This window comes from Paralichthys olivaceus, chromosome 20 (assembly GCF_024713975.1).
Source record: "Paralichthys olivaceus isolate ysfri-2021 chromosome 20, ASM2471397v2, whole genome shotgun sequence".
NCBI lineage: Eukaryota > Metazoa > Chordata > Actinopteri > Pleuronectiformes > Paralichthyidae > Paralichthys > Paralichthys olivaceus.
In genome coordinates, this window is record NC_091112.1 from 9,704,636 (window position 1) to 9,833,234 (window position 128,599).

A 128,599-nucleotide genomic window follows, 5' to 3' on the forward strand; every position below is an offset into this window, starting at 1 on the left:
TTCTTACAAAGTCTCATTACTTTTTTCATGTATTATGGTTTCTAAACTTTTAACTTTTTTCTTATGTTGTTCAGATGCGATACGCTGTGATCACATTCAGCAAAGCAGTTTAGCCACTTGAAAGAAATACTCCAGCAATTCAGTCACTTCTCATGAGTGACACATTAAAAATAGAAATGGTGAAAATGAAAGTATCAGAAGCTGAAACCACCTGAATATTTATGAGAAGTGCAGATTAGATTTTGATTCAGATGGTTAGATCAAATTAGGTAATTGTAAGTAGGAAGATGCACCTTTAATTGATATCTTTGTCATTTTGATTTACCCAATAATCAAGATAGGCAAAAAGTACATACATTTATTTGTCACTGTATGTTCGGTCACTTCAGTTTACTGAACATTGTACATATCTGTCTTCTGATGTTTTTCCTTTACTTCGTTTTAGCTTTGTGTTTAATTCAACAGTCAACAGTGACTCACTCTCCCTCTCAGACTGACACCTGTGGTTTCTGTCTGAGAGGGTCCTTGAACCGTCTTTCTCACCACGAGCAACCAAACACAACAAGCAGAGGTTTGTTCAGCATGCAAGAGTTTCTTATTACAAGGAAACTAGCAACCATTCTGTAAAATTTACACAGTCACCCAAGCCAACATTTATAAATGTTTTATGTCGCTTGTTTCTGCTTTCTGTGTTTTCTTGTTGCAACAGGAGAGGTGAATCTCTTTCAGTCTGTTATTATCTGCCATCAATAACGACCTTTTGTACAAAACTTCCACTTAAAGATTTTGTATATTTCCACTTTTTGTTCTCACCTCCTGCTAATTCATTTCCCCCTCCGGATTAAAAAATACAGGATATTCTAACAGTATGACAATAATAAAATATTGGAATTTAGAAGCGTGATTATGCTTTCAGTCCACAGATGACTGTTTCGACGAGCCTCCTTTTGCTTTATTCATTAATAGAGCAATCATTTGGCCTTTTTTGTCATGAATTGTTTGAAACACCCATAAATTTCAATTAATAAGTGCTGCTCTGTGAACATGAACTTCCCAGTGTGGTCCTGACAGGCACTTGTTGCCATTATGGATGATGTGGTTTGATGTTGACCTCACCAACTTAGGAACATTATGTTTTTGCATTTATCTTAATTGCTCAAACTTTGAGAAACGAGGCCTGTTCAGTGAAGCTGAATGAATTTTGAAATCAATTAGTCTTTGTAAGATATAAAATCTTTTGTTTTCTTCACTTTTCTAATAAGATACCCCACTGGTCTTAATAAAGATGTCTGTGTTGTATGATATTGATGCATGAGTTGGCTCAGTGGGAGCAAACTTAATTGATAATATCATAATAATGATAGTATCTATTTTGGTTGAAGACCTGAGTCTGATAATGTTTCTGTCTGACGTCCTGTGTATGTGTGTGAGTGTGTGTGTGTGTGTGTGTGTGTGTGTGTGGCACTGCGTGATTATCAGCGTGGGTGCGAGGGAGAGGTGTGTGTTGTTGTTTTTTGAGGGTGAATGTATAAACGGCTGGCAAACATGCATTAAGAGAGAAGTGTGGTGAGAATGGTGATTTTGTGTGTGTGTGTTTAGTACACATGAATGTGTGTGTGGGAGTAAGCACAGTGTATGCATGTAATGTTAATGAGATCTCACACTTGCTTGTGTCTGTGTGCGTGTGTCTGCATACGTGTGTACGTGTGCACGTGCACACATCTCATCTGCATGGCGCCATGCCCCATCGCTTCCATTGGGGTGTGTGAGAACAAAGACTTTCCATTTCCAGCGCTGCTGTGCCTGCAGGGAAAAGCCTGATCATAATTAGCTGAATGATGAGCCTCCGCCATGCACCGCACAGCAGGCCCGTGGCTGCCTCTCCGCAGCACCCCTCTCTTCTCTCTCTCTCTCTCTCTTCTCTTCATTTTCCCTTCTTTCACCTCTTTCTTTCTATTTCTGGCATTTTCTTTCTATTCATTGTCTATGGCGTGTGATGTGTGTTGCTCACCATCTATCTTCTCTCCCAGTCTGACTGCCTCCTCCTCTTTCTCTCTGCCTTTATCATTCCTTCTCTTTATTTAATTCCTTGGATCTTACTCGCTCTGTTTTCCCTCTGTCTTCTGTTTTCTCTTTTTTCTGTCTCTGTGATCTTCTGACACACTCTTTTTTTTATCTTCCATTTTCTCTGAAGCTGGAAAAAGTGAGGATGGGACACGATTGACTTTAAACTGTCTTGTGGATCAGACCCAGACATGGATTTACATACTCAAACACCAACACACCACCTAGCAGAGTTAGAATCCTGTTATGATGCTCATCATTCAACAATTAAGTATTATGTTAGGAAAAATATTTGTGGTGTTACTGTATTCATTATTAATGATATTTTTACTGTTTTATTTTGTTACACCTCAAGTAAATAACAGAAATATGAAAAGGTTCTGCTCATTTAATAGATATTTGTGAATGTCATTATACCTTTTACTCTCAAACATTTTAGTAATTTAGTAATAAGCTTTAACTGTACAAAGTTCCATTATCTCTCAGTCTGCTGACATTAAACCTCTTCACGTTGTTTGAAAACCTTTCATCACTCGGATGTACACAAATAAAAATGGCAACATCGTGCGAAAACAATTCTTCTAGATTCACCCCACATTCAGAGATAAGACACTTTCAATTTGTTTCTCCTCTCTTCCCTCGATCTTATCAGTTAATTCAGTCTGGCAATAATTCCAAACATTGTAATATGATTTTTCTTTTCTCACACAGCCCCGTTCTCCCGTTCACCTCCAGGGTGAGCGTTGCCATGTTTGTTGACTGTATCATGACTTAGGGATCAGCTGCGTTTCATTATGCTGGGGATTATTAATGACATCTGTTCTGAACCCAACACTGCAGCCCTTCCTCCATGATGGAGCGCACTGAAAGGCAATGAAGGTTCTGCTCACTAACAGATGAAAGGGGAAACTGTAAAACAATCTAATTTGTGTTTGACTCAAGTGGAGACTCCTGCATCTGCTGAACATCTGCACGGGCTGGCCGGTCATTTGTTTTCATTCAGGTGTTGATGTTTGATGCAGTAATGTGCTAAGTCATTATTAGGACATATTTAAAATTCTCCCCCTTTAGTCTGAATACTGTTGAGAATTTAGTTCAACTGCATGATCTTGATAGCATATTAACTAGATACTAAACATTAGGTCTACCTTCATGTTTTGCAGATTTTCTATATGCGTGTGTGTGTGTGTGTGTGTGTGTGTGTGTGTGTGTGTGTCAATTTTAAAGGTCCTTGTCAAAGTCTGATATCAAATTCATTTTTAGCACTTAATTGAACCGATCAGACAGAATAATTGTCACCATTTTTTCTCTTATTTTGTCCTGGTTCTTAATTTCTTCCTTTTTAGATTCTATTCCGATTCCATTTTTTCCCCTGATGCTGCAATCTGTATCAAATTAAATTTGAATGTGGGAACTGACAAGATGAAACCTATCTGATGATGCATCATCCTATCTTATCACGCCAGGGCTGTATACATCTAGGACAGTGCTAATACCACACTGTAAGATTTCTACTGGAATCAGTAACAGTACAAAAACTACACTTATGTCACCCAACGTGTACAAATTCAAACAAATATACTAAAATGAATATTGCTTGTTTTACTAACAATTTTGCGACTGTTACCATTGTTCTATGGGTTTAATGCATTATATAAATATATACATTATAATCTGCTCCCATCAGACCCTGAAGACAAACACCAATAGCAGATGTTTTTCTGTTTTCATGCACGGAGCAAGAAGGTCGTCTGATAAACTGACGGACCTCAGAACAATATTCTGTGAGGTGGCCTCTTGGCAATGTGGCTATTCACCGTTCCACCCCACCACTCACTCAGACACACACAAGAACATACACATATCTCGCTCTCCTCCTCTCATTCCCTCTCTCTCTCTGTATACCACAACAGGCTGGGCAGATGGCAGCCCCTCGGCCCGCCGTGCCAGAAAAAGCATGTGAATTAAAGGTTATACCCAGCAGGTTTGAAGAGCTGCCAGCACCGTCGCGGTGCGGCAGAGGGGGGCCCCGGCCCACCTGCCTCCCAGGCTCGGGGACATCTGGCTGGGGTTTTGTGGAATGATGAGCGCAGGGCCGCCAGCCGCCGCTACTGCCACCACGACCGGCACTGCGCCGAAAGGAGAAGCCATCATCTGTTCAGTTTTTCAGCTAGAAAATGAACAAATGAGTGGGTGTCCGTCTGTCTGCTGGTCTGTGTGGAATTGTGTGTGTGTTTGTGCATGCATGTGTGCAGGGATACGAGGGATAGTGGTGGCGACCCTATATATGTCTGATATGGGATGGGGTGGAAGGTGTGAGGTGCCCTGATGTATAAATTGAGATTGCAGTAAAGTTTTAGCAGACTACAATTTTCACTTTTGGACTGGAGTCTTTAATTTTCCTTCATTTCTAACTCTCCGTTAATAAAACTCTCAAACACGTGCAGTCTGAGACGTCTCCATGAAATAGTGCACTACGCTAATAGTCGCACATTTCAAACCTCCAGACCTTGCAAATCAGTACCTCAGAAATCTTGGCAGAGGTTGCCAGGTCCATAAAGTGGTTGCCAGGTCAGGCCGTCTGTAGACACTGACTGAAACAGACAAGTCATCGGTGGAGGCTTAACAATACAGCCTGTCTCAAATCTGCCCTTAATTCCTTCCCAATATGTTTCCCCTTGTTTGCTTTAGCTGGGAGCAGAGTAAAACGTTAGGACCCTGAGTAGCTTCACAGATGTTACAGCATATTTCTGGAGCTGCCAGCACACAGAAGCTTTATCAGGGAGCAAGACACATTACATCCACCTCAGGGAGTCACTGACAGTTATCATTAGAGGTGGTTTGATTAGAAAGGCCTTTAGTTTGTGAGGTTTAAAAAAAATCCTGAAATATTGAATGACACTAAAGGGTTACAGTTGCTGGTGTGTAGTTGTTGTAAGATTTTGATTCTATCACTATTGGCTAATAACAGATTTAGTAACTCCAGGAAGGAACCTTGAAACACCCAGAAATGGAGTTGGTCCATTGAGAGCAGCTGCCTTTTGAAATGATTTGGTAACTTCAGAGCAGTTTGATTTCATCACAACCTGGGTCTCTTTGTCATAGGGTCAGTTATTATTTCTTACCTGTAACAGTTACAATAATATTGTACTAACCATGTTAATAGGTGGGACATACTTGGGTTAATATTATGATGTATTCTTAAGTATTTTTGCTCTCTTTATCTGACTTAAACATTTATTTTCCCCCATGAAATAAATGTATCAACAATAATAATAATAATAGTATTAATTATATCTGGTCAAATCTAATAAGTAAAATATTAAAAATGTCCTTAATTTAGCCCAATATTTAACACACATACAGACCAACTTTCTTGTTTGCTCTTAGTTTTCTTGATATAACATCAAAATGAATTGCTTGAGATTGTTCGACATAACTGTCATTTACAACCTGCTTTATTGTCTGATAACATTAAATCTGTTTTACATTAATGTTTCCACAATCTCAGATCTTAACAAGGTTCAGAGATTATTCTTTGACTGTGAAATAAACAGCAGGGTCCAGTCAGAATCGAATCATTCCTCTTATGGAGACATTGGTCTGCCATGTCCTCTGTGAGACATGTTGTGTTGATGTTCTGTGGCCCCAGGAAACCAAACATGTGACTCATCTGTGACCTTTCTGCTCCAGGGGTCAAAACCATCAATGATGTCAGAGGAAAAGCAGACGCTCGTGGAGGTGTTAATGACAGCTCAGCCACAAACTCAACACAGTGTGTGGATGTCTACGCACTGACGCCAGGGGGACAACTAGTAACGGAGAGGAACTCCTCTGAGGTGGGAGTGTGTGTTTTCATCGTCGTTAATGTGTTAATGTGCTTATCTGATTTAATAGACGTGGACACTTGCGCAACATGATCATGCTCCCCCTGCTTTCTCTTATTCTCTGACACACACACACACACACACACACTGGCCAGTGTGTTGAAGTAGCTCTTAATGCCTGAGCCTCTAGACACGGTGCTGGACTCCCTCCCTCCCTGCCAGCTGCCAGCTCCTGACCTCTTGGTACATCCTCCTCCACATGGCCCACACAGCTGGTGCAGAGCCTACACAGTGTTGGCCGCTCGCTTGCACACACACACACACACACATTTAAAAACATACACAAATGTGTGGGCAGACGATCATGTATGTTGGCATAGTTACACAGACTCACTTGCACATAAGTAGAATTGCACACACAGACACAAATACATAATCATCCTTCACAAGTCAAAACACACTTAGATTTGCTTTCTCTCCTGCCCACACACAGATGCACAATCGAACCACTTCTCACCACACACACACACACACACACACACACGCACACACAGACACACACACACACACACACACACACACACACACACTTTAAACCACTTATTGTCTCACTCCCTTTTCAATTTGGCAGTGAAGGTGCGGAGGGCAGAGAGCAGCATCCTGGACGCTATTGTTCCTCCGGCTCTGTTAAACTACTCATACAAACTCCCCTGTCTTCTATCTGTCCGTTGTGTTGTACTGTGTGGAGTTCTCAGCATGAGTGAATGACAAATAGTTGGACAGGAGGTTGATGGGAAAAGCATGAGAGGGTGATTTGTGGCAGATGATTGATTTTAAAGAGACGCTGGCTTGTGGAAAGTGTTTTGGGTGTATTATGTTGTCAGCAGCCCCTGGAGGTTTATTCATCATTGTTGCACAACTCAAGTGCACACAGTGAAAAGTTTTGACACACAGGAAAGCAGTAGTTTCAAGTGCATCTTTAACTTATTTACATATTGCTGCTGTCATTGTTTATGCAGCATCAGACAGCACCCTGTGGCACTTTTAAAGCAATTGCTTCAGACTATAATTTCATTCCAGCATACCTGACCCTGCCCGAGGGTTTGTTTGTTCTTTGTGCAAACACGCATACGCAACACTCCATCACCATTTCACCCATGATGGCATACAGCCTGTAAATAGCCCCCATGGTGATGTACTGTCTGTTGCCATCATCAGAGGCTCTCATCATCAACTAGTGTGTGTCACAAGGCTGAGAACCGTGAGGCCTTTGTATCCTACACAATATCCTGAAGGAACCAACTTCAACCAGTCCAAAGCGCTACAAGCTGTGCCATGTCATTGGTTCATTTCCATAATTTCTCGCCTTTCCCTTAGATCAGCTATGACACAGCACCTACTGTATGGCACAGCAAGGAAGAATCAAATTTGCAGTTCAAGGACGTTGCAGAAAAGCCTGCTGGTCTTGACGTCAAGAGCTCTAATTTAAAGCACACAGAGTGCTACCCTGTTTCTTTTAGCGCTGGAATCGGAACAATGGTGCACCACTTTTCTTTCTCCTTGTGAGGACATCAATACTTGCAGTTGGTTAAAATTCAAACATTTCTCAAGTCCTTAAACATCATAAAGATTAAGATAAATGTATAAAGATGAATTGATTGATTCACAACATCTACTCATGCAAGTAGTAAAACGCTTGGAAACACTTCACCTCAAATGTTGCTTTCAGCAGCTGCTAGACTTTGAGCCGCGCAGTGATTTAAATCATTTTTTTCCTACTGTGCAAACCTCAACTAGTCAACTTTTTTTTATTTATGGATCTGCCTGTTAAACCTGGACAGCCTGCTTTAATGAAAGCTGGCCTGTGTTTTCAAAAGCTTTTAAACAAGCTTGACATTTTTTCCTGTTAATGGATGTTTTGAATCCAAATTCATTGCATGATACAAATAAGAAAATGGAAACAGTCAAAATACAAATTCCTTAATTACAACCTGATACTTAACATGGTCTCGTCCAACGGCTGTGTTTGATCACTTATTATTGACCAACGCACACAAAACTTTACGCACTGTGATTAAATGAGCTTCAGAACATGTGCATGCAAGCACACGCCATATAGGTGCACTTCAATTTTTATCTTGAACTACCTTAAACTTATTTTTAAATTGTTTGTATTTTTTTTTGGATCAAATAACATGATTTATCACCAGCAAAAGGCAGTTTGATCTGTTGTGTTCTGCTCTCAAAGAAAGGGAGTGTTTGGTTGTGGAAGACGGCCGCCTCAGGGCAGGTTATCAGCCACTGCAGGCTCCTGAGTCAAAGCACGCCTGGTGGGTGTCAATATGGTGCCAGAGGGCTCATTTGATGCAAACCAGACCGAGTCTGGGGCTGAAAGGTAAAGCACTTCTGGGATGAAGGGATGTAGAGAAAAGCTACACAGCACAGTGTATTAGAGAGGGGAGTGTTGGTTTGAATACGGGGAATGGTTACAGTAGAAAGACACATTAGAAGCAATGTGATAAACATTCGGTGAGTTGGAGTAAAGTAGAGGGAGTGGGCTGGAATTGGGAAGCTTACAGCAGGACACAGTCCATCTTTCATTATACTGTGTGTTACGGTAAACAGGAGGAATGAGATGGACGTTCCCGGGATTAATTTAGTGCTTTAAAGTCCTATTCACGGAGTTTTAAAAGTCCAAATTCAGTGTAATATTTTTTTCAGTTGTCCTCATCACAGCACATTTCCAAGTAAAACAGGGAGACATGCAGCTATGCATAATTGTCCTATTTGTAGCTGCAGTATATTTCCATGTGTGGAAACAATCTTCTAGGTTTGATTTATTTGAAGCAGTAAATTCTCTCAACATAAAATTGTCATTCAGGACTGGATTCACAATATCCCACAACATCCCTGTCTAACAGTCTGTGCATGTACATACGATGAACTATAATGTTTATTTACACCGCTGAAATTCAGAAAGTGAATAACTGTAAAGCAGTAATGTAATTTGTAATGAAGTATAGTGGATCAGAAAACTTCAGAAATGTGTGTACTGGGCCTGAAGCAGGGGTGTGTTAGACGGCAGCAGTGTGACAGAGTGCAGGTGTATTGAGGTGGCTGTTGGCTATCAGGCAGAGAGGTGGTGCAGACACACAGCACTGACAGAGAGGCAGGGACGACAAAGTGCTGCTGATAAGGAATGGAGACAGAGGATCACATGAGGGACGGCTGGACCCGCTTTACCGAGTAAACACACGCACACACACACTCAGAGGACATTAGATTAGATTTACATACATTTCCTGGTGACTTATTTTTACCTTAACCACTACTTACCTAACATTAACCCTGACCTTAACTTTCCTGTAAAACATGTCATCACCATAAAAATGCAATGATTTACGATATATCATTCCCATAAGGACACATGATATAACTTTATATACTGGTGTATGTGCGTGCACCATCAGTAACAACCAGACCACAAACACATACAGTTTATTGTATCACACATCCACATCTGTTGTACTGTATATAGAAACTACATCTATATTTTAGGGACACTCACAAAAATTCATCTCCATCACCATGTTGTAAAACGTATTATAAACCTTTTATTTGATAAAATCCTATTTGGAAATTATCCCTACAAATAAGCAATTCTAAATATTATTTCATATATATGTCTATTATTTGTTGTTAGTACAAATCTGATTGAAGTGATTTAACTTTACTCATAGGACATTTAAAGTGAAGTGGAACTTCTTCAAAGAAACAGTAGAAGCAGTATTTTAGTTCTCTCTGCGTGTTTATGTGTGATATGTCCTGGGATACATCTGAATTATTTGAGAACAAGCTGTTAAATGAAGCTGGGTTACCTGAGGAAAACAGCAGCATCATTTTATCCCGTGAAATACAACTTCAGGGACGCTGTGTTGGACGTGCAAACATTCTGAGAGTGTAAAAGATCCCCTGAGCTTTTTTATTCTTCTTGGCAGGCAGGAAGTCAACGTCTCGATTTTTCACAAGGGCAGACTAATCCTGTTCGTTGGTCTATCATTTCAAAGCACAAGCTCCGAATTCAAGTCGTATTTCAACAGAGACAAGTGGTTTCAATGATTAACAACAAAGTGATTCCTCAGAAATACAAACTGACAGTAAAGAAATATAAATATACATATAAGAACACTGAGTGGAAAATACATTCAAAACCTTGAAACCTGAGAAAGGAAAGGGGGCGAGTATTGCCATGATTTTAATTTTTCAAAGTTGAGCCAGCATGTTTGACAAAGATGATGACGACCTGCCAAACTCTGTCAAGGTGTTTAACAGGCGACCAGTGAAGAATGTCTTCAACCTGACATGAGTAGAATGAACCGAGGGAGTCTGAAGTCTCCATTTTTTACAGTTTAAGACGTGTGTGTGTGTGTGTGTGTGTGTGTGTGTGTGTCTGTGTGTGTGTGTGTGTCTGTGTGTGTCTGTGTGTGTCTGTGTTTCAGTGAAGATTGAACCTGAGACAGACAGAGACAAGAAACTGAGAGGGTCAAAAAGAAATTACCAAAAAAAGATGAGGTACTGGGAGTTATTGAGCCTCAGACTGTCATGACTTCAGTCAGAAATATTGCATTGCTTGTATGTGTTAACACATACAGTAGGTTCATATAATTGTTATGTGTTTAACTCCCTAAGGTGCCGTCTCCTGGCTTGACCCCCAAACAGGGGGTCGACATTTACAAGGATACAAGGACAAACATTGTAATTTACTAAACAAGTGATGAACTTATGTTGATTTAAATCTATTCCAATCACGTTATCCATCCTAACAAAAATAAATAAATCAATATGAAAATGTAGTTATACAGCTGATTTTATTTTTCTTCAGTACATCCTGGTAACTCTACTGTCTCTAATGTAACAGATGGCTGTTTAAATTGTACACGCGCATGAATATAATTCTTAAAAGCACTGCTAATGTGAAAACAGAACCAATATGAGCTTCCATTTCCTGATTGCTTATTCTGGCCATGCACAGGGAGCATTCCTCTCCTATCATGGTCCATGCGAGCTGTGAAGCAGCCCAGCCCGCCTGCTCTCCATCATGTCCCTGTCACAAGTGCAGTCGGCGGCTCCCAGCTCCTAATTTGCTGCCTGGAGTTAGCGAGCAGTGGTCTGGCTAGTGTTAAACCACTGAATGATAAGATCCAGGTCCTCTCCTCTGCAAGTCCTTGTTTTTCCATATGATCCAATGGGCTCTTTTGTTTGAGGGGATGAGTGTTGGCAGACTCACACAGGCATCCATGTACATGTATGCAGGGGAAAAACATGCCTCAACATACACACGCACATGCACACACACACAAACACACACAAATACCAACACAGATTCTTCACATTGCCCTCACCACTTCCTCCAAGCGAAACACAGAAGATGTATGACTTGTCTGCAGCTTGGCGGCTTGCTGTTGCGTACCTCGACAATTCCTGGAGTGTGTAATAGATGATGTGTGTATTGTGGCAGAGAGCACGCCTGCTATGGCTCATGGGCTGCAAGAGGGTTTCCCATACAACATCAGACAGTCCCACTAAAATCCTGAGAAAAGGTCAGTCTGGACTCCAACTGCTGAGACTGAAGCTGCAGTTCTCATCTTCTACTCTCAGTATGCAGCTAACATCTGCATTACCCAGAACCTGCTCAACCCTGACTGGGCATCACATGAATAAAACTCAGAAAGGATCGAAGATCTTTTGATTTAATAAGAGCAATTAAAGTTGCATGTTTAAGTTTCAGGACAATTTGAAGACTTGCCCATCCTCTGAGACTGCAGTCAACACTAATACATACTGTGGTCTCAGACAGTGTATTGATTTGAAATTGGACTGACCCCCAATCAGCTGTTTATTCACTAATCAGTTCCCAGAGGAAAGAAAGTTCATCTGAGCTAAGTGGGATTGAGACAGAAAGAAAGTTGCCTGTGGCATCACCACTGCTTGCTGCTCATCCGCTGCCTGCATAATGTTATAGATCTGTTTTCGCTGGCTTTGACTGACAGCTGACCACATTTGTCAGCAACCTTGCAAGAGTTCACCACTCCTGTATCTCTCACAGACCCATATCAATGACCTTCACTTTCAAACTGCAGACCAAAATAACCACTGAAAGTTTCCTTTCATCAGGTGCCAGCTTCTGAGTATTTCCCCTTCAGAGAGCATAATGCAGAAAGCATAACAGGTCAGGCCGTTCACAGCCATGAATCATCCTCCACAGAAAGGACGGTCTTTCAACCCTCGTGTTGTTTCATTACAGGCTGATGAAGTAGTCTAGCCCCGTGAAGTGGGGAATCTTGTTTAGCTTGGGCATCCCTCCCCTGACCTCAGAAATTCATGAATACCATATGTAAAACTCTTTCATACACTGTAAATCCACCAGAACTGTTATTTTGGTCATATTCTCTTTGAGATGGAGCAAATAAGAGCAAAAAAAAAATATTATAACTGACCCTTGTAAATTTCTGAACGATGGTGAGAGGTTTTGCAGAGAAACTATTCTTTGTTAAAAGTGGTGGAACCTGTCTTATCGCTGAATGAGAAAGCCAGGTTTTCAGAGTTGTCTGTTTCTTCACTCTACAATGGGAGTCACAGCAGACGAATGAAGGTCAGCATTGTGTGTCTGGAAAATATAGAGCTCAGTCGGTCTGCCTTAGAATGCTTCCAAATAACTCCATCACTGTCTGCCTGCCCACATACATCTGTCTATTCAGATCTGTCACTCCTGTCCCTTTTCCTTGTCACTGTCCAACTCTGCCTATTATGCTTTCAATGAGATGTATCTCAGCTTCCTGCTCGCTTTCACTGCCGTCTGCCTGACTCTTCGTCTGTCTTCCTACCCTCCTCCCTCTGCGAGTCTCACGGATCCAAACACATCAGTCCTCCTCAAAGTGTCCAGAGGTCCCCCCTATGAGGTAACAATCCGAAGGTCTGTTTCATCTCCAAGAATGTCTCAGCTTGCTTGAAATCACATGAATGGCCTCGAAATTGCTTCAAAACAAAAGCAGCTACAAAGGTACTGATTGTGGTAATATCCCCCATTCAAACGGGCCTCACACATCCAAGGCTGCCAGAAAATTTATTTTAGTAATGAGATGGAGAGATGCCCTGCGCATATCACAGCTTGGGCTTTGATTTATGCTGCTGAATGAGGTGATGCCGTAATTTGTGCACGAGGGGAAAACACACGCAGTCATTTAGTGATGGGATCCAGCTCTGTTCAGTGGCACTCTCCCAGCCCATCTGGCTTCATTTACAATCCAGTTGGAGTCACACACGAACATTATATTTGGCTGTCTTCATTTTTATTGGTCAGCCTTGATTTATGACCATCAAAGTCCAAAATAATTGGCTGACACTGGATGTCTTTTATAAGTCGTGTTCAGGGGGGCAAGCTTCGGCGGCAAAAAATGTTGGAAAATGAGTGAAAACAGAAGGAATGCATGACGTGATGCCTTGAGAAGCAAAGTCAAAGTCTCTGCAGCCGAGCTTCCACTTGTGTATTTTTGTAACAGGCGCCTCCTTGGCCAGCTATGTATGGTCGTGCCAAGTACTTGTGTATACAGCATTGGCCAGGTCATGTAACTCGTAGATGAGAAACATCTTTGCCAAGATAAATTCGGTGACGAGCGAAAACACTGAAGGGCATTGAAGCTATATCATTTGCATTGAAGCTAGAGGAAGTTAATAAATGGGAAAAATAATATTTCCTTCATTTAATGTCTAATTTTTTAAAAATAATTATGAACAGCATTTCTAGAAGCTGAACTCAAATGTGAATTTCTGAGGAGAAATAAAGGTTACTGGGGCTCTTTGTTGAATTTCAAGGGAGAAGGAGACTTTCCGGACATAAACAGTGTCTAGGCCTCTTCAAGCTATTTATGTTTCTTTTCAGAAAGTTTGGATTATTAGACCAGCTTATTCATGCTATCACTGATTAACACTAGACGTTAGGCTCCTTTTCGTTCATATTATTTTATTTAAGTGGCATCTGGCTCATATTACACAAAGGAGGGGCCCAGTTTACATTAGCCATGCTTCATTCATTCCAGTTGTCGTAATGGTTGTCCTGTAACCTCTGCAGTGCAACCTTACCCCATGGGCATAATATATCAAGAAGTAATTTACGAAGTGAAGAGAGGATCATACATGCCCGACTCCAGGAATGGCAGTGGATTACATCCTTGAGCACTAGAAAATGAGGTATGCAATGTTGGTATACACCTGCACATATGAGACAGAACAACCAGGACCTAAGGTGTCTGACAGCAGGGCTGGAAAAAATGGAGATCCTTCATCAGCGCCCTCCCTTTCACATCATCATTGCATTAACATCGTTAGTCTGGGAAGTCAAACCAGACTTGCCACATCAAGATCACACACTGGTTCTGCTCCTGAACTAAAATTGCAGTGGATGACATTCATGACCTCAAAGAACTGAGGTATGCAGAGCTGGCAGATACACAACAACACGGCTGGACAACAAAGAATGGAGATGGTTGTAGCCGCATACAACAACATGGCTACTCCAAGAGGTGGGAGTGCCAGGGAAGATCCAGCAACAGGTGATCAAATACTTCTCCAAGGTCCTCAAGTGAGTGAAAAGCATCAAAGGCATGAGCCAGGGACACTAGGACACACAGCTGAACCCTTTTGGAGGTGTCGTGGTCCGGTCAGCGAAACATCAGTGAAATGCCATCACTCACTTGACCAACATGCAGAGTCTAGGCAGTATCTCAGTGTGCTATGTGGAAGATAAATATTTTTTCACACATAACAGATCTGTGACTAAAATGTGTGTGGACGGAAGCCACAGCGCAGGTTAGCCACTCGATGTCACACCGTCAAAAAATATCCTACAATCTAAACCACCGTGTTTTCCCACAGAGCAAGACTTCTGCGTTACAGTAAAGACTATTTATTATATTGTTTTCTTTCTTTTTTTTTTTTTAACCAAAGGATTCATATAGTTGTTTTTAGAGCTTGTTTTTCAAAATCTTTTTGTCTTTCCAACAAGACAACGGATGCACAGTCTAGTCACAGTCTGCAGGTATTTTATCAGTTTCTTTTCAGAAAGTATTCAAAAACATCCTTGAAAACTTAAACTAAATAAAAAGTTGCACTGTCTCATTCAGGCGTCTCAAAGAGGCTTGAATTACAAAAAAAAAAAAAAGATAAAAAAAATAGAAAGCAATAAGCCCGCAGGATGAGATCGCGTGAGCTGAGCCAAGCAGCTAGAGAGGGTTTTTTTTTTCCTTCTGCCTCCTTTTTTAGTTTTTGGAAGGAAGCCTAAAAATGTGCCTGTCGCAGATGTTTGGACAGAAGGTGTTTGCATGCTGTTCGTTTATACACTGCCATACGGGACACAGTATGACCACCACAATAACCAGTAAGTAACACTCTCCATGTGCACAACGCCTCGCCAACTTCTACCGTCTGTTTTTGGAGGGATCGCATACCCCCGTGGATTGAGACGTACCTTGAAGCTCCTGACTTGCCTCACCACTACTGCTAATGACGCTGCAGTGGTAATGGATTTTTCATTAGTAATTGTTTTGGGAGAGAAAACAAGCTCCTTCTATTGAGATTTTACTCAAAAATCAGTGTGTGAATTCATGCCTTGGTGTAAATGTCTGCTTATGTACACACTGCTATAAACCAGAGCTTGTCAAAACTCCTACACATGCAAACTTCTCCTTCATGACGTGGTAGCTTTGCACTGCTATGCTCTACTGCAGAAAGCTACCCAGGCCATCTGTCATTCTACCCATGAAGGTGAACAGACTGTGTGCCTGAACCAGTTCCAAGTTTCTCATGCTACCACTCCTACTACATATTGCAGGGGTACAGTATCACTGTCACCAGCTTTGTACTGCATATTCATCAGTTTGGGCAGTTTGTCAGAGTTCCACCGACACCAAAATATAGACCTATGACGCATAGTAGAATATTGAAATGTCCAATATTGCTGAGACGAATATGTTTATCACCTAGAGAAAGGAATGATTGACAGGATTGAAGAGTCTACAGTATTTTGGGATGGAAGGTGACATCCTGTCTTCTGAAATCAGCTCATATTTGTGAACCTTTTATCATGTGTTTGTTTGAACCCTCTCCGTCATCACATGTGCATGCAGAACTTCTGTTCATCGATGCATCTCACCAGAACGGTGTAGATGAGGCAGACTGACGCAGCTCCAAACATATGCTGCTCATTTTTTACCCATGAGCCATAGTTTCCTGCTTGAAATCTGGGATTATTTAGCAGAGCGAAGGAGAGAGCAGAAAGAGATCTGGTTTGGTCATGAATGTGGCATTAAGCCTGTATATAGTCTCACACAAGTACTGTGTGTGTGTTCCAGAATACACTCGCGTCATTTTGAGGCTATGAAAATATACAGTTCTGTTAACAAACATTTTAAAAGTCATTTTTCTTTACTTGAAGCCTGTTATTTAGACTGACTTCTCAATTGGCTCGATTACACACAGATGAAAAATTGGCAATCGGCAGTGCACTGAAATATTACCCCTGCATTATTGAGCTGTAGACTCCTGACTCTAATTTTCTGTTTATAGTACAGAATATCTGAGCTGACATGATTTAAGAATATGTACCACTTCACTGTTTTTATGTATGTGATAATTCATTTAACCGCAAAACACACATGTTTTATTTGCTTCTCTTAGACATCTTAGGATATAGTAAATTGAGCTAATTCCTTTTTAAACCACTAATATCAGTAAAAATAAATAATATACTGAAGTCTTGATAGATGCCCAGTAAATTCTGTGTGACCACAGCAATAAAGCAGTCATCCCACATTGTAAACCATTACGCCTCCGGAGAAAAGACACTCAGGTTAATTTCCTCTCAAAAGTATAAAACGAATAGTTTATTTTCGGGAATATGTGGAGAAGATTGATACCATTGTCATATCTGTTCATTAATAATGAAGCTACAGCCAGAAGGGGGTTAGCTTGACTCAGCATACATACTGGAGGCAGGGGACACAGGCACCTCTGAAGCTCATTGATTTTACATGGGGCTTTGTGTGAGTGTATTTCTGGGCTAGACACAGTGAAATGAAGTTGCCAACAAGCAGCAGAGACCAGCTAAGTGACTTCAGCTTCAGATTCTCTGTACAGATATAAGAGTGATACAGAACAAATCTGCACATTTCCCAAAATGTCAAGGGGACATGTTATGCCTTTTCAGTTCTTCCTTCTGAACTGTTATGATGCATCACAATGCCCCATATTTGCTTCATGCATAATGCTCATCTGGAAACCTGACTTACAAAGCCAAGGTAGCAATTGACCAATCACAGCAGAGGGGCCAATCAGTGCTGGCCAATCAGTGCAGTCTGTTTTTTGGGGTTAGGGCCTTGAAGGGACGGCAGCTAAAAGAACAGTATGAGGTAAATGTGTTTTCTGAGCATTAGAGCATTTGTACCTTTTCAAGTAATTAAAACGATGAACCTTAATATGAGCACAATATGTCTTAGTAGATAAGTGGAAGTAAATATTGTTGTTAGATTTTTAGGCAGCATCTCCTAATCAGGTGGATGGTTTGTAGTTTTATATTCAAATTATTTTTGGCCAGTTACTCCTTCAGAAAGCTTTCCAAATAAGAAGCAGGATAGTGTTATTCAGATATGAAATATTCAACATTTTAATTTAATCTGTTAACACAGATGTTTCCATTGATGCACTAATTATTTTTGCCTTAACTCTTTCTGCAAAATGACATTATGGTTTGATTTTAATTTCACTGTCATTTTTCTTTCATCACATACCGACTGAGCTCAGGCTTACAGGAGGAACAAAATACTCTTACATGTAACTGAATAGGCTCTGCCTCTGAATAACCACTGTGTCAGAGGAGTGCACTTGATAGTACTGCAGGTCTGTGTATGTGTACGGTTCTGTTTTTGGTGGGAGCAAATCCAAGAAGCGCTGAATAACATTCTTTGTTGAAGAAGCCAAACCTCTCACAAAAATCAATTTCTGTAACTACGTGAATGAAAGACCTCAAGCAGAAATGGGAAAGTCAGCCAGTCAACGTGGGTTCAAGGCGACTTTTTTGTTCCCCATTCAGGCAGCTGAGTAACAGTTAGTGTTTTAAAATTCACTTATTTTCATGATTTCCTGAAGGTCAGATTAATAAAACCCTTGCAAATGAATGCTTAAATTGGAAATTTTGTTTAAGCTTAAAGAAAGTCGCCAAAATGCGACAATGATTTGGACCAACTTTTCTGGACGATGCCAATATTTACCTTTCATTGTTTGATTTTTTATAGAAGTCTCTCATTGACATGCAAATGCTCCCCTCTACCCCCCACGAAAATCAGTTATTAAAATTCAGGTAATGTATTCCTGTTTCTGAATTCTATTTGAGAAACGTTATTAATTTCATATATCAAGTTCGGAACGGCCATCTGTTCGCTGCGCACCGCTGCACCTCCCTCCATCTGCCCCTGAGTTCCCTGTGCGCCGTTCCACTGCCGCCGGCTCCAAGTTTTTATGCACTCTGGCTTTTTGATTTGTCACTCATTGCAGCACAGGGCCCATGTGACCAGCTGAGCACGCTCACTCCAGGATGGCAGGGGCACGGTGGGGGCATTCGGCGGGATCGACGATGGTGACATCACAGGTGACCCCAGGCCCTGCAGAGGTTTAATAAGTGACTCTGACCGGCTGTAGCCATGGCTCTCACCTCCTGACACCGCTGAAGTATGGCTGCCTTACCTCGTCCTCCTCTGTTCCTCTCTGCACCTCCCCTCCTCTTTCCTGCTTTGTTTTTATCTCTGTCTCTTTTTCCTCCTCTTCTTCCCTCCTTTGTTTAACTCTCTCTCTCCCCACAGTGTTCTCTCCTCCAGCTACAACACCCCTTTCCTCCCGCTCTCCCTCCTTTCTGTAAGTGGAGGAAGCAGATTGCGCAGTCGGCACAGTGCGACGTGTCCCTGCCACAGTTAATTTAGCATCTGTGCCTTCATGAATATGAATACATTTACACGTCCAGGATATAATTAGGTGGTGGAGTGTGGAGAGGGTTCACGACACTCCAGGTGGGGAGAGAGAGGGAGACAGAAAGAGAGAGGGGAGAAGAGACAAGTGGAAAAGAGGTGCAGGTAGGGCTAAAACAATCTCCCAGGCACTGTGACCTCTGTCTCTGAGCTAAGCACTCACATCAATCACACAGAAATGGCTGGAACTGCATGACTGAGGGGGTTTACATGTTGGCACAGGGAGGAGGATACAGATGCAGGCTGTGAGGCCACTTATGCTTACGGCTAAATGCACAGTTGTGATGCTAGCTGATGATTGCCTGCAGCTTGTGTGTCTGTGCCATCATGCACACAAGTATGTGTATGTACATGTTTGAAAGGCTTATGTTATATGTATTTCAATTACTGTTACAGCTTTTTACAAGGTTCATGAGACCTTTTTCCACTGAGAACCAGCTTGACTAGAATTGCTAGATAGAAATATCTATGATCTACCAGGTGGGTGGTTTAAGGTTTGCATCTCTATGATCTGCTGATGACGTAGTTCTCTCTTTGTTGGATGCCGGCTGCATGGCCTGGGGAGGTCTCCAGCAAACGGTAGTTGCATTAAATTTGAAGCCATTGTCATGGTAGAGCCTGGACCTGATGTGGGGGGTTGTAGATATTCCTAATGTGCTTAGTAACACCTTGACGTCCCCAAAGAGAGGGTGGGGAAAAGTGGGGAAACTGATTTTCAATCAATCAATCAAATGTATTTATATAGCACGGTATCACAACACTTGACCTATTCTGTATAGCACAGTGATGCTGTAAACAGTATATGTGTGTATATACAGTAATTATATATTGTTATATATTGCATAATGTTGAGTTGGCTCATGTGTGTATTTTTGCATGATTGTATGCAGATTGCTTTAATTTATTGTGCTGCTTTTTATGTAAAACACGGATAAGAAGCTCAGCTTGACGCACACATCCATAAGTCATTCACGCTGACATTATGGTTTATTTGCCAAAACACTGTGCTATTTAGGCACCAGGGAGGCACAGTCTCCAAAATGTTTAATGTTGTGTAGTTTAGCCATATGCCACTGTTTTACAGCAAGCATCGGCTGTGTCATTACACCCCGGTGAATTGGGCGCTTTCCATAATGGAGCCATAACAACAAGTTTCTGCAAATGAGTAGCCAAACATCTTTGGGGATGTTTGTTTAACACAGGTGTTACCGTCCTGTAAGCACGATGGCAAGATGCCGTATGATGACACGGGTTGCCAGACAGAGGTTGGTGTTATTTGCAGCTCTTCTGTCTGCACAGTTCTTCTGCCGAGTCAGGAGGAGGGATGGTGACTTGAGGCTTTAAGAAGTTAGGTTTTACATTTGCTTCCTGTCTGTGGTCCAACCTGTCTGACATGAGAAAATAAATTCAAACCAGCTTTCACAGTGAGCGATTTGAATGAGGGAATGTTTGAAGTGATACAGCAGTCTGCTCATCTTTAGAACACCGGTATCAGAGATGCCCTTCAAAGTGAAAAAACTGTCGTCTTTAAGGTTAAAAGTTTGAGGTGGAACCTTCACACTGTGCCACTCTGTTCCTCGCCAAACGCTCGCCAGGGGACCAAGCAAGGTAATTGATTTTGGATGCAGTCATGCAGGGGTAGTCCCAGCCACGGCAGATAAGAAAGAATTTCAAATCAAAATTATGTCTGCACTATGCATATGAATCAGATCAGGCCTAATAAAATAAAGGTATTAGCAGCAAGGGAGGCAGAGAAGTAATTAAAGCAACTCACCAGGCGCAGCTCCCATTTCGCTCCGGAGGTCTCGGCACCTTGGGGTAAGTCAAAGAACTTGTAGCTTTTAACAGAAGGCACAGAGGTCATCTGACTTTCACTTCATTCCAGCTTCTCAACAGGGGTTCATGCTGGGGTTCACTCGAGTGCATCGCGTAGCACAATTTCTTCATTATTCTTTATCATATCAAATATTCAAATACTGTGGTATGTGCAAAAATTTGTGCGAACAGGTACGAAATTAGTGGAATAAATTGTTGTTTTTATACAGTTCACTGTAACTGATGCCAGGAGAAGGAGAATACCAGTACTGCTTAAAATGCCATCAAATGATGAGTATGGGACTATTATACTGTTCCATATTCTGAAACTGAAAAAAGGCTTTAAAAGGTTGACATTTTGTGTTTGAAAAGCTTGAAATTATAATAAAAAAAAGGTTTTGACCCAACTTTTTTCCAGACCATTAGTTTTGGAGTTTCAGATCAGAGTTGTGTGATTGCAAATGAGCGGGCAATTCTTTGAAAGGTTGCCGTTGTAAATTCAACTCAAGTTTTAATATTCACCATTCACCATTTTTCAGATCACCATTCACAAGGTTTCAAACTAGGAAAACAAACCTAACTCTAACCCCAACCCCAGCCTATCAAAGTAATGTGCAAGGCTTCAAAACAAACTTATTTCAAAAATAGATTTTAACCTCTCAAAGCTTTTTTTCAGTTTGGGATCTTTATCTCATAGATGAGGTGCAGAAGTGGAGCTTCGTAACCACTCTCTCGTAGAAATTAAAGTTCTTTCTCACTTGGGGCCTGAGCCACTGTCAAACTCCCTGTTGCTCCCTTTGCCAGCCACTGCCTTTCAAAACACACTCCACACATCTGGCACATGCTCGGGACAGAGGACACACTCTCTGTGTCTATCTCTCCCATCAACAGATGAGTGAACAACCATTTCAGTTGCAGAAGTCGTTCTCTTTGTCTGCAGTCAGGTGCTCGATAAATTCTCTGGGGAAAAAGGATTATCCACCCCCCACCACACACACACACACACACACACACACACACACACACACACACACACACACACACACACACACACACACACAGTCTTCCTCTCTGTCTCCACTCCCCTCAGGGCTTCCCTTTGAGTGTGTCCCTGGATGCTCTTCTTGATCTGGACCCTTCTGTGGCTCTCTCTCATTCTCTTTTTTGTTGTGTTTTCTTTTTTTCCTGAGTGAGAAAACTCTCCTTCCTTTAGTGCCACCCGTCATATCCCCTCTTTACCGTCCTGTTGTTTTCGTGCATCACTCATCCTCCTCTCAACTATTTCTGCAGGTTGTGCTTTGGGGACAAACACAGCTTCTAGAGAGGGGACACACTCAAAGGGACAGACCAGTGGTCGATGGAGGCTCTAACAGGTGTGACAGAGTCCAACTTCTCCAGCTGGAGGAAAGGGTGGAGGGATCAGGTTCTCACAGACTGTTTCATGCAGAAATTGTCTTTCATCACAGCATCACATCCTGCAACATCCCCTTCAACACCTCTACTACCACCACCAGGACTACACACACTCACACACTCACACACACACACACACACACACACACACACACACACACACACACACACACACACACCCTCAGCATGAATACAACAACAGGAAAAGTGTGCAGGACAACAAGGTCGCATGCAAGCCAAGACGTTAAGGCATTCTTGTATGCCTGCATATGTGCATTTGTGTTTGTGTGTGTGGACTAATGTGAAAAACATGGCAGCCTCCATAGAGAGGGTCCCCTCCATGTAAATATAAAGTATTTAAATGTGCATTTGTGTTTGTGTGTGTGTGTGTGTGTGTGTGTGTGTGTGTGTGTGTGTGTGTGTGTGTGTGTGTGTGTGTGTGTGTGTGTTGTATGTGTGTGTGTGTGTGGTCCAGGTATCACTCATGTTGTGGGGACCTAAATCTGTTTACACAATCACATTATGGGGATCTTATGGGTACAAAACAAGGTTAGGTTATGGTTAGTTTAAGTTTAACATTAAGGCTCAGGTTAAGAGGTTAAGGTTAGGGTTAAGTAACTAAAGTTAAATTTAGAGTAAGTGTGTGTGTGTGTGCGTGTGAAAGAGAGAGGGACAATAAACACCAAGAGAGTGAGGGAAGTAGCAAGTGGAGAGAATCTAAGTGAGATCTGGCCAAAATGTCCTCACTTCCCCGAAATGTCCTCACTCCGTAGGATCAAGAGTAGGCTTAAAATAGTCCTCACAAAGATATCTGTACAAGAGCACACACACAAACAAACACACGCACGCACACACGTGCCAGCCTTGATCCATGTGACAGCAGAGACTGTCTTCTTTTATCCCTGCTGGATTTTATCTGCTGGCTCCAGAATCAGTCTAATCCAATTTATTCTGTCCTTCACCCTTACCGAGTTATTTATGCCTACTCTAATTTCCGTGTCATTTAATTCTGCTGCGGATCTTCATCTCCTTCCATTTTCTCCTGACACAACTTTTGGACTTCTGATAAAAAAAAAAGAAATTCAACTGAAAAAAAGTTGTCAAAGACACACAATACATCACTTATATAGAGGCACAAGGGACTATTGCAAATCCAGCAGTCAGGACAGGTGATTACTGAATGTCACCTTGGTATAAGGAAGGGGCTTTAGTGCAGATTTACCACCTGTAAGTTACAACTATGCATTCTGCAGTTATGCAGCAGACTTGAACAAAAAAAGTTAGGGAGGCATAAAACAAGTGGCTTCAACTTCTTTCTCTGTAATGAAAATAATAAACCTTTTCTCACAATCACTATCAACCATGTTTGAAATAAATCATCATTTCTAAATGATTTTGGCTGCAGTCATCAGCTCTACTGTTTCATTATCCGTGTGTTTATATCCTCATCTTCATTTATTTCACAGAAACGCCAGAGGAAGACGAGAACAAGCCGGCAGGAACTCCACAGTCTCCGTTGTTAACTACTGATATGGGACAATGAGTTTGTTCTGCTGTTGCACAATGTAAGTAATTAAACCCTCAAAATGTAACTGTAAATGTTCAGATTTTGCTTCATCTTGCCAGATATTTGAAAAATGACAAATGTAAAGCCAATATTTGGTGAGAGTACAGCTGGTCCAACAACCCTCAGATGACCTCCAAAAGTTGCCTCTTTGTCCTGGGAGAGGGGGACGTGCCAAGTCCCCAGTCTGTGTGCCCTGCAAGTGAGCGTGGGCCTGGCAGCGCTGCCAGTCCAGAGACGGTTGGGAGTCCTGCGGGCCATCTGGGAAAGCTCCAGGAGGATCCTGGGAGAGCCTGGCGCTCGTCAGCGGGGCCTGGGATCTGAAAGTGAGCCATAATCATAAACGAAAACGCAACAAGGCACATGAATGGACCAGGAGAAAAGGTAAAAAAAAAAAAGCACATGATGAGCTTTAGCGTGACATGTTTTGGAAAGATTGAGTTGAAATTAACATTAATGTACCATTCAACATATGAAGATCTGTAAATTTTAGTAACAAATGTCTGATTCCTTCACTCTGAAAACACATCAGTGAGCAAACCTCGCACTCCTGATGATGCTTTGGCTTTCCAGAGCACTCTGGGTGTGTTTGCGTCATAGCTTTCCCCCACAAAACCTGCCCTCAATAGATTTATCATACGAAAATGACTGAAGGGATGAAAGAGAATACTTAAGAGGCTGAACAAATTTTTTTCTCTTAATGGTCAATTTAAGCAGCACTTAAGACTGCCTTGCTTTGAAGCCTTTGAAATTTTAATGATGACCTTGTTCTTGCGTGAATCAAATGCTTCAGCGGGGATCAGAATACGCATCGACTCTCGCTCACGTTTAGAAGCTCCCGCGCACAAACAACTAAACTTCGGTTCTCCGTGAATTCTCCAAAGATCCCGGTAGGTGGTAAAAGTGGTTAATTAATTACTCGGTAAATGTAAACACCCTTCAAGAAGTCGTGTTTGTGTTTATATTCGCTTTGATCGCCAAAGCCGATTAAGTTTGAATTCAAAAGAAACACTCATTTGAACAGGATGAAGTAAAAATACATTTCATTGTAGAGAGACATCAAAAATATGAAATACGTGCAAAAAAAGACACTTTCATTGGCTGCGACTTTCAGATTCATCACCACGTGCGTCTGCGGCGCCTGTAGTCTGAATCTTTAATAGTGTAGATGGATGGATGTGTTTATTTGTCCTCTCTGAGACACCTAACTCAAACGACTGATGTGTTAAATCTTCTTTCATCTCTCTTCTTAAGGGTCTATTGATCACACTGCGCTGTGGTCAATGTTACGACCCCCCACAACAGCCCCCACCCCGCCCCCTGCCTTCTTTTGCTTAATGTAGTCAATAATCGTAATGGTGTGATCAGTGCTACTCCCCGTGAAATGGCTGCACAGCTGTGACTGCTTCATTTGACTGGTGGGAGAGCTGGAGGAGGGGAAGGGAGGAAAAGATGAGAGATTCCAAGGGGGGGGGGGATTAGATTAAGTGATGGATGGATGGATGCACGGATGGACGGATGGACGGATGGATGTAGGAATATAAATGCATGGATGCAGGATTCATTTTGAAAAGTGTTAGAGGAATAAAAAATAAGAAGTCTGGTTTACAGCGTAACAGATGGGAGGATTGATGGAATGATTGGAGAGCAGAGGCGATGAGGATGGAAGGGAAGAGGAAAGGGGGGATGGAGGACTCTTAAAGCATCGTGGCATCCACGCTTCCCAGAGGAAGGAGATTAATGGCGTGTGCCTCTTCGTCTCCGTGCCTCTTTGTGCCAAGCGCCCCATCATAAAGCACACCTCACACATCTGGCACAAGTGTGGGGCGAGGGGCACCGATCGCTCTCTGCCTCTGTGTTTCATCCTCTCTCTCTGGAGGAAGGAAGTTTCCCTCGGTGCAGCTATACTGTGAGTTTACTGATTCTGGCGGAGGATTCGTCATATTCTGACTAATAATTACTCTGTGAAGATGTGATCTTCCATCACCAAGGTGACCCTCTTTTTGAGGTTACTGTATGTTCACCAGATGTATACCTGTCAATTACAGCACTTAGTAATCAACCTATTGGGAATGTTACCTTCATGTAGCCACTAATACAATTACCTTGTTAGTCACTGATAGGATTACTCTCCCACTGAACACAAATGAATATACTGAGGTATATGGGTGATGACATTCACCAGGCCATTGACATTTTTCCAAATGACTCGCTAACAAAAACTTTTTTGTACAACAAATTTGTTCTCCTGCTGCTTGTCTGGAAACATGAAACATCATGATTGACAGCTGAGACTGACTCATGTATTTACCGTGGCTACATCCTTTGATTGCTACTGTGTGGACTCCAGAATGTGTCAGTGTTTTAACCTGGAACATTCTAGCTTCATTTCTGGATATTGGGAGGAAGTAGAGACACGTCATCCATCTTTATATAGTCTATGGTCAAAGGTGTTTATATGGATCTTCTACAACAAAAGCTTGAGACCAATTAATTGTCCAATATCATCTAAACATTGTGTATCGTATATTTATCTTTGATTAAGATGTTTAATCTTTGCATAATGATACTTATATTAAGCATTTGCTTGTATTATTTTGTTATACATCATTTTTATTAGTATTTGTTCTTCTAACTGCAGTGTTTTAACCACTACTTTTTTGTTTTGCTGGTCCATATGTTGAACTGTCAGTGCTCCTCTGCTGACTTCCAGCTAAGCCAAGTACAACTTAGTGATTTAAACTCTCTGAAAGCTGTTTGACACAATCCAAACAGCAATTTGTCATAGAGATTTGAGTGAAACGCTGTATGAGAGGTGTTGAAATGTATTTGATCGGCAGTGAGAGGTGAGCAAAGGGTTGTGTGGTTACACATGTATCAGTGTTTGTGTGTGGGAGGTGAGGTTTTACAACACACGCAAAATATTGTGAGGGATATGTGTGTAGGCAATATGTAACTGAGCACTGAGTGTGTCTGCCCTCCGCAGCCGTGTGTGTGTAACCTATCTGAGGGTTGGAGGCGATCAGTCTCAGGTGGATTCCTGTCGACGCCAGAGAGCGGGAACGTTTGACGGATCGGCCTCCCCCACTCTTAGGACGCCACGTTCCTACACAGATGGCGTAATTAACGGGAGGCGAGCCAGGGAGGGAAATTTATCTTTGATCAGCACCTTCGCGCCAGATTGTCATCTATGTTAATATGATGATAGCATCAGTGCGCACGCGTGTACACACACTCACGTGCACACACAGCAAGAAATGGATGGAGAGAGAATAGAGGCTATGCAGCAGTCAGCCCTGAGGATATAGAGTTATGTGTGCAGTCTCTCTCTTTCACACACAGACACACACACACACACACACACACGGTATCCTCCTAATCCTTTGTTCACGGCATGGCACTGCACTCCCATACTGTGAGGAAAGCTGCGATGCACTTTGGAGGGTGTCTCAGACAGAATCATACATGCAGCACATACACATAACTGTGCAAGTGCATGTGTGTGTGTGTGTGTGTGTGTGTGTGTGTGTGTGTGCGTGAGGGTATGTGGCATTATCAAGACTATTTCACTCGGATACAGGATCAAGAATTCATGTTTTTACCACGAATTGAGGATTAAAACCCACACAGTCAAATTGATGATGTTTTTTATATTAACCTGAAATTAAATTGAAAATATTCAGGGGAGAGCTCGATAAGCAGAACTTCAAATAAGGCAGTGGGTCTCTGGGTTTTCCTGGAGTGTGTATGGCACCTCTGCCCATTAAATCTAGTGTGAGTGTGGTGTGTGTGTGTGTGTGTGTGTGTGTGTGTGTGTGTGTGTGTGTGAGAGAGAGAGAAAATGTCACAGATGAGCCACTTGCATACTTTCACCCCAGTGAGATATTAGGAGTAATGGCGTGTAGGTGTAATGGCATGTGCCATAACATCTGGGCTAAGAGAGAGAGGGAGAGAATTGAGAGTAAAGGGAGAAAGAGGAAAAGAGAAAAAGAGAGATGGAGGGATAGGTCATCAACAAGGTCTCCAGGGACCAGAGATGCTGTGGAGGAAGGAGGACGCGATGAGAGATTGATTGTTGATGGAAGAAAGTAGGAAGAGAAAACATGAAACAAAAGGGATAAAATCACAAAAGGAAGTGTGCAGGTCAAAGTAATAAAGGGAGGTGAGATTGAGGTAAAGTGGGGGACATTGATAGAAAAAAGAAGAAGATGAGTGAGAACTGAAGAGAAAGGAGAAGTGGCAAGGAGCAGAAGGGAAGAGATGGAAGAGTTGGCAAGTTTGAGGAACTGAGAGAGGAGGAAAAGGAGAGAGGGGAAATGAATGAGGAGAGCAGGAGCACGCTGGTGAGTGTTCAAACATTTCCAAACAGACCGACATGCAGGCAGAGGGAGAGAGAGGGGAAGGAAGATATGTAGACAGACAGAAACATGGAGGGAGACAGACAGCAGGGAGAACAAAGGCTGTGTTCCTCCGCCTCGCTCTGCTGCTCTCCAGTCCATCTGCTGCTTCTGCACAGCCTCCGATCTGTTTCACACTCATTTTCAGCCTCACTCTTCTCCATCCTTTCCTCCCTCTCTCTCTATCTCTCCCCAATCTCTTCTCCTATTGTGCACACACACACACACACACACATATATTTTTGCTCGTTTGCACCCGCAACTTGCACCATTCCTCCCACCCATCTTTTTTTCCCTTACATGGATAATTTTCTTCCAAACTTCCATCTGTTGTTTATTTTGAGCTTTTAACATATGACACAACCACTTCCTGCAGGAGACAAAAATAACCGAACGTACAGATTATCATACGTACAACTCCAATCCTAAACTAATATTTCCAATAATCTCAGTCTGTCTGTATGTGGACCACAAAACTCAAGAACCGTACATCTTATTGGCTTCACACTTGGTGTGTGTGTGTTATTAAGGGCCCAAGGATCTGAATTTGGTGCAATTTGGAGTTACAATACCTTTGATATTAGTAAAATGAGTCGAACTTCAAACCTTGTGCAGCAGCAGTGGCAGGGCTTCAGGGTTCGGCAGCCGGCCTTTATTTTCTGTGGCTCAATCTCTGCAGGTCACTTTTACAGTTTCAGAAAACAACCATCATTACCACAGGCCGAGCAAACAGCCCATTCCAAACAGGATTAGAACGGGCACTTATAACAAATGACCAATGATAGATAGAGTCACCATTTTTATGGCTGATTTTGGCCCCCAAAAGACAGGTGCACATTTTAGGTTTAAAACAAAATTGAAAAAATCTGAACCTATCCTTTGAGAGTATCTATAAAGAATTTAGTTTGATTTAACACCTGGCATGACTGGAGGCACATGTTTTTATTAGTCTACCTTTTCCCATTCAATTCATTAGGCATAACTACAGGTCAGAGTATGTTTTTGTAAGTGTATACACACACACACACACACACACACACACACACACACACACACAAACACACACACACTCACACAGTTGTGTGTATTTACCTCCTTTTTTCTGTTCTCATGACCTCTCGCATCATTTAGTCGCTGGTGACTCTCCAAACAGGGCCACCCAAGCAGCCTCCCATAATACGGTACAAAATAATGGGAGATTTGCTTTTATGAACACAGCTCTGGGACAGTTTGGACCTCCTATTTAGACTCAACAGGAGCTTGGCACTGAGTCCACACAGGTGCAGGCTGAGAGAGCGAGAGACAGAGAAGAGGAGAGAGAGATATGGGTCCTGCAAACAACAACATCTGTGTCAATGGCTGTTGCACAAAATTTCACCGATAAAACGGAAAGCAAAGGGGAGAGGAAAGAGTCACACAGAGAGGGGAGGGGGGGTAAGGAGTAATGCGAGGATTCAACATCTGTCAGTGTCTGTTATGCTTTCTACCAAATTGAGAGGGAAACTGAGAGAAAACGAGGTAGGAGCTTAAAATAGCTGAGAGAAAGTTGGTGGCTAGCCAAGCCTGGATGAAGTAATCCACCTCCAGCTGTTGTCCTGTTTGTGTATCAGAGTGAGGACAGAAGGGGAGGCAGGGACGGGAAGCTAAGACACCACTGAAGGTGTTGAAGAAGAGAGGGATGAAGACGGGATGGGAAGGTTAAATTGATCATGCAGGAGGTCGTGAGGAGCCAGCTGCTCCACAGCTGGAGATGTGAGAAGGAACTATACTGATAGCCACCGGTGATGAACATGTTTCTCCAGCATGTTCACCCACTCCTTCCTCTTATGCTAATCCTGAAGTTAAAAGTACATTTCATTATCCACAGTCCACTTATTCTGGGCTGGGCTGCAGAGGGCAGTCGATCTCAGCATGCCAGGCCTGGTGCAGAGTGCTGAGGCCTGTGGGCACAAAATCATAATAAAATGTTAGAAGATGCAGTTTGCAGGTGTCATGCAACATAGAGTTTAGAAACATGACTATAGAAAATAATTTCCAGTTACTACTCATAGCCTACCTTAAAATAGCCCACCTGTGTTTAAGGGTTTACTTTTGAGGCCTGAACAGGGTTTAAACAGACAGAGAGGATTTATTACTTAGTAGTTTGATCAATAGATATATTGCTTGATTTCAACACAGTTGCCTAAAGTGTATTCTAGTATGAATTTGAACAGCATGATCGTACCACACATCACATTTCAATGCAGTTAAATTAGTGAAATTCATTTTATGGAGAAAAGTCCTCGTAATTTTAAACCACCCCGTCAGGCACGTCATCCTGGTCCATAAAAGGTGGTTAAAGGACCTCAAATGAATCCATACATTTTGGGGCTGTGAAACTGCAACCTACCTGCCACCAGGTCTCTGTGATCCACGTTGGTGTTGGGCTCTATTGGAGAAGAGGATGGGGCAGTTGAACAGGTGCGTGTCACAGAACTGTGGCTATCTACCTCTGAAGGCGCCCTAGAGGTAACAGGCCACCGGGCACCAGCCCAAACGCCCAGCAGAAAATCTGTACTTACAGCAAGCATCAGTTTGGATACTGGGCTGACAAACTGCACAGACATAGAAAAGACACAGGTGAACATCCATCCTTTATCTACACCACATCCTTAGAGAGTTGCGTGATCAGCAGTCTTGGGTAAGAGGCTGGGTAAACCCGGGACAGGTCGCCAGTGTATCACAGGACCAACATACAGATGGAAACATTCATACCCACTCACATTCACACCTACAGTCAATGTCTCCAATTATCCTCACTCCGGACTGCATGTCTTTGGACAGAGAGAGGAGAAGAGAAAACACAAACTCACACATGACCACAGTTTACCAATTAACTATAATTATCACTAAAAACACAAATACAAAACCAAATACATGTGATGACATTTTTTTTAGAACAACAAGAATATTTGTTTTAAGGACTCTTGTCTCTTTCTGTTCGTACCAACAGATTTATCTCTGCAGCCTGTTTCCAAGTCATGACAAACAAATGCTTGCTTTATTTTTTATTTTGTTATTTACCATTTTAAAATGAAAGAGACAGTCCATTTGATTTCAAAAGTGATTTCTCCTTCACAACAGAACCTTTTAAGCTAGTAGCGATTCACATTCTTTCATCATTTAAGCTCTGAAAAACATCTTTGTTCCACAAAGCACATGGACATGTCAAATTGAAAAAAGAATTGCCTTGACTTAAGAAAAGAAGATATTTCATGAATAAGTGGCTTCAGTACATTTGAGTTCCATCACTGCCACTCTTTTCTTTTCTTTTTTACATCATGTCCTCGTTCGTTTCTTTAACACCCTCTTTCAGTTGTGGCTGGTTCTTTTATACAAGCAGTGACCTGTGGTTTGTGTGTGAACCTGAATCTTTCTGTATGAATTTTTTTTAACCACTTTCCTGGTCTGCTTGATAGATAAGTGGCAGTTTTAGGGGCAAAACGTTGCTTATGCTGAAATCAACAGGCTTTTGAAATTTGTCAAATTGACGGGCTTGAATAGGAACTGAAGCAGAGCACTCTTAACGTGATTGCATGTCAGAATCATAACCATGAAGAGGTGATTCATTTGTGATGTTTCAGCTTACAGTCAAAAGGCTCAAATTAAGTCATTTAAAAGCTGAGGAGACTTGAGGGCAAAATGGGCATTCCACCATCAGTGCTGCAGCGATGCAAACCCTGCATGTGTGCTCTATATACCCCAGTCAAACAGGTTTTAATACTATAATACTGACAGGAGATAAATCGACAAAGACATTTTTGAACCATGCATGACATTATTTTCTGACTTTTATTGCTTATTTTCTGATTGATATTGTTTGTGGAGAAATCTTGTGTTTTTTGGACATGGATAGGTTTAGACTAAATCGATATTTAACTACCATTCACCAACAATCATAGGTGATATCAACTCAGAGCCCAGACAATCCGAAAGTGTGAGAAATTACAGAGCCGTTCTTAAAGTCCCTGAACTGCACACAGAATCCTCAGGGTCTCTCTGATAATTATCTAAGATGCTTGATATAAAATATTTAAAATCAGGATGATTATCTCATAGTTTCCAAACAGAAAGAACCAAAGAGAGAGACCGACAGCTGATGGTCCGACCAAGCACCGGTAAACTTTCTGAGGCCCACGTCAACTAGTGTGCTGCTGTCAACAGATATTCTATCTGACAGTTAAAATCTCATCTGAAGAACCAATAACATGTGATGACCACATCTCTTTGATCATTTTCTCATTCAGACTCGTTTTTGCTCCACGCCACTCTTCATTTTGTTTTCCATGAAGTCACATGAGACACATGAGGTGGTGCGTTGCTACCTCTGAAGCAATAACCCTAATAACATTCTGTTGTATGTGATACACGTTCATGATGCAACCTGATTTCAAAATTGATTAGTCTAAACTTTACTGATTAACGTTGAGGAGCAGAGGTCGAAGTACATCTTTACTTCGACCTCTTTGACTGGTCAGCTCCAAAAGTTCATCATATGGAAAAACCTTCCAGAGTGACCATCCATGCTTTGTTGAGTTTCTTCATACACACAAACACTGGGACAAAAACAACACCCTGCTTCTAGCTACATTGTCACGGAGGGTAAACAACATATTTAATGTAGGAATGCAATTCCAACTATTTGTAAGTTTTCATTTTCATTTCATTTTTTTTTAAACTAGGTCACACCAACAAATCAATTAATACGAGCAATGTAATGTCTGCCCCTCCGGTCTGGCCATTGTTGTTTCCAACCCCTGAAGTTGCTTGGAATTATTTTTTCAACATCGGAGCCCATGTCATGTTTTTTGGTCTCAACTCACTCTGAGCAATTTTCTCTCTTCTGAGTGCCGTGCATCGACAATACTAGTAAAGATTGCCTCCTGGCTGTTACTCATGCATAGAAAATGTCGCCTCTGTGTTGTGGATTTCACCCAATGCATAGAAAGTACTGTAGATGTGACTATCGTTATTTTTTTGTGGCCATGTTTTGGAATCTGTCAATGCTGATAATAATGAGAGTCTTTTGTGGTTGGAGAAAAGATGTTTTGTGTCTCTTTTTTGAGGCAAACAGAAATCACTTTGTTTGTGTTCCCTCCGAGTCAAGGGCAGACTAATATGTGTGCTCTTTCAGCGTAGTTTAAGTTTCCTCCCACATTTAAAGAATAAGGCTGAAGGAGATCTTTGTTGTTTTTAAAACTTGCTCTAATGCAACAAACAGAATTGTATTTATTTAGTACAGATAAGCAAGGCAAATAGGTGGATCCTGGGCTGTGGAGTTGTTGAGAGGCCAACTTGTTGGATGAAAATGTGTGTAACTGATAACTGTATTTGAGAAAGAACATATGCACTCAATGCTCATATCAACACAGTTTAAGGGGTCATTACTTGTGCCGATAGTTTTGGTTTCAGATTGTGGCTGAAAAGAGGAGCTGCAGAAATGGACAGTAGGAGGTAATTACCCAAATGAAAATTATGAAAATGAGTGAGCTCAATATTTCTCCTTTAATTTATTTAAGTGCACACACAGAATCAAAGAACAAAAGACGCTACTTGTTTCTCCCCTTACATAAAATACATCTTCATGTCTCTATTTTGCATCTTTATATCACAGTTTTATTGTAGATAAAACATTATCTCCTCATTAAGTTGCAGAGAGGCGTTAATCGTAAATGGGCTCCCCACATAGCTCATCAGTTTAATGCAAAATTAACCTTTCACAATTAGCAAGAAGACAGGATACACCTCTTTGTCTTTAAATAGTGAGAATGAGTAGAGTTTACTGCATTTTTGCATTAAAGAATGTTCTTCCTCTGCAAATACAGAAGATTCATGGCACGTTTCTCCCTTTTTTCCAGACACATACTGTTATGTCCGCATATACTTTTCCAACACACACACTCACACACACACATTTTCTCCTGTCTTCTGTGCAGGCTATTAACCTGTCTGCCTTCTGCAGAATCTCTGTAATTTGGCTGTCAGTTATTAAAATTCTGCCTGCTGGCACACAGAAACAGAAAAGGTCCCCAGCTTTCATTCTGGACCCTAAAAGGACTGACTGCTAACGCACATGTGCGAATGTATGTGACGTCCTGGGTACTGCAGGTTTGACACTGGGCCCAGCACTCTGAGTGGATAATTGTATATGTGATGAGAGGGGTGGGTGAAAAGGAAGGACTGGCGTTTGCTTAACAGTATGAATGTTATAATAAATTGGCGAACAGTTGTGTTACTGTAAGGGAGGACAGACTGTGATTTCATGTGCTGGATGTGTCTTACTGTGATGGAAAGACTCTAAGTGAATGTTTTGATTTCAAACCACTAAAAATCAGGATTAGCTACTAAGAGTCTCAGGATCTTAAGACCTGCTCTTATAGATCTTTAGTTACACTGTGCAGTCTGAAATGAAATGCTGAAATGCAGCATTTGCTTCTCATTTTTGGTTTATTCGGCAGAGGTTGTGACTTCTCGTCTCTCTGTCTCCCTGGTTTTGCAGCCATGCCGAAAAAGTGCTCCCCAGCACATAATCCCCCTGAAAACAAAGAGGTGTAATTTGTACCTATGCCAAGAAGGTTTTTTTCTTCATCTAAGCTTGTTTATGTGTTTGAGTATACAAAAAAAACCGATTCAACCAAACTATGAAATTTTGAGGAGGGCATGACTCAAAGAAGAACCCCTGAATTCGGTGCAGATCTGGATTCAGAAGTTTTTATCAACTTTCATGAAAAAGATTTTTCGAACATTTTTGGTAAAGCTCGATTGAATTTAAGTGGACTATTGGGCATTGGCGAAGGTATGATCTGTGACTGCCATTTTAGTTTAATTACTGAGCTATAGAGGTGGTTTCCTTTTCTTTTATTCTTTAATGCTAAGCTAAGCCAATTTGCTTCAACCTGATGTATTCCTGAGGTCATACAGGAGCATGGAATTTAGAGAAAAAGCCTTTTATGTTTTTGACAACAAAAGGAATGTCAGACAGAAGTTGTGTGTTGAACATGTACATGTGCTGTAGAAGAGAAAGTATCAGACCGTATATCGTTGAGGTTGATGTGTAGCCCATTGATTTGTGCATAGATGATGTTTTTATGTCTGCATGGTCATATCACAAAAACAGAAGATCTACTGCGCCATATTGAAAAACATTTCACCCTTTCTTTTCAGGCTAATATGAACCATACACTCCCCCATGAGCTCGCCAAGAATAGAATGGCAACGGTGGAACGTTGAGGGGGTGTGCTTGATTATTTATTTGTGTTTCAACTGGGGAAATCGGAGCTCCGTCACCACTATGAGTCATAAAAGCCTGTTTATTTAGAAACCAGAACTTGCTGCTCGACAGGCCATTACATCTGGTGGCAATTATATCATTCAGCTCTCCATCCCACATGCTGAATTCAATGCATATGTGGGAGTTGCATCACATCAGAGCGTTGTACTGTATGTGTGCGGGTGTGTGTTCTACATGCCTTGCTACACAGTTTTTCTTTTAATCAAAAAACGATGTCCCAGTTTTTGACTTATTAGTTTACGATAGTTGTGTAAAAGTCATTGTTGAGTGTTTTTGTCCCTCAAAGATGAATCTCTGACCCCTGATATTTGCTGTGGAGGTCAATTCGTGTTCTCGCCTGGGTGAAGAATTTTTCCATAAGCTTTTTATCACCGAACTGAACGAGAAGTGGGTTTCAGAAGAATGCTGATTTTTTCTTGTGGTTTCTTTTCTTACGGGGCTCGGGTTCAACAGCTGCTAAAACTTCACTCAGAGCTCGGCCGTTGAGGGAAAACATCTTGTTTCATTTTAGCGGCTCTGTTGTTAAAGAATTGGAACGCTCGCTTGCTCGCTCTCATCTCCGCGCTGCTCTCTCACCCTCCTCCTGCCTCCTTCCCTCTCTCCCCTTCTCTTCACCTCAGGTCCTGTCAAACCGCTCACCGGGGAGAAACAGAAGGTGTGTGGGTCCTCAGAGTTGTGTGTGTGTGTGTGTGTGTGTGTGTGTGTGTGTGTGTGTGTGTGTGTGTGTGTGTGTGTGTGTGTGTGTGTTTAAGCGTGTTTCTGTGCATGTAAACTCTCTAAGTGCACTCTTGTCTATTCAGTTGTGTGCAAGTGTGTCCATGTGACTCAGTGTGTGTTCTGTTTAAACCCGCCGTCTCCAAAGCCTTACAAGGCTCCCTGCGTATAATTGGTGACCTATTACTTTCTGCCCATTGCATTTGACAGATATGAATTGGAGACTGCCATGCAGACATGCTGATTAATGACAACCACAATTGGTACCTTTTAATTGCCGAGGATGAGAAGTCAGGCACTGCACAGAGAGAGAGAGAGTCAGAGTGATGAACGCACACACGCGCACACACGCACACACACACTCTTTTGCACACATCTGTAATTATAGGTTGTGTGTTTGTGCTGCATCTCTCTCTGCCCATCCAGGTCATTTCTAACATTGTATTGGAGTCATTTTAATCAACCAATGTTGGGACATTATGGAGCCAGCTGTTTGTCAAAGTGTGTGTGTGTGTGTGTGTGTGTGTGTGTTTTTAGCTCTCACGTATGTGAATCCATGGGGGGTGGCATTCGTAATGTGTGTGATTTAGCACACATCTGGTCATATACACTCCACAAGGGAGCAGAGAGTTATATTTGCACACACCACAAACACACACACATACACACACAGACATACCTAAACCTATCTACACATGATGTGGGAGGCTCCTCAACCTAAATCAATCTGCGCTAATTGCCGGTCTGTGCTCCCCTGCGTCTTTACCTTTCTCCCTGTCAGATCTACTTGTCTGATTTGACAAGTAACTCCCACATCTTCGAGCCACTGCGATCAACTCCGGGAACTCAAAGGTCTCACGGTGTTGTGATCTCACCATGATGTCAAGACACCGTGTTTCAGAAATAGCTGCGCGCTTATCTATGATCTCTTGCAGTTAAGTCTTCGAATTAGGTAACGTGTGGTTAAAGTCATGCATCGCTCCTCTGTGAATTCTCAACTCGAAGTACCTGAGGAGTTCAAGTTAAGTTTACTAAAACTATCCATCATATGAAACACAGACATAAAGCCTCTCTTTTAAACAGCACATCGATTCAGCTGTGAAGCTGCAAACTTGGATTTACAATTTGGAGAAAAATGAGGATTTGGATTTATATTTATGTGAGTCTCTGTTTTCTGCCTCTTTTTACAGCTTCTCTGGCACGCCTTCCTGTTCTTGTCAGAGATGCAGATGATCCGTTACACTCACTCCATCCACCACTTGCAAGCCAAATAGAAATGGTCTTGTCATCAATTCGGATGTTGCCAGGAGTCGAAAAACGGGACCAAGAATAGAGGAGGCTGCTCACAGCCACCAGGGCCTTAAAAGGGAAAAGGTATGAGGAGAAAGTAGCTGTTCTGTGTCATTTCCACAAAAGCAGACATCTGTCTTCCTTTGGCATTTCTCCCCACACTGACAGGGGTCATGAGTTTGTGTTGTGTTAGCACGGGGGTTGCAGTGATTCTGTTCAACTCAATGGAATGATACGAATGTGACAAGAAAGGCAAAGAGCACATAGACATAACAACAGAAACATGACAGAAACCGTGGATTTATGGGACAGGCTGTCCATAGAAGGCCATTCATTTCATCACATTGAGCTCATACTCTATATAGGAATCCTTTGAGATGACTTGATGGTATAAAAAAATGGTAGAATTAATCCATCTGCTACTTGGGCATGATTCACTATTGTCGCGATCCTGGAGCGAGCCCCTCATTAGCAATTAGCATATTAGCAGAGGCTTCAGGTGAGGACATTTGGCACAGCAGAGGGGGTTAATGTGAATGCCTGTGACGAGGGAATTGAAACGGGGAGGGAGGGGACGGGTGTCTAAGTGGGCCTGCATGCCTCTCCCTCAGATGGAGCTGTACTTTAAACAGCTGGAGGAGGGTTGCAGACGGGCTACTGGGAGAAAATGCACAAAAGAAAGGGGGGTGCTTGGGTTGGGGGGGCATTACGGTCCCTCGGAGCAGTTGTTCGAAACTATAAATCCATCAGCTATATTTCAGCGAGGCTGGCCGCGCTAATAGGCGCATCTAGTTAATATTTTATTAAGTGTAAGATGTGTGCATGTGTGAGCTCAGGGGGAGGAAGGGATGTTGGGATTGTGTCACAGTAAAATGTGGCTCACGGTTACGAGAGAAAGCGACTGTGTTAAAGGAAGACGGACACACTGAGACTCGATCCCACCATTTACTGCCCTGCTGCTGTAAAACCAATTCATGCAGGGCGATATTTTAAGCAAAAATGAACTTTGTGTGGCAAACGCTTAAAACAGAAGTGGGAGTTATTTTTGACAACCAGATGGTTTGGTGATATTTGTATCTGTCATTGATTACAACCTCTAACTAGAATGGCACTCAGCAGAGCGCATCCCTCCACCAAGGCCCAACAGTCCTTTCATGAATCAGCATCCACGTCAAGATTTTGTAATGCTTTCACCTAAAACCCTGCACTTGCACGCTAATATACCCGGCTTGTGTTCAGATTTCCTGCGCTTCAGCTCTTCTCCTTCTCCTCAGTCCAGATGCCATCGGAATAAGTGAATTGTTGACAGCATTTCTGTACATAGAGGGACACCTATATATGCACACACAAGTTAAATCATCTGCTGGTAAGCCATTATATAGTACTATTTGCTTTTGTATTACCATCAAGTGGAGTATAGAGGAAATGGTGACAGTGATCATCACAGTAATACGACTCTGACTAGAAAATGTTATGTCAATATATTATCACAGCTCACTGGCAGAAAAGTATTAAGGTTATAAAACATTTCTTCAGGCTTTTTTACCATTAGCAGCTTTATAATGAAGTTGACCAGCATGGAGTCAGGTCATGCTCTATCTAATCACCTACCTCAAGGCTTTTCTTAGTCCCAGAAACCTGATCGCCGATCGTGGACAACAATACACTGACTCCAGAGGATGACTGGGAGGCAGAGAAAGACAGACTTCAAACCCAGATGGGCTTTGATACGGCCTCTGAACCGGTCCCTTGTCATCTAATGGATGGTGGCAAGAGAGAAAAAAGGGGAGGGAGGAGAGGGGTGAGAAAGAGAGAGAAGGCCCAGGGAGGTTTTGAAGTGAATATACTTGAATCGTGATCAAAGAAAAGTGAGGAGAAGACAAGACAGGAAAAAGTCAGAGGAATTAGATGCCCTTCAGACGGTTTTCACTTAAAGTTACAACTTAAACTTAACTTGACTTATCATATTGCTTTTACCTTTTCTGACGTGAGACCATAATAACAAATATCATGTTTATGCTTCAAATCCTAAAATAAGTAGTTGAATAATTCAGAACATGTACTTTAGGAAACATATAAGTCAATGTAATGTCCTCTGGAGTCATGGAGACATAGCTGAGTCCATGAGAGATGAGTTTTCTGTGTGTGTGTGTGTGTGTGTGTGTGTGTGTGTGTGTGCGCGCGCACACCATGTTTCTATGGCTTGTGTTCTGACATCTGTTTCTGATGAGAGGGCTAAACGGGTCTTGGATGGGCTGTGTGACCAACTGTCTGTCCCAGAGCACAGAGAGCTTGACTCTGTGGCCGCTAAATCAGCCCAGCTGAAAGGCTGCCATCTGAGTTGGACTGTGTCTATGTGTGTGTGGGTGTGTGTTTAATGTTTGCATCATGTTGTGGGTACAAAAATCTGTTAAAATCATCATTTATGAGTGACTCACCTCCCATCGGTAGAATAAAATCCAGCCCACTTGAGAACCAGAAGTTAAATGAGAACCTTAATAAACAATCAGGGTAAGGATAAGGGTTTGTGATTGGAGATGTAGCAGTTATGATTTGGGTTAAGGTAATTAGAAGAATATAAACTTATGTTTACATGTATAAATTAAGGAATTAAGAAACTGAAGCAAAAGCTAAACTGAAACTAACTAAACTTGTTTTAATTTTAAAGCACAACTAAGACATTACTCACAAAAAAACTCACCTGCTCAGAAAAACCTCTAAACTTGTTCTGTTTTGTGACAATTGGTTTGTCTATGAAGGCCATGTGATGTGACTAAAAGCTCCATAGCAGCTACATAATAGATTGTTATTGTTGTCTAAATCTATGATGTGTCAGTTAAAGTGGTATCAGGGTGAAAACAAAGCCCCAGTTTGACTACACAAATTTGTGTATTCTGTTACTTCCATGTTATATGATACTGTAAGATTTGAATTTGAACTATAAAGTGTGCATGAAAGAAAGGTTGGACTCAAAAGTAGAAAAGTGGTCGTAGAAAGAAAACTTGTGATTCCACTGCTCCCCCTTCTCTCTCGCCTCCTCTCTTTATTTCCCTCCTGTGCTCATTTTCAGTGGGAGCGGCGGCAGTGGGAGAAAATGTGAGATCCAGATGTGGAGCCCTCTCTGCAGATGTGCTCACTTAGAGGCCAAGAAACGCTAATCTGCTTTGCTGAGTGCAAACACGCAGACACTCACACAGAAGCATGAAAGCGGGCACACGTATTTGCACATTTTACATAAACACCTATTTTCAGAGAGAAAATTACATATGCAGTCAGAAATTTATTTAGAAATTAAAACCAAAGAAACACATAAAAAAATCCATGAGACTCAAATCCCTGTAACACTGCTGTTTATTTACTAAACAGTCCCTGGCCTCTCAACAGGAGACTCACATCTACACATTAACACTCAGTGGTTTTAAAATGGTTTCAAATATTAAGATTTCATATGTTCACCTCCTGGCACATTGTTCTAGAAACAAGCTGTGGGGAAAGCAAGTCTTTTCCAAGGACCAATGACATGAATAGGAAGGGCATCGAATGACATTGATATTTAAAAATCGAACAATGCTTTTGAATATAAGCCACTCCTCGTGTTTCATGTTGCTTTTAGAGGAGAAAATAAGAATTGAATAAAATGCTGTGGAATAGAATAGAATTAAGGCTGCAATAATTATTTCCAGTTTCGCTTAATCTGTTTTTAATTTTGAATATTTATTTGTTACCTTATTTGTAAGTTTATTCATTCAAAAATCTTTGGAAATTGTGCCAAATGTCCTTCACAAGCTCTAAGATCCCAAGGTGACACCCTCAATGACTTCTTTTGTCAGAGCAAAAATAAATATTTGGTTTACAATGCAAAAAGCAACAAATTGACAAAATGGAAAATCTTTAATTTTCCAAAATAAATGCTTTGAATAATCCAACTATTATCACAATTGTTACAGAATAAGTTTGAGTTGACTATTCCATTAATGGACTCAGTGTTGAGTGGCATTGTAACACTGTCCTGAAGCAGCTTTTAAAGATTTATATTATTATTTCCATAAAATCCTTGAGATTTCAGATACATTTTGAGCCAGTCTGTTTTCTGCTTCACATTTAACAGTATGTTGCCTCATTGTTGGTTATTTTATGCAGCAAAACTGTGCTGATGACTCAATACTTATGTTTCACTGTGTACTCACTGTGCAGTACATTGCGTAAGCCAAAGAAATTGCTCTCTCTCTCTCTCTCTCTCTCTCTCTCTCTGTTTCTTAGTGTGTATGTGTGTGTGTGTTGTGTGTGTTGGGGGGGTTATTGGGGAGTCAGATGAGCACAGACATATCAATGTTTATGTAGGGGTGAAAGGGTGGAGCTATAAAGCAGCTTTGAAATATTCAGTAGTGAGCAGCACATCAACATCAAGGTGAAAAAACTGATACTAATGCAAGAACATGTGTGTGTGTGTATTTGTGTGGGTGTATTTGTGTGTGTGTGTGCGTGTGTGTCCCCTGGGCCTGTTGCTCATTATTCGTCCTTGTGTCCTCCCAGCCAATGATTATTGATCGTGCCACGTTAAGTATGGAGAGGGCACCTCATGGTGACAGCTCGACTGGTGCTGCAGCACCTTGATCTTCTCTGAAGGGAGGCAGGGCAGGCAGAGGGAGTAAGGGGGGGAGGGGGCCTCAATGTGAAGCTGTGTGTGAATGTGGGAGGAGATGCTTGGGGGTTGGAGGTGCAGAGACGTGTTGCTGGATGAGGCAGTAAGGTTTAAACACGTGCACGTGGCCCCTTTGTATACCATCATTAGTCAGAGACTCTCCAGGGGATGCACTGAAATAAAAGTAAAAATATAAAGTAAAGAATCCATCACACGTGTAGATATAAGCTACACAATATGCAGATGACAAGTGTGGTAATGACAAACTGGAAGAGAAGGAGTCAGGGTCACGGAGGGAGAAATCAATTGACACGGCTCATACAGTGGTGGCAGCAGCAGGGATGAACAAAGTAGAACCAGCAGCAACGACACAATGAAGGAGCACTTATATGGATGTAAAGCCTGCCTCACTGTTGTCATGCAATGTGATATTAGCTGGTGCTCGGGCTAAAGCAATTATACCTGCGTCCAGAACCTGCACCCTGTCTTTGTTTATTGTTGGACTGTAGTTCTGACAATGATCAGTTAATGCAAATGTGAGTCAGACTGTGTACTTTAATATTACCATGTGGGCTACAAGGAAGGAAATAAATGCAGCCCTTGATCGTTCATAACATGTGTTGTTGTGCGTCATGACCATTAATAAAGATTCAGTTTTTATCCTGTTTGTTTTCCTGAAATACATCTTTTGGTAATGATTTCGATTACAGCCTGAAACATACAGTGTAAATACTCCAGATTTACACTTTTTATACTAATGCCACCAGTAAAGTATATATGGGTACTCAGAGATACGATGTGAGGTGTTGGTATAAGGGGGTGAAAATTCAAGATTTTACAAAGAACTTATACTGTGGTTATTTTATATGGTTTACAGTTATCGTCCGTATTTTTTTTGCATGTGCAGCAGTTACCAGACCTGCTCTGTTTGCTTTTACAACAAAGACAGGGTCATTTGAAACCATCAACCTGTGACGACCAATAACAAATCTTTCAATCTGAATCAGAGTCAAGCAACTCCTTATCATCTATTACTAAAACTGTGCCAGAGTGAGTTTGTTTTGCTTTATCAATAATTTGCACCATATTCATCTTAGCTAACTGTTCAGGCAGTGGGAGGGTCACACAGGCACAACTAGAAAGATTCCGATATCTTGACATTAGGATGCATCATAAATTGAAAGATGGTTTGATATGTGGAGGAATGTGAAACCAGTTACAAACTCATTCTGCAACAGGAAGGTTTTTTTTTGCTATAAATAAATTGTACTTAATCAAAGCTACTTGGAAACATAAGCTGAATCTACATATTTATTCATATTCAATACATTTAATTTCTCTCATTGTGGTTGGATTGCGACAGATAACGGCCCCACTATTCATTCTGGTGGTTCAGGATCTGGAGCGCTGCCTACTGGCTCGCATCAATGCCCCCCTGTTTGTTTTCTCCACGAGAGTATAGATGAGTCAACTGATTGGCAGTCAGACGGCACGCGCAATGATAATGCTAAATCTTGGCCCCGGCTAATCTCTTCAATTATTCAAGGAAAGAGCAAGGAAGAGGAATAAAAGAAGTGTGGGGAGGGGGGGAGAGAAGAGGAAAGTAGTTAAAGACAGTAAATGAAATGCAGAACATTACCTAATATTTCCGACTGAGGGAAATCTGCTTCTTATTATCACCCACCTTCACTGGTGCAAGCTCTGCCTAATGCCTTAATCTAGCTGCTAGCCACTGCCACCCACCACAGTGTGAGACTCACAAACACAATAAAGTAGCACTGCCTCTGCCAACACCACACACACACACACACACACACACACACACACGCCAAGCACTCCAGCATATGGGTCAGATCTAATCGCAATAATTTCATTTCCCTCCTCATCAGCTCCAAGCCAGATAGACTAAGTCCCATTTGTAACCACTGCAGCGCTACTGGAAGGAAATATGACAGATAAGAGGACTCTTGTAATAAGCCGGCTGTGTGGATCTGATAAATGAAGAGAGCTTTTGCCAGTTAGCTAGAGAAATATATTGTGGAGCGGCAGAAACCCGAGTGCGGAGGCTTGAGGATTCATAAAAATAAACGGGGGAAACAAATTAACTTTGTTGATTAGCGGCAAAGATGGAGGAAGCCGCTTGGAAATGACTCGACGACGCCTGGGAAATCTTGGGGAGTGTGAGGCAGCGTTCCGATATCAAAGAGGAGGAGGGGGTGGGGGGGGAGAAAAGCAGAGATGTGTAAGATACAGTAAATCCTCGTAGGCATCTTTTCAACGACAGTCACTCCTCTCTCTTTCAATAACAAATCTCTCACACATGCACACACACACACACATATGTACTGACACACACTTTCTACCCGTTTCATCTGTTTCCAGTTAAAAGACAGATGTTGCGATGCTGTTTGCGATGGTGTCTGTTTAGACTCGGGCCTGCGTCATCCCCATATGGTTTCAAGAGGCAGAGGTGGAGCTGCTCAGGCAGGATTTGAAATGTAAATAGAACAAAGTATCATGGAAGGTGGGTAATTTTTTCCCCATGGCAGGTTAGCTGCATTGCAAAGGCTGTGATGCCTATTTGAGCACCATCGTTTCTCTGTGTGGCGTGTAAAACCATGTTTGACATGGTTCAGAAATCAAGGCAAAGTTGCAATGTGAGAAGTTACATTAACACAACTCGATTTCAATGGCACGACTGTTTAAATAACTGGGCTGGAATGTGAAGGCTTTTTGAGTATTATTCTTCGGAATCCTCCAAACGCTGAAGAGCCAGTTTATCTTCGGTAACTGAGTTTCCAGGTATTTTCTGCAAAGGGAATATTCCAGGTCAAAAGGAAAGTGGAGGAAGTTTTCTCTCTCTCTCTCTCTCTCTCTCTCTCCAGAGGGAATGCTCCAGTGCGTCTCATCGAATCAGCCATGCAAGACCCAACACATAAACAGTCACCTTGTCAGTCACCTTGTCAGTCACCTTGTCAGTCAGTCAGTCAGTAGACCAGCTCTCCATCCAGAGTCAGTCACTGATCCTCCTCCCTCCATTTCCCAAACTCCTCACCGAGCTTCACAGACCTGAAATGATCCAGTGTCTCCTCCACTTACTAATGCTCGGTGGAGTTGCAGAACAAAATTAATTATGAATGCTTCCACTTTATTAAACCAGTTTGTCTGTTATATGTGTAGAAGCATTTTTATCTGTAAATTTTTTATCTTACTCATACTTGACATATCAGAGGGAAGTTTGGGGTTTTTCGAGTGAATTTCAGAAACAGACAACGCTACAGGTATCCATAACATAGGATGTAATAACGTGGATATGATGCATGTAAGTGCACTAGTCAAAAAAAAAAAAAAAAAAGTCCAGTCAGATATAGATGTTTTAATGAGGAATTGTTACATATTGTATCTTTAACTATAAATGTAAATAACAACATTGCTATTGGTGCAGAGTGAAGAGAACATCGGATGCCTTTTGTGAAAAATGTCAAAACATTTTGTAAAATAAGAATATAAAAAACTTATATAATATATACTAATATAATAAATATGTATCTTGAAGTGATCAGTTTACTTGGAAATCATAATAATTACTCATAAAATAATGATGTTCATCAAGTTTAATGATTCAACAGCTCCGCCCTTCGGGGATATGATTTATTCCACGGCTGACGTTGGCGTATTGACAGACATGTCAATGTTTAGATGCATAATTCTTATTACTTAAGCATCAAAGCATCCTGATTCAAGAGGAACAGGGTGTTTTTACACCTATCCTCCCCATCAGACTCCATCTTTATTATTTAAGGCACTTCCTCTCACTGCATATTCCGAATCACATCGAGAAAAAAGCAAGAAACAGTTTCTTTTCGTCTCTTTTGATGAAATGAGTGTGCATGTGGGGCCACTGAATTGGCATAATTACATCAGTTTAAATGCAAATTTATAGTGTGCTTATTAATTCTATTCTGCTCATTTCAAATGACTGACTGCACTTAATTAAATCAGATTGATTAGCCCTTTTCTAGACTTTCCCTTTACAACCACATAATTACAACAAATAGAGCCACTTGACACCAGATCTGCAGCGTTGACGGAGCTTTCTTCTCTCGCCTGTTCAGAGTCTTTCAGGTCCTGCTTTGGTTTCCACAGGCAGGTCACAAGGCCACATTATCCTGGATTACTGCTGTTTATTTTGAGGTCACCAAACTGTTGTTCAGTTCTTATCTAACCATTGGTGAAAAGATTACAGCACCCACACAAAGCACTTTTATCTCAGACACACCAGCTCAATTTTTGGACAGACTGTGCTTTATTGATGATATGAAGTTAAGTCTTTCCAACCTCTTGAATTGGGGCTTGGAAATATAAAAGATAATAGACGATGATTCATTATCAAAAATGTTTAATTGGATATGATTTCCTGCTGTTGCACACAATTATATAGTGACTCCTTTAAGGAAGAGCCTTCAGTACCATTGGGTCCTCTTATAATACATAATTTGTCCTTCCTATTGGAAGACAGAAACCAGAAAGAAAACATCTCCTGATTATGGTCCTTATTGTCTAATGCAGTTGAGCCAGGTCATGTGAGTACACACAAAAATTAATTTAGAAAAGTTGTGATTAAGTGAATCAACTCTTTTGTCAATGCAGTTACTTAACTTGAATATTAATAATTCCCAAACAGTGATACTGGTGAGATGAAGACAAAGGGAGAATAATGAAGGGAGAGGGGGGGAAACAATATGCATAAAATGCATTCAAAGAAATGTAATATTTAAAAAGCAGCACCCCAGGACCTGGCAAGTTAATGGCTGAAAGGGATCCTGCTCCTCAAGTGTTTTTCTGAGCTTTGATTGCAATTTAGAGAGGAATTATCTCACTGGGGTGTGTGGGTGGAAGGAGGTTGGATCTGACTGTGAAGTGCGTGCCATTATCAAGATCTCTCCCCTTCTGTTTTCCCTCGTTCCCTTTGTCTAACTCTCTTCCCCTCTCCCTTTTGTCTAACTCGCCTCGATATGGTTGTTCTGCAACGGCAGCTTGACAGTGTCAAAATATTGGCGAGTGCCATAATACAACACGCTTATGAAGTATGATGCATTTGTGTTTGACGATCAAGAGATACCTGCATTAAAAAAAAATTTCAACTATTCTGAGGACGTGCAGAAAATCCTATAATATTTTGAGCGAGGACATAGATCCACAGATCTACACACACATCTGTTAGTCCATTTGCTGTCACACACAAACGTGCACACACATATTGGACCTGTCTCTTGTCGCCAATGCCCCCCATCAAGACGGGTTCATTCTCCACGTTCCTCCCCCTGCTCCTTCTACGCCATTGATTTGACAATCACTGTGTAATCTCGGGCTTAAATGACTCTTTTTATAAATGCCGTGGTCACAAGGGTCATGATATTTCCCCTTAATTACCGTGCCACATTATCACCGTAAAGCACTTTCCACCTCTCTCACACTTCTAATTACATTGTTCTGATTGCCGTGACACATCCTTTCATTCGCTGATGCACTCTGCAAGCATGTGAATGGAAAAAAAGGAGAGAAAGGGCAAAAGGGAGAAAGAGGGAGTGAGCGACACTAAAACCCACCGCCCTCTAATGCAAGCAAAATGTCTTCAATTAAATTCTTCGGCTCAAGTCCAAACTCTAAGTTGCAACAGCTTTATTTGTATATAAATATGAAAACTGAAAATCGTTTTTTAAATTAAATTACACATAAAGAAAATAACAGAAAGAAAACAACAACGTGTCTCCTGATCTCAGCTTATTCATATTATAGCTGAAAGTGAGTCTTTCCACATTTCTCTTTTAATACGGTTGTATCACATTTTTCTCATTCTTCAGTACAATTCTGCAGAAATCAGCAGGAGAAGTATGACATAGACTAAAGGTCCAATGTGTGACTACTGCTGTAATGTTGCCTTTAACCGAAACAGTTGCCCCAACATTTTTCATAACAGGCAAAATAAAAAAAGTGTAACACAAAACAACTAAATCACATCACTGCTGCCCACAAAATGTCCATTAAGCTAAATCAACAAAAAACTAAAGATCACAACTTTCATAGAGAGCACTCTTGTAATTTCTCATAAACTGCCATTGATGTATTTTACACACAAGACTGTGGATTGGTCAATATGTATTTGTACGACCTCTTGGAATAAGAGAGGATTGATGTTTGAATTTGTTATCCCTCTCTTTTGATTTAAAAACAAAATAGCATGAAATTACATTAGACTAAAATGATAAACTTGTTTCTCTACAGTATACATTCCTGGTAGTTAAATGATTTTATGGTTAAGCAACTTAAAACTTAAATGTAGGAAAACACCTAACGCATCTAAAATGATTCCCTCAGGAGGCACTTCTGCACTTGCCAGGGGGTATGTTAAAAGATTGTGAAAAAAGCTCTGTAATTCCCCTAATTTTCTCCTTGAATAAAAAAAGAAACAGATTCTTTTGGTTTAAAAAATCTTTATATGTGTGTTTTGGAGGAAAAAAAAATGTTTAACACATTACCGTCATTATAAGCTGTGATAAGCCTACTTCACATAGCTCCTACCAACATGAATCATACTTCACATATCTCCTACCAACATAAATCAGTAAGACATTTTTGAATAGATTGTAACTGAAAACGGGTGGAGACCATGATGTTTTCTTCAAAATCAACTGCAATACAATTAAATTAGGTTTATTTATGTAAAACAACAGTTGACCAAAGTATTGAACAGGCTGAAAATAAAAAAAATTATATATTTAAAATGTTGAGTTTAAATTGACAACATGAAGCTGGGCCTCACAGTGAATTAATTTTTGAGCTGGGACTCCCCAATTTTTAAACACCCCAACTCCCACCACCATCACCCCATTTTACTTGTCACAGTGCTCACCAACCATTATGAGGTATTTTCCATTGGGAGGGTGGGGGGGGGGCTGCCGTTCCACCAGGTGGGCTCTCTGCTAAATGGCCGTCGCCGGCTTAATGTGCCCATTAAGGGCAGTGAAGTGGTGATATTGTCGGACAACCCTTTCCTGTGTGAACACGATGTGAACCCTGGTGTGTTTCCATCGGTCGTCTCCATTTCTCTTACACTGCTGCTCTGTCTCCCTCTTTAACCCGTCGCTGTGACACACTAACAGTGAGAGTCCAGAACTCTTCAACACTTAATGTTGAAGCCACAGAGGAGATGGAGACATTTAAGATAATATATCAATCAGTATATACCTTTGTGACGTTTGGAGAGAACCCACACACACACACACACACACACACACACACACAGAGGTGTATCTGTGTGTTTATGTAAGAGGGCAGGAGGAAAACATTTAAATGGAGGCTTGAGTGGTTTGTATTGAGTGGGGGTAAAAAAGAAAATCTGAGAGAGAGAACAGTCCTTTTCATTTCTGTGGACAGAGTTGAAGGATACTGACTAAAAGCAATTCTGGATTTAGTATGGAAGCTAAATGTAAATAATGCACCTCATGCTAGCATTAAACAAAACCTGTTCTAATACTGGTCTACATTTATTTCTACAAAACACAGAAGCTTGTTATACTGTACATCTCAATAAAATTTGAATCTGTTATATTTGCTTTACTTATTTTTTTTATTCTGTGTGCTGGCAATTTATTGTTTTATTTCAAAATAAAACACTTACTGTAATATAATGTTGCAATCTTAAAATCTCAAAGTCCTCACCAAAATTTCATCAAATCAATTTTTTTAAATGGATAAATATTATTGCCAGTTTAAATGTCTTAGTGTCAGCCAGTTTGGTTGTAGTTAAAGAAACATGGAGTAACAGAACTGTTTAATTTTGCATTGCAGTTTGTACTGGTTAGTGCAGTTCAAATTGACTGATTGGCCAATAATAAGAGAAAACAAATACAAATGTTGTCATTAATATACCAGAAAATAGATTTTAAAAGCTTAATTAACATTTAAAACAAAACAAAAAGTAACAAATACTAATAGAGTGGAAAATCTCCTACTTCCCCTCCTTTCCTCACCTAGCCTCCTACTTCCTCCTGTGGCTCCACCTCCAGAAGCTATACAGGAAGCTGGCTCACCTGGCTCACTTCCTGAACTAAGAGAGCTGCAGGGCGACCGCATGGTGGAGGCCTCATTTTTTCACGTTTGGAATATGAACATGACCAACGTGAGTTTGCTTCATTTCATGGTCCCATAGTGAACAGATTGGATTTGTAGTTGTGATAATTGCGTTGATGTTTAAATCTTCTAAGTAGTAGATTTAATTACATTTAAATTGGTATTTCGGCTGTCTTTGTCTGTTAGTTCACTTCATGGAGGATGCATGTATATTGGTCAAAATTATCCAGTATGTTTTCTTCCTTTGTTAGAAACCATTCCAAACTAATCCCAGTAAAAATAACCAGTGCAGTGGGTGATTGACAAACCTGTCTGTTTGTAATGGGCTGTTCTCTTGGCCTGTGGCAGTGCTCCAGAGCTACTTCAGAATTATTCCCATTAGTGAGTCACACAGTTCTACAATATTGTTTGTGTGCAGAGCTTTTTTTTATAATCTATGGTGCAGAGTGAAGTTAAAATGTGTTCATACAACTTGGTGCAATGACGATTTGATCATCAATGTTTTTCATTAAATTAAATTGCTTTATTGCTATTAATGTATTTGGCTTATACATTTGTTTGAATAATTTACTGAACCGCGGTTAGTTGCATGTCGGCTATTGCAGAGATCTCAGAATATTGAAGGATAATGTCCAGTCCTATGATGTATTATGTTGTACTGTTTGAGACTGGGCACCATCAGTTCTATTATTTGCCTGTAACATTCAGTGCATGCCTGTTTTGGTTAATGCGCCTCAGGTCAAATACAATTAACCTAAATATTGACCCAGTCTTGTGTAGTTTGGTCGATCACATTTGACCTGAGGAAAAAGGTACCTAATTATCTTTGTGTTGGTTGTTTCTTTCTGTTACAGTTAAGAGTTTCAATTGCATTGATTTAAAATTAAAAACTACTTGTTTTGTTTACCTCATGGTGCTTGTGTGAGATAGTAATATCAATCTTTTAGGCAAAGAGAGGATTTAAATACATGAAAACTAACCTTTACTCATAGATCTGAATGAAGTGAATCCAGAATCATCAGCAACAACATTCATTCCATTACGACCGTTCCATTTCCATAAACTATTATTCCCCTTTGAAATGCAAAATAAAGGTATATGTCCCATGTTACTATAGCTACCATGTCACTGCTGATCATCCACACAACATGGGGGTGCATTACATATATTATTATGGCACAGGTAGTGTACAAGGTCACATATATGCACAATAATAACTAACTAATACAATACAAGACCCCACTTACCATGATGGCTTTTCAATCTCTGCGGTGATGTAGTGGGAGCGGGGCTGCGTGAAAGGGATGTGAAATGAATGGGAGTGGGTTGATGTGGCAGAGTGTTTCTGTTTGTCTCTGTGCGGTCGTGTGTGAGTGTGTGCATATTTCACATTGGAAGCAGCATAGAGGGGTGAAAATGAACAAAGGTGTGTGCCGCCAATACGCGTGGGTGTGTTCCTGCGACCTGGTATGAATGCTGTTTGGCCGTGCGTCGCTCTCAGCCTTTGACGACCTTTGCGTGTTGCTGCTGCGAGTAGAGTGACCCTGGCTGCACTCATTAAAACCAATGGAACGGATCATTCCTCGCTAATTGTTTTCCACTGACAAATGGCTCCTCTGACTCCTGAGGACTGCTGCAGGGGCCCTGCCTGCCTAGAGCACCCCGACTACACTAATGAGAACCGCTGGTCTGTGAGTGAGTGTGTGCGACTGTGTGCGTGAGCAGCAGTGTAAATGTATGTCTGTGAATGGAGTGAAAGTGTGTGTTTGTGTATCATGCATTTGAGCTGCCAGCCTCCCTCACTGTGCACTGGCATGTGTAAAGTCAGGAACGCTGCTACATTAGGCTCAACATAAGCCATTAAGGATTTTTTCTCTTGTCAATCACCCTAACACCAAGGTATTGTTAACAAGTAAAGTATTCGATCTAACTGCTTAAAAACTCATTATTTACAGCCGGTATGCATTCAGTACAGTATAAGCTGAGTTTGGCAATCATTTGAGGGAGGTAACAGTAATTTTGCTCTTAAACACATTGCAGGTAAAAAATTTGTATTGTTTGCTTTAGAATGTTTGTTATTAAAAACCAGGTATGTTCCAACTCCTCATAAACTCTTGTCTGAATTCACAGTTTGTTACAGCTATTTTTTATGGAATAATCCTAGCATTTTCTGATCTGGCACCCCATCAACAGTATTTACATTATTTAATAAAGATAAATTATTATCATTTTCTCACTGAAGTTATAAAGTGTAAAAAATTACAATAAATGTGAATGTGGGCTCTACAAATAAATGTAAGATTATTCCTGTTGCACTGTTAAAATTGCAAAAATAAAACAGGTTTTTGTCCTGACATAGCTTTAGTCAAGATTAAGTTATTTTTAGCAACAAAAAGAACGTGTTTATAGTTAGGAAGTGATCATTGCCATGGTTAAATAAACCCTGAATTTACTGTAGGTAGGAAAACGGAGGCAAACAGCAGACGTCTCCCAAGTCAAAGTCAACAAATCCTGAAAATGAAACCACAAGATGTTGTCTTCAAGTGTAAAATCATCTGAACTAATGCTTCCATCAGTGGAATGACACTATTTATAGAAAGATGACACTTAGTTAAGATTAGAAAAACATCAAGGTTTAGGTAAAACCACTTTATCATTGATGGTGTGAGACCTTTATCATCACGGTTACAATAATAAACATGTGGTGGAGATTATGAAACAATTAGGGTCATACTTTGAAAAACATGATGGTTGGAAACAGGAAACTCTCCTGTGTTGAAGTCCGATGTTTAACCAGCCCGGCTTCCTCATCTGCTGACTCTGACTGTAACAATGTCACACGATTTCCTGCTTTGCTCCAGATGGACATCAGTCTGCTAACAGTGCTGAAATGACTCATGTTGAGGACTGTCTTGTCTTTCCCGGTTTGGTCTCTTCTTTCTTCAACTTCTGGAATATTTCTACCTCTTTCTTGCTCTATACATTTCTCCACCTCTCCACACACACGCACACACACACACCCCTTTCTCCCCCATGTCCCTCTCTCTGATTCCACCTGTTCCATGGTCCACTGGATCACTGTGAATCCTATTAGGTGACACCCCTCCGCAGCCCCAGCCCCCTCCCCAGCCACGCTACCTGGCACTAATCCATCAGAGGGGCAGTCAGGCTGTGCGCCACCCCGCCACCACCGATCCCCGCTACCCACCAGTGCCCAGTCTTGCAGCAGAGGCCCCAGCTGGGGGACCGCCAAAGCTCGGTCGTTATTAGATGACGGATAGCTTCATATCAGGTGTGTAAAGCGAGCGAGCGTAGGAGAGGGCCATCTGGCCGATGATTTGGGGGAAGTTGGGAAGTCAGGTCCGCAAGCGAGGTAGAGCAAGGTGGGTGATGATGATGGATGGGACCAGGAGTACTGCTGCCAATCACATCAACCTTTGGCAGCCATTATAAATACATTCATAAACAAAGTGTTTCATAACCACATGAATATGCAGGCATGGTTGGACAATAGCTGTTAATATTCATTTTTAAAGATTTATTTTGAGGGGTTGTATTGTATGCACTTTTAACCTCAAAGGGCTTTACACATTTTCACCCGTTCATACAGTGCATCTATGGGCAGCACCTTTTTCTGTCAGAAATAGAGGGATTCAGTGTCTTGCCAGTGTTCAGTAGCTATCCTCCTTCAAGCCAGTCTGTCTCTGCTTTAAATTTACCATGTTGTACCCTTTTTACCAACATGTTAACATTAACCACGACTAAACCCTCATTCAGAAAGGACCCGGTTTAGTCTGAGGATGTCTCGACCCCACACCTTCACTATGAAGACAGGACTTTGGGGAGACAGCTCTGTGCATTGCTTGTAGGTTTGTGGATCCCTACTGCTGTTCCTTTAGTAGTTTATTAAATGATGTGCACAAGGAAACCTGCAGGCAGGAGTGTTAGAGATATAAATGTCACTTTGTACATGGTGATTGTATAACGAGCATGGTCGAGCTCTGGAAAAGTTTTGTTCACTGATTCCATAATAACAATGTGGGAAAATGCCTGTGAACATCACCTGCATTAGACCTATGAGCTTCACAATCACACTTATTTACAGGTTTTGATTACATTGTCATACATGCACATGAATAAACAAAGGGTGTTCTGGAGCCAATGAAAACAGTGTGTCAGGAACATGCCTCTGTTTCCTGAGACAAAGGAATAACGTTAGGTGGTTAATTACTTTCTGAGCCGATGAGTAGTTTTATCACTTCAGCTCCACTGTACATTTGTTTTGCAAACATCAAGAGGCTCAGAGGATGATTCATCAATCGAGCGACATTAAAACAAAGGGATTAGCACAGCTCTCGAAAGGACACTATGGAGGTAGGAATTACAAAGGGCAAAACCTCTGTGTAAAGGGAAACACAGTTATTGCATTTTTATAAGTGAGGGTATGGTGGGAGCTTCTGTGCAGTTTATTTCTTTGGGGTCAAAACTCTGAGCTCACTTTGGACTTCACTGTACGTCAGAGCGGTTAATGCTTTTTTCCTTTTCAGTTGTAGTTAGTATAAAATCCCAAACATACGGGAAGCATATCTGGATTATTAATTTACCCACGCAATTTGAAAACCCTCCTGAGATGTATTGTAAAGGTCTCATTGACTGAGTACACTTCCAGTTGTTAAAACATAGACCCGTTTGGCAAATGAATTCACTCCATCATCCCTGATGAAAAATCGGCTCTCAACTTTCAGAGGTTTTGCTCGCTTTGAAAAAAAAAAACTCTGTCAGACCGACAGCAACCGAACATTTTTCTGCGTCGTGTCTGTCTTCTTCTGGTCTGTCAACTTTTTCTTTTGTCTTCCCACAACCAGAGGGAATACAGGAGTGAAGAGAGAGGGAGGAGAAGGGATGGGAAGAGAGACGGCGCAGGTTGCAAAGGGAGATGTGTTTTTCACATGTTCACATCAAATGCGCGTGGAAAAATACAGCACCTCAAGGGATTGTGGGATACCCTCCAGGCCCTAGCAGAGAGGCATCAACATATTATACATATATCTGCCATTTTGATATACACAGAGAAAATACAGAGAGAATATTTCTCTACTTACTACTTTTCCACAAGTATTTTAGTTTAGATGACGATCTGTTTGCTTGCTAGACGTGGAGTTTGTCCTGTTTCATGACATAGTGAGACATCCCTGCAGTGTGGTTATGATCTGTACGCTATCGTCTGCTCTGGAAGTTGGAGAGACTCGTTTACATTTTCATGGAGGGAGCTGCGGATGTCAGTTTTCGCCCACTTAGTTCTTCTCCTTTGCTGCGAGCCAGACGGTGGGTTGAATTCAATAATACCCAGGTGAGTGACAGAAATCCCTCTCCAGACACTGTACCTGCATAAGATACTGCACTGCAGCTGCTATCCCATCATGCAGCTCTGTTTCTATTCCTGCCTCCCACAATCCCTCTCCCTCTCAGGCGGGTGAAGAATATTGTTTTTTTGATCTAAACTTGATGTATTACTTTTTAGACTTTAGCCATGAGCTCTAGAATATAATGTGGGAATCATGTTTTATTTAAATATACATTTTGTGATAGATAACTTTGTATGAATCGCTTCAGTATTGCATGTCCCTGTGTGTCAGAAGCATGTTGATACTGGAGTGAAGCCATTGTACCGTGTGGCAGCTGTGTCCATCGTCAAATATTAAATGTGGTTAACAAAATATCTGCCTTTTTCAGTGTTACAAACAATTATCTGTGAAAGGACATTCAATAAAAGACATGTCCAGGTTTTTTTTCTCCCATGGACAGACTGGCACCCCCTTTTCTCCATCAATCCTGCATTTATTTCTATCAGAGATTCATAGAATATTCAATCACTGCTGACTCCTTTTTGGAAAATTCCAAAAGTTATCATTAGCTTGGACGTTATTCTCTGAAATATTTGATGCTGCAACCCATTTTCCACGACATATACACAGTGTGCACTAATAGGGCTGGTGTAATTACATACTTCTCATGGAACTGTGGTCCGATTCATGAAAAGTGTACTTGAGTACAGTAATGAAGTAAATGTACTTTTTTACATCCCACTGCTGGCAGTTGTTTCTCTTCTTATCCAGTTGCTTTAGTCACCGGTGGTGTTGAAGAAGCTGATGGGCTGTTTGGCCTCAGGCAATGTTGATCCAGTAGCGGATAGTTAGAGGGGTTCGATTGGCACTTGTTTTCTGTCAACTCCCAACTTATATTGTGTGTGTGTGTGTGTGTGTGTGTGTGTGTGTGTGTGTGTGTGTGTGTGTGTGTGTGTGTGTGTGTGTGTGTGTGTGTGTGTGTGTGTGTGTGTGTGTGAGACTGTTACAGGTGGCCGCCCAGTAGGTGGGAAAATGCAGGAAGTCTGCTTGTCTGTGTGCACATGTATCAGACGCAGCATGTTTTTCCCTTTCTGAGGCGAGGTATCCTGTGTGTGTGTGTGTGTGTGTGTGTCTGTGTGTGTCGCGCCGATTGCACTGGGGCGGCTGACTTCCAGGAACCCCTGCAGCAAAAACAGGCACTGTGTGTTTCCTGCTCTCACGCGCCGTTATCACAGGACACACACACTCACAAACACACACATACACGGATCATTGCCCTATTCTCTTTTCCCTTGCAGGTTTCCTCAACGCCTATCCTTGTGCCTCCGGCCGTCAAGATGTTTCGCTGTGATTGTCATGAAAGAACCAGCTCTCCGGGAACAAACCAGAGGACACAAATAGGCGAGGAGTGACGGCATCCACACGAGCTCCGCTGGTTTCGCTGCCCACGTTGGGTTGCCTGGTTTGAGTGGGCACGTTACCTCTCCAACCCTCCTGACCTTTCTCTTCTCGATTGAAAGGCCACTGATTTCTCAGACAGGAACTCCCCATAAACTTCCCTCTTTCATTCATTTCATCTCCGCCATGTCTCATGTTCAATATTCCCTTCTTTCCTTATAGGGGAAGAGAGGGTAAGGGATGCTATACTCGCACATCCTGCGTAGCCCACCGTCTATGTGAGACAAAAGCATCCAGGGTGGAAAATGGAAGTGGAGCGTCCTGGCTCTGAGCTTATGAAAGTGCCAGCGTCTGTATCTATCCATAGTCTCTTTGAGAACATAATGCAACCCTACGCAGAAGCACTCCAGATGACAAGGTAGGGAGGAGAGGGAGGAGAGAGAAAGACTTAATGAAAGAGAAATGCACAATGGCACAGTTGCAAACAATTGCCATTAATGGCATCATCTTTTCCCCATAGAGATCGCATCGAGGGAACAATGAGCTCCACTTTGGTTCACTAACAATCCACAGTGTTTTAATTTTACATTTACATGACAGACAAAAGAAGTCAACTCTGCTTTAGTTTTGATGATGGCCCATGTGCTGATTTTTTTGCTGGTAAAAGACACTGAGATTTTTTTCTGTTGTCGATGATTATTAATTTTCGAAAATGTGTCGTCGAAGCAGAATGCTGAAGGTTCACTGAGGAATGTGTTGCAATTATCTGAAGTTCAGTAATTGTCACACCAATATCTTTTTTTAAATTAGTTTCAGCCAAAAGGCACAAGCACATGTACCTGGGCACTGCAGAATAGAATAGAATAGAAAAAGAGCAGAGCAGAATAGAGCATGAATGTTTTATTAGATGTTATGAACAGAGCTACGGTGCATGACTTGCTCAACCATGCAGTTCAAGTGGACCAGTTGTTATCACCGAGTTGTAAACGTAGCTCCAGCTCTGTGCTTTTCACTGGCTCTGCAGGCGAGATGACTTCCAGATGGTCCGGGGAAAGTGTTTGCCTTAGGTTACTGCAGGCCAGCCTGCCTGTGCCTTATTCAGCTGAGGGAAAGAGAAAGATTCAGTTTGTGTGTGTGAGTGCAGACATGCATCACACAGACCTACTTTTTTTTTTTACGCACACACACACACACACACACACACACACACACACACACACACACACACACACACACACACACACACACACACACACACACACACACACACACACACACACACACACACACACACACACACACCAACTCCACAAGCTCTCAACTGGCTGGTTCCTGTCCATGACACTCAGCTGCTGTCTGTGAAGTGGTTCCCAAAGTAGAGTCTAAGGACCACGAGGACACACCACGGGATCCCAACTAAGAATAAACAAGACAAAAAAAATAGTTAATTCAATGTGGATGTTAGGTGTAAGTAATAAGTAACTGTTTTACTACAATAACAGTGTCCAGTCCAATAAAGCAGGTTTAACTTGATAGAGGACAAGTACGACTTTTCTATGTCCCATTATACTCGAGGAATGAAGGACAAATACGACAACATACAGTAGAATGACTTAAGGAGGCTTCATCTGCCAGAGAAAGACGAGTCAAGTGGCTTCTTTCCAAAGTTAGTCTTCTTTGTAAAAATTCCCTCTTTGTGTTTTCACGGACAGTTGCCAAGTTTCCATACGAATGTAGTTCAATTTTTTAAAACAACATTCAGAAAGCTGTCGAGAGAAAAGGTATGTGTATTTCCATAAACTATACTCTTATATGAAATTTAGAACCAGGGCACATCGACACAAGCATTCGCTGGTGCAAACCGGTGCTGTTAAACTGTTGCAGAAGATGCAGTGAGATGATGCAACTGAAAGAGCATCGGTCAACCTACAAGCCATGAATAAATAATGGAAATATGCTGTTCATGTTTGTTTCATGTATACATTCGATGAAGGACAGACTTCTTATTGGTTTGCACTGATCTGAGGCTTTCATATGTTTAAGTCATGTATAATTTGGTCACTAAGCCTTTTTCCCAACTTTTCCACACCAGTCAAGTGCAGAAGCTTTTTGCTTATTTCAATTATTTTTATCTCTAATTTCTGGCGTTTCAATTCAGGTTTTTTAAAACGCAGATTGAAACTCAGTATAACAGAAAGTAGATGGAAATACATGTCTTTTCTTACTCATCTGCAGTGAAGGGACAGTGACACAAACAGGATATTGAAGTGAAAAATTAGACCTTATGTTATCTGCACAAGCTGCTCATACATCGTAGTGACATTTTATTAGGTAACGTCTGGCGTCCGTAGTAACAGCAGCCAAGGAGGAAGTCAAATGAGTAACAATGTTGGGATAAGACTTGGGTGGTTAGATGTATCCATAGGCAACAACACTTTCACACCAAACACTTCTGTTTGATTTCCATTTGCAACCCATAGTTTTCTTGTTTCTTGTATTCTTACACATTCCATCTTAACTGCCTGTTTGCTGTAACCATATCTATAAACGTCCTCTAACCTTAAGGAAGTACTTATTTGAACCAGCAATCTTTTCCTAAACATAACCAAACCTAACCTTAACCCAACTATAACAATGACCATAATGTGACCACAACATCAAATGGATGCTATTTTAGGAGACCCTCCTACACGGGTCAGAGACAAACTATCTATTTTTCAGGTTGCAGGACTTGTTGTGAGAAGCTTGACCCCTTTTCCTCTGATCAAAAAAACAACAACTAACATCCAATAACATCTGGCTTTTGTCTGCAATAGAAATAGATTCACTCTGCATTCACTCCCGGGTCAGATGACTCTGACGCACATTTAAATCGGCTCCGATCTGCAGTATGGAAACGTGACACCTGGGTGAACCCACTAATTTGGCAACACAGCGAGATGAGAGAGCACCTCATCTTATGATATGAGTGGATGGGTTGTGTGTTGGTTGTGTGACTACTGTTTACAAGCCAAATTGTCCCTCGGGACAATAAAGACTACACTTAACCCTTCAACATGACACACCGGGGCACTAAACAGGAAGCCCTCTATTGGCAATGGGAAAGGAGTCAATCTCTTATTTTAGCTGGTTTACCCATGTTTGTAAAAAACTGTGTACCGGCTATTTTTAGTATTAAAAAGGTCAAACTGACAGATGACCACTGAACTTGTCTGAAGCCTCATTCAATAACCCTAACCCAAAAAGAGACAGACAGTAGATTCTGTCGTGTATTTCTTACACTGGAATTTCACTGGAAAGATTTTTCACCAATGCAGGAAAAACATCACCATGGAAAACCAGTGAACCAGTGAGGCTCTCACTGCACATGTGGGTATCTCAGTGTTTTTTCAGGACAGACTTGGAAAGTGTGTTAATTGATTCTTGACCAACATTGGCTACTGTTTGACTGCCCACATTTTCTTGCACCCTTGGGTAAAGGAAACCTTGGGGAGTGATCTCCCTGAGAGCTCTTGGCGTGAAAAAGCTTCGGAAGCCGCTGGCGCAGTTGAAAACACTTCGACTTGACCTGACCCTGCTTTTTCCCAACCTGTTTTAGGACACACAGATGCTGCTGCCGCTGCTGCCCACTCGCCTCCTCCTCCTCTTCCTCAGCTTCAGTCCCGCCCACCGCCACCTGGCTCTGCTGCGCACCGCCGACTGGAGGCAGAGCGCCGCTACTCCTCTTCCCCTCACCAGCGGACAAGCAGAAACCTGGGAGCCCCTGAAACCGAGGGTGTGTGCGAGAATTGTTTTCTCACATTTTTAAAAACCGATTCCTACACGATCCGAAGCGACTCGACGTTTGGAGGATTCTGGAGGAAAGAGCGAAGACGCGTAAAGACTAAACCACAGGGTGCTTTTGCGCACTACTGCATCCTCTCCTCTCCATCTCTTTCTGCTCTCTCCTCCTCCTAAGCCTCTGCGCTTTTTACGTGACTCCGGGTTTCTCCCTCTCCAGACTCACCACGAGCCTCGTCGTGAGCCGCCCTTCTTCTTTTGTCGGAGTTTGAAACACATTTTCTCGAGCCGCTGGAAGTACACCGCCTCAGCCCCGGGACTCTGCAGCTTTCGTCCTCCCGACACAAGCGGATCATCGCGGGGACCGTGTGCGTAATCTGGGGGACTGGAAATTATTTAGCCCCCTCACATCAACGTACCGCATGGTGGGAATTTCTGCCTCTTTTCAGTGTAAGTGCTCTCTCGCTTTATGGGTTGTGTTTCCCCAGCCGTGCCTTGGTTGTTGTGTTTTGTTCTCACGCATGGAAATGACATTTTTGATTTGTACATATGGTGATTTATAGAGCTGAAGAGTTAAAGTAAAAATAAAACGCTTTGAATCAAAGCCAATCATCACGTTTGACTATTTCTTTAAATATTTACAGAAGAACAACATTTAATTTAATTCTATTGTGTGAGATGACAAGTTGCAGGACTGAACAATGTGTGTCTGTGCTGTGCGTGACTGTGTTATGGTCACAGACACATTTTATCCTATTGGGAAATTAAAAATGAGCTCATTTGTCATTTAAGAAATTCTAAAAGTAGATCGACTAAATATCCAAACTTTGCAGATTTAACAACCGATTATCGTCAAAACTCACCAAAAAAAAAAAATCAATTTAACCACTGAACCATTTCTTGTATCTGATGACATTTTCCAAGAATCAAGTTATTTTTGTGATTTAAAAAAAACTATTTGCTTTACACAAATGACTGGTGTTGTTGGAGATAGAGACATCAAGTCACAGCTGTCCCCATAAAGAGCACAGATCAATTCATGAGCTTGAACCCAGGATGAAGGGTTGTTCTCAGGCAACAGGCAATTCACGTTGACTGGTCAAGTTTGCGTTCTTATAAGGGAAGTATAGCCTTTACAGCAGCTGAGGAAAATAATTAAAAAGGTAAAATATGCAAGTGAATAAAGATAATAAACCAAAATCTGAAGATTGATTCTCACTATAGTTACTAAAAGAAACACATTTTGTTGTTCGTCATCCTTTTTCAAGACATTGGTTGAAGATGTTTGCAGGTTGGTGGAAATTTTGAATGAAGCGACTTTGTGATTCTGTCTGTGTTGTGGAAAGCCTCCTCTCCTCTCCTCTCCTCTCCTCCTCTCCTCTCCTCTCCTCTCCTCTCCTCTCCTCCTCTCCTCTCCTCTCCTCTCCTCTCCTCTCCTCTCCTCTCCTCTCCTCTCCTCTCCTCTCCTCTCCTCTCCTCTCCTCTCCTATCCTCTCCTCACTGCATGCTCGGGCATCCTGGAAAGCATTTATAGAGAGAGACTTTGCATTTCTGACTTTGCATTTGAAAACATCCTCTAGGGACTCTGTTACAACTGTCAAACGCATCTTCTTAAATCCATATGAAGTTTCCATCTCCACCCGCTGTGACTTTGTCATCATCACACAACCTAAAGCACAAAAAAGGCGAAAATTGTATTCTTTTTTTAATGGAGAGGCGTAGGATTGAAATTAAAGGGTTTGGGCTATATTTTACTCCAGTGGGAATGTTTTCACCCAACTGGGAAAAGAGCAGACATGCGGCTAAGAGGGAGGGAGGCTGCTGGGATACATTGCTGTTGATGCCCGACTGTTCTCACGGCTCTCTCTATAGAGGAGGAGGAAAATATCTCCTGGAAACACGCAGGGATTTGGACATTTTTTACGCATGCCAAATAGTCCCATGCAAAGCTTTGCAGGCACCCAAGAGGGTGATTGTTAACTCCTCTCAAAAGCTTGACCCACTGCTGACGTAGACTTTGCTGTGTTAAATGTGGATGTAGGGGGATTGTTTAGAAGCATGTTGCATTGATACGTCAACAAGAAAACAGTGAATCAGTTCCTGCGATGAGAAAATCTGCATCTAAGATTAGAAGTGTTTTTACTGGGCTGTCATGATGGATACATGGTGATATAAAAGTAAATTCAATATTATCAAGCTTATTATTCTCAGTATTAATTGTTAGTTTTTATTATTATTTACTGCTGTGGTCATACTATTCAAATTGTTTACCCTGGCCATCATTTACTGTGTCATCTGTTGTTGTTTTTCCATTCTTTAACCACTGGGATTTCCATTAAAGTAGTGACTTGACTGAAAAGACCATTACCTGGAGTGTGTGTGTTTACAGAGATAAAGAGAGAGAAGGAGTAAATGAAAGGTAAACAAAGCTGGTGATGAGGGGAGAGTAAATGATAAGTGCTGTTTGCAGGTTATCACTGTGTGTGTGTGTGTGTGTGTTTGTGTGTGTGTGTGTGTGTGTGTGTGTGTTGTGTCCACGTGCACGCTGTATAAACAGGCTCGTATTAACGTTAGCCACTAACTGTGGTCCAGGCTCTGCAGAATCAGCCGTCACTTTCAGGGGCCATCTGCCTGCAGCCACCAGCCTGCCTCACACCTGTCCCCCCTCCCCGCTCGCTCACCCCTGCCTCCCGGGCTATAGGGTTAAATGCATCAGATTGCCGCTTGCACACACACGGACGTGGCCTTGCAAACACTATGGCAGTCATTTTATTCTCACCTACACACAAACTCACATATCCCTCGTTGGCAGGTTGGAAAATGGCGCTCATTTGTGTGCACAGTGCACGCGTACTCAATGTGGTTTTTATATATACAGCCACTTTGCATGGATTATCTAAATTTTTCCCCCTCCTGTGCTTTTTGATGTTAACCACAGCTAATAGCTTGCTAGTGGTTTATAGTGCATCCAAACAGAGCATTCATTTATTTCAGAGGGGAAACTGCTGATTTACCCTTTAGCACAGTCACACTGAGCCGCTGTGATGTAATTATGGAGCACTTCTTTTAAGTGTGACACACCGCCGTTTGGATGCAGTCCAGATTTGCTATATGGTGCACAAGTGATGATGACTCAACAGAGTTAATATGCCGGCTACACTGTGAAGGCCCCTTGTGTATTTTGTATCAGCTGGAAGGTTTTACTTTCTCTTAGCATATGAACTATTCTCCCAGCAGAAGCCTGTTTATGTTAATGGGTCATTATTGGCTCATGCACCTGCAAATTTGGCTTCTTGAAACGCAGGTGATGCATCTTTTTTGGCATGTTTGTCCTGTCATTTTAGCTTCTGCAGAAACTACAGCTACTTCTTTAATGGACTGGTTATATGGCTGTTACAGATTAGTCAATTAATTGCAAAATGTTTTTTATATTTGATTAATATGTTTTTAAACAAAATACCAAATATTCTAGTATTTCAGTCTGAACAAGGAACAGTTGTTCTGAAAATTAGACAAAAAACAAAAAATAAAATCCTCAACAGATGAGAATGAAACTAGAACCCTTTATCAATCCCCAATGTCCCCTCATGAGACTGCATTTAAATTCAATACACACGTTTTATTTTGGATCTGCACTAAATTGTAAACACTCAGTATCCATCTGATCTTCTTTCATCAGGATCTATTTTTTCTCTGACAAATCAACGAAAATATTCAAAAACACACACTATCGCGCAATGTTAAAGAGGCATTCTTTAATACCCCCTGATCCGAATCAGTGCCAAAATTTAATTGCTTCTTTCCTGATACCCCATCATTCGACCAAGTTTCGTGGTAATCCGACCTGTAGTTTTTGTGTAATCCTGCTAATAAACAAACAAAACAAATGAAAACGCAACATCCTTGGAAGAGCTAACTAATAAGTTGCAGCCCAAGATGCTAAGCCATTAATTCATCAGTGTTGACAGTTTGACTTTTCATTTGTTCTGCAAATCCTGGAGTTGATTCCTGCTCGGACGGTTTGTTGCTGACTCCTTTTGTAAAGCTCAACATATTAATCATTCAAACACATCAGCCGCAGTAACTGAACTGTGATATATGAAGATAAAGATGGTGGGGTATTCGTTTGAAGATGTGCAGTCAGAGGGCAAGTGTAAGCTGTAGAACTGGATACTGAAACCACTGTTCCATGCACTCCTTCAAGATGTATAGATCTGTTCTGATTATTCAGAGCCGTCTGTTACCAAGTCCCAGAGTGAATTATAGATGGAATCAGAGTGTGTGTGTGTGTGTGTGTGTGTGCACATACACACTCATTGCCCTTGTAGATCGATAGGCCCATTGATGGTTATCAGCGAGAGGGCAGTTCTCTTCACTGCTTATTGAATTTCATCACCCATGAAAGAGCAGCAGTGGTATAAAAGGACTTGCAGGTATGTGTGTGTTTGTGTGTGTCGGTGTCTGCGTATGCATTTGTGTGTTAGTGCGTGCTTTCCCGCGCTCACCAAGGAAAAGAGGTCTTTGCTTTATTGTAGCTGTGAGTTGGCCTTTACGGGGGCTTATTTAATGTCAAAGTCAACAGCGAGCACTACAAACCGATTTTATTGGCCTTGTTCGTGTTTTTACTCCAGATAACATGAGACTTATAGGGCAACTGAAGAGGAGGCCAATAGGGCAGAGTCAGACAATTCATCACGTTTCATGGACGCAGTAAATTCTTGGCGGGATTCCTCACTTCAAGCCGTTCAGCCTACAGGAAATCATCATGATAGAAATGTGACCAAATCAAACTTCCTCATCTTCTTTCAGTGACGTAGCGACAGCTGTACAAGCGGCGTCTAAAAGACGGACAGCTGGGAAATTCAGGTTGGTCGTTGTTGAGGTAAACGGCAAACTGTGTATGAAAGCGCTCAGTGTTTGCTGGGCTAAAACACACACTGATAGACCTGTGCAGGGCAACACAAACACACACTCTCTGCCCTCATAGTCCTCTGTATATAGACTGGGATTGAGTTGCTAATTAACTTCACTTTCTCTAACTGTATCACACACACACACACACACACACACACACACACACACACACAGACACAAACACACAAACACACAAAGAATCTCTCTCTTAGGCCTCTTCTCATGATGTCTGTCCTCTCGCTCTCTCTTTCTCTCACTGTTTATTTTCCTGCCTCCATCTGGTGTCGGCTGATATTGTAATCGCCCTAATGCACATTGCCTTCCCCTCACACACACACACACACACGTTATGTGCCATCCTGACAAGCCCCTTTTCTTATTCCAAAAGATAAGCCACAGGATGTGATTCTCTGACTGCAGTGTGTGTGTGTGTGTGTGTGTGTGTGTGTGTGTGTGTGTGTGTGTGTGTGTGTGTGTGTGTGTGTGTTTGCACAAGCAGGTGTCTATACAGTATGTCTTAAAGAATACAAAAGGACACACACACACTAAAGTGTATTTCTGCCTCCACTCCGCCAAAGGTAACGATATTGAATAGGAGCTTCTGAGTGATGCAGACCGGTGATAATGTGGCTGAGTGAAGATGTTCCCCATTATCGCTCACCTCCTCGATATTCACCTGTCAGCTAATTTACATTTAAAGACTAGATGGTGTGTGGCTTTACTTGTATTTTGTAAAGGTTGGTGTCAAAAGAAAAAGTGTGTACATGTGTGTGGGCGTGTGTGGAAAGAGATTACTGCGCTGCCATTTCTAATAGCTTTTGTTTTGTGATTCAGCAGACGTTTGGGATGATGGAAGATGGGAGCTCTCTCACTCTGTCACTCTCTCACTGTCTCTCACTCTCTCACTCTCTCACATACACATGTTTAGGACACAGGCAGGTTTGATTGATGGGGAGTATGAGCTGTGAAACTGTGGAAGTCGCGTGTGTGCGTGTGTGCACACACAAACAAACAGGCAGGCAGAAAATCAGACAAACTGAAAACGAGAGACACAAAGAAAGCAGATGAGAAATTTGGAGATTGAGTGAGGGTGGGGAGATGCATCACCTCGGCCTTGTCACGCTTTAGCGCTTTTTAAAACCCCAAACCGAGGTTGCTTCTCGCATTGTTAACGCTAACCAGCATGAGCATGTGAAAGTAAATCCCTTTCTGCCCCCCCCCCCCCCCGCCCTTTTTTTTTTAAAGACATAATTTACGATCACCGTCCAGACTTATCAGCTTGGATTCCCCCTGATATTTGATTTACAGCTCCGTTCTCTCTCATTAATTTTGATCTATGGATTTGGACCGTACACTTTATGAAAAGGGCAGCGGCTGGAGTGGAGCCTCGGCCAGCCTGGTAAAAAGAAGTGTAATTAAGATCAGCAGACAGGGAGGGAGAGAAAGAGAGAAGCACGATCGATGATGCAGACAGTGGACCCTCTGTTTTTTTCCCTGCGAGTATTGACGTGTTCAGTCAATTACAGAGAGAGAAGGAGAGACGGGGAGGCTGGAGTGTGTGTGTGTTCAAATATGTGTGTGCTCACAAGCCTGTGTGTGTACGTGAGGGTAAGTGCGAACAGCCCATGCACATCTGCGTTTAAGATGTGTTCCTCTAATATTCATAATAAAGTGCAGTCGACAACTGCAGAGCAGACACGGCCACTGTTGTTTTAGGACTTCCAGTCGCTCCACAGTCTTTTATCCAACATCACAACTCAATCATTGTTTCCTCCATTTGCTGGTTAATATCACAGCACTGCAGCCAAATAATGAGGCTCTCCTCTTTGTGCCTCAATTTGACTTGCATGATGGGTATTGTAGGAGGAGAGGGGCTTCCAGCTGTTGTCAGTTAATGTCACAGACAAACAGGGAGATAGGACAATGGAACGACAGCCGCTTCCTCCGTCCAATTGTGTTGTTGTCAAACCAACAGCAGGTGCCTTGAATGATAAACGCCGAGAGTCAATTATTTCACGGAAGGGCCATTTTGGAAATTGGAATGGAAATGGAAGGAGCTGGTCCATCATCCCCAAATGGGGCCAAGTAAAAGCCTCATTTTGTTTAACTTCTTGTGTACTCTGCCCCCCCCCCCCCCCCCCATCCGCTTCCCCCAATCCCCATCCAACCTTCAATAGCCTGACTTGTTGCTAGCCACCCCGCTAAGTGTTTGTACGCTCAGAGTCGATATAGCCTTTCGGCGAGAACAAAATTACAGTCCATTTTATCTCAACAGAAATGATATTTGATGGCATTTCCTCCTCCAAAAAAGAAGATTACGTTCAGAATAATCACACTCACAGTGGGGGTTTTTTTCTTGAAGGGGATAATAATAATAAAAAGTGGTGGTTGAGTAAAGAAACTTGCTGCAGTTGGACGAGAGGATTAGATGTGAGGCTGAAGCTGGGTATTGACGAACAGATAGAGATCTCAAGAGCTGCCTCTTCTTAGTCCTCTGGTGTGTGTGTGTTTTATTACAGATAGAAACCATTTGTCTATCTGTCCATCCATCCATCCATACAACCCTCGATCTATCTATCCATCTTTCTATCCATCTATCTATCTATCTATCCATCTTTCTATCCATCTATCTGTCCATCTATCTATCTGTGTATCTATCTATCCATCTCTATCTGTATGTCTGTGGTGTCATCTGATACACTCCTGACCCCAGCTGCTCTCTGGATTTGCGATTGACAGTCCTTTCATCAAAGCATCTGTTCTTTCCCTCTGTTGTAGTCTCACCATATGGACATGTCATCCTCAGCTGCGCGTTTTATAGTACCGTAGATGATGTGTCTCCATGGTAACCAAACTCCTCTTTTAGAAATATGATATGAATTATATTTTTAGCCCCACATATGCATGATGTCTAAACACGCTGGTGTCCGTATTGCAATGTACCTTGACATTTATGGCGTTTCATATCAAGTTAGGCGGCGTGATGGTGAACCGGTGCCGATTCGCTATCGAGGCACACTTCTGAAGTTTTACAGCTCCTCCAGTGCACAGGCATGTTTGTCTTCTCTACACGATAGAGCCATTTGTGGAAGAATCCGATCTTTCTTCCAGGATTTAAACAGCTCCAGATTTGCGGCAAAACTCTTTAGTCCTGGTTACACAGAGTAGGCGCAGAGCAGAGGAGGGAGAAGGGCTCTCACGGAGCAATAAAAATCCAGGAGAGAGCGTAAATCCATCTCCCCTTGTAAGGTCCGAAATTTTTTTGCAGATGTTTCAAGATGTTTGGCTGGAGCGATGGTAATTTCTTGCCCATCTGTCTTCTCTCCTCCCCCTATGCCTCTTTATCAACATCTGGTTTTCGGTGCGGCAGGGAAACAAGTATCCTTTATAAGCCAAGGGTTCACAGTTCCCCCTCTGCTTGTGCTATTAACTTATCCTCAACTACTGCTCTCTGTCTATGCACACATATTCACATATGCTAACCATTAGAAAGTCATACCATTCAGAAAATGTAATAACTTTCAGTTAGAGGGGGAGATAAAGTATTTGGCTTCTTTTTTTTTGTTCTCTTTATTTTTTCCATAACTGCAAAGAATTCGGGGTTCTGTTTTTTATGCCTCCCCAGTGAGAGGACAAATTACTGCCTAGATGTTAGTTGGAGGATGCTTTAGTGAGAGGAAAACCCCTTCCCCTTTACTATTTGAGTAGGACCCTCGGGTCTGTGTCAGCACCTCCATGACCCAGTCAGGAGTGAAGAGAGTAAAGCTGCTACTCAGGGTCAGAGATGCATCACATCAATTCACTTGTAGGAACAAGACATGTTTAGTTTGGAATAAATGCACACAAACAATTTGCTACACACTTTAGCGGTGCAGCAAGACTAAGATCTTAATTTGCTATTTCCTCTTTGGCAGTATTAAATTGTCCATGTATAATTCACAGCTGCGTAGGGATCGTGCATTGTGGCGCAGCTGTGACATTATGTTTGCGAATTTAACCACCTCACACACAGGCCTGAACTTCACATGGAATACACACACATTACACACTTATTGACATAATGCATTCCCTAGCCCCTTACTCTATCCTTAACCATCACAAGGAAATCCCTAACCTAATTCTAACCCTTGTCCTAAAAAATTTGTGAGGACCAGCCAAAATGTCCTCACAACATCAAGATTGTCCGCACAACCATAATTGTCCCTCATAGCTATAGATAGACATGCATACACACAAATCTACTAACAGACACGCAGGTGTGCACTCACCAAATCACTCTCTCACATGCTTGCAGACAGCCTGAAGTTGAATATTCAAACAAAGATTTGCAGCCCAGCACCATATGGCAGAGTTTTCAATCTAAAATGAAGAATGCAGAATGTGCTTTGAGCTTGTTGAGTAAGGTGCTGTGTGACCGTGGTGTGTATTTGATAGGGCAAGCAGCAATCGAGGAGTACGTGGCGCTGCACGTTACCACAACAGAGAATTAGACATCTGAGGTGTTGGTAGACACAAATTCAGAGAAAAGTCTGCTTCTCTTTCTTTAGTGTAGGAACACCTCAGAGGTACCACTCTTACATCATCATCATTACGTCATTTAGCCACTTAAGAAAAGCATGCAGGGCTCATTGTTACAGCTGATTGCGCTTCATTAAATCATTGGTTTTTGCTGTCACACAACACAGTCTGACAGAATTGTATTATATGAAAATTAAAATGCATTCAAAGATCCCAGCATGCACCACACAAAGCATACAGTCTGTATTTGGATAAGAAAAAGATACAAAATTTGGTTTTGCCACTTTGCCCGAGGCTACGACACACAATCACACAAAAACACGAGCCCACACATGACAGATGCCCCTTACTGCCAAAGACACTAATGCATTAGTCGTGCACTGCCCCCGGGCTTCTGCCTGGTAGGACAATAACCACAACAGAGTCACCAGCTGATATCAAAGATGGAGGATGCACGATCACGCTGGTGCAAGCACATGTGTGTGATTAGACTGAGCCTGTGTTTGTTTACCATTAGCATGTAGACAGGATTTACACATAGCTGAACGTAATCAGTCAGTTTTAATAATTCAGTTTGTTGCTGTGTGTTTTCTTATGATACATCAAAATGTTTGAATAGGCCGTTATTTTAAGTAGTTTTGATTCAAGAGAATTAGCGTGCGTGTGTGTGTGTGTGTGTGTGTGTGTGTGTGTGTGTGTGTGTGTGTGTGTGTGTGTGTGTGTATACAAGTACTGATGCCACCACAATGTTTGCAGACGATAGTGTGTTGAGGCGACCTTTGTTTGTCCACTGTGTGTATGTGTTGATTGCAAAGGATTAGATTGTGATTATAAAAGTGGGGGGTGGGGAGACCAAGGTGGAGATAGGGGGAGAGAGGTGCAGCAAGGTGAGATGTGGAGACAAGAGAGGAAAGAGAGGAGGAGAAACTAGAACGATGCACACCTCTGCCAGAGCCAAACACCAGATCTGTGTGTTTATTCGGATCTGCACTAAACTGCACACACTAACTACTGAATGGGTTCTTCCCTGACCCATACCACAACCCTCCACCAAGTTTCATGGTAGTCCTTCCAGTCTTTGCTTAATCCTGTTTACAAACAAACAAACAATGGTAAAAACATATTGTCCTTGGCAGAGGTAATGAGACTTCCATCATGTGAGGAAATAAATTATAGGCTTTTCCAATGTCATTAGTAAAACAAAAATTAAACAGCTTTAATTAGATAGATCAGTCTGTATGTTTGGATACTAAATAGAGATTTTATTGTAGTAATCAAAGCATTAGTTTTTAGTTTTTAGACAGCTAGCGATTTAAGAAACATCTTCTGAACCCAACTCTTCTATCTGCGAGCAGTGACTTTAGGTACCAGTACTTGGTGGGAACAATCCAAAATGAGATTCCTGTGTTTTAGACTGAAAGCCAGGTTATTAATCAGGCTGCCTGAGGTTGTGTGTGCATCTGTGGCTCTGATGTAAGCCTGTGTGTCGGTGCCAGTTGGAGAACAAGACCCTGGAAATAGAGTGGGACACATTAGTGAGTGACTGTAAACCACTGGAGTTTAGTGCCAGAGGGAGGGAGGGAGGAGAGATGGAGGTAGTGACAGAGAGAACGAGAAAAAATAAAATGACCCTGTACAAGATGTTAAACAACAGCTATGAGTTTCCAAATTGCTGAGCTCGGATACAAGCTTCAGCTTTCAGACCTATAATGTGTTTTTGAGATCCTCCGTCGCTCTCTCTCAGGCGGCAACACGGCATCGACGCTGGAAGCTTTTCAACATTTGGAGGAAAAATAACATATGAAATCCGTCAACCCATGTTTAACTTGTCCATGTCAAAGAGTTCACACAGCAAGTCTTAACCAAAGCTACATGCGAGCCACTATATATAGCTGCTCTACTGTAATAGAAAATTATAGTGAGACTGGGGATTTTTTGGGGTATTCATGGTATGTAGAAGAAAGTTTATAAAGTATGACACATGCAGCTTGCAGGAAAAGAACTTCTTGTTTTTCAAATGATTGCCGGGGCGAGGATGTCTCACTGAAGATGGATAGAGAGGCTTTTTTTTTTTTCCATGTTTTGTTTTTCTTTTAATGAGAGAAAAGAAGACACAGCAGCCACAATGTGTGGGCTGCGAGAGCGCTCACATCCTGAATGTAATGGGTCTCCTCATTTGAAATGTGCCAGTGTTTCATTCACACCCCGCAAATTGACAGTGTAAAAAATTAAATTCATGAATTCACAGATCTTAAAATAGTTCATTTACAGGAAACCCTGGAATATGAGTTTTTACTTTATACACTTCCCTGAGAAGTGAATTGTAGGAATGAGTGTTAGAACAAACCTCCTTAGATACAAAGGAAACGCCTCCACCACATACACATATTCACACACTATGAAAACCCTCCATCCCTGGAATACCATCAGTCCTGATACTGCTGAGTGGTTTTGATTGAGGATAGACCAGCCCGTCCCTGTCTGTCTCTCTCTGGTGTCTGAGAGCAGCAGAAATGGTGCCAGAGGAAGAGCAAGGACACAGTGTTTTATTTTACCAGCCAGAGACGTGCTGAGTGTGGTTCAGGGATAGACAGGTGAAGAACATAGGATACTGAGAAGAGAGACGCCATATTTAGATTCCAATTCTTTTACTATTTGGTCTAAAAGGCATGTTCAAAGAGGTATCAGTCACTGCTGGTTCTGTGTAAAAGACACATTTTTTAATTCAGCAGTCCTTCTGTTCTGCTTTCTCTCTTTCTTCCACCTTTCCTTTCTTTCCAGCAATTTCCTTCCAGCTTTCTTTTCTCTCTCTGTCACACCAGTAGTGTAAGAAGTGCGAAAAAAATAAATAGCACTCTTGCACTCACCTATCTTTGCATGTGCATACATGTGCATGTGTCCTTTGACAGTTGGGAGAGCATATCTGCTGCTCCTGTTGTCATGGAAACAGTGGGCACTGTGTGTGTGGTTATATATAAATGTATGTGTTTCACTGGAGACCCCCCCAAAATAGAGCAGCGAGGTCTGGTCAGGAGGACCACGGCCACATTCAGACCTCATTCTCCCTCTGACTTAATTCACCTCTACTTTTTATTGTTTGACTCCAGTAAATAGACCACGTTTGACTCACTGTTCGAAGCCCCCGGCAGCGTCTGAGGAAGACAGATAGGACAGTCCGCTCCACCCGGGGCAGGAGCCAGGCCTGTGGGGTCAGGTCCAGGGCCACCGGTCCCACCACCACCCTCCGATCCCCTCTCTCTGCTCCGCCAACTATCCTTCCACCGCCCCCCCGCCCCCCATCCCACAGTCACTGCTGCGGCTTTAATTACTTGAAAACAAGCAAAAACATCCTGGACCCGGAGAGAGAGAGAACAAGTGACTAGATGATGTGCGTGCGTGCTGCTGTGCGTGCACGACGTGTTTTGCACAGGAACAAGTCATTCATCTCGACTGCGCAATACTGTCTTCCACACAAACCCACACAAACACACACTGTCCCCTTCACACACATCCTGACCCCAACCAGCCAACCATCCCCGCCCTTCTCCTCTCGCTTTCTCTGCGGGTTCCCATCCTCTCCCCCCGCCCCCTCCCCCCCCAGGTTCCTTCTGGTTCCATTTCTGGTTCCTGACCAGTGGGGCTATCTGTGGATGGCCACTGGTTCCTCTCATTCTGCTGGCCCATTGTGTGGTGAGCTGGGCTGGACCCTGGGCCCCGGGGGCCAGGGAGGGGAGCCAGGAATGGTCTGGTTCCTGTTGCTGTACTAGTTAAAGGAACTGTGGCACCGCTTCCATCACGACTGCTGTGAAAAATGGAGTTAAGGGCTATTTTTGTGGAAACAGCCACGTGAGTTGCTTCCCTTGCTTTTGGGAGAGCGGTGACTTTGATGAGGAGAAATTTCTGGTTTAATTGGAAGCTCTGGGTGTTAAAATAACTAACAGAATTTGTTCCATAGCTGTTACAAGACAAATCTGTGTCTTACATGTAGGAAATGTGCAATGTTAAATGTCTTTCTTTGGGATCAGGATTCTGAGGGAGTGACTCAGACAAAGGTTTATATACAAACCATTCAATCACCGACATTTTTAGTGATATAAAACGGATAATGCCATTGTTAAAATTCTTTTGATTCAACTTCTTCATTCATGCTTTTTAACAGCTTTTATAGACTTTGAAATTACTTATTGACTTTTGAAATTACAGCCTCAACCCCGCCCACCTTTAAGAACAACTTGAAGTTGACACACACACCCCTCATTATCAGTGTCATTGAGTTGACAGTGGGATGAAGTGTTTGCATTTATGCTGCACAGAGCATCCTCTGGTTCGAAGGAACACACACACACACACAATTTGTGACACTCATAGCCACAACCACAGCTTCCTTCAGCAGCTACAACTGTGACTTGATTCCACTCTTGTGCCATCTGATGTCCTCCCTCTGACTCCTCGCTCACCGTGGTGGGCTGCACAGAGCGCGCCACTAGCTACTGCGCTCGGTTAATTATGACTGCCAGGCCCGGGCTGTCACAGTGATTCACCGTGGAAAGAGAGAGAGAGAGAGTGGGGGGGAGGAAGAAGAGGGTAAGGGGAGTTGGCAGGTGTACAGATGTATCGTTAGCGCCACCTAGTGAGGCAGAAGCAAGAGCTCCTTGAGTTGACAAACCTGTCTGTATTATCACACATTTTTCTTTTCCCCATAGTTCACACGTCTTCACAAATGTCCCGTCCTTCTATCGCGTCACTCCATCTTTCAGCAGCCGAGCACTCCCCTTTTCTTGCTCACTTGTTTTTTCAGTTTTTCTCCGTGTTGCCGGTGTCAGTCGACCCGTTGCAACAAATCAAGTGCTCCATTCATCTGGTGTCATCTGTGCACTACAGAGAACTGGAAATGTGCGCTCTCTCCCCTCCTCTGTCTCTCCTCCGACAGCCACCTCTCCACTTCATCATCGGTGAGCAGATCAGATTGGAAGTGGGCCAAGTCATTCAGCACCGGCTAAATGGAAGTTGGCCATGAGTGAGGATTTATGGGACTGGTTAAGGCTGGTGGTTGCCCTGTATTGTGATCATATGGTTTATTTGCCATTGATCCTTGAGGCACAGTGGGATGGGTGTTTAAAATACAGTTCCCCTCAACTCTATAAGGTTTTATTAGATATAGAGAGTTCACCGTTAGCAGTCAGTTCAAAATCAAGTATCCTCGCTCAGAGACATCAGATCATGTTTGAGTAATCTGCTGCTATTTGTGCCCTCAGGTGAGGGGGAAAAATGGTGTCTGCATAACCATTAACAACTCTTACGGCAGTTAAGCAACTGGTTTGGTAGCAAGCAGCTGAGATTGGAAGATTTCAGCAAACCATCCACCCACACACCCACACACACACACACACACACACACACACACACACACACACACACACACACACACACACGTGCATGCACCCACAGCAAAAAAGTCATTTGTTCTACCTCATTAGCATGTATTGTGGCGAGCGGGCGTAACACACTGAAAGGTGAAATGGGTCCGCCATGAATAGCACACCAGTCGGCAGAGGAGAGATGGGGAAAGAGGGAGGAGGAGGAGGAGGAGGAGAGTGTCCAGATGGCTGGGGACCTGCCGCACACATAGGGAGTCTTTCGCTCGCCGTTTTTTTTTTTTTCCTCCGCTGATTACACCATTTCGACTACACTTGCTTTCACTCGCTGTCTCTCTGCAGCTCCCTCTTCTTCTCACTCATGCACACACAAAAGCCGAGCCCACATGTAACCTCCCTCCAGAGTTCTTGTTCACTTGCAGCCATTGTGCATATGCACACACACACACAGACACACACAGAGGCAGTGTGTGTCCAGGAGGCAGAGAGTGCAGCCTACTGGAGGGCTTGTTGTGGCCCATTGCACTTTTACACAAGATGGTATCTCTTTCAACCACCACCCCCTTCCTCTTCATCCATCTTTCCTCCTTGCATCCTTCCTCTCCTCTTCTCTCCGTCAAAACGTGTCCTAATTAAAGCCGACTGGAGTTGGTTGACTACACGGACCGTCCGGCTTACTGTCGGAGACATTCTGGACAGATTTCACAAAGCCTCCTCCTCCAGTTTGATGACTGGAGTACAACCATGTTTGATATGTGGTATTGAGACTCTGTTTCTGGCGAGTTACATCAGATTGCACTAAAGCTGAGGCCATCTTTGGTCGATCCTTTGACAGCAAAAAGCGGGAGGGAGAGAGAGAGTGGCAGAGAGGAAGAGTACTGGCGTTTGCCCTGATGTTCCCTTTCCTTTTCTCTCAGCATTGTGTAGCGTTGCCAGAATATCGGTTCATTTATCTTTCCATCTGTGTGTGTGTGTGTATCAGTCTGTCATTCTCTCACTAACTCTCTCTTTCTCTCATCCCTTTTCTCTGATTACACCAACCCGCACCTCGTTCTGCACTTTTGCCTCTTTTCCTGTTGGTCTCTTTCAGACTACGTTTTGCCTGTTTGTCTGGTAGAGAATCAGTAATGGTCTCCACTGGGATGTAAACTGTGAGGTTCTGTGTGTTCTGTCTGGTGTCTTGTGAGTCCAAACACAACGCTGTATTTACATTTTTTTACGTCTATATGCTCTTTTGCATATTTCTCTTCCTGCATCCCCTTGCCTACATCCCTCTGTGCCAGTAAACCTACACACATGGAGCGGCCAGGGGCTGTCTCGTGGGACTTCAGTGTGTGTGTGTGTGTGTGTGTGTGTGTGTGTGTGTGTGTGTGTGTGTGTGTGTGTGTGTGTGTGTGTGTGTGAGCGAGCGAAAGAGAAAGAGAGGGAGCATTTTGTGTGTGTGTGTCTGTATCACTCCATCACCCCCACTATTCAAGTCCACCTCATTGACTCATCATTGAGTGGGCCCTCCAAAGCTCTATTGAGTTTATCAAGTCTTCCACAAAAAGTCACTCCCATTCATTCTTGTCGAAGTGAGCTACACCCCCTCCCACCCCTTACAAACACACACACACACACACACACACAGACACACACACACACACACACAGACACACACAGACACACACACACACAGACAGACACTCCTAGGATGGCTCTGGCCCAGGCAAAATGGCATTGACACTTCAATAAAACCCCCTTACCATCCTCATCAGCATGTGTGACTATTCAGTTTGTTAAAGCGCTTGTATGAAGACGGCCTTTTATTCGCCTGTTTTGAATTTAAGCACATATATTAACCCTTGTATGGAATTACTCTTTAATATGTGAATAGGAGGTGAAGGGAGGATGTTAGGAGACAGGAAAGGAGACGAATAGAAACATATATGTTTGGGATTCAGCGAGCTTATTTTTTAAGCCACAGCATTTGCGCTCCCTGACAAGTTGACTTGTTTAATACTTAAAGTAAGCCCCTGATGCTCATTCACAGACACGCTCACACAAAGAGAGTGTAATTTAACACAGCACGACTCATATCCCACACAAATGTAAATGTGGTATTTGCAATGTGAGCGCTTTGAATGTATTTGTGCCTTTTTAACAAAAGTGCCCAAATAGTAGGGAACGCCATTACAACAAACACGTGAAATTGTAGGTTTTACAACACGCGGACCAAAATGCAAACAATCCCGACTATTTGGAGTTGTGCAAAGCTGTTGTTGCCGTCAGTCGGATTATGTGTTTTGGCAAGCCTCTCGCTAAAGTATTTGTTTGGTTGCTACGTCTGTTGCTTGTTATTACATGTTTTTGTTGTGGACGAGATGGTGAAAGTGGGACCGCTTCCAGGCAATCTGGGACAGAGAGAACAAATGGCCTGAAGAGAGGCTTCAGCATCCGCATCCGCAGCACCCGCTACAGCACACTTCCACACATATGACATGATTTCATTGGTGCTAAGAGCCAATGAAACATTATTAGGTGAAAAAAAAAAAAGAACCTCTCCACTGTACTGACTGATCACGTATCCCGGCTGGTATATGTCCTGGCACCGGTTAGCATGGCGGGTCTTCCTGGCGCTTACAGGGTTCAAAATAATCAATAACAGATCTCTGATTACAATAACTGGAAGGTGGGATATGAAATCAACTTCCCCACTGCTGTTTATTGAATAAACTGAATCCATTGTATCAGTGTCTGCTTATGAAAGGAAATATGAGCTTAAAGAGAGAGACTGTGCGTATGTGAGTGCAAGTAATTTTAGGGGCCACAAGTCTCAGGGGAGCTGGTGGAGCTATTGCTGTTGTTTATCAGCACGCACACACACATACACACACACATACACTCATCCGTCTTTATCTCAATTCTCTTGCTGTCTTATTATATTTCTTTATCCCTTTCTCTCTCTCCTCCATTACTGGCGTTTTAAGCAGCTCACTTGGGAACATGAGGCTTGTTGGCTTGCAATAATGTTAAGATGCTTTGTCTCTCATCCTTACCATTGTGGGCACACACTCACACACTCACACACTCACACACTCACACACTCACACACACTCACACACACTCACACACGCTCACACACACACACACACACACACACGCACACACACATACACAAACTCACACAGAAAGGGAGGTAAACGCTGTTAAAAGGAGGATCAGGGGAATTTCGGAGCCATTCTTTGTCTCCTACCCTCCTGAACCTGAGACACGGTGCATGGGATTGTGCGAAAGTGTGTGCAAATGTGTGTGGGTGTGCATGTGTGCAGATGCCTGCAAGCTGACAGGGAGTGAAAGCCCAGACATATGTTAATCAGATGTTGTGATGATGGCAGAGCAGAAGGAGAGAGCGAGAGCGAGAGTGAGAGAGAGAGAGAGCGAGAGCACCGGAGAGACGAATGAGGAGTGAAAATAAATGCAGAGCTTTTAAAAGACAGAGTGAGAGGAAGGAGAAAAAGGAACAGTGCAGGGAGAGGAGAGAAGAAGAACAGAGAAAATGACAGCAAAATGGTGCAGTGATTTATTTTCTAACTGCAAAAACCACTGCAGAGAATCGATTCAATCCATTAGTTTAACTGAATGGACCTACACTATAAGTTTGAGGTCATTGAACAAAAATGATAAATGTTTCCTGTCCGCACTAGGATACATTAGCCATACACAGTGGGATTTTTTTGTCTCCAATTTTTACTACTACATTGTTACCCTGTTTTAACATCTGATATCTGCCATATGTATCATATAAATCCAGCTGGACAGTCATTCAATATTAAAGTTGCTATTATCCAATATATTTATGGATGGACAGATTGCCAGTATGGTTGGATGCCTAAATCTGGTGCCAATCAGACACTGTGTCTTAGTTTCTATCCTAAGAAAGGATGTAACAAACTCCAAATGACAATTTAAGTTCAGATCTTCTGAGCCACGCTTCATAACTAAGATATTTTTCTTTTTCTTGGAGGGGGAACCAAAATGTTCCCACTCTTGTGACTGACTTTATTGAGATAATGAAAGTAGCATTTACTGCAGGCATGATCACTCAGTCATGATTTCACAAAAATAGTCACATGACACATGCACACAGGCATAATGTGTAACATTAACAATATACACATCCTGCCCTAACTTCAAAAAATAAATATAATTCAAAAATTAATATGTGTTATTATGTTAATTGTGAAATTAAAAGTGGGTTTTGCTACATTAGTGAAGTAACAAGAGGTCAACAGTTAATGTGAGGGGCTGTTATGGCTAATTGAAAGTAATGTAATTAAATTGTGTAGAAAATAAGATATTGAAGTGTTGTCTGAAAGGTTTTGTCCAATTTAATAGAAAACATATATTGTTTTGGCTCAAGAAATGGATAAAGCAGATAAAAAAAATAGAGAGAACATTTCGAGGAGAGGAGAGATGTGGGGCACTTCTACTCAGGAGAGTTCAGAGGGGGCCAGAGAAGCTGCAGACGGCTGCTCCAAATGGATTTTCCTTGTTTGTAATGAGGCTACTTGTTCTGCTGCTGCTGCCAGAGCATGTGGTGTTTCTGGGGAGGTTGGATGGAGAGAAGGACAGAGATAGTGGCGGATGAGTGGTGAAGATGGGTGAAGGCGATAAAGGGAGAGCAGGACGAGGACGTATAGGCGACTGAGGGGGAAGGAGGAGGAGAGGATAGATGGTGGAAGAAACAATCAGTTATTGCAGATAGCGAGAGGGAAAAGAAATAAACAGAGCGAGGGATAGAAAGAGATATTTGTGATGGAAAATATTACAGCTGTTGTGTTGTCGAGGAGGAAAGTAATGGCTTGGTGGTCTTCCAACACTCAAGCTGTTAAATGAGATACCGGAATAAAGATATTGAGATAAATGGAACGCCATCTGGAAAAGTATATTGATTTTTTTTTTTTTTTCAATACTGTTCAGCAAATGAGCTGATTGACTCAATCGCATGTGAACGTACTGCAACAGAAGAAAGAAGGAAAAGGATGTGTAGAGAACTTGTGTCTTTCCTTGGCCCTCGTTTTCAAACAGTGGTTCAGAGGGTTTAAATGAGAAACATAATGAGAGCGAGATTCACCCGAGGCAAAACTCTGTTAAAGACACTGACCTGTTTTAGCTTTTCTTTGATGTGAATTCCACGGTTATGAACTCATATTACCTCCCTACTCCTCCTCTCCTCTCGTCACTCTGTCTCTCTCCCTTGGTTTTTATTCTCTTTTGTTCTCACTCACTCCGCTCTGCAGAAGAACACTGTGTGCAATATGACTTCTCGCTACCTCAGATTCACTCCTTTTGTCCCCATGTTTTTCATCTCTCGCTCTGGTTTTCATCGGTTTGTGTGATGTATTATGGGTAATCTAACATTGGATTTCACATGTGTCCACACCCAAGCGTATATTTATTGCAAACAGTATTTCAGACCTCTCATCTCAACTGTTGGGGGAGAGACTGGTCCGTCTCTATCAATTTCAGAGAACCTGCAAAAAGATCTGTCAGGTGATGGCACATCCTATCATCTCATATGCCAGGTTATCAACATACATGTAAAGTGTCCATAACCAGGGGCCGTGACATAACACGGGATCTGTGTTTTGGAAATACATCTGGTAAGATGAGACTTGATGTGGAAGAGTGAGGAGGTGATGAGAGGGACTGAGAGTTTATGAAAGCACAAAACAAGGGCAGAGAACGGAGCAGAGGGAGAAGTCAGAGGCAGCTCACAGATGGTGAGCTGTCAGTGGCCGGCTGTGCTTGTGTGTGTGTGTGTGTGTGTGTGTTCGTACCATGCATATTTGTGCACGCTGCATGTATGTGTAGCGCACTTCTGCCCTTGCTCTCTTGTGTGTATCCGTGCATGCATGTGTGTGTCTGTGCCCTCTGAGTTGAGGAGCGGTGCTGTATGTGCACAGAGCTGTTCTTCCCAGATGGCACTGGCAAACAGACACTGCAAGGCTGGCGGAGTTGGCACGCCGACACAGTGCACAGTTGGCGCTGCCAGCCACCATGCTCTCCCCTATGTACCGGGGCGAGGGAACCTGCTGCCAGCCACCTAAGCTCATTGACTGACTCGCAGGCTGTCTACCAACCGACTTATTCAGTTGGTTAAAGTTGCTCTGTCTTTGTTTCATCTTCACTGAGCGTCCTTCTCACCCTGAATCATGAAAACCTTCTGAAAGTGAAGACCCAGTTCTTCATGAAGTGGTTACTGCACAGTGGCAGCTGATACTAAACATGACACGACATCAGATCTCCGTCACAACATCACACCTTAAGCGTTTGAAACAGTTTCAACTGCATTGTAATTACATTGTGTTGATTCTATTCTTCAAGCAAGAGCTTTCATGTCTTGATTTCATTGTCGAATCATTCACAGTGACGTGTCTTAACACACTCCTCTGATCGTGCCGATCTATAGGCCTCTGCTGGCAGGCTGCCAGCACTGGAGGCTTTCCAGCGCAACGCCTTGATGTTTTCTCTCTGTGTGGTGAGGGAACAAGCAGAAACATACAAGGTTGAATAAAGACTGAGGCTAAAGGAGCATATTAGTCAGTGTTTGTGTGTGAGACACATGCACACAAATGCATATGTCTGTCTGCGTGTGGGCTTTGGTGGTGGCGGCGATGTGTGTGTGTGTGTGTGCACGCACGCGTGTGTGGGTGGGGATGACTTTATACATCCCATGTCTTAAACAGGAAGTGTAAACTAAGCGTGTGTGTGTGTGTGTGTCTGTGTGTGGTATTACAGTTGTCCGCTGTGTGTGTAAACTGTGTATGTGGCTCTGAGGAAGCAGCTGTGCAAGAGGCAGCGAGTGGCAGGTAGGAAAAGCAGAACCAAGACACTGTGTGTGTGTATGTGCGTGTGCGTATGTGTGTGTGTATGCAGGGGGGGGATTTTGGCCACCCATCTGTGCAAGGCTATTTCGCTACTGTTTCTGCAGGCACACACACACACACAGGCACACACACACACACACACACAGCACAGTGCCAGGCAAGCTGTTCACTAGCTGGCGCTGGCAACGCTCCAGAGAGAGTGGTGGCATCCATCTGTAGCACTGGAGAGCGGCTCGGCTGTGTGTCACAGTCTCTCTCTTTCTCTCTCCATGTCTCTATGTGTGTGTCCATGCCACAGAAAAACTGAACACTGGGGTTGTCACGATGATGCTGTTAGTAGTATCGGTGGTGGGTGTGAGGACAAAGTTCAGAGTTGTTAAAAAGCGGCTGCATTGTTTGATGTAGAGTGGGAGGTTGGTGCAGGGGGGTCAGTGATCTGAGGCACCTTGTGCAGAACAAATATTGCAGCTTGTGTCCCACAGCGCAGAGTTAAGTCTGATGAAGTCTGAGCAAAGTTTTACTGCTCTGTTCTGTTCTGAAGATCCTGGCTCCTCAGGGCTGAAAGCAAACAGGAAAGGAAGAAATGCCAAGCAGTTACCATCGATGGAATGGTTACTGGTATTTTATAGCAACATTTATTCCTGCATTTAATGTGACAATTTTATTTTATTTTACTTATTCACATATTTATAGCATGTCTGATATTTTAAGTATGATGGCACTCAGTGGAGAACATGCCTGTGCCGTGGTCCAATAGTCCCATTTAATTCAATCCAATCACCCCAAATTATACTCACTATTGACAGATTTCAATACCTGAAATATTCCTAAAATATTTCATAAAGATCCAATAATTATTATGGTAAAAAGAATCATAAATCTTTGCTTTTTCCAATTTCCCCCTGAAAATTACCTGAATTTTCTAAATTGTCGCTCAGATGTTGAGATTCCCTTCATGTTTGTCAGTGGACAGGAAGGTGAGACAGTGAAAGGTAAAACGATGGGATGAAAGAGACGAAGAGAAAGTGAGTAATGGTTTCACCAAAGGAGACAAAGACTCATTGCTGAGCTGGCATGGTTGTGCCGGTCCTGATTTTTTGTGTTTGTGTGTGTTTGTCCCTCCACAGTCTTCGTCTCTAGCTATACTCACAGCCACTCAGAGCCATTAGCAAACTAGGGTCACCATATCACACACACACACACACACACAAACACACACTATGTTATCCTGGAAATGCCCTGATGCGAGGTCACACCAGCCACCACTCTCCGGCTCCCTGCTCACCAGATGTGACTAAGACCCTGTTTTTAAACATCTCCTCCTGCAGGGGGAAAAGAAGGGATGGAGGGAGGGAGAGAGACCGAGTGCAGAGGGAGCGTGAAAAGAAAAGAGTAGCGGTTTTCAGAGGAGGGGTGGTGGTGGTTTGGGGGTGGTGGTGGTTTGGGGGGGGGGGGGGTAAAGGGTTTTTTTCCCCCCAGTTTTGCAAATCTGGTTCTACTTAGCCGAGTCCTGGAACACATTTCATAAATTGCAGACATATTTTTTCGAAGCGGTTTTGGGGAAGATAGTTAAGCGGCAGTAATTTCCAACACATGGCAGCCGTCATGTGATATTTTGAAAACACCAGACAGACGGGTTGTTCCCTCCCCCACCGTCCCCCCCAGGAACCCTCCCTGCCTTACTGTTAAACTCTGCCCTCCTTTCTCTCTGTGCTCGTCCTCTGCCTCTTTTGCGTTTGATTTCCCCATCTGTCTCTCATAGTCGCTTGTTATCTCTCGTTTTCAGCCTCCTTTCTTTTTCCCAGCGTCCTCAACTCCCTTTTCCTACCTCATTCTTTTTCTTGAACTCTTGTTTTTCCACATGGGTTCCATCCTTTCATCCCCGGCTGTTTTTATGCCCATCACACACAATAACTGCCAGCATTGTCTATCTCTCCATCCATCCATCCAGTCCCCCAGCCCTCTCCACATAGTAAAAGATAACCGACATGTAAAACACGAGGGCCTTTACTGTCTGTTGAAAATTGATTTCGCTCCCAAGGACGGGGATATGATTCCTTTTAGCGTGGACACACACACAGAGATATAAATTGGTTGCAGAGAGAAGCTTCCATCTGGCTGAAGGGGGGGGGGGGGGGGGGGGGGGGGCAGAGCAGGCAAACAGATACAAATTGCCACTTGGGTTAGTGTGTGTGTGTGTGTGTGTGTGTGTGTGTGTGTGTGTTTAGAGATGGAGTGGATGCATCACTGATTTCAAATTGTACTTATGCTACAAGGGTCAAGCTTTTCATAGAGAGTTCTGTGTGTGATGCTTGTGCATGTGTGTTCTAGTGCCACTTATTTTGTCTGCAGGAAAGCTTTCTGTTTTAATGCATGACTTACAATTTCCATTTATCCATCTACCCAAGAATTCCCTAGAACCTTTCATTGTTACTGTTCGTATTGTTAAGGGCCCAAAGAAGCCAGTGTTGAATTTGTTGGGACTTGGACACATGGTGTGTTCACTATTAATAATCTTTGAATAAACAGGCGACCTGTGCTGTGTGCACAGCCGTGGCTGGGACTTCATGACATTGGACGTATTCATGACAATGTCAACTGATTCTCCAGTTTGGGGGTCCTTTATTCTGAGTCAAGCTTCACCAAATTTTGTATAAGCATGAAAGGCTCTTCAGGGTCCTGTGGACTGAGTCCTTTACTTGCTGCAGCTCAATCACTGCTGGTCACTTTTACAGTTTCAGAAAGAAAGCTGCAACCATCCTTACCACAGGCCCAGCAAGCAGCCCAAAAATGTGTCTTCAGCATTAGGATGTGCATTGAGCATTTTGTATGACTTGTCCTCCGCTGGCAGTGAGTCCTGCCTGGGAAGACACCCAGATCCATTTGGGTTCACTTGGCCCTGCGTCAGGGTGGCATCAGAAATGAACCAAACTGTTTGAGGAAAGTAATTTTCAGTAGGCTGCCTTCCATCGAATGGACAAATAGAGCTCACCAAGGCTTACATCTGATTTATATACACTTCATTTTCCCCGGAAAACAGCATTTGTGTCATTATATTGACATCATGTCGTTAATGGCAGCAACAGCCGCAGCTTTATTCAAATAAACACATTTTCGAAAGTTATCTAAATATGTTAAAACATGCTTTGGAAAAATGTCTATGTTTCAGTGGCAAATGCTTCCTGTTCCTATCTCCTTCTGTCACACTGTACTGTGTTTTCTTTACCTTTAACTCTCCCTGACCCCTTTTCTTCCCCTCATTTACCCACTTGCTGTATGTTTTCTTTTTCCACCACCCGTTCCCAACGCCCATCTTTTTCTTTTACAAGACCCTGAAGTTTAATTTTGCCTGGCAACAAGATGTGGCAGGAATCGGTTCGATTTGAGAGGACGTGTAACGGGCACTGTGAATCATTTTTATTGTTTCTTAACACTTGCTTCCTCTCCTCCTCTCTGCAGGAGAGACCTTATTTTAACAGATGGGTATAACAGACATTACTATAAATCTTTTTTCTTTTTTTTAAAGAGTGAGAAGCTCCGAATGTTATACACAGCATATGTTTTATTGTCCAGTGTGTGTGTGGGTGTGCGTATATATGTGTGTGTGTGTGCGTGTGTGTGCGTGTGTGTGTGTGTGTGCGTGTGCGTGTGCGTGTGTAGTCTGAGATGCTCTCCAGGATTTGTATGTTTAGTTTATGTATTTTTGTGTTTGTGTGCATATGTGCTAGCGTATTTGTGTTAATGTTTGTGCGATGGAACAGATGGTGTTCAGACCTTTGTGTGCAATTGAGAAATCTCCTTATGTCTTTGCTGGCTTGAAAAAGTGTAAATACACAATGTGAGACTGAAGAGAGAAAGATTCAATGCTCCAGTGATGTGACTGTGCCTTCGCTCATTCACTATTATACTCAGTCTGTACATATGTCTATGTATTTATGATATTTGGTAACATGGCGCCATAAATCGGAGCAGAATCGATGCAAAACTCTTGAAAATCACAACATATAGTGGAAAAAACTTGTCTGTTTCTCACAGATTTGTCCTCTATATAATCAGCTGTTATGCAGCAGTGTTTATTCTAAAAAAGGAAAAATACTGTGACCTTTAACCCCAACATTCCTCATTATTAGTTGGACCTTGTGAACAAGCCATTTTTAAGAAAACCATATTCCCAAATGTAACATATTCTACAAAATGACTGGTGGTGGGAGAAGAAAAATGAAAAAAGATTAGTGACACAAATTAACTATTTAAACACTAAATATAAGTTACACTTCCGCAGGAACATTTCTTTCTCCTGTGACAAATAATTGAAATAAGTTATAAATAACGTATTAATCATTTTCAAAATTGGCAAACTTTATGTTTTTCCATCCACTTTGATTGAATGGACTATATCATGCAAACCATCATCAATGTTTGAAGAGAGAGATTGAAAAGAGATTTATCAGATCAGATCCCATAAAGTTTAAAGTCATGATATCTGCGTTAAATACAATTACATCCTCATTACTGGAGGCCATGTCACACTGTGCCCAGTCTTTCACTGTAATCTTGTTGGGAGATGAGATGGCGCAGCAGTCGTAAGTGAATGTGGAGTGTTCACTCAGTTGGAATGTGTGTCTTCACAGAAGAGAAAGAGAGAGGGATGGAAAGAAGGGTGGGACCAACAGTGAGAAAATGAGAGAGAGAGAGGGCGAGAAAGAGAGGAGTAAAAGAGAGAGAAATAGACGAAGAAGAGAGGGAGAAGTCCAAAGGGAGACACTGATGGTGGCACAGCTCTCCTCTGCATCCTGCATCTGCTGGGGAGGGAATTAAATGAGATGATGGAAATCAGATCTATGAGGGAGAGTGTGAGAGAGAGAAAGAGAGAGAGAGAGTGTTGTTTTGCTTGTAGTGTCCACATTGCAGTTCTGTGTATGTATTTGTGTATTTGTGTGTTTGTGGGTTTGCGGTAGGGTGTAGCATCCATACATCTTCTTGACAAGCGGGTGGAGTTTGATGGTACATGCTCTGCATACTGCTCCATCTGGCTGCCGATGAGGCTGTGCGTGCGTGCGTGCGTGTGTGTGTGTGTCCATGGTCTAGAGGAGGGGATGATGGAAAGAGAGGAGAGAGGTTACCACTCTTGCATACCGATAGATTCCTCTTGTTTCTCTGCGTACGCCACCTGAATCTCAATCGCCCCACCTGTCCCTCAGCTGTGCTCTTCAACATATCCCTCCTCTCTCATTCTCTCCATTTTTTTAAATCCCTCCCTTGTGCTCATCCCCTGCTCCCTCTCTCTCTCTCATCTGTACCCAGGACACAGAGGAATCACTACAAGCCGCTATCGCAACAATCTCTGTATCACTTCATCTATTCCATTACCTATCTGTCCTGTTGTCTCTTCGCACATTATTGTGTGTGTACATATATGTGTGTGTGTGTGGGTATAACACACCCTGAGGCACCATCTTGCACAGACACTGGTATGTTGTGGACATTACCTCTCAATTCACAGGCTTCCCGCAGCGTCACTGCCTCACAGTTGTCAACTGAACGGCAACACATCAGTGTGTGTGCTGAAGGTATTATGCATGTAGATAATATGTTTACCTGTGTGTGTGTGTGTGTGTGTGTGTGTGTGTGTGTGTGTGTGTGTGTGTGTGTGTGTGCAGGGCAGTGGGGTCACTCTATGCATTTTCCATTTACCTCCATAATGATGATATCTTATGTCTGACAAATACAATCTTGCACTCGCACAGGCGCCAGCGCACGGTAAATTGTTTATGTCACAGCCGCCAACTCCTGAAAATGCACGCAGCATGATTGAAATCCATTGTCGTTTTGAAGAATGGAATTTGCCTGTGTGAAGTACTCTCAAGTGGCATATTACTGCCACTGTTATCACATAATTTTCTGGGTCTCCAACTGTATGATCACAGCGCACGCATACGCTCATGCAAACACGTACATATACGCACAGAAGCAATTGGAGCTTATGAAGTGTGTAATGGAGATTGTTTGACTCTATCGCCTGATGATAGACTTTGAAGTCATTGTAGCCTCTATGAATAATATAAAACACCAAGGTTAGGCAATGTTGTCCTCATTTTTCATGGTGATTTGAATATGAAATGACCTCGCTTTGCGTGTGTGATGATGAAACATAAGGTTTTGATACAACATTGTAGTTTTGCATCGAGCTAAAGTCCTTTCGGTAACATTTTGAACTGTTTCTCGGGGACCGCATTCCTCCTAGATATCGTTCATTGCAACAACCTTGTTTTAGGCGAGTGATGTAACTTGCATGTAACCTTAGAAAAGGCGCGCATCACAAGTCAGCGGGGGGATAAAATCTCCTTTCTTTGAGCTCGGCTGAAAGGGGCGCACGAGCGAGAGGGAGAGAAATGTGAAGAGGGAAAGAAAGAGAGGTTTTGCAAACATCGAGGATCACGTAATCATGGACGATGCAAACGGGTGATGTAAGTGTGAAGACATCCCTGTGAGTGGCAGGTAGTTGTCCAGGGTTTCTCCTCATTTCGAGGATCGCTCTGTGAGCCAGAGAGATAGATTGTAAAGAGATTAGGGAAGTTACAAACAAGAGTAATTCAACTTTTACTTAATGTTGACGAGGAGGCTCTGAGAGGAGGTTTGGAGAGACGTGAGGGTAGTTAGCATATTCAAATTCAAGTTTTATTCTCAACTGCTACAAAGAGTGAAAGACAAAAAATTGTCAGACTAAACTTGTGGTTTAGAAACTGAGGTGGAAATGGTGAGAACCTGCACTGATTTATACCAAATGGTTTCTCACTATACAAACGATGCTGGCTTTGTGTCTGTGAACCAAATTCAGCCTCCTCCCTCAGGGGAGCCCATAATTCAGTCAGATATCAGTGTAATTACCATTGACACACACAATATGATAGCTGGATAATAATGCATTTAATGAAGGGCCACTACAGCCCTGGTATTCTCAGGGGGTTGAGCCTCACTCAGTCCACCTGTGATACAAATATTTGCAGTAAGAGCTCCTCTGTGACGCTTGATATGAAGCCACCAAGTGCCTGTTGTGAGACTTAAATCACCGTCGACCACGGGCGTGATGGTCAATGGGTTTGGCATCTCTTGCCTTGTGGAGTGCACAGATGAATCAACACACATTTGGGAGTCTCTTCTCTTCTTTAATAGCCGGTTGCTGCCTCTTCAGCAGCCGTCCTCACCCTCTTCAATCCATTAATTCCTGGACAACAGCACTTCTCAGAAGTCGTAAAGCGAGTTAGACAAAGTCAAAGCACTCATCGGCCTCTTTCCATTAAAGCTCCTGCACGTCGATATCTGCCCCGTCCTGGAACACCACCATCCTTCGCCTACAGTGTGCAACTGATGGGGCAGTAACAGGGCTAATAAATGGACGACAATAGACGTGCATTTAAGTTCAGCCATTAACTTTTAACAGGTGTATTAGTCTGGAGGAGATGCCCTGCTTTGTTTTCAAGGTTGTTTAAGAATGCTTGTTCTTTTTGATTTGAATTATACATGAAGTCGCTTGCTATCATATTAAATCAGAGGCTTGTCTGACATGTCTGTACGTAGATATTTTAGTTTTAAGCCATATTTTCTCATGAATATGACAAATACACAGTCATATGCGTTTTCAATTATGTGCTCCACTTGCGAGATGTATTTTTTATTTTTGCCAAAGAGGATAAATTACCTTGTGGAGGGAGTATTGCTATTGATTCAAGTGGCACAGTAATTGCTGAGTGAATGGTTGGGTGCGGCCCTTGTTGGTTGGTATGAAGCCATTGATTTTATTCTGCTTATAGTCTCTGCAATGCTCTCAATCAAAACAGAAACAGAGAGCATGGTGCTTATAAATCAAAATAAAACTGTGTGTGTGTGTGTGTGTGTGTGAGTGTGTGTGTGTGTGTGTGTGTGTGTGTGTGTGTGTGTGTGTGTGTCTGTGTGTGTGTGTGTGTGTGTGTGTGTGTGTGTGTGTGTGTGTGTGTGTGTGTGAGTGTGTGTGAGTGTGTGTGTGTGTGCATGGATTTCCCACTAATTCATCCTTTATCCTTCATCTTCTTCACCTGAGGGACTGCGGATGAGTTTCAAATGCATTCTGGGTTTATGTTTTCTCTCATCTCTACCCGGCAACTGCCATTCGATGATAACACTGACCCAGGTGTTAATCCTCAATTACAAGCCTGTAACCAAACTCATCTTTTCGTGTTGCCATCGGGCGTGTGGTGCCATGTGGGAGTTCAGGTGGATTTCAAGTCCAGAATTTTGTAGGGATTTTGTTTTGCCTCCTCTGTGTGTTTCCAATTGACTTTTTAATCTTTTATTGTAGAAAAAAATGTTGTGTCCCTTGAATTAATAACACCCCATGGAATAAAGTTCCAGCCATATCACGTGCCACCCTAGGGACTGTTGTCAGTGTCTGATTTCAAATTGCATTGTGGTGATATGAGTCATTCACTCTATCCATTTCCTTATCAGGTCTGAAAGATTATAAGATGATTTGGATCCTAATTATATGTCCCACTATCTAACAATGGAAGATGTCAGCTGGGCCAAAAAATTACCACACAATTAGAAAAGGAAATATACAGAAGAATGGAAAGCATGAGCTCAAAGATCAATTGAAACAGGATAAGTGCAACCATGTGTGATACGATGACTTCTCTGTATTTAACTTGGGCTTGTTAAGTATATACATATAAGGTCTTTGTGTTTGACTGGAAAATGATGAATTACCTTGGGTGCTGTCACCCGGCCGTCTTTCTTTTAATGACCTTGTATTTTCGTAGATCATATTTTCAGCAGGCACACAGGATGTGATAGCTGGCAGCCAGAGGTAAGACTATATGTTTCCACTGGCCTTTCTGCTGTAGCCCGAGTTTATAAAATAAATAGTCGGATCCAGACTTCTTTACTTTTTTACCGTGGTGAAATTAGAGCAGTAAACCTTTCTCAGTCTGGCCAGGTCGAGAGGATGAATGTGTGTGGAAAAAGGTAGCGAGAGGGAAAGACGCAGACAGTTACCAAATGTGCAGCACAGTGGGTAGACAGTTAAAGGCTTGGACAGTCGCTCCGTTCTCCATGGCCTTCCTTCATATTTACTCCACCTTCACCTCCATCCCTCGATACTCTGCTTTCCCAATCACTTCAGTTTTTCCACTAATCTGCTCTGTGTCCATTCATGCTGCTCTCCAGCAATTTATCGCTTTCCCCTTCATATTTCATTCCCCGTGTACAAGCTAATGTACTTACATGGATATATTCATTTTAACTGTAGAATCCAACATCTTTTTGAGTCAAACCAAACCTTAAAAATTTAACCTTTTCAGCTCAAACTAGGGCTATTGGCAGCTTATAACCCTGATAGGTTTAGTTTTCAGAGTTTCAGAGTTTTGAAGTGCTGGGAGCCAGATAATTCCCACCTTCCCACTGACTTAATCAGTCGACCCCTCCTAGCAAAGCACCGGAATGTGCATGGTTTGAGAAGGAGGAGTGTGACCTCTGTCTGGAGAGAGGATGGGATGGTTCTTCCCACAGTGTTTGAGTATCTTGGTTGGGTTGTGTTTGACTCGAGGGTCTTTGGAGGCTCTCCCTTTTAACAAGAGAATATCTTGACAACAGCATATCACTGCATATGCATATGACCTTTACTGTTCCTGAACATTTTGCTGCTCATTACACTTGTATAATTCTATATCATGTGTATATCTTGAAGTGAGCTTGATTGTTCCATTCAGTTCCATCACATTCCGTCTGCTCATTTCTCAAAGGGTCAACAAGTGGAGGAAACAAATCTGTGACCCCAAACGTTCAACTGAGTAGTGTGCTCTATTTTGAATTTCACTGACATCTCCATCTCTCACTCGCCTGGCTGCTAAAGCCGAGCTGGCGTGACTAAAGTACTTAGTCACAGCGCACCTCGGCAGCAGCGGGTGCTACTGAGGCTCGGGCCTAGCCAACAGACTTAGGCTATCCTGTCTCCCACGTCAGTATTTCTCTTTCATTTTGTCTAAACTTGGCACAGTGAAGGCAAACAGCCGGCACAGAGGAGCACTAACATTTAAGTTGCCTGCAGTGTGTTTTTAACATGCGTGACTGCACGGACATTGAGGGAGAAAATGCAAACAAACACATATGAGTGCATGTGAAATACTGTATGTGATTACGCAACAGCATGCATGTTCATCACTCAAACATGCACAGCCACCCGAAGGTCTGCAATGAGAGGAATGTGTGACTGGGACCAGCCTGATTAGTGTGTCCTAATGATTATAAGTTTCCAATGTCACTGATAGTGCTGTTGTTTCTCTTGCTGCTCCTCCCTTCCCTCGCTTCTCTCTCCTTTATTTATCATCCTCCACCCTCTAAAATCTCTCTCTTCTTTTTTTTTTTTTATAATTTCCTCCTCACAATGTGCCACAGAGACAGTTGATAACATACTGTTGACTCTGTGATAGGCTTGTTTGGTGTGTGTGTGTGTGTGTGTGTGTGTACGTTTGTGTGTCTTACTCTGATAATGTTGTGTTGCTGTTCTCATACGTTTGATGTGGTGGGATCTGCTGAGTACAAAGCAACTGAATTAGGTGACAATGGTCATGTAAACCAAAAAACACAGTTTTGTTCTTGATGGTTTATCTTTGGAATTTCTTTTGAGCGATATGAGTTTGTTTGTTCTGCTTTGTATCAAAGTACTGTATTAAAAACCTTTTTGGAACTGGATTTAGTTCACGGAGTAGATGCTTGTCTGCAGTGATCCTGTCCTGAACAGATGTGACTATAGTTTCTAGAGATACAAGCATGTGTGTGTGTGTGTGTGTGTAATGAGCACTGCAGTCGTTAGCAGGGGAGGGGGGGGTGTTGTCGCCACTCTGTACAGCGGGCATGCAGGATGGCACAGATGGTGGTGGAATGAGACCCGCACTCACTGCAGATTTACACTCTCTGGCGTCTGTCTGTGAGTTTCTCCCTCATCTCTATCCCATTTCTCATTTGACAGTCTGAGCATAATGCATCAGTGTCATTGTGGAAAGACATATGATGTGGTGAGCCATCTATTTCCACATCTAGTGTGTGTATGTGGAACACCTTGCAAAAGCTTTGTTGTTCTATTAAATCCTGCCACTGTGGGAATAATGATTTAGCTCTTGCTGGGATGTGTTGCCTTGAAATGTTGTTTATTCCCTGTGTTTAATTGTCATGATTGGTTTGTTATTATAATCTTTTCCTCTGCTGTCTTCCTCCAGATCGCACTGGGAAGCGCTCCACCATGCCCGACTCACCTGCGGACGTCAAGACACAGTCCAGGTTGACCCCCCCTACCATGCCGCCCCCACCCAGCACACAGGGAGCACCACGCAACAGCTCCTACACCCCCACAACCTGTGAGTAGAGACAGATTTATAGTTCTACTGTATTTTAAGGGTTGTACAACAGAGCAGCAGAGGTGCACATCACCTGGGATCCTTATAACGCAAACAGTTTAAAAAGATGAAACAGAGCAACCCTGTGTCCTCGAAATTATTTTTCTATTCAATTTATCTGCAACAGCAAATAAGTTACATGATAAAATAAGTGCTAACAGATTATTTTTGTATTCATTTAACAAGGATATATTGTTATTTAATGTGTTTGACAAGCTGGAAATTCAGATAAATCAATAAAATGCACCAAAATATCGGATCTTGCAGAACCATTACAACTTTAACTTTTTTACAGCCATGTTAAGGCGCTCATAACATTTGGTTAAGGTTAAGAAAACATTGTGATCTTTTTGTGAACATTGTTTAATACAGAAAAACTTCATAGTAACTACACAGACACATTTACACTTCAGCAAAACCACTATATTCCCATAACCTTAACCAAAGTGCTTTTGTTGCCTGAACCTAACCACAGTCGGGGCTGTGGGGGAGAAGCTGTGGTGTGACGCTCGTGCACTTTGTACGCATGCTCTCCACCTCAACCACCTGCTGGCGGCTCTGCTGCTGTTAATAAATGTGGGGATTCATACATTGAAAAATAATGGGGCATCTGAATTTAATCCAGCCTACGTTTAATCACAAAACAGATTTGCTGTTGCAGTTTAGTTATATAGAAAGAAGGAGACAGGGTTGTGTAAAGATAAATGATGTTCAATGGTATCGTATATAAAAAGCAACATCAACGTCATGAGACGCTCTTAACAATTTACATTGAGCTTTTCCAAATTGCAGTCACTCCCAGCAACTCCCTCAACAAGTTCATCAACACCCACGCTTACAAACCCTTGGAGCTTTGCCATGACGCTTACATAGGCTGTGACGAGCAAATTACACCCGAGTATTCACTTAGAAGTACACACTTAACCACTTGCATGAAGAGCACTAGAATCAAAGAATCAAAGATGCCGTGGTTCAAAACCTTCAATTCTTCATTAGCAGCGCCGGTTCTCTGCCACAAAGGCGTTATTTTGTTTGTTACTCACCCTTTCTTCATCTCTTGTTTCTGCTTTCTCTCTCTTTCTCTTTGTATCCGTCTCTCCATTGCAAACACTCACAGTCCACAATTAACGTTGGGGCTTCCGTGCGATGAGAGAGGAAAGGCCCAGCTCTCTCATTACGCATGCCGAAGGTTTTAACAAAGCAGTATGCTTTGATTTCCACCCGACGTAATTGTTACCAGATGCAGTTTGAGCATCTCGTCTCTCTCCTCTCTTTACAGTGGCGGCTTTGGACGGCGGCCAGAGGGGGAGTGAGTGGATCGCTAGTCAAAACCTAATCTCATTAGAGAGAAAGCTTTATGCCGCCTTGTATTTCTTTGTACACCAACTCCCCCCATAGACACGCGCACACACAACACACAAACTGCTGCCGTGCTCTGGCAGGACGGGGGGTCACGCTGTCCCCGCTTGTTTAGACTGCAGGAAAGGAGGGAGAGGGAGAAGGAGGTGGAGAGAGGCAACGTGTCGCCAAATGCAGAAATATGTTTTTAATGAGAGGATGCCGCAGAGGATCAAACAAGTCGGGATGATTGGAAACAAATGTTGAGTGTTGTGAATGTTTTCAGTGGAATGTAAATCATTTCAAATCAGTGGTTGAGTCTCCATGAAGCTGACCCATGTTGGTGTTCGCCAGTCAGGGTTATTTTCTCATGATTTATTTTCGGCAAAATTAAAATTCAGAGTTGTCTTTGCACAGCAGTTTGTTTCCATGGAAATGATATTTACCCAAAACATAATCGTTCTCATTTTGCCCTTCTTTCTCTTGATAATATTATGTATGTCCTTGTCTCACACAGTAACCAATGGCAGCAGCCACTCTCCCACGGCGCTCAATGGCGCTCCGTCTCCACCAAACGGATATAGCAACGGTCCTAGCTCGTCCTCCTCATCCTCACTGGCCAACCAGCAGCTGCCGCCGGCCTGTGGCGCCCGGCAGCTCAGCAAGCTCAAGCGCTTCCTCACAACTCTGCAGCAGTTTGGCAACGACATCTCGCCTGAAATCGGCGAGCGGGTCCGCACATTAGTGCTGGGACTAGTGGTGAGTAGCTCCTGTGTGTGTGTGTCTGTGTGAGCTGCAGTTCAAAGGGCTCATTGAGTGAAAGCTGACACCAGTTCTAACCTGAGCAGGAATAAGTGACTCAATTAGTGGAGTTATTTGAGAATAATTCTGAGCATTTGTTCAACTTACCTAAAGAGCCAGATGGAAAATGGTTTATTGAATCAAAAAAAAAAGTTTAAATAGTGTCAGGTTAGTTGTAAGTCACAGAGATGAGGAATTAAGCGACTTAACGCTGCTAATGAAAACCACCAGGGGGTTTATATTCGCTGTTTTATATTCTGACACTAAAAAAAAATCTCACGCATCTGCTCCTTCAGGCATGAGAGTAAAATAAACACCTGGAGAGATTTGAACATCTACTTCGCAGCACTTTCTTCATTCTAAGACAAAACACTGAACGTATGTTGTTGACTACAAAGACCGACATCAAATCACCAAACTACCGTTTTTATGCACCTGATCCACTCTGGATTTAACTGAGTTCTATTTATTTAAATTGAAATACAACAGGCACGAGGCGATAAGGATTAGGCTTCTTAATTTAACACCGATATTTAGGTTGTGCAGGTGCCTGATAAACGAATGTGAGTCAGCCAGCTACAACATTAAGACTTTAATTTATTTATTTGTATTTATTTAGCTAATAAATATATTGGATTTCAATGAAAAAATGATGATTGTAGCTTTAAGAGGACGAATAAATTAAGATCCAGAGAATAAGGACGGCGAGGTGTTCAATATCAAAATGAAATACTAATCACAGAGTTTAAAAGCAACATGTTCAGTGTTCATAGAATAACAACTGGACCCATGAAATGTTTAAATTACAGCATGTGCAGAGATGTTTTCTTCACCAGAGATTTCTTCATCAGTAAAAGTGTAAAAATATAAATCAAGCACCGCAAAACATCAAAATACATTCAGTCACACAGAGGTTTGATGAGACCGATGCATTTCTGCAGCCTCGCTGACACGGTTCTATCGAGGCTACCTCACCGGGAGCTTTCGGTATAAAATACATGTGCAAATCTAAATATTTACCATGCGTCTGTGTGATCTGAGGGAAATTTGAGCGGGGCGAGCAGGGGAATACAGAAATAGTGATTGAACGTCGTGCAGAACGGAGGAGGCGGAGGAGACGGAGGGAGGGATTTTTTTAATTAGCCACACAGAGCATAGCCTCCTTTTGGCTTCACTGTGTTTATTTTTCTCACCGTCTACATATGCACATGCCTCTCCTGTGTCCTTTTGGCTTGCATCCCCCCCACCATCTCGGTGTCTCTCTCTTCAAGTTGTCCCTCTCTCTCTCTCTCTCTCTCTCTCTCTCTCTCTCTCTCTCTCTCTCTCCCTCCGTCCCTCCCCCTGCCTCATTGAAGAGAGTGACACTGTTAATTAGCTGCTTGTGCGCTGCAGAGAGGGAGACTCTGGAGGTTTCACTAGCTGTCAAGAACAGCCCCTACGCAATCTGGGCGAACAGATGTAAGGCTGAATGTAACAAAATTCAGGTCTGGGAAATAAGGCTGTGAGAGTGTGGGGAGGAAAAAAAATAATATCTGCAGCTTTTTTTTTTTTTATGTTCCCCGTCTCGCTTGATTTTTTCCCCTTTGTTTGTGTTTTTGCTTGTTATAAAGCAGATTCTTCTCCCATGTGCACGCTCACCTCTTTCTTCCTCTTTCTCCCTCTTTCTCCCACCGTCTCTGCATCTTTGGAATACTTCATGTTGAAAATTAAAAATAGTATCTGCTATCTTGTCAGGCATGATTGTGCGTTACACACAATCAAAGAAGAAGAGACTAGACTTTCCATGTGGGGGGTTGACAAACTGAAATCTAGATCCCACTTTTAAAAACAGACATAGACGTTTCTCCTGTTTGTAACTATACACACTGAATATACAACCCACCTCCCTGTCTACTGCACATCTGCCTGCTCCACTTCATGCAGGTATTTTGGTCACGTTGGTCGAGACAGTTAGTCTGAGGTGACAACAGAAAACTTGTGTGTGTGTAATCTACACAACATTAAACAGAAAATAAAGAAATCATCTTAAGTCAAATAAGCAACATGTGCTAATGTGAAAATAGACTGAAAAGCCCACAACTGCAATTAAATTTTTAGATACATCAAAAACCTATGATGAAGTCTACTAACAATTATAATGAAATACATGTTTGAAAAGATACTTGGTTAAAAAAAACATGTGTTTTTCGAAGATGTGACTCCTGCGTTTGTATTTGTTTTGTTAAGTGGAGGAGATGTGTGTCTTTGCTTTCTGCGGCTCTCTTCACTGTGGCCTGCACATGTGCTTCCTATTACAAAAAACCCCGAAACGTTCACTCCAGGCCAGGATATAGCTTAGCTTCCAATAAGTAATATTATCACCTAATGCCTTCCATATGGACTCATGTGTTTTCTCTCTCTCTCTCTCTCCTCTAGAATTCCACACTAACCATCGAAGAATTTCACTCCAAGCTCCAAGAAGCCACCAACTTCCCACTGCGACCCTTTGTCATCCCCTTTCTGAAGGTACGTATTCAAACTTAGTACAGAGAGTTAGTCATCAACCAAATCTGGAAAACATTTAGCCAGCACGTGATATTTATATTCCAAAGAGTCTCTCTTTATCTCTCTCATATAATTATCCGTAACCTGGGTTTTCCTGTTTATCTTTTTCTCTGCAATTTTTTCTTCATCCACATTTTTATTTCTTTGATTGTAAGCTGTTCAGACATGAAACCTAAAAAAAAGTCCAGAAAAATATGCTCAGATGCATTCACAACAACAGGAATATTCAGTCAAGAGGGAGGAAATCGCAGTGTTTTTGTTTACCCATCAACACAGGCATCGGTCCGTATTTCCCAGAACTCATGTTGACATCTTCATCTGCATCTTCTTCATAAATGGTTCCATCTTTTTCATCGTGAGATATTTGTATTCTTCCAGTGTCGTGTCAGTGTTCACCTGCTCGCTGTAAATTCTCTGGACATCTTTTCCTGCTGTATTCTCACATGGACTCACTCAGACATTTTCCAGACATTTTACTCGGGACGCCTGCAAGAAAAGTTACGGAAACTGTCCAGAGCAACTGACTCTGACATTTGAATTCTCAAATACAGCCCCATATTTTCAGGAATATCTCCAGATGTCATTGCACGTCTGAAAGTAGTTTTTAATCAATCTGTCTGATTCTCTCTCCTCTAAATTAATTACATTTAGTTTCATTTTTTAGTTCCGTCTTTTTAAACCTAGAGTTGGCAACTTTTTCGTCAGACTATAATTTATCTGTTCACTGTTTGAACTGGAAAGAAGTTGTTTTTTTATTTTTTTTAAGGAACTTGCTTAACGTGCTGGAACAGAGCAATGTGGGTTTGGCACATGGACAGCGTCCCCTTTCTTGTGTTCGCTTTCCAGACTCCTTTTCTTTCTCTCCGGCTTTGTCATCGATTCTTCATCCCACTAAGCCACATTTTCAAAGAGTATTTCCCATTTCCAGCCATTAACAAGGTACATTACAGAGGACCGAGCACTCTCTTAAGCATCCAGTCGTGACCTTGCCTCAGCCCATTTGTTGCCGGTCACCTTGTTTCATTCACTCAACAGTGCAGCTCACATCTATTTATTCCAGTCAGAGAAATAAATGAAGTGGGATGCCGGTTTTTCTATATCAGGTGAAATAGTGACCATTCTGTGTCAAGTGGGAGCACACTCTGAAAGTCAACATGATTTAAGGGGCTTACTCATTTTTTTCAGTTTCCTTTCAGTCCTCTTCTTCATTTCTCTTTCTTTATTCCTCTTTATCTTCTCTCCATCCTTTATCTGTCCCTCCGTATGCTGCCGTCTCCGTTTGTGACATTCGTGAGGAAAATGGAATTTAAGAAGACAAGACAGTGCGCAATATCTAATGTCTGACATTCCGCTGTCGCCGGTGTGCGTGCACGAGTGGATATGCAGATGCGTACACGTGTGAGCTGACATTCACAAGCTTATATTATCCACTGAGGTCCTGCTTGGATGCTGGCGGCAGAAATTGGTCCCACTAGAACCTCCATTACTGGCTGTTAACTACACAAAGAGGGAGTGCCTGTCCTCACTCTCTCCTTCCTTACATCATTCCCTTTACTTAACTTTTTCTTTCATCTCTTTATCTTTTCTCGTAACTTACCTCCTAATTTCTCTGTGTCTGTATCCCTTTCCTGTTTCTGTTTATCCACTGTTTTCTATCCATCTATCCTCCAGTCCCTCCTTCCCTCCTCATCTCCTCACCAGATGGTTAGCGAATCACTGGGATGGCTGCGGAATCAAAGATGCAACTCTTTCTCTTTTTTTTCTCCTCCTTCGCTCCTTCTCTGCCTCTCTCTCCCCAGTCTAATTTTAGTGTCTTCCCACTGCGGGGCCTTTAATGCCAGCTACCATATGGTAGCAGAGAGCGGTTGGAGGTGTGGGGGAGCTTTTATAGGTGCGTCAAAGCACAGCTGCAACAATGCGTGTCAGGGCTCAGACTTTTTCATTACGCTAATGTTAGACTGAGCCGACCCTTCCAGTCCCCCACCACCATCCTCAACCACCCACCCACCCATCCCACTCAACTCCTTTCCCCCTTCTCTTAATACTAAACCACAAATTGGTTGGGACTCTTTACTGGAAGGAGGCAATCATAAACCACACAGCTCCAGTGACGTGATGTGTTGGCGGGACGCCCGCCACACGAGACAACTGGCTTCAGAAGCATCGGCGTTGTCTCAGTCTCCAAGTTTTGCTTTTTTCTTCTTTTTTTTTTAAGTTTGTTCTCATCTTGGCTGTCGAGTGGTTTGTTTTTCTTATGTCGTGCAGGAGCTAGAGACGTGCTGCGACGAAGAGGAATAAACACATTTAGCAGAAGAGAGAGTGGTGATAGGAAATAATTGAAACAGGACAATCCAGACGTGCAAAGGAGCGATTCTCCACCAAATTACACAGTGAGAGAAATGATTAAGTGCAGTATATCCTGTGCGCGGCATATTCTGATTTTCTTTTTGGCTCCATTTGACAAAGTGACAGTGCCAACATTTTCTCAATAAATCATCCTGAGCAGATTTCAGCCGCTGAGCGAACACCACTTGAAATTTTCCCTTAATGCAAGTAGATGTTGGTAACCGTGACTATACAGAAGCAGATCTCTGCACTTTATCATGTGAAAAATGATCTGGTCTCGTCAGCGGTCTGCATTACTTGACTTAATGCATCCCGCATCTCTGGCAATTAGGATGACCTCTAATTAATGAAAGATGAGTTCACCAGGGTCAAAGCAATCTATTTTATGCTCTTTTTTTCTCCGAGGGTAATTACGATCATAAACTATTAACGGACCATTAACTCAGGCAGGTAAAGTGAAGGCCGGTGTGTTTGGCATTTCCTTTAAAGCCAATTACTGGAGAGAGATTTTTTTTGTGATTATGAAACATAAAAACCACTTAAGAAATCATGGTTGTGTTTTGTGAGTTTTATTTTTATGTAGTTGGCAAAGATTAGATTGAATAGTCAAAATTCACCAGCTAATGCAAGACAAGAGGAAAGAAAGGGATGAAGGAGTGAATAAAATCCTAAAGCATGGAGAGGATTACAAAACTGGAGAAAGGAGGAAAGTAGAAAATAAGAAAGAGACTTAGACAGAGATTATATTATTGAGGACAAAACAAAGATTAACAGACCAGAAACTTACAGAGATAGCCCCTTGAAGGGCTCCTGTGATGTACCTTCGCCAAAATAGCCCCCCACTCGCATTCTGAGCATGCCTGACGCAACACTTTCATCTCGTTGCTTCAAAACCCCATCAGACGTGTTTGAAGTCATCGCTCACATACCTGCATGACCTGTAACTCCACACAAGAAAGCGGACCCCCTTGTTATGTCAAAGAGATTGAAAATCGCTGCTGCTCCTGTGAAAAGAAAAAAAGACACTCCGTATAGAGAAAGTGTTAATGCACCTGAGATCACAGGAAGTAGTCCTGGTTCAGTGGTAATGAGCAAACATGGGGAGGATAACACGGAGGAAATGGGTCTGTTGTTACCTCAAAATGATGTATTCTGAACAAAATCACTGTGGAAAAAGATTTTATATATATATATATATATATTATTTTAACAGCATATTTCGGACCTTGGGTTCTTGTACTGATAGTAAAGTTTTGGACATTGTGCTCTTATACTGAAAGTTTGTATGTGTTATCAGATATGTTTTGTAGAGCTTCACTATTTGAGTTGCATTTGATTGAATTTATCTTTCATCAGTAACCTATTCTATTTAGTTTAGTGTATTTTTCTTCTTTTCAAAGCCTACATTTTCTGCATCAGCATAGACACAATGGATTTTCATTCAAGGTGTCATGTCTCTGTTTTCACTACAAGATCTGGCCACAAAATATTTTTGTACAAGCTCAGAATCTGACAGATTATTGTCATTGTTTCCCAAATTAGCAGAAAAAGAAAAGAACAGAAAACAAACCTCACAAAAGATTTTTCTTTACTTTTTTACATTTTTTTACAAAACCCAAAAATCTTTTCCTAAACAGCAAACACTTTCTGCTAATAATCCAGTGGTGTTTCTCTTTGCAGGCCAACCTGCCGCTTCTTCAGAGGGAGCTGCTGCACTGTGCCCGTCTGGCCAAGCAGAACCCAGCTCAGTACCTGGCCCAGCACGAGCAGCTGCTGCTGGACACCAGCACCACCTCCCCTGTGGACTCCTCTGAACTCCTGATGGACGTCAACGAGAACGGCAAGAGGAGGACGCCAGACAGGTGGGTGAATCAGGAAGTCGGAGCCACTTTGGAAATTGGATTTTGATGCCAAGTGAATCTTAATTTTTGGTTAGAACAAGGCCATAGTCTAATGTGTTCATGTATATGAGGGAAGAGTCTGTCAGAGAGCCACCAGGCATCATGACGTGCTCCGTTGGACATCTTGGCTGCCAGCTCCTGAGTTTAATGGAGCAGAAGGGAGAGGAGAAGAAGAGATAGGAAAGACCTGGACACACAAATGCAGAACACCCTGAGGGCAAAAAAAAAAGATGGGAGACAGGCGTGTCATAATGTAAAGTGTGGGTGTATGAGCACTTCCTGGGTTGTGTATGATTCCGATCTATAAACGATCATTTAATTTCCATGCTTGAAGTCAAGCCCCCCCGCCAGATCATTACAATCATTTGTTGTCATGGACTTGGGTTATGACTCAATGTTCCCGGCTCTAATGGATGAGTGGTGAGATGTTGCCTTCCAGGAACACACAGCAGTGTACAAACTTATTGTCCTCTCTCCAACAGTCTCCCCCGAAGCAGCAGAAAATGAAAACAAGTAGAAAAGCTTTCCAGACAGACGTGAAACATTTGTGCATGGTTAAGACTGTGCGGCTTATTCCCAGGCCACAGTGAATGTTATGTGGTAGAAATGTGCAACACGACAGAAAAATAACTGAAGAATCTGTATCCATATTTTTACTGATCAGAATAATAACTGAGACTAACAAACCTTTGCTATTAGATATGCACAACTCATACACATACTTTTTATTAAGCGGTAACTTCTTGGAAAGAAGTGTGTTAGCATTTGTTGTGAGTTTGTGCCTCTGCTGCAAAGTAAAATGTGTCCACGCTCTTCTGAAATAAAGAGTAATTCCTGCGGGTCTAAAATTTTTAATACAGGCAGTGGAGAGGAAAATGTAATTTTTATATTTGCTGAGGGACAAAAAAACTGAACGCAAAATTAATAATTCTCACCTCTCTTTTTCCCCCAACAGTCAGATGGGCAGAGATTTCTGTAAAACCTGCATATTTGCAGGCCGTCTGGTGCATAGGGGAGCGAGCTTCAGGGAGATGTGTGTGTAAATGTGTGAGAGAGGGAGAGAATATATGGGGGGAGAGGGAGAAAGTAAGTAGGCATCTGTATTCAGCGAGAAGATGTGGTGGTGTTTGTGTGAGTGTGTGTGTACAGGAATTGACTATCCAGTGTGAAAGTGTAAGGAAGGTTCATGCACACCTCTGTACAGTTTGTGTGCGTGTGTGTGTGTGTCTGTGTGTGTGTCTGTGTGTGTGTGTGTGTGTGTGTGTGTGTGTGTGTGTGTGTGTGTGTTTGTACCTAGGGAGATGGGCTGATAACACATACAGATGAGGCTCCAGCACCAATACGGCTGGCTAAGCACCTCTGCTTTCTGCTTACCTCTGCTCCGCATTCCCACTTATTGGAGCCCCGTTTCAGAATATTGGAATTTGAATGGGAATCCTTAATTAAAGACAAAAATGCACTGTCAATGCATCCTCATTATTACTGTGCTCTGCAGAAACTAGAGAAGGAATATCACAGTACAATATGCTTATGTGAAAGAAAAATACCCATATAGTGTGTTCTGTAAATTCTAATAAAGATATTTAAATATAAGTTGTGAGTGCAGCCATTATCAGGGCTGTGTACTGTAAAGTCTTGCATGGTAAATTCAGAGTAATGCAGCGTATTTTTACAGCATCACAGATGTTGTTTCTGAAACAATTTTTAATCTTATTCGTTGAAATCAACTTCAAATCCCAGTCAGTCAACACATATAGGAGCCTCACACTGTGAGACAAACACACATTCATACAGTGCTTATATATATAGTACTACTCTATTTCACCATATTCACACACTGAGACCATTTGGGGCTCCACACTGGGAAGTTTTCTCAAGAAAATGGTGTTAAAACAATCTCGGTCCACACAAGCGTTTTGGCTCTGTATCAGTTTTAATCCCTGTTCAATCCAACAGAAAACGCATATCACATGACCTAACGTACACATGCATGAATCCCAGCTTGTTAGCAGTTGTATAATTGTAAAATGCAGAATTTAACAACACAACAGCTGTTAGCAAGGACGACAGGGTCAACAACGCTTGTGATTGATTGTCCACGTTGCGTTCTACACTGCTAGCAACCGACTGCTAATGCCGGTTGTTTTCTACCAGAAGGGGGTCATGTGATAAGGGGCTTTAGGAATCAGCGAGCGAGAGTTTTTAATCTAAATGGGGCCAGTGGTGTTTCCAAACTTCCCCTTTTTAGCAGCTTGGAGTAGTGTGGACAACAGGCGTATCCGTAGCAAAGTTGATTGATATGGCCAAGGACACTGACCTTCTGATGACAGAGTGACCTGCTCTACCTCCTGAGCCACTGCCACCTGAATAAAAAACACGTATTTATCTACAGTAGATAAATTATGTGCGCACACATGACGCCATTGTGTAGATGACGGTGAAGGTTTGTGCATGCATGTACTCCAGTGTCTGCAGATATAAACATTGTTGCAGCAGGAAAGCCAGGGAGATAAGAGTGTGGTTGGGGGGGTGGAATGGATGGATGAGTCAAGGGAGGCAGGGAGAGACGGACGGATGGAGGGAAAGAGCATATGGAGAGCTGTGGATGAGCATTAGGAGCCCATAAAAACAGCTCATTAAGAAGTTCAATCTGTTCATCGGAGAGGGAGAGGAAGAGGAGAGAGGAAGAGAGAGAGAGAGAGAGAGAGAGAGAGAGAGAGAGGAAGCTGCAGATAGTAGGGGGAGGTTGGCAAGATTTAACTGTGAACCTACATAGCTAAGAACACACACACACACACACACAGACACACATGTGCAAGCATGCACACACACACAAACACACCTGGCCACATTAATCTTTGGAAGCAGGCTGACAAAAATCCACCTGATCCCCTGGAAGCTACTTGTGTGAGTATGTATGTGTGTACCTGTGATTTTTGTGAGCATACACACACACATTCAAGCTTTAGTTGTGTATGTGTGTGTATATATGAATGGCCATGTTTTCAATGAAAGGATTTCACAACGATTGCAAAAATCTTTTATATGGAAGTTCCTTTGTCTGAGATTTAATTCAAATCTTTACTGTATCACAAAGGACCGGCACAGTTGTTGTGATGACATGTTTGGTTCTTTTCTGTAATAGCTCACAAACAAATTTTAAATCAGTTATTTTTAACAAAATAGGTGGGATATCAACAACACACTGTGTGATGACTGTGTCCTGTCCACTCCCCTTCTTTTATTCCCTCTTTCTTTCCCCCTGATCTATTGACGCGCAAGAAATTTGTAGCTGTTTAGTCGGAAGTCATCGCAAACAACAGCAAACAATTCAGCCATATGTGTTCTGACATTTATATCTTATATTTTACTTGTAACAAGTTAAAATTGTTGTAGTAAAGTCAAATGATTCTACATGTGAGTGTCAGTTGTCTCAGGATTCTCGCAAAAATGTGAAGATCTTAACTATCATACCTCACTGGTAGAAAATGACGATGAAATTCAAATTCTAAACTCATCTTCCTCTTTCTCCACCCAGAACCAAAGAAAATGGCTTCGAGCGAGATGGCGCCCTGCACCCAGACGTTCACCCCAGCAAACGGCCCTGCACCATCAGCCCCGCCCAGCGTTTCAGCCCTTCCAACGGACTCTCCTACCAGCCCAACGGCCTGCCCCACCCAGGCCCGCTCCCCCAACAGCACTACAGGCTGGACGACATGGCCATTGCCCACCACTACCGAGACACCTACAGACACTCGGCCTCCAATCACCGGGAGATCCGGGAGAGAGCCAGATCCATCGGTGAGGACATGGGGGAGGGTGCATAAGTGTGTGTGTGTGTGTGTGTGTGTGTGTGTGTGTGTGTGTGTGTGTGTGTGTGTGTGTGTGTGTGTGTGTGTGTGTGTGTGTGTGTGTGAGAGAGAAATAACTAATCCCACAATGCACAACAGTGTCAAAGCTCCTATTTAGTGTTATTACCAAGAGGATTTTGTGTACGAATGTAATCAGTGACAAGAGATACATCATTTGACATCATTTCTCAGGCTTCTCACTTCTTTTAATAACAAAATCAGTGTTTTACAACTATCTACTTCAGCCTGGTGGATGCTTATTGGTTCATGGTATATGTTGGTTGGTATGTGGACAGACTGAAACCCCAATAGTGTAGACTGCACAGCAGAAGCACATTCGGGAACAGTGTTGTCATATTAGAAACATTTCTCTCTGTGTAGACCGGCTCTTGATGAAGCTATAATAATGACTTTGGCTCTCCTCTAAAAATAGGAGACATTTACCATGTCTTGCCCTGTGATAGATGTTTATTGGACTAGAAGCTCGGTCATTTCAGCCCTGCCCTCGGGGAGGAAGACAAAGAAATGGATGGAGAGAAAGTGCCAACCAGGGACCAAATGAAGAATAGACGAAATAGGGAGGGCGAGCAAGTGGTGGCGTAATGTTACATTGATCCTCTGTGTCGTACTGACTTACTCTTTGTTTATCTTTCTTTCTGTTTGTCTGTCTATCCATCCTTCTCTTTCTTACAGGAATGCATGCAGGGACCAGGCAGGAGGAAGTGATTGACCACAGGCTGACAGACAGAGAGTGGGCTGAGGAGTGGAAGCACCTTGACCATGTAAGAAAAGTAATAACATTTTTATTACTATACCCTATAGTGCTGTCTCTGTAAGTAGCAGAGATTGTCTAAGTCCTCATTTCAGATATTTCAAATGAATGAAACTGTTATACACTGTGTGACATTGTGCATTGACGTTTTGCAATTTGTGAAAATCTTTGTTGTTAACTTTCATATGCAAAATAATATAAATATTTTAAAGTTCAATTAAATCAATCAAAATAAAACATATACATGTAAATCAAGACTAATAGTCTTTAAGTCATTTTTTATAGAATGGAGACATATATGTGCATGCTTGCGTGTAAATATGCTTGTGTGTCTGTAATGTTGTTAGCGTGTTTACCATCAGTGTCGTTAACCCAGCCCTCTTAAAGATGCTGGAACTTTCTAAATGTTCAAACTACATGAAATATCACATCAAAACTTAATCAGTCAATCATGGCACATGAACACAGGTATATTGACTGAAGTGATGAAGTAAGGTGTGATCTAAAAAACCTGATCACGACCACACTCCACCATTCAGATGAACAGAATAATTGCACACTAACTAAAACAACATGATAAGATTTCATCTTTTATTTAGAACCCCACCAAATCCTCACTAAGTTTCAATCAATCGATCCACATCTATGTGTAAACTCAGCGCCACATGTGCTCCCTGTCGCCCCCAGCTGCTGAACTGTATCATGGACATGGTGGAGAAAACACGGCGCTCACTAACGGTACTGCGCCGGTGCCAGGAGGCCGACCGAGAAGAGCTCAACTACTGGATCCGAAGATACAGCGATGCTGAAGAGCTGAAGAAGGGCGCCACTAGTGGGCAGTCAAGGCAGCAGAGCCCCGCAGCACAGGAAAATGCAACACCAGGTAAGAGAGTTTTTTTTTTTTTACTACATGAAAAGGATGTATAGAATTTCTAAATTTTGTACATTCTGAATGTGGAGTGCCCCAGGGTTCACATGTGGGTCCTTTACTGTTTGTCTACACAGATGACAGTGTGTATGAGACAGAGAGTAGCTGCTAGCTTCTATTACTTGCTGATTTGTTCAACAATCTTTTTTAATTATGTCTTGCAAAATAATGGTTGGTCTCTGATAACCTTTGCTAAGTTGTTGGTGTGTTTTTTTCTCTTCCCAGAAATTCACAGGGAGCTGCTGCACCGGCCTGTGTCTGGCTACGTCCCGGAAGAGATTTGGAAGAAAGCTGGTGAGTTGCACTTTTATACCATCCAACATCATCTATCCCTCTCTCTGTGGTTTTTAAATCCCATTCTGCCATTTCCTTCGAGTGTAGTCTGCAACCTCCTCTCCTTGACAAACTTAAGTAATGTACCAGGTTTACTTTTTATATTTGATACTGTAGGAAGTTAAATAAATGTTTTAAAGTTTCCCCATCACACTCAATGCTCTCAAAATATGATGTCAGGTAATAAAATTATTTTATTGCACCAGTCAAAAAAAAGGACTTAAGTGGCTATTACAGCTGGACCAGTGGTTCTGCTGTAAAAAGTACAGTAGAAAGATTTGGTGTCATTTTCCTTTTGGTGTTTTTGTAATCCCCTCAGCGATAAACACTGCAGCTATCCTATTTAAGAAAGTGATGTAAAATTGTCAAGGCAAATTTGTAGAGCCTGTTAAGATCAAGTATCGAAACTAATTTGTTTCTTTAACAGCTTTCATTAGTTGCTATTACATTTTTAGTGTACACAAACAGCATTTTTTAAACTTGTGGGCACAGCTGCAATCACCATTATCGCTGTCTTAAAAAACTGAAAGAATTTTTCTCCGCTGAGGGTTTGATGCTTGAGGAATCCATTTTATATTCACCGTCAGTGATACAGCATATCTGCTTTTTAAACCCCTTGGAGAAAAGATTTTGTCCCCTTGCTTGACCAAGCATGATGTGTGAGATACTCAGAACAAGTAATATGCATTTAAATTGAATTGAGTATCACCACCGGGACTCCTGCCTGCTCTCCAGTGCTCTGCTCCCCACACCAGCTTTGATCGATCTTCCATCTAAGGCATTTGGTGTGTAATCACAATTCCATGCACACGGCATATATCTCACGGCACCAGGGCAATTTCCATGACTTCAAGCAGCACAATAGGTTAAAGACAAAACCACCCTGGTTTACCTCAGTGACGATGAATAGAAAATATCTGTTTTTAGAAAAGCCCACATTGCTTGTCTGGTCGGTTCATACATTTGAATTACATTTTCACAAAGGAAATTAAGTAAAGTTTATCATATTTATCAGAAATAAAGCTGTATATTTTTTTATTCTTTAAATTTCAATAATGTCAACAGCAAGTTTTAATCCTCCCTGTTTCCCTCTCAGTATTTATTCTATCCCTTTCACTTCAGTTGTACGTATTCTGGCTGAGGAGTGACTGGTTTAAATGTGACCCAGGGAGGATTGCAAAATAGGATTTTTAACACAATAGAGTGTGGTGGTGAATACATCTGTTTTAAATGAGCAAAATGTTTACAGTTGGTGATAAATATTCAAGCACCTTGCATGGTGTCCTACCGGTTTCCCACTTCCCCTCACCGCATGGGCCTCTGGGATCACAATGGAAATGCATAATTTAAATATAAATTGCCTGATTTGCATACACAATTAGTCAAGTTACAGGCTTGATGGGAGCAAACAGAAAGCCTTCCTTTTGCTTTGACATGTGTGGTTGAAATTCCACCGCTTAACACCCGCACAGCAAGGTTAGTCACTCCACAAAACAAGTATAAAATAACACGTTGCTGCCACTTATGAGCACATTTTCAGAGTGATTACCTGGGATTAATTGGCTTGTGCCATTGTCTCGGGGAAATTAAAAGAGAAAAAAAAACATATATTCTTTTATCTTAAAATAAAATAATTTCAACTTTTTTTCAATTTAAGCATCACATATTGACCCATTAGAGGATCTAAGTGATTAAACATGCCCCAGTCACAGTCATAAGAATTCCCTAATTAGAAGCAGGGATGCAAAAGAGAGGATGTCAATTGAGAAAAATTAATTCCTGAATAATTTAAAGCAACTCAAGAAGTCTTGGGTTAATGTTCCCAGTAAACATTTAGATTAGATGCTTGGTAAAAATTCAGAAGCTACTCTATGTAGAAAGCTGATTGTGGGAATTAAAAAAAGCTACAAACTACAATAGCTAAAGCAGTTTTCTCTGCTATGTGAAATCACAGTGTCTTCTCTCGGTTTTTGTATTAACAATGTATTAATACAAATGAATAAAAGCATTGTTGTGATGTTGATGATTTCTGTCCTCTAGATGTGTTGAAAGGTACAAACTTAGAAAAAATGTTTAGAATGGCAGGAGCAAGATTTTACTATAACAGTAGTTGTAAATGAGTTTTAAATAAAAAACAAACCACTCTAAATCTTTGTGTGAGAGATCTTTATATCCAGAAATAGTAAAATTGGTGCCAAAATAAAACATGACAGACTGTGTACTAATTTCAAATGAAGCCCCAATGAAAAGATGATCTGATGCAAACTATGTTGCAGGTTCGGGAGGCTTGACTTCCTCTGTGTCCACACTCTTTCCAGAAGAGGCGGTGAATGAGGTCAAACGTCAGGCCATGTCAGAGCTGCAGAAGGCTGTGTCAGAGGCCGAGCGCAAGGCTCACGATATGATCAGCAGTGAGCGGGCCAAGATGGAGCGCACAGTGGCAGAGGCCAAGAGGCAGGCGGCCGAAGATGCGCTCTCCATAATCAACCAGCAGGAGGACTCCAGCGAGGTAGGAACATAGACCCAGACACACAGATACTTCAAAGCATCAGAAGCTGTGCCCTCAGCTTTGAAACACATCAAGTTGTCTTCTTCTTCTCTCTATGTTCGATTTATTGGCGGTGGTAACCATCGTCAAGGTGCATTACCACCAATGTCAGCGTCTTGTTTGGCAGTTATGGTGTTGCATCTTCCTTTGATGTCGTTGATTTTACTTTTGTTGCCAGCTGTTCTAGTGACTCCCAAATTACACAGATGATAATTAATAAATCATTGTGCAATATCTTTAAAAAAAATTAAAGAGGCTGCTTATTATTTGCAGCTTTAAGTGTTCCTGCAAATAAAGGTTATTTTATAGTCAGTAGATAAATAAAGCAAAACAAGGTCAATCATGCCTCTATTAGCCTTGCTTTCTTCCTTCGGCTTTCTTTTTCAGTAGCTAGCTTGTTTGGAAATCAGTTGAGAGGAAAAGGGGAAGGAGCTTTCATTTACTAATCACCATAGGAGACCTTGACGTTTAATCAGTTAAGTGAGCGGGAAGTATGGCTCACATCTGACATTAATTGCAGGAGTGATGTTTATGAGAGAGAAGCGCCCCAGAGGAGAACTTCTAGAAGCTGTTTGTAACCTTGTCCTCATGTTTCCTGTGGATATGCAGCCGCCCTGGCGAGCTCTCCCTGCGGTTTCTAAGATATATAAGAGGCCCTAAATCTAATGAGAGATGGGTTTTTGATCTGTCTGTGGTTTGTTTTAAGCATAAGTGTTGTAAAAGCAGGGAGTGCAGACTGGCACACTGATAGCTGTTGCTAATTTTGGCGACATGTTCTCTACTTCTGTTTGATGGAGCTGTCTGTTGTCATTCATCGAACACACGATCATCTCTTAGTGTGAATAGAGACATAAAATAAAACAAATTACAGTTTTATCAATTATCAGAAGATCATGTGCTCAACCAGCCAATTCTGTCTGATTGTTGATTGTTTTTTGTGTTAGTTAACTTTGTCTCTATTTGTCCGTCAGAGCTGCTGGAATTGTGGCCGTAAGGCCAGTGAGACTTGCAGTGGCTGCAACACAGCACGCTACTGCGGCTCCTTCTGCCAGCATAAGGACTGGGAGAAGCACCACCATGTCTGCGGCCAGACCCTCCAGGCCCAGCAGCAGCAGGCTAGCCAGCAGCAAGGAGGCGTTCCCGGGTCAGAGACCCCTGCTCCCATTAGCTCATCAGCCTGCACCCCAAGCAGCGGGACCGGAAGTCCGGCTGCTACCCCGCCTGCTGCTACACCTCGCTCATCCACCCCCAGCACCCCGTCCTCCTCCGTCCTGGATGGCACACCCCGCTAAGAGACTCTCACAGATGACGGAGGCGTGAAGGCCTGGAGGGGCACACACAGCATGACTGTCTACATTGCCTTGCAAAGATGTTAAGCTAATATGACTAACAGAGAAAGATGGCAATGCTTCTATCTATCTTGCATAGAAGGAGGAGGAGGCCCATAATCAGGTCATATTGACCTGCCATGACTTTAAGGAAACTCAAAGATATTCTTTGTTTTGAATGAATGAATTTAAATATTGACATCCTTTTGTCATTACACTTGCTATTCTTGTTGTCTGTTTGTTGTTGTGCCTGTTGTTGTTAATGTTGCTGTCATTGTAGCTTATCTTATTTTCTCCTGTAAATATGAGACTGACCAGAGATAGCCGTGAACCCAAGAACAGTATATCTGACCTCCCTGTTTTTTTTTTTATAATTTTCCATCCTGGAATTAACACTTAATTACTTCCTGTACCTGGGACATGAGACTAGTCAACCTCAAGAAGACAATTAACCAAGCAACATACCAAGGGAATATAACTAGCTAGCAGAATATGGCATCAGCATTCTTCGAAAGGAAAGAAATTCGATTTAAAAATTCTGAAAGAAACTGACGGATGGAGACATAAATAAATTTGCTGCCTGGAGAGGGGAGAGGGATGGACTGAATCTCTGGTCCACAGACTGCCATGAAACGGGCAGATGTGCGGCAGATTGCGAGCAGAGCCAGCTGTTCAACCAATGTTATTTCCCTCTCACTTGTAATAATATCCAGGTCAGTGGGCTGGGAAATACAAATCCGTCTCCCTGAAGCATGTAAAAGGATACAAAACTTTGCCCACTGCACATGTGGAGGATGTACTGACTACAATTCACACGTGCATGCTCGGTGGGTCATGGAAGCTCTCCAGCAGCAAGCAAAGGCATCATCCTGCCGGTGAGACTGTCATATAACCTTGACAGCAGCACACGGAGCTGAAAATCCACAGTGTGACGACTCACCCCACAATCTCCCTTCCTGACTCAACTCTGAAAAAACACATTCTCATCTTTCTTCATGTTCTTTTTCTATAGATGTCATGGTGTTTAAGACTTCTGTCCTGTGGTGTCATCAATGGTTATTTATTGTATATGTGTTGGACAATTGTGACACTGCATAGTACTTCAACCAGTCACAACTCAAAATCCTTCATAATTCTCTCTCTCTAGCTGGTGCAAAAAGAGATAAAAAAAAAAAAAAAAGAAGTGTTATCTTTTTTCCAAGCTGCTTTTCTATTCTGTGTGTAGTTGGTAGATCCCTCGTAGTTACTATAAGTTTTACTTCCCTTTGTCCTCAAGAAAAGACAAAAGCTATATCTCAGAGCTGCTACTTGAGTCCGACCCAGATCTTTTCTGAGAACTAGCATGTTGCGCGGAATGCTACCCTAAATGTTTTGTACAAGGGACATACATAAATGTATTTGCACTGTCACAGAGGTTATTTTGGCATGCTTCTTTTCAGCATACTTGTGTTGTTGGTATAGAGCCATAACTCTTCAGCCATTTTGTACGTAGTGATTGCATAATCTGTTCTTACATTTTTTTGGGAGGGGCGGGTGGGGCGGGTTTGGGGGCCGCTGGAAAAATGTAAAATCACCAAACCCACTTTTTTTATTCTTAACATGCTAACAAAAGCAGCCATAATGTTTTTTTTTATAGTTACAGACAGTGCATGCACATTACTGAACGTTTGTTAAATATTTGTTATTTTTTAGAAAAAAATGGAAAATCGACCAAAAAAAGTACAAACGAAAAAAAAAATCTAACAAACTAACTTTCCAAATGCAGAGGTGTAGACTCCGATTGACAGCTTTAACACTGCAAAGCACCAGGTAACACACAGTATTAACACAAGAGATAAAAAAAATAAAATAATAAACACCAAAAACAGCCAAAGACTGACACCAAGGACCAAAATCCTGATTTAAACAATTTTCAACAGAGGTTTGTTCTCACAAAAGTTTGGTTATTCATTTCTGCAGGTTTTGTTCTCACATTCACAGAACAAGTTTGAACTTTATGGTCATAAAATCATTTATTTTAATTCCTTCTGGAAACCGACCACACTCATCTTGCATTGTGAAATGAGAAGGTGTGAATTAAATGTAATCAACGTCTCACAGCAGTGTTACATTTTAACTGGAGCAATAATAACTAATGTGACATGAAACCTAATGACTTCTGTGACCATTTTTAAAGGAAATTCTTCGGATTAGTTTTGATTTGTTTGTGCATTTTCTCATTACACAAATGTCAGATTAAGTACCCATTTTTAGCTTTAAGCAGTTAAGTTCTTTATTTATAAAAGAGGTGAATGTGAGAGTGGGCTTTCACACCCACGCCATTTACAGCTGTTTTATATTTATTTATCAGAGTATGTCTTTTTTTTGGATAGATAATCAGTCGTGCTTTGTTGTAAACCTTCAATGTAAATCAAACAAACCTCTCATTCATAGTAAGAGAACACTTAACCTGACGCACACAAAGGCTCTTCACCCCAAACACCTTGGTGCTACACAGAAGCGCGTTACAAATTCTGACCTCAAGGAACAAGTGGACGCCCACAAAGGTTCTGTGCAGTTTTCTCCCTCTGTACTTCCTCGTCTCTCCCTCTCTTCTTGTCGAACTAAACTACACGACTGCATTCTCAAAGGGTTAAACTATCCAAAAAGGTGTCTGACACCCAACTCGCGACTCCTCAGAAGCTGTGAAGGAACAGCCAAGCTGTTTTAACACTAGTGTGTTTGAAATTATACAACAAATAACGTGTGGTCATCATTATCAGGGCAAAACCTGGGTTTTAAAATAAGAAAAAAAAAGGAAGATGAAAGTTATTGCTCAATGATTCTTTGAAAAGCTCTATATTTTTTTTTCTTTCTTCCCTCCTCTATGTGTGTTTTGCTACAAATTCCTCGGTGGCAAACAAGTCTCACTCTACCTCTTACAGCACGATAAGAGCATCAGTCGCGGCGCTGATACTGGTCTAGTCGAAACCAAATGGGCACAAGAGAACAGGAAAATAAAAAACCCAAAGTTGAAGCTCATACAGCTGCAAAACCATATCACTACTTGGTAACAATGCAGACCTCATAAATAAATGAAACATAAATGAATAGAAATGACAAAAAAGTGAAAAAAAACTTTTGTTATGTTCCTTTATGCCTGTGGCGTTTCTAGAATACATCAAGAGTTTGAATTGTTTGAACAGATTTTTAAAAATTGTGCTGATTTTAAAGAAAAGTGTTGTCGATTCCTCTTTCGATGACACAAGCTAAGGTCACAGATAAGAAATGTTGTTTCTCTCTTGCTCTTTTTCTCCCCTGTTCCCTCTCCACCTTTTCTCCTTCTCTTCTCTGTTGTAAAGACATGCTGAAGTGCTTGTCAACTTGTCAGCTGGGGTAAATTCAAAAGGGGGATACACAAAAAGTAAAACCTTATAAAAAAATCTATAAAAAATATAAAAAATAAAGAAACAAAAAGACTAAGGCTATGAATTTAGGCATGCCTGTTTTTTCACAATAGGAGGAAATGTGATTTAAATTTCTTACTTAACAAGAAACATTGGGAAAATGGGTTGGGGCCAACAGTGAACAGCAAAGGCCGTAGCATTAATCTGGGGGAGTGAGTTGAACTTTAAGGGTGGGAGGGTTATTTTTGCGTTCTCTTGAGAAAATTTATTGTGGAAAAAAAGAGTTCAAATGATTTGAAGTTGTTGTGCAATACTTAATTGAGACATGAAAACCACAGGTTAGTGGTAGGCTGACGCTGAGCGGTCTTTCCATCGCTTAGAGTCAGTGTCCTCTAGAGAGCTTTCCAGTCTACTATGTCAGAACTGTGGTTTCTTGTTGAGTTTATTTCTTTTAGTTTCTTTTTTTATTCCTTTTTTGGGCTGTAAACTATGGTCTGTCAGTCTGTGAAACTTTGCAGTATAATTCTGGTATTGTTGTTCTCTTTACGGTGTAATAAATATGTTAATACCTGCCTCGAAGTTCTAAGACTTGTGTTCTTTCTCTGCAACAGCAGTGTCCAAGATTAGCAGCACAATCCAGATCAAAATCAATTTATCCACAAGTACACTCCATTCATTTTACTGCCCTAGTTCAGTTTACATGTCATGAGGTGTATGAATCTGATGGTGTCATCTGGGTTATCTAAGCTCTGCTTTAAAACTATTTACAGAAATTCCACATCACAAACTGAAAGTGAAAGCTTTGAAAGAGGTTTTTAGGTAGGAAGGTTATCTTGCTCCCTGCTGCTCTGATTTTGCTAAGATTTAGTTTTATATGTCCCTGTGAATCACAGCATCTGTTCTCTATCTCAAAATGCTTTTTTGGTTTGAATCCTACTTCATCAAGCCACTTTTTCAGTATGTCACTGCTTATCCCATCCCTTCCCAACAGGTGTGCCCCAAAGCTCGATGCTTGGGCCCTTTTTCTTTGTAATATATGCTACTTAGGTACTTGTTGTTCTCCCTTTAGCTTAAGACATGGTTAGGAAGGCTTTATACCACACAAGCTTAAAGTAGCATTCAATGACAATGTGATAAAAACTAATTTACAGTTTATCAGTGATACTATGACACAAACATTGTGGACTTGAATACTTATTTTCTCTCCTTTTTTCCCTTATGATTCCTTAATTTTCTTGCACTCACTGTCAGTTTCCCTCATCCTATTTCTAACACACTGCCCACAGTACAGTAAATACAGTTTAAACCAAAACCCACAGAGAAAACATCATACAATCTAATCCTATGAAATATATACCTTAACAGAGCACAATATATGTTTCCATTTTATTTCTCTCCTTTAAATATGATATCTATGGGAACTGTGTTGACGGCACATTTTCGGTCAACTTTTTGCTTAGTTGTGAGGAATAAAAAGGCTCTCAGCTTAAAATTTAGCACTATAATCATTAAATCTGACTATATGTCTCTGTATTTCTTCAAATCCCATGACCCTGTTTGACCGACTGTAAACTATTTTATTGACCCTTTTAAATCATATGTTTAAGTCTCTAAATTTAATTTCCATCTGCAAGTGGGCTCTGCCGCTGTATTTGATGAGTGATTAGATATGACAAGTAAATGACGACGACAGTAAAAGAACCAGCTAGAGCCAAACCATTACTGTCCAGTATATCCTGGATATGACCGTTTGCTGACTAATATAGGAAACAAATCAGCCTAATCATTACTGAAGCTAGAATGTGAGATAGGCTTCAGTATATAGAGAAGCATCCTCGACACCTCAAAGACTGATTAGACATCCAGTGCATCAACTTCACCCGACGCTTTAAAATGTCATCACACATAACCAACAGGGCTAAAGGAACTGTTAAAATTAAGTGGAGTGGTACAAATTACAACAAAGCTGTTAAGATGTGAGTCTTTGATGGAGCTATTTATATGCTGCTCTGACACCAGTACAATTAACCTCTTAACTAACCTCAGGGTTTTTGCCCGACGAGATTGTGTTGGGCCTCAAGTAGCTGCTCCCCTTTCAAAATGAATGACAGTAAAGCCATAAAGCAGCTTGTCGGCTGCTGAAGCTCTGCCTTTTTTATGACCCCCATCCCCCCATCTTTATCTCTGAGTTGAACCACTTTGGAGTTGATAAAGCTCAGGGATGAGTTGGACTGCTGTGATATTCCTGCCACATTCTTACACATAAAGTTCATTGTGACCAGGGCTCTTTTCTTCTCCCCTCATCTCCCCCTTTCTCTTCCCTTGTCTTTTCTGACTCTCTCTTATCAAGCCAGGCAGAAGCAGACAGCGACTTGAATTAAGCGCTGTTCTGGCGGGAGCTGCTTGGAGCCGATAACAATACAAAATGGATTTTCTCAAACAGAGAAAAACAGCTGTCTCCATTATTTGAATGCTTCACCTTTCCCCACTCCATTAATTGGCTCTTTGATCACAGGCAGAGGTGCACGGTGACTGATAAGGAATAGGTTATTAGTAAAGTAGCCTGGAGGAGCGAGAGGCGGCCGGCCGTGCCGGGCTGCAGGAGATGAGATAAACGCGTGGTAATGCCGATGTGAGAGAGTGCCGGTGAGTGATAGGGCCGTGCCGTCTGGCCTCTCGCACCCACTTGGCTCACGGGCGGTGGGAAAAAGAGCAGCAGCAGGACGAAGAGTGATATCGCAGCTAATGCAGGATTGTGATTCAGCTTGTGGGGGATAGAGCGTGGGATTTGATTCCATAACGACTTGCTACTTTGAGAGGGGGGAGAGAGAGATCTACCACTCAGTCAGCCCCTGCTTCTCTCACCCACTCTTACAAAATCCAACTGTGTGACAGGAAATTTCCTCTGCGCTTTTCGTATTGGCCTGATATGTGGTAAATGTTGGGCCTATGATAGCCCGCCAGGAATAAAACTAGAAGGAGGGAGAAAGTGACATTACCCCATCGAGGGCTTTTAAAAGATGGGCGGCTCCTTTGATGTTGTGCTGAGTTAAATTCACTGCATTAAATCTGATGGAATTTTCACTATAAGCCTGTTTATGTATTTTCTCACATCCATGGACAAGGGACGATTTGCCACACTTCTCAGCAGAGGAAAGGAATCTTCAAGAAGTCACTATCTTGTAATCCTCTCTCTCTCACTCTCTCTCTTTCTCCCTCGCTCCCCCTCTCTTCAAGAAACACGACCGGAGGGGACAAGCAGGGTATTTGTGTGTTGTAAAGCGTGGTAAGAAAAGAGGGGAAGTGTTGATATTAAATTACCGAACACAAGGTTATCTAGTTCCTGCACATGGCTAGGCTGCCCTGGGCCAGGGGTAATCTGCTAATAGCGTTCATACCGAATTACATTATTAAGGAACTGGGCCCATGTGTCAGACCTCTCTCTCTCTATCCATCTCTCACTCTCTCTCAGTCACACGCTGCAAACAGCAGTGAGGAGAAGAAAAATAGCAAAAGAGACAGGGGGGCAAGATGGATGGGAAGAGCTGGAGGAAGAGATAGCTAGGAGTCAAGGAACCAGACTGAGAGAGACAGAGGGAAAGATAGCAGGAGCGAGATAGTGAGGGGTAAAGGATATGAGGCTGAAATTCTTTCTATCAGTAGCATTTGATTAAAATGCCCTTCACATATCAGAGTTCTACATGATTTATGACTTGGTGAAAGCAAAATGACAAAACACTCGTGTGTAGGTAACTGTAGCCCACTAAACCTATTTAATTCCCTCCCGATCTGAGGACAGTTATTGAATTAGGGTTATTTAGTTCATTAGTCCAACACAGTGGGAAGCAGGGACAGAGGTCAAGGTTGCAATTACGCCACAAACACTGTAGCTTGCTGAGTGAAAGAACGTCCTACACCCTTGTACTGTATCTCCTCAGCAGTGCTGCAGAGTGTATTCATCTGTGGTGTATACAGGCCAAGGACAAAAAGTCCATGCAGCTATCAATGTCAAGTAATGACCTCCATACACTGCCCAGCAGGTGAGTGGAGAGAAAGATACACAATGCTTCCTTATGTCCCTGGGGGAAAGTGAAAACTCACTGGGAAGATTCAATAGAAAAAAAGTAATCCTTTCTCCTCTTCTTTACTCTCGTACCCCTCACCCCTTCCCCACCAGCTCCTCCAGTCTCCCCCTTTTATGCCTGGTTTATGCTTCTATAGGATTGATGCAGGGCCTATGTGCTGAGTGCAGGTGGGTCTGTGTCACTCTGCACCGCTAAAACACCAATTAGTAGTGTGGTTTCTATGTGACAATAATGGCTGAAACTAGGTGGATGACGTAATAGTTGGAGCTTACAAATGTTGAACAAGAGGAGGGCTTATTTTACTGACATTACTGCAGCACAGAGAAGAATGAAGAAGCAGCAGGATGTAATGTGTATGACCATCGAACTGATTGAGGGTTCTAGTCCAGCCATTGAGCGATATGGACACGTCAAGCTAGAAATCGGACCAACCACAGTTGGTCTACATTTTGACAATGTGTAGTTACATCTCTAGGGACCAGGGACAAGCACATCCAGCAATGGAGTAGGCTACGGCTTGTGATGAGCGCAGGAGGCACCAAAAATCCATCCTCCTTGATAACCTGTCAATTCTGCCATCCCCTCTCAGCTCATCCTCGATGAGAGAGAGGGCTGCATCGCTACATCTGCATTTCTAAAAAGAAATCCAAATTGCATCGAAAAGAACAGGAGGACAGCACTCTTAGTCTCCCTCTCTCTCCCACACGAACACAATGAGCATGTGTTTGTCAGATTCACCATCAGCAGCACCAGGAAAAAATACTACCTACATCGGCAGTCAAAACATCCATAAAGATTTTACCCTCCTTGGCAGGCAGACAGGATTCTGCATGAATCAGGTAAAAACAACTTTTTAATGCATATATTCATGCAACCACCAACAGGTTACCACCTTCCTGGTAAACATTTTAAAAACACCAACTGGGTACATGACTACAAAGTGTGATTCTACACAGAAGTATAAATTGGCCTTTAGCCATGGCAGCATCCTGTAAAGCATTGTGCATCTGGACTAGTTGAAACACCACATTTGTTTCACACCAATGGTAATGCGTATTCAAGCATACACAGTCAAAGACACACCTGTTTCTTCACTGTGGAGAAATAAGGCTTGAAATGAGTGGAATTCAGAGCACATATGGCTGATAAAAACACTGCAATATGTCACTGCTTTTTCCTATTCTCACAAAAAGCATAACAAATTGAAAACATACAGTTTTCTCAGTACAGTGTCAATGGAAACTTTCCTCAGTGACACTGAAAATGATAGAGAATCTCCCATTTCCAGCAAACAATAAATCTTGTAGTTGCTTTCTGGCACAAGAATCAGTTAACAATCTATAGTTGATCATTTAAAAAATTGCTCTAGGATGAAAAATCTTGCCCTCTTGCTTATATTGTGTGATGGAAGATAAACAAGCCACAGCATTAAACTTCAAGAACTGGCAGACCATCAAATCACAAAAAAAAACCTTCTCAGTAAGTAAACATTTCTCTGAACCTCCACATTTGACGCCGACTTCATGGGGTGAGGAAGTATATTTTTCCGTGTGTGTGCCAAAGTGAACATCTTGGTGGGACGTGAAGTCAGGAGGTCTCTCCTCATGCACGCAGCCAGTGGAGGGGAGGTGATTGATGGCTAATGGGAGCTGAATGAGGAGCAGAGGCCAAGCATACTGTACACTGCCTACTGCAGCTTTACCACATGATGAATGACATGCTGAGATATAGTACCCACATGTACACATGATACTGTTCAAGTTGTGGATATGTCTCTACATGTGGTCTCTATGGAAGTGTTTATGAGAGAAAGGCATATCGATATGGAAGTTTTATATAGTTTTATCATTTCTACCTTTACATTTCTTATGATAACGTTCAAGCACTTCTCTCCTGTTTTGTTCTCTCTCTCAACCCCCTCTAAGCCAACTGAGCCAAATCACGTCCAAAAACAGTTTACCATGACACACAGCGGGACATCTCGCACCATCCGTCATCTCGAACCCCACTGTCTCCTGCTAAGTGGATCCATCCCATACCATCATAGCTGTATGAAGCTTCATATAAACCCTGCAACATATGGATGGTTAGCAAAATCCTTCCTATCAACCAGGTTTTCACAAGGTGATGAATCAGCCATAGATTAAGCCTAGCTTATAAAATATAATTTCTTCATATAAAATGATATAAAAAAACTATATAAATTCACAGTGTAAGATTCAAGTATATTGTTTCTTATGCTATTAGACAGACCAGAGGACATTTGCCAAAATATTAACGTAATAAATAAATATAAATGAATAGTGTGGATATTCTCAGTAAAATCTAGATAAATGATCACTAACTTTAATGATAAATAAGAAAGTTTTATTTTCTCTGTTTGTGTGACTTCTAGCTGTATTTTCTCTAGCTCCTGATATTATCCAAATGAATCTGTCCATTAATATAAGACACAAAGAATTGTCCGAGAGGTGCCTGCTGCTCCATATATCTCTTTTTCCCCGGCACTGGAGGGACATAGAAGTCACGATTAAACATTAGGGGAATACTTTGGGCTAAATCACACATTTGAGCCATATATCAAAAAGTGAAAGTTAATCACTGTTGGCCACATTTGAACATTGAGGCTGTGGGGCTGCGGAGTGCTTGTGATGTATCTTTTCCAATCTTAAATGAAGCATCAAAGGATGGTCATAAATCAGTAGGAATATTTTTTCTGCACAAGACACTCTTCTATCAATGTCTACCATCTTTTTTTTATTATTATTTCTTCCGTTTAGAACCGCTGTCGTGCTTTCTTCTTTCACATTTACATAAGTCTACACCTGTCAGTCAAAATGAGCCGTTACAAGGTCTGCCTGATGAAACTGGTCTCACTACCACAGCAACACCATACATTAGTTCAGCTGTCTGGACAGACGAGAAGCCACTAGCACCCGGAGCGCTCCTGAGGAAATTTATAGCTTATTCCTGAGCATCCTTTACACCCCCCTGGCCCCACTTCCATCCACCCATCCCCGGTCCTCTGTCTCCCCCATCCCTCCTCATCCAGCACCCCCGCCTCGGCTTCCCCAGCTGTTGTGCACCTGGATGGAAAGGCATGCCATCCATCTCTCTCATGGGGCATGGGAGGTATATGTGTGTGTGTGTAGTGTTGGGGGTTGCTGAAGAGAGCAAAGAGACATGGGGGGAGTTGCATTGCGGATAACATAGATGACATAGCTTTGGGTTGGTGCTGCTAAAACGGCCCTAAATTTAATGGTGTTCTTTGATCCTCAATAAATGTCATAGGTTGGGGGACATCACGACAATCAAGGTTAAACTAAGATAGAATATACAAGTGTTTGCAAATAAGTTAGGATACAACTCAGTGTCTGAGTTTGGGAGACATTGAACTGTAATCCATGAGATGTTGAGTGAGGTGTGGTTTGGTATCTTAAATATCAAACAGGAAGGATCTACATGAAGCAGCAATTATTTATTTCACTGAGGAGGTTCTGTTTACAACCCTGTCCATTTGTTTGTTTGTTTGTTGGTTTGCATGTTTGTCGGCAATATTGCGCAGAAACTACCTGACAGATTATCACAAAACTTGGTGTGGGTCTGGAAAGAACTTGTTGAATTTTGGTGCGAATCCAGATCTAGATGCAAATCAAAGAATGTTTTGTCCCTTTTTTAATCACTGTGAGACCAACGATCACATTTAGGGAGCTCATTTTAATGAGTGTGTGCAAACTTGTGCACCTTGATTGGATTTACTGCTCTAACTAGAGCTATTATTATTATTGATGGAATATCTTTTCCCCTTTCATTGGTAGAGTTTACTGCACTGGTGAGACAGTTTTTATGTCGGGTTAAAAGAGTGATACTGTGGAGGAACATTTTTCTTGTCAGACATTAAATTAAAAATTCTATTCCACACAAAAATACATCAAAACTTCAATTAAATTCAGTTCAAAGTTTGTCCAATATTGAAACGTATTAAAAACATCTACAGTGCTGACTCTAAATGTTTCACCAGAGTTATATTTGACTTGTAATGTTTTTCCTGGTTGTCAGAAAAAAAGAGTTTTATATAATGAGTTGATGAAAGTTGAAGGAGAGCAAATGGATTATTTATAGTTGTGCACTTCATGCAGTTTTCCCTGTGGATGATGAATTTATTCCGATGTCATGTATTAATAAAAATGTTAAAATGCGATAGAAACACCAGAGGCATGTCAAACCATCATCTTGATTAAAAGCTATTTATCGGTGAACAGTTTGTTTATGAAATCAATTTTTCATTCAGAATGTCACATTTCTCAGAGTTTTGCAGATCGGCTGCGATATTTTGTTGAAATATACATGGGGCTTCCCAAGGCACACAGATTTGATTGGTGCGAGAGGGAGAGAAGATTGATGACAGATTATCCAGGGTCGGTTGTCATGGGACCAAGGGAGGTTACATGATTGTTCTGTAGCTGCGTGAAATGTCTCAGATTGAAAATGGCAGCTCCCATATGGATTTAAATCCAGACACAATCCACTAGTAATAAACAAACTGCACATCGGAGGCATGTGCATGTAGGACAACAACAGACCATAATTACCATACATTTTAATTAAATTAAGTTTGATTAAACAAACCCCAAACCACCTAACCCAAAAGTATTACGCTGCTTAAGCCACTTCTCCTACAACCCCACTACTCATGTCTGAGGCAATATCAAAGGTCCAGTGTGGAAGATTTAGGTGAAAGGGAACTATTGGCAGAAATTGAATATAAAATACTCCTAGTGATGTTTTCACGAGGGTGTTTCATCTAAATTGTACAAATTATTGTTTTCTTTACCCTAGAATGGGCCTTTAATACTGAAATACTTTATATTTACATCAGGAGCGGATCCTTTCTACGGACGCGTTTCTGAGTTTGTTTCAGAGTAAATGTTTTGTCCTGTAGTGGCCAGAATCTTAATGCAGTCAACATTAGGGTACAAAGCTTGTAGCTCAGATGCTCAACAATATTGTCAGAAATATCAGGCCAAAGTAATCCTGACTATACAGTTAAAAAAATCTGGCGTATTTCAAAAATCTTTGAGTTAAAATGTTGTTGATGAAATACATTTATTTGTGAATAAGGACATAATTAATGTGTATATTGCTATCCTTCAAGTGGGTGGCATCCTTTCTGTGTCGCAAATACTCAGAGAGCTGAAAAATCCAAGTGACTAAATTAGAGTAACAGTTTTTCTTTTGTAAGGAAGCTACTGAGCTTCTCTCTTATTAATAACTTAAGGCACAGACGTTTGATATCTAATATTCTGAAAAAAGAGATTAATATGAGCCTAATTTGTCTCATGCTACTCGGATCTCCACAGTTACTCCAGCGTCTGCACCGCTCATCCAGCTATAAATTACTAAACTTTGTTAGCTGGTGGTTCAAGTTCCTTCTAAAAAGACATTCTCAAACAATTATAATAACTTTTCCTCTTCTGTCTCCAGCACAAAGCTACACAGGAAATCACAACAACTTTCTAATATTGAGATAATTAATTAGATTAGATCTTCCTACTCAGAGTAGTATAAAAAATATTCATGCCATTTCATCCCTTTTTATAGTAATGAGTAATTCAAACCAAATATTAGTGGAAAAATAAACACTTGATAAAGCATCTGTGCTATTAAAAATGACCTACAATGACAGACATAATCTTTGAGAAAAAGTGTATTTAGATTTTTTGTTTTGTCAATCTGTTAACATGGAGGCGGGGTTAATGACCTATGCTGCAGCCAGCCACCAGGAGGCGATCAAGATGATCTCACTTTAGGGGAGCGGTCATGTCTTCCATCTTTATATAAGTCTACGGTTTAAATATCCCGACTGCACTTCCTTTTCCATCATCTCTTTCTCTGAGAGGCGGGACTCCATCAGTGGTCAATTTATAGTTCACACAGCGAGCGGCAGACCATCATGAAACTATTTCCTCCTCAGACTTTCCCACTGTTTCCTTCCTCTGATATCTTGGATCCATCTTTCCTCACTGCTCATCTTTCTCACCCGTCCCTCCCCATGCAACATCTTGTATTTATCATGTCATCCGTTGATTCCTCTTCTCCTATCGCTCTTTGTCAAACGACATCTTGCATTTATCAATCCATCCTTTATTATTCTAACATGTTGAACTCATCTATCCTTCGTCACTTCATTGCTCTCTCTTTGTCTCTCTGTCTCTCTGTCTCTTTCAGATCTACAGTAAATGTTTGACGAAGTTGTTCCACACTGTATTATTCAGCGCTGTATGTGAGCCGGAGTCATCAGACATGTATGGCTGACATGATGCATTGGCTCTGTTTAATTATAGAGATGCTGAATAAATATTTACAGATGGCCAATCTGTCTTCTCCCGGCCAGGCCTACAAGTGTGATTTATGAACCATCAGTTAATGCAGAAAAAAAACAACTGTCATCGTTTCTGTATGAAGACTGGGTATCATGGACTGAATGAATGTAATGTATGTATTAAAACCAGCTTTATGGTATATCATGTCCTGGACACGATTGTGTTGATACATGCAAGTCTGAACAGAATTTGTTCAGGGTTTACACAGGATCTTGACCCTGTATTGTGCTATAAACGTACTGTTGTGGCAATAGCTTCAATGAGTGTCAGGTCTTGTCAGATATGGTTGATTCTGGCAATGTAGAAGAGTAAAGGGAATATATTAAATATTTAATACTCTGCCCTTAAATAACCCCAAAACACTTGTACGGGCTCTGTTTTAACCTGAAAAATATTATATTCAAAAAAGAAAATAACATAATATAATAAATAGTGCCCCAATGTGTGCGCACATGCCTGTGTGTGTGTGTGATTGGGTGGGGGGTGAGATAAAATTAAACCTGACCTAATTTGAGCCAGAGGGAATTAGATCCTGAATCAAGCCAAACCCTAAAAGAGCCAGGCTAATCGGTTTTGGGCTGAGATTCAGGAGCTCAATAGCAACCCCTGAATCCACAGCAGGCGTGGGTGGCTTTGTGGAAACAGAGGAGCTGCAAGGCTTGTCGTGATTAACTACCGCCACACGATTACTGTGCCTTTAAATGCTATAGGCGATGCTCGAAGAAGGTTTGTGTGATGCACAACAGGACTTGTGGCCTGTGAGTGGTTCAGTCCATGATGGCTCTTAAGCTACTTTTACTGAATGGTTCTTTGGAAGCAGATGAGTGACTGTACGCTGTAAAAATTAGGTTTCAGCGAAAATTCTCTATTTGCTCAGAAATCTTTGGCTACAGCAAATCAATCCTTTACAACTGTTGACAGATCCATATTTTAATCATGCATCATTTCTTTGTTAGCAGCGCTGTATACAAATGTTTTCAATTGTAACATACCTCGCATGCCAAAGAACTTATTTCAGCCCCAAAACCTGTGTCCCATAAACTCTCGACATTTCATCCTGATCGAGCTTCAGACTTTACGAGTGACATTTATGTGAGCTCTGAGGTGCAGTGAGTTGTTCTGTAGCCGTTATGTGTTGTGCATGAGTTCTGCCTCAGCTGCTTGAAGAGAAGTACAGTAAAAACACATTAAGCATTTCACTTTCAAACTCACTGGAGGGCTGCAATGTTTCCTAATGCTCTGCTTTTTACTGCGCACAAGAGCATGTGTGTGTGTGTGAACTTGTCTGTCTGCCTGCCGGTGCTCCGCAGCCATCTGGTATCTGGTCAGTCTAGCGATCCTCTGGAGGGCACCTGGCCAGCAGCTTGCTCACCTGGCGTTGCGAGCCCTTGCCAACCACCACACCTGGCCTGGCCAGCACACAGGGAGAGGGAACAGATTGCCCGGTGCAGTCAAAACCACTCATAAATTGCAGCACAGAATAAAGCAGTGATACAGGACATATCTGCTGTTAGAAGGTATAAATGTATAATGAAAAAAACAATGCAATGATGTGATATATTTAAGGGGTCTATATGTATAAATATTTAAACAGTTCTCACCATGCAGACGTCAGGGTTTCTGGAAACAATGCTTCACAAATCACTTGCTCGGAAAAGAGATTATCAACATACTCATGTAAGTTTCCACAATGAATAATGTTGACTTCTGCCGCATCTGTGCCATCAGTTTGTGCCAGTCTGTGCCAACCCATCCATTTAGCATATGATGGCACTTCCTTCCTGCAGGTTGTCCTCTGCTATCAATTACTCTCCTCTCCCTGCAAGAAAGATGCTCTTTGTCCCCTGATGCACGCACACACACACACAGGGAAATGTGTGCACATGCCACAGACGCAGAGGGACAGACACCTGCAGAGTGTTTGTCACCTCTTCTGTTGGCATCTGTGACCGCTCGGCATTGTGGGAGAGATGGCCATCTGTTGTCGGCGAGGCTGGATTCGAAGGGGACAAGTGGGCACCATGCATCATGCTGCTCTTTTCTACTGGTCGGAGTTGTGTGAAGTGTTGAGTTGTTTTTTTGTTGTTTTTTTTGTTGTTTTTATTCCTACTGGCGTCAATTAGCTGTGATATTATAGCAACAGGAAAAGGGAAAACTGAGTTTTGCAT

At 42.0% G+C, this 128,599-nt stretch overlaps 1 protein-coding gene across 4 annotated transcripts; it reads left to right on the top strand.

Moving 5' to 3' along the window:
* The first annotated feature begins 23,908 nt into the window (after window positions 1-23,908).
* On the top strand, window positions 23,909-116,535 carry runx1t1 (RUNX1 partner transcriptional co-repressor 1). 4 transcript variants are annotated; one of them, XM_069516175.1, is made up of 14 exons: window positions 23,909-24,137; window positions 37,385-37,568; window positions 56,903-57,420; window positions 60,601-61,232; window positions 93,711-93,848; window positions 95,743-95,984; window positions 98,442-98,531; window positions 102,597-102,778; window positions 106,356-106,618; window positions 107,362-107,459; window positions 108,128-108,323; window positions 108,594-108,662; window positions 110,978-111,210; window positions 112,221-116,535. In XM_069516175.1, the coding sequence occupies exons 4-14, from the start codon at window positions 61,205-61,207 to the stop codon at window positions 112,539-112,541; spliced, it is 1,860 nt and encodes a 619-aa protein (XP_069372276.1). In that variant the 5' UTR covers window positions 23,909-24,137; window positions 37,385-37,568; window positions 56,903-57,420; window positions 60,601-61,204; the 3' UTR covers window positions 112,542-116,535. The 4 variants fall into 4 exon arrangements, with proteins under 4 accessions (XP_069372276.1, XP_069372278.1, XP_069372277.1 ...); XM_069516177.1 differs by lacking the exons at window positions 23,909-24,137; window positions 37,385-37,568; window positions 56,903-57,420 and having other exon boundaries at window positions 60,868-61,232; window positions 111,020-111,210; XM_069516176.1 differs by lacking the exons at window positions 23,909-24,137; window positions 37,385-37,568; window positions 56,903-57,420 and having other exon boundaries at window positions 60,868-61,232; window positions 107,362-107,450.
* Window positions 116,536-128,599: the final 12,064 nt, after the last annotated feature.

Bases quoted from the DNA above. Each gene is read 5' to 3' on its own strand.
- runx1t1 (XM_069516175.1), top strand. From the start codon at position 61,205: ATGGTGGGAATTTCTGCCTCTTTTCAGT. The intron at 107,460-108,127 runs GTAATAACATTT...TGTCGCCCCCAG, and splicing joins ACCTTGACCATGTAAGAAAA to CTGCTGAACTGTATCATGGA. The intron at 111,211-112,220 runs GTAGGAACATAG...TTTGTCCGTCAG, and splicing joins AGCAGGAGGACTCCAGCGAG to AGCTGCTGGAATTGTGGCCG.